Source organism: Salvelinus alpinus, chromosome 26, assembly GCF_045679555.1.
Source record: "Salvelinus alpinus chromosome 26, SLU_Salpinus.1, whole genome shotgun sequence".
Lineage (NCBI taxonomy): Eukaryota > Metazoa > Chordata > Actinopteri > Salmoniformes > Salmonidae > Salvelinus > Salvelinus alpinus.
In genome coordinates this window covers 23,623,240-23,767,418 of record NC_092111.1, presented here as the reverse complement: position 1 = coordinate 23,767,418, position 144,179 = coordinate 23,623,240, and the positions used below count along the sequence as shown (strand labels likewise).

General features: G+C 43.8%; 3 protein-coding genes across 5 annotated transcripts; all 3 read right to left on the bottom strand.

The window, feature by feature from the left end:
* Positions 1 to 21,270: 21,270 nt before the first annotated feature.
* Positions 21,271 to 37,780, bottom strand: LOC139554977 (SNF-related serine/threonine-protein kinase-like). Its single transcript, XM_071368314.1, has 8 exons — positions 37,513 to 37,780; positions 35,044 to 35,365; positions 34,543 to 34,761; positions 33,974 to 34,220; positions 29,789 to 29,930; positions 24,680 to 24,892; positions 24,001 to 24,135; positions 21,271 to 23,807 (listed from the first exon to the last, which is right to left on the bottom strand). Exons 2-8 carry the CDS (start codon positions 35,164 to 35,166, stop codon positions 22,430 to 22,432), a joined length of 2,457 nt encoding a protein of 818 aa, XP_071224415.1. The 5' UTR covers positions 35,167 to 35,365; positions 37,513 to 37,780; the 3' UTR covers positions 21,271 to 22,429.
* Positions 37,781 to 53,091: 15,311 nt separating this feature from the next.
* Positions 53,092 to 55,842, bottom strand: rpl14 (ribosomal protein L14). The gene is made up of 6 exons (XM_071368313.1): positions 55,761 to 55,842; positions 55,024 to 55,125; positions 54,623 to 54,717; positions 54,187 to 54,286; positions 53,347 to 53,400; positions 53,092 to 53,183 (listed from the first exon to the last, which is right to left on the bottom strand). The coding sequence occupies exons 1-6, from the start codon at positions 55,761 to 55,763 to the stop codon at positions 53,121 to 53,123; spliced, it is 417 nt and encodes a 138-aa protein (XP_071224414.1). The 5' UTR covers positions 55,764 to 55,842; the 3' UTR covers positions 53,092 to 53,120.
* A 26,322-nt stretch (positions 55,843 to 82,164) lies between these two features.
* Positions 82,165 to 137,750, bottom strand: LOC139554973 (growth factor receptor-bound protein 10-like). 3 transcript variants are annotated; one of them, XM_071368308.1, is made up of 18 exons: positions 137,705 to 137,750; positions 137,454 to 137,492; positions 133,713 to 133,827; positions 129,748 to 129,838; positions 119,827 to 120,070; positions 119,570 to 119,696; positions 97,694 to 97,850; positions 96,221 to 96,336; positions 95,585 to 95,659; positions 94,109 to 94,246; positions 93,847 to 93,957; positions 91,122 to 91,220; positions 90,937 to 91,014; positions 90,717 to 90,833; positions 90,520 to 90,586; positions 88,006 to 88,093; positions 87,785 to 87,878; positions 82,165 to 87,640 (listed from the first exon to the last, which is right to left on the bottom strand). In XM_071368308.1, exons 1-18 carry the CDS (start codon positions 137,734 to 137,736, stop codon positions 87,494 to 87,496), a joined length of 1,935 nt encoding a protein of 644 aa, XP_071224409.1. In that variant the 5' UTR covers positions 137,737 to 137,750; the 3' UTR covers positions 82,165 to 87,493. The 3 variants fall into 3 exon arrangements, with proteins under 3 accessions (XP_071224409.1, XP_071224410.1, XP_071224411.1); XM_071368309.1 differs by lacking the exons at positions 133,713 to 133,827; positions 137,454 to 137,492; positions 137,705 to 137,750 and adding an exon at positions 132,202 to 133,677; XM_071368310.1 differs by lacking the exons at positions 119,570 to 119,696; positions 119,827 to 120,070; positions 129,748 to 129,838; ... (1 more) ...; positions 137,454 to 137,492; positions 137,705 to 137,750 and adding an exon at positions 100,137 to 100,345.
* Between the last annotated feature and the right edge of the window lie 6,429 nt (positions 137,751 to 144,179).

Sequence of the window (144,179 nt, the reverse complement as noted above, 5' to 3'; positions counted from 1 at the left end):
CGTGTAGCTGGTGTTGTTGGGAAGTTTCATTTCTTTGATGACTTTTTGCAAATTCAAATTCAATTCGAGTTTTGCACGTTGATTCAATATCATTACATAGATTTTGTGATGTTGAAATGATGTGGAAATAACATAGATTAAATTGTGCCCAGTGGATTGTAAGAGCTTATTAACAGTCATGTCCCTTAACACACCTTACATAAGGTAATATAGCAACACTTAATGCATTATTTCAAGAGTGCATCATGTTTTGTTATGAGTGAGGGAGCCTAATGCATTACAAGCATACTGTTCTTCAGTATGGAAGCAGGACAGGGGCTGGGGTAAAGGGATCAAGGACACAACAACAACACACTTTCTGCATACTTGAGTTTCTTCAGTCTCCATTGTGGATCCTCCACTCCAGCAGAGAGCAGCTTCACCCCTGAGTCTCCTGGGTAATTGTAGCTCAGGTCCAGCTCTCTCAGGTGTGAAGAGTTTGAGAGGTGATGCCAAAGAAGCACATCCTTCCTCTGTGACCAGACAACCTGACAGCCTGCAGAGAGTTTATCATGATTTCATTAACACTACTGCTACCCATTATACAAATGTAACCCCTTGGCTGTACAGGTTTACACTTGACATTTAAATGAATTAAAATAAAAAATATTATTGAAAGTTTTTACACATATTCATATAAAACAATTTTTATGTTAATTGAATAAGCAATTCATGCCTATACTCAGGTTTCCGTCATTTTGCTGAAAGATTTTCAAGTAAATATTCTAATATTCTCACACATAAAATATGCTAATTTAACCAGCAGTGGTCTGTTTCCGTCAAACTGGCTTCTTGCAAATAAAAAGCACTTTGTCTAATAACTTAGAATTTATTGAATACAATTTTTTAAATACGATGTGTTTCCATCCCATTTCATTTTTAACTCTGTCGATGATTTTGGCACAAATGTGCCCACTCTGGTCTTGGCATGTGCACTGTAGTCACAAGCTCGCAGATATAGCACATGGAGTGTAGAGGCCTAAACTTTATGATATGGATAAGAGCAAGATCATTTTAATTTGTCAATTGAATGCTAAGTACTGATCATCATGTCACCAGCATAAATTAGGAACCTCCATATTTATTGGAAAGGAGCATCAAGCTCATCATCACTGTGCACTTTCACCACCCTGTGACGTTTATTATTTAATCTATAGCTGAATAAACTATTCAGTGTGCATGCTTTTCCAAGTCATACTTGTCACACCCTGATCTGTTTCACCTGTCTTTGTGATTGTCTCCACCCCCTCCAGGTGTCGCCCATCTTCCCCATTATCCCTTGTGTATTTATACCTGTGTTGCCTGTTGGTCTGTTGCCAGTTCATCTTGTTTGTCAAGTCAACCAGCATTTTTGTTCTCAGCTCCTGCTTTTCCCAGTCTCTCTTTTTCTCGTCCTCCTGGTTTTGACGCCTGCCTGACCACTCTGCCTGACCACTCTGCCTGACCACTCTGCCTGACCACTCTGCCTGACCACTCTGCCTGACCACTCTGCCTGACCACTCTGCCTGCTGACCTGTACCTTTGCCCCACCTCTGGATTATTGACCTCTGCTTACCCTGAGCCTGCCTGCCGTCCGGTAACGTTGCCCCACCTCTGGTTTACTGATCCCTGCCTGCCTTGACCTGTCTATTGCCTGCCCCCGTTGGATTATTAAACCGTTGTCTGCATCTGGGTCTTACCTTCATACCTGATAGTACTTGGAGGACCACACAACAAAGTATCGCATGACTGCAAGTCTACTGCGACATTGTGGTTATTATATCTCCCAAAAATGTGCATCAAAGCGTTTGAACTGCATTTGTCAGCTGATCTACACTGCTCAAAAAAATAAAGGGAACACTTAAACAACACAATGTAACGCCAAGTCAATCACACTTCTGTGAAATCAAACTGTCCACTTAGGAAGCAACACTGATTGACAATACATTTCACATGCTGTTGTGCAAATGGAATAGACAAAAGGTGGAAATTATAGGCAATTAGCAAGACACCCCCAATAAAGGAGTGATTCTGCAGGTGGTGACCACTTCTCAGTTCCTATGCTTCCTGGCTGATGTTTTGGTCACTTTTGAATGCTGGCGGTGCTCTCACTCTAGTGGTAGCATGAGACGGAGTCTACAACCCACACAAGTGGCTCAGGTAGTGCAGTTCATCCAGGATGGCACATCAATGCGAGCTGTGGCAAAAAGGTTTGCTGTGTCTGTCAGCGTAGTGTCCAGAACATGGAGGAGCTACCAGGAGACAGGCCAGTACATCAGGAGACGTGGAGGAGGCCGTAGGAGGGCAACAACCCAGCAGCAGGACCGCTACCTCCGCCTTTGAGCAGGAGGAGCACTGCCAGAGCCCTGCAAAATGACCTCCAGCAGGCCACAGCCTACGCTGACAGACACAGCAAACCTTCTTGCCACAGCTCGCATTGATGTGCCATCCTGGATGAGCTGCACTACCTGAGCCACTTGTGTGGGTTGTAGACTCCGTCTCATGCTACCACTAGAGTGAGAGCACCGCCAGCATTCAAAAGTGACCAAAACATCAGCCAGGAAGCATAGGAACTGAGAAGTGGTCTGTGGTCACCACCTGCAGAATCACTCCTTTATTTGGGGTGTCTTGCTAATTGCCTATAATTTCCACCTTTTGTCTATTCCATTTGGAAAACAACATGTGAAATTTATTGTCAATCAGTGTTGCTTCCTAAGTGGACAGTTTGATTTCACAGAAGTGTGATTGACTTGGAGTTACATTGTGTTGTTTAAGTGTTCCCTTTATTTTTTTGAGCAGTGTATTTCACAGACAAATGTTTTGTTTGTTGCCATTTGGAAAGTTTACCGACAATTATACTGTTTCAATCAGGCCTGTTTTTTTCTATCCAACATGTAATTTACTCACATAAAAATGGCTGGATGGAAACATTGTTTTTTGAAATATTTTCTCTCATTCTGCAGTTTGTAAACTTCTAAACAAAGCATTCTGTACAATTGGGTGCTTTGAAAGTTAACCTGTAGGCCTACTGCAGCACAGGTAAAAACATTGACTTTAGAAGCAAATGTAATTGCACTTCGCATCAGGAGCATATTTAAAAAAATGTATTTCATTACATGGGTTATTGTTAGATGAATACTGATTAACTTGGCATCATCCTGTGAGTTTGTCACATTATCAATGTAGCTGTGCTGCTGCACAGGCATTTTGAATACATGCATTAGTTATGCCTATTGTTGACATGTAGATTTAGTGAACATCACAACAATCATCACTTGATGATAAGGTACAGAAACAGGAGTCAATGGAGACATTGACTACTGGCAGCAGCCTCAGAAGACTCTCCTCTGATCTGGAGCATTTCTTCAGATCGAACACATTCCAGCTCCTTCTTTGAAGTTAACAACACAAAGACCAGAGCTGAACATTGTGCAGGGGAGAGTTCTGAGAGACTTCCTGACCTCAGGTACATCCTCCACTAGAGTGTAACAGATTGATGCACCTCTCTGGAGAGTGATTCTCCCTGATCTTTTTCTTGATGTACTTGACTGTTACCTAATTTCTCTGTTTCCTGTTTGTATCAGTAGCCCTCGTAGAAGAGTCTGATTGGACTCCTGAGAGAGGCCCACAAGGAAGCGGAGGAACAGATCCAGGTGTCCATTCTCACTCTAAGGCCTTGTCCACTGCACTCTTGTTGGTTGTAGGATTTTCATTGAACATCTTCAGAAGTTTTTGTGAGTTTGGTTTCTTTTTTGTCATTAGATTAACATTGCTGTTGTTGAATGAGAGAAACATATACAGAGCGGCAAGGAACTCCTGAATGGTCAGATGCACAAAGCAGTACACCTTTTCCTCATACAGTCCACGCTCCTCTCTGAAGATCTGCGTGCACTATTCTGAGTATAATGATGCTTCACTGATGTCGATATCAAACTTAGTCAGGTCTTCCTCATAGAAAATCAGATTGCCTTTTCAAGCTGTTCGAAAGCCAGTTTCCCCAGTGCCAGCGTAGATTAGTCTCACCTTCCCCTTTATACTTCACATTTGTCTATTTGGACTGAAATTCCAGGAAGTATGTGTACATTTCAGTCAGAGTTTTGGGCATATTTTCTATCTTATCTGTATTGACCATGTGCTCAAGGACTGTAGCAGAAATCCAACAGAACAGCTTCAGGAATGTGAAGGGAAAAAAATGTAATAAATGAAAGTATGGAGGGGATGTCAGTGAACAAATGCCGTGGTCAAGGCTAAAGTGCCAGTGCAATGAGTGGAGCTTCCTCAGGTGTTTAAAGTGCATATCAGACAGAGCCTAATGCTTCTTGGGTAGTTCTTTATGAGTTTTAGTTGAGAACAATCACTCTGCAGAAATGACAATTACAGTATGGTAAAAGCAGCTTGTTTGCCATAGCAAGATCAGGGAAACTGGGCAACTTTTGAGATTTCTTGATTGCAATTATCACACATTTACAGTTTGTCACGCAGTTCCAAGGTTTGGGTAATAAAGGGATTGATTGTTTTCCAGGTTATTTTAACAGATTCCAAGATGATAGTGATGGTAAAAAGGTACAAAGTTATCAAACAAAAACAGTCAAAGGATAAGGCGAGATATGAGCTAAAAGGACACGATTGAAAACTGTGGTTGCAGTCCCCTGCTCAGACTTTGTATCCAACAACCAATGGTTGCATGACACGTCATCGACTGACAGATTGCTATAACGTGTTTTTTTTTTATTCTCTTTTTTAAAATCATGAAAAACACATGTAAATATCAAAACATACAATGTACATGCAGTGAAGCCGCTCAACATTTACATTACATTCAGTCATCTAACCGTCTCCCGTCCAGAGCGACAAAAAATAAAAAAGAGAAAAAAGAGAAACAACAATGCAAAAACAAAATACATCAAAGACAACAAAAAACAAAACAGCTAGGCCAACTATATACATTTCAGTGCATGTGCGGCACTATTTACGTGTGTGTGTGCACGTGCGCATTTGAATGCGAGTGTATATGCATGTGTACAAGCATGAGTACAAGCACCTGCGCGGCATCAGCCTCAGGCAAACCGAGGTAAAGACAGATTCAGGTTGAATATTTGACAGATATTAGTCTGTAGTTTTCCTTACGTCCACAAACAGCAGTTAAGAACCATCAACATAATGACAAATCCAATTTTTCTAATTTCAGTAGCTCTTTAACCGTTACTCCTAAAACTTTCAAAACTGGTTCTAGTTAACCCGATGGCATAGACACACATTGCATTTGAAATTCAATAGCACCTTGGTCATGTGACCCACACACCTCAAACAGGCTTCATAATGTACACTCATTGGGCCTACACATTGCACAGCCTTTTGTTAGACCATTTGCATCTCATGAGATTTAATGATAATTTTTTAAAGATTAAAATGTCAATAGCTCCTTAGTCTTATGACCTACAACCATCAAACTACTTTCAGAACATCCACTCACTAGCAATATATATTGCACATCCTTTAGTTCGTCCATTTTCATCTCACAAGATTTTACATACATTTTGTAATCTTTAGAATTTCAATAGCTCCTTGGTCATGTGACCTACTGACCTCAAACAAGGTTCAGAATGTACACTCAAGTGGGCCTACACACCACCTAAATCAACCATTTATCGGATCATCAAGAACTTCAAGGAGAGAGGTTCAATTGTTGTGAAGAAGGCTTCAGGGCACCCAAGAAAGTCCAGCAAGCGCCAGGACCGTCTCCTAAAGTTGATTCAGCTGTGGGATCGGGGCACCACCAGTACAGAGCTTGCTCAGGAATGGCAGCAGGCAGGTGTGAGTGCATCTGCACGCACAATGAGGCGAAGACTTTTGGAGGATGGCCTGGTGTCAAGAAGGGCAGCAAAGAAGCCACTTCTCTCCAGGAAAACATCAGGGACAGACTGATATTCTGCCAAAGGTACAGGGATTGGACTGCTGAGGACTGGGGTAAAGTCATTTTCTCTGATGAATCCCCTTTCCGATTGTTTGGGGCATCCGGAAAAAAGCTTGGCCGGGGGAAGACAAGGTGAGCGCTACCATCAGTCCTGTGTCATGCCAACAGTAAAGCATCCTGAGACCATTCATGTGTGGAGTTGCTTCTCAGCCAAGGGAGTGGGCTTACTCACAATTTTGCCTAAGAACACAGCCATGAAAAAAGAATGGTACCAACACATCCTCCGAGAGCAACTTCTCCCAACCATCCAGGAACAGTTTGGTGATGAACAATGCCTTTTCCAGCATGATGGAGCACCTTGCCTTAAGGCAAAAGTGATAACTAAGTGGCTCGGGGAACAAAACATCAATATTTTGGGTCCATGGCCAGGAAACTCCCCAGACCTTAATCCCATTGAGAACTTGTGGTCAATCGTCAAGAGGCTGGTGGACAAACAAAACCCCACAAATTCTGAAAAACTCCAAGCATTGATTATGCAAGAATGGGCTGTCATGATGTGGCCCAGAAGTTAATTGACAGCATGCCAGGCCGGATTGCAGAGGTCTTGAAAAAGAAGGGTCAACACTGCAAATATTGACTCTTTGCATCAACTTCATGTAATTGTCAAGAAAAGCCTTTGACACTTATGAAATGCTTGTAATTATACTTCAGTATTCCATAGTAACATCTGACAAAAATATCTAAAGACAATGAAGCAGCAAACTTTGTGAAAATTAATATTTGTGTCATTTTCAAAACTTTTGGCCACGACTGTAGGCCTACACTGCCTGCCCGCCTGCCTGTCTGCCCTCTCCCTGGGCCTGAGAGTGTATAGCTTACTCCCTGGAACTACAGACCTCCAGGCCCCCACACTTACTCTCCCTACCCGGTCAACACCCGTCTCCCTTGGCCTTAGTAATTCCAGGGAGTGAGTTGTACTCTAAGACGTCTATAGTCCCGCTGTCAGGAACCACGTGCACCTCATAACCCGAAAAAGACTCTGTGCACCTGGGGGCAGCACACAGGCTGTGAGTGCTGCCCCCAGGTGCACAGAGTCTTTTTCGGGTTATGAGGTGCACGTGGTTCCTGACAGCCTGAGTGCTGCCCCCAGCCCCTGCCCCTGCTTGGACTCTGAGTGCCCCCCGCCTTGAGGGAGGCCTCCTCGTGCACCTGGTGACCCTTTGACTTCCACAGCGAGTCCCAACCTGACACTCAGTCCCACCAAAGGATGGGCCCGGGGGGGATGGGCGACCACCACCTTGCCCCCTACCTATCCAGAGCCCAATGTCAGTGTCTTACGCCTTCTACCCGCCTGCCTGGGCTCTCTCACACCCTGTGTCTGGCCTCTGGCACCTGGACCTTCTGCGTGCACCTGGTAACCCGTAAGTAAAGATGGAGGATGGTGGAGGAAGACACCTTCCGTCCCCAAGAAAACTTGGCTCGAGGGCTGAATTTCAATAAATTGCAGCGAGTGAGCTGCTCTGCTATGTAAGAAACCCTGACCCGGAATCCGGTTGTCTATGAGTGATTTAGCACCAGGTTCCCCACAAAAATTCAGCGCGCATCAGGATAGGGGCGGCAATTCATCTGGCCGCAACCAAATCCCTTCACGAACGGCTCTACTCACCTGCCAAAAGAGGCAGGCTATCCCGGGCCAACCTAAGATCCGCGGCGCTACGGTATCGTTATGTTTAGGGGGGATTCTGACTTAGAGGCGTTCAGTCATAATCCCACAGATGGTAGCTTCGCACCATTGGCTCCTCAGCCAAGCACATACACCAAATGTCTGAATCTGCGGTTCCTCTCGTACTGAGCGGGATTACTACAGGTGGGTACGCTCCTTTTGAATTTCATCAAGTTGACATTCAGTGATCCATGCCCAGTGAGAACCTGTGCTTCTTCCGTCCGTTTTATGGTTCCGCAGCAAATCAATCGGCGTGGATGGTACTACCCATATCAGATGTAGGCCTCCCTCCCCAGACACTCTGGAGATACCTCTCCCTACTTCGTAGGCCATGATCCAGATCCATGCAATGCCCTATCACTGCGGGGCCAATGTTTTTAGTCTCCGCCTCGAGTCTAGTGAGCGTAGAGGAAACCTCCCCACCTACAATGTGTGGTGTCCCGCACTCAGGCAAGCCTGAGGCCTGGGAGTGTCAGTTAATGGTAAGGCACATGCCATCTCCACTACATGCTCCAAGGAGCGTGGAGGACAGCTCACACATAGAATGTGTAGAGTCTCGCACCCTGGTGGACCTGAGACCTGGCAGTGTCCATAACCGCTAAGCACATTCCATCTCCATTTAGTGCTCCACTGTTAGCGGCTCCAGCTGAAGCCAGCGTTCGATTCAAACCTTTGCGGTTTTAGAGTTAGCTAAGTATATGGGATACGCGTGTTTAAACGCTTCACCACAGCCGCTCTGTGATCAATCGTACACTTTCATCAGCCGTCTCCCAGGACTTAACTCCCCCCCTCCCAGTCAAAGCCAAGAATGCGTTCGAGCCATCACTCTCAGATTGGCTTCCTGTCAAGGTCAGGATTCGTTTACAAGAGCCCCGCAGCAAATCATTGAGTCTGGTGTAACCACCCTCACATTTTCATGCATGACCGAAAGCCCCATATTTCTTCACTTTTGACATTCAGAACACTGGGCAGAAATCATATCGCATCAACACCCACCTTGCGCCTTCGCGATGCTTTGTTTTAATTAAACAGTCAGATGCCCCTGGTCCGCACCAGTTCTAAGTTAGCTGCTAGGTGCCGGCCGAGGCGACCCGCCGGAGACCCCGTGTGAACGTAGCTGGGGAGATCCGCAAGAAGGGCCCGGCAAGCGTCCAAAGTCACCACCGCCAACCGCTGGAACCAACCCCCCACCGGCCCGCCGACAGACACCACCCCGACAAACCCCCCACCGGCCCGCCGACAGACACCACCCCGACAAACCCCCCACCGGCCCGCCGACAGACACCACCCCGACAAACCCCCCACCGGCCCGCCGACAGACACCACCCCGACAAACCCCCCACCGGCCCGCCGACAGACACCACCCCGACAAACCCCCCACCGGCCCGCCGACAGACTCCACCCCGACAAACCCCCCACCGGCCCGCCGACAGACACCACCCCGACAAACCCCCCACCGGCCCGCCGACAGACACCACCCCGACAAACCCCCCACCGGCCCGCCGACAGACACCACCCCGACAAACCCCCTACCGGCCCGCCGACAGTCACCACCCCGACAAACCCCCGCACGCAGCCCCTTGCGAGACCACGCACGAGAGACGGTCCGCTCAACGAACTTCCAATGGTGGCGAGAGGAGGGCAAAGGAGCGACTGCTCCCCCAGCCGCGGCTCAAGCCCCACTTCGCACCCCAGCCCGATCGACCCAGCCCTTAGATCCAATCCTTATCCCGAAGTTACGGATCTGACTTGCCAACTTCCCTTACATACATTGTTATAACATGCCAGAGGCTGTTCACCTTGGAGACCTGCTGCGGATATTGTTGCAATTATCTGACTGCAGCCATCTTCCCATTTAACCAACTAATTAAATGCGGTTCTAAGTTGTGGTAACCTAAATGGCCAGCAGGAGGCTCAATAACCAAAATAAAATGGGGTTTCTATAAACAAACACATTTCCTTTTCCTAAATAATATTCTATATACATACACAATTCTTAAACATTTTATTTTAATGACAAAAATGGCTCTTACATGTATGCGCAAAAATACCATATGACCAGTGGTGGGAAAAAGTACTCAATTGTCATACCTGAGTAAAAGTAAAGATCCCTTAATAGAAAATTACTTAAGTAAAAGTGAAGGTCACCACTGCATATGACACAAATTATAAACAACCACATCATCAGCCAATAATAGAATACTTGGAGTCTATCGGCAATAGGAAAGGCAGATGAAGTCAGATGCACACTTAAAAGTTAACATCCACCACCGACACTCCTCTGAAATGAAGGGAGCATCAATTTCCTGTTATAATCAGAGATATAGGCAGCTATGTGATACATTCACCACAACACTGCTGTTCTGTGGGCAGAAAGCGGTGTGTTTCTCAGAAACAGGTATAGGTTTATGTTTGTGATTCAGCCTGAATTTAAAATGGATTAAATATAGATTTTTTGTCACTGGCCTACACACAATACCCCGTAATGTGAAAGTGGACATTTTTACAAATAAATACAAAATGAAGCTAAAATGTCTTGAGTCATTAAGTATTCAACCATTTTGTTATGGCAAGCCTAAATAAGTTCAGGAGTAAACTTAACAAGTCACTTATTTGCATGTACTCACTCTTTGTGCAATAATAGTGTTTAACATGATTTTTGAATGACTACCTCGTCTCTGTACCCCACACATATCTGTAAGGTCCCTCAGGCGAGCAGTAAATTTCAAACACCGATTCAACCACAAAGACCAGGGAGGTTTTCCAATGACTCGCAAAGAAGGGCACCTATTGGTAGATGAGTAAAAAAAAAATGTTTATGACTGAATATCCCTTTGAGCATGATGTATCAATACACCTAGTCACTACAAAGTAACAGGCCTCCTTCCTAACTCAGTTGCTGGAGAAGAAAGAGACCACTCAGGGATTTCACCATGAGGCCAATGGTGACTTTAAAACAGTTACAGAGTTTAATGGCTGTCATAGAAGAAAACTGAGGATGGATCAACAACATTTTAGTTACTCCAGAATACTAACCTAATTGACAGAGTGAAAAGAAGGAAGCCTGCATGCATCCTGAGTTTAACATGTTATGGGTATGATTGTAATAGTTAAGGACTGAGGAGTTTTTCACCTAATAGGAAATGCACATGCGCACTAGTGTGCCCGGGAACTGTAGAGCACGAGAGGTTTGACTAAACAAAAACTAACTGTACTCCCGTCTCCTGCCTGGTCATTTCTCCACAACACAAATATTACAAAGTGCTCCAGCATGCTGTTTGGACCAGAGCCACCGCTGCTGGGTTCAGTGCCCTTAGGTGAGTTAGCTGCCACCATAGACTCAGATTCAGTTTTGGCTCTCTGTGACTGTAATGCATGGAAGATTTGACAGGTCTCCTCTCCTCGCCCATGAAGAACATCCAAGTCTGGTCTCTCCTGGTCGACCCTGGAAAACACAAAGAAACAAGGGCTGTAGCTTTAGTGGACTTTTACTTGGAACCACTTGTGTTTGTTGGAAACATGGCCCAATAGAAGAAAATTAATTAATATAGACAGTGTTGTTAACTCATTAACCAGTCCCCTAAGTTCTTACCTTTTTCCAGTAGTAATGTTTCCAACTCAGAGGATTGGATGATCCATAGACCAGAGTCACTTGTCTGTTGAAAAAAAGCAACAGGTGACAATGACGGAATTGAGACATTTTCATGCCCCATAGGGTCTTACCTTTGTTCAGTAGTCTTTTTCTCTGTAAATAACAGGTGGATCTATAGACTGGTGCCTCTTCATGGACACATAGCTGGGAACAGGTGACTCTGATCTCTCCTGATGATCTCTGGACAAACACAGAGACAATAAATATCTATGTCGACCTTAAGTAGATGCTGTGGTGTCACTGAGCATACAATCTTTAAACTTTATTTTATTTCACAAATTATTTTATACGTTTCTAATTGGAGAATTACATGCATATCTAACCAATTACACTAGTTATGTCGAGGATCTTGATGCTCGCTTACTGTAGTTTAGTAGAAGAGTCTCCACCTTTGAACATGATTGGATGATTTATAGACTGGTCACTCTTCATGGACACACAGCTGTGTGCAGGTGAGACTGGTCTCTTCTGATGGGCCCTGGAAAAGACACACACAGACAATAGCTATTTAGAATATGTTGTGGTGTCACTAAATACATCTCTATAAACTTTATTTTCAAGTTATTTGACAGGTTTCTCGTTGGAGCATTACAGGTATGTCTCACAAATTTTATTAGCCTTCTTTCGTTGATACATTTATAGATGGACACTATGTCTGTACATTAGGATAACCTATTTGGCTCAAGAGCACCCCCCTTACTTTAGTTTAGTAGAAGAGGTTCTCTCTCTGGACACGATAGGTGGATCCATAGACTGGTCACTCTTCATGGACGCACAGCTGGGTACAGGTGAGTCTGGTCTCTCCTGCTGGATTGGGCTTCAACACAACAGACAGACCTTCAGACACTAATCTATTCTATTCTTCTCAGCCTAATGATGATGTAAAATCACTGCTGAGTTCTGCGATGGACAACAGTCATCAACAGTTTAGGATTAATCTCACCTCTCAACATTGTGGTTGCTGGCATGTTCCCCAGTGAGATTCATTTTAGAGGCAGTGGTCCCCTCCTCTCTCCTAAGACCTCTAAAATAAACACACTTAAAATTGTTTTAAATAAGTTAATTCAAGTTTTAAAATGGTACACTCTAAATTAACAGAAAAACTGTGCGTGCGTGGATGGGTTGTGAGACAACTTGTGTATTTGACCGTGAAAGAGGGGGGATGGGGTGGCAAAGAGACAGACATAGACCTATATAATATTTTATCAATTAGGAGGATGCCAATTTGCTACATTCTCTTCATGTCATTGTGCTTATTCATGGAACACATGATCATCTTAAGTATGAGGAAACTCAACACTATTTATTCTATAGTTCTATGTTGTGCAAAATGCTCACCTAAAACACTTTTACTCTCATAACGAGGTGGTTATATCTCATGGAAACACTTTCATCATGCTAATACACACCTATTTCGGTCTCCTTTTATTACTATCAAACACAAAACAGATCAAACTTGATCAACAAACCTTTACAGTTGTAGCAACAGTGTCCGGAAGCTAGAGTGGAAACCGGTCGCATTCCGCTTCGCTCCTCAGGTAGTATCACATTTTCACATTCTCATTTCATTTCATTACAGTACAACGGTTTGATTTGTTTAATCTTAGCTAGCTACTTAGCCGTCTTTGTATCAAAGATAATTGCGTAGCTAGCCAGCTATTCTTCGTTCTTTTAACGTAACTTTTAACGTAACGTAGTCAACACTGCTACCTAGCCAGCTTCGCTACCTTCCGCTTCGCTCCTCAGGTAGTATCACATTTTCACATTCTCATTTCATTTCATTACAGTACAACGGTTTGATTTGTTTAATCTTAGCTAGCTACTTAGCCGTCTTTGTATCAAAGATAATTGCGTAGCTAGCCAGCTATTCTTCGTTCTTTTAACGTAACTTTTAACGTAACGTAGTCAACACTGCTACCTAGCCAGCTAGCCACCGAACAGCAACACTGTAGTAACTATTACATTCAACGGAACGACTCGATTAGTGTAGTGTTAGCTAGCTACATAGTTGTCTTTGCTGTCTTTGTTTCTAAGATAACTGCGTAGTTTAGACTAATTCGGTTAGCTAGCCAGCTATTTTTCGTCCTTTTAACGTAACGTAACGTAGTCAACACTGCTCGCTAGCCAGCTAGCCACCGAATAGCAACACTGTAGAAACTATTACATTCAACGGATCAACGGAACGATTGATTAGTGTAGTGTTAGCTAGCTACATAGTTGTCTTTGCTGTCCTTGTATCTAAGACAATTGTGTAGTTTATACTAATTAACGAGCCAGTTACCGAGGTTACATAGCTAGCTACCGAGGTTACCTAGCCAGCGACACTCTCAAACAAAGTCAACAACGCAGCCACTGCTAGCTAGCCCACTTCCGCAGTACTGTATCATTTTAATAATTTTGGTCAATAAGATTTCTGCAACGCAAGCTTAACTTTCTGAACATTCGAGACGTGTAGTTCACGTGTCATTCCAATCTCCTTTGCATTAGCGTAGCCTCTTCTGTAGCCTGTCAACTATGTGTCTGTCTATCCCTGTTCTCTCCTCTCTGCACAGACCATACAAACGCTTCACACCGCGTGGCCGCGGCCACCCTAACCTGGTGGTCCCAGCGCGCACCACCCACGTGGAGTCCCAGGTCTCCGGCAGCCTCTGGAACTGCCGATCTGCGGCCAACAAGGCAGAGTTAATCTCAGCCTATGCTTCCCTCCAGTCCCTCGACTTCTTGGCACTGACGGAAACATGGATCACCACAGATAACACTGCTACTCCTACTGCTCTCTCCTCGTCTGCCCACGTGTTCTCGCACACCCCGAGAGCTTCTGGTCAGCGGGGTGGCGGCACCGGGATCCTCATCTCTCCCAAGTGGTCTTTCTCCCTTTCTCCCCTTACCCATCTGTCTATCGCCTCCTTTGAATTCCATGCTGTCACAGTTACCAGCCCTTTCAAGCTTAACATCCTTATCATTTATCGCCCTCCAGGTTCCCTTGGAGAGTTCATCAATGAGCTTGATGCCCTGATAAGCTCCTTTCCTGAGGACGGCTCACCTCTCACAGTTCTGGGTGACTTTAACCTCCCCACGTCTACCTTTGACTCATTCCTCTCTGCCTCCTTCTTTCCACTCCTCTCCTCTTTTGACCTCACCCTCTCACCTTCCCCCCCTACTCACAAGGCAGGCAATACGCTCGACCTCATCTTTACTAGATGCTGTTCTTCCACTAACCTCATTGCAACTCCCCTCCAAGTCTCCGACCACTACCTTGTATCCTTTTCCCTCTCGCTCTCATCCATCACTTCCCACACTGCCCCTACTCGGATGGTATCGCGCCGTCCCAACCTTCGCTCTCTCTCCCCCGCTACTCTCTCCTCTTCCATCCTATCATCTCTTCCCTCTGCTCAAACCTTCTCCAACCTATCTCCTGATTCTGCCTCCTCAACCCTCCTCTCCTCCCTTTCTGCATCCTTTGACTCTCTATGTCCCCTATCCTCCAGGCCGGCTCGGTCCTCCCCTCCTGCTCCGTGGCTCGACGACTCATTGCGAGCTCACAGAACAGGGCTCCGGGCAGCCGAGCGGAAATGGAGGAAAACTCGCCTCCCTGCGGACCTGGCATCCTTTCACTCCCTCCTCTCTACATTTTCCTCTTCTGTCTCTGCTGCTAAAGCCACTTTCTACCACTCTAAATTCCAAGCATCTGCCTCTAACCCTAGGAAGCTCTTTGCCACCTTCTCCTCCCTCCTGAATCCTCCTCCCCCCTCCTCCCTCTCTGCAGATGACTTCGTCAACCATTTTGAAAAGAAGGTCGACGACATCCGATCCTCGTTTGCTAAGTCAAACGACACCGCTGGTTCTGCTCACACTGCCCTACCCTGTGCTCTGACCTCTTTCTCCCCTCTCTCTCCAGATGAAATCTCGCGTCTTGTGACGGCCGGCCGCCCAACAACCTGCCCGCTTGACCCTATCCCCTCCTCTCTTCTCCAGACCATTTCCGGAGACCTTCTCCCTTACCTCACCTCGCTCATCAACTCATCCTTGACCGCTGGCTACGTCCCTTCCGTCTTCAAGAGAGCGAGAGTTGCACCCCTGCTGAAAAAACCTACACTCGATCCCTCCGATGTCAACAACTACAGACCAGTATCCCTTCTTTCTTTTCTCTCCAAAACTCTCGAACGTGCCGTCCTTGGCCAGCTCTCCCGCTATCTCTCTCAGAATGACCTTCTTGATCCAAATCAGTCAGGTTTCAAGACTAGTCATTCAACTGAGACTGCTCTTCTCTGTATCACGGAGGCGCTCCGCACTGCTAAAGCTAACTCTCTCTCCTCTGCTCTCATCCTCCTAGACCTATCGGCTGCCTTCGATACTGTGAACCATCAGATCCTCCTCTCCACCCTCTCCGAGTTGGGCATCTCCGGCGCGGCCCACGCTTGGATTGCGTCCTACCTGACAGGTCGCTCCTACCAGGTGGCGTGGCGAGAATCTGTCTCCTCACCACGTGCTCTCACCACTGGTGTCCCCCAGGGCTCTGTTCTAGGCCCTCTCCTATTCTCGCTATACACCAAGTCACTTGGCTCTGTCATAACCTCACATGGTCTCTCCTATCATTGCTATGCAGACGACACACAATTAATCTTCTCCTTTCCCCCTTCTGATGACCAGGTGGCGAATCGCATCTCTGCATGTCTGGCAGACATATCAGTGTGGATGACGGACCACCACCTCAAGCTGAACCTCGGCAAGACGGAGCTGCTCTTCCTCCCGGGGAAGGACTGCCCGTTCCATGATCTCGCCATCACGGTTGACAACTCCATTGTGTCCTCCTCCCAGAGCGCTAAGAACCTTGGCGTGATCCTGGACAACACCCTGTCGTTCTCAACTAACATCAAGGCGGTGGCCCGTTCCTGTAGGTTCATGCTCTACAACATCCGCAGAGTACGACCCTGCCTCACACAGGAAGCGGTGCAGGTCCTAATCCAGGCACTTGTCATCTCCCGTCTGGATTACTGCAACTCGCTGTTGGCTGGGCTCCCTGCCTGTGCCATTAAACCCCTACAACTCATCCAGAACGCCGCAGCCCGTCTGGTGTTCAACCTTCCCAAGTTCTCTCACGTCACCCCGCTCCTCCGCTCTCTCCACTGGCTTCCAGTTGAAGCTCGCATCCGCTACAAGACCATGGTGCTTGCCTACGGAGCTGTGAGGGGAACGGCACCTCAGTACCTTCAGGCTCTGATCAGGCCCTACACCCAAACAAGGGCACTGCGTTCATCCACCTCTGGCCTGCTCGCCTCCCTACCACTGAGGAAGTACAGTTCCCGCTCAGCCCAGTCAAAACTGTTCGCTGCTCTGGCACCCCAATGGTGGAACAAACTCCCTCACGACGCCAGGACAGCGGAGTCAATCACCACCTTCCGGAGACACCTGAAACCCCACCTCTTCAAGGAATACCTAGGATAGGATAAAGTAATCCTTCTGACCCCCCCCCCCCTTAAAAGATTTAGATGCACTATTGTAAAGTGGTTGTTCCACTGGATGTCATAAGGTGAATGCACCAATTTGTAAGTCGCTCTGGATAAGAGCGTCTGCTAAATGACTTAAATGTAAATGTAAATGTACTTCCATAATGCCTTATGTTACTGGTCTACTTTAGCTGTTACTGGCTAGTATACTAGATAATATATAGATCAATTATCTGGAAACAATTCCTACTTTCTGGTAGTCACTTTGAAGGATTCAACAGATTAAATGTATTCTCTCTGTGATGCGTTTCACTGAAGGTGACTAACATTGACTCAGCTGCCAATCTAAGTATTATGTCCAGTAAATAAAATACAAGAAATCCTAAATGACACCCTACTCCCTATATAGTGCACTACAATGGCCAAGGCCCTATACTCCTCATATAGTAAATCACTTTGGACCAGAGCCCTATTTTGAAAGGTAGTGCACTAAATATTAGGATTAAGGTGCCATATGTTGAAAAGTAGTGGGAATAAGTTTAGATTTCAGACACAAACATCTACTCACCTGAGAAATTGAAATTGTAATTTGATCTAATCTAGATCTGTAATTCTCTGCTCTCGTCTCAATCCACCACGTGTAAGGTGTCTCTGATCGTAACCACCAGTTCAGTCAGTGTGTGTGTGTTCCAATCATAGTCAAACCATTTTGTCTAGTTACCACACACACAAACACACACTGACTGAACTATTCCTGAGGGTGGTGCTGAAGTATCACCATGCAAATTATCCTACTGTAAGGGATGATGAGCAATGCTCACTGACACAACACACACACAGGCTGGCACTGCAAATAATTTATGAAAAGATCACCAGCGTTTTACTAAAGAAAGGCATCTTGCTGCAGAAACTTTGGCAATTCACTTGCTGAACTGACTCATTTGAAATGGACTTGACCCCAACTCTGATGCCTACATTCTTCTCTTATAGTCTAAAGTGGAGCCAACCCCACCTTAATATGTAACACTGACACTCTTATGTCACCTCTCTCTCCCTATCGCCTCACCTCGCCTGCCACAACATCCCATCCCTAGAGAGCCGTATCTTGGCAACAGCAAAGCCATGGAGACCGGTGACGTCTTCATAACCCTTGGAATCGCAAGAAATGATGTGTGAGTGTGTGTTCTAACCATAGTATTATCGGTTGTTAGTACTAGTTATAATGCCGGTTGGAGCTGAAAGGTGGGAAAGGAGTAGGCTGTCCTGACCTTCTGTGACCTTCCCTTTCTGCAGCCAGTGAAAAAACACATTTACCCTTTGGGGATCAATGAAGTACAGTGATTGATTCATTCATTCACACTCTCTATGTTGTTCTCTTCCTCTCCACTCCCTTATCAGATAGAAGATTGTAGAAGAGAGTGTATGTTCACAGGTTCAGTGTGTCAAGAGTCAATACTGCTATATAACAGTCTGTCATTATGGAACAATTCGAATGGTGTGCTCTGTACAGACCCTGGGTCCAAAGTCCCAGTCAGTGGACAGATAACTAGCTAGCTCTATAGATATGGGCAGACATCCAAGCACAATGTTAGTGTGTTTCTGTTTAGCAACATGACAATGACAAAAGAGTTGGCCAAAGAAACAAAAAGAGACTGGAGAATAAGAGAATAATAATACCGAGGATTTATATAGTGATTTTCTAAAAGCCATGTCATGAAGCAGTCTTTCTTTTGATCTCTCTCTTCCTTTCACTTTCTCTGCTGTGAAAGCATTGCTTCCTCACTTTCAGTGACAGGGCCTAATGATTACACCTGTTAATTGTGATGACACACACACACACACACACACACACACACACACTTGTACATAATACACACTTGTACATGTGTGCAATAGGACAAATAGAAGCACCCACCAAATTATGAATTATTATTAAACGCACACACACTGTGACTAGATTGCATATTGAATGACTACCTCCTCTCAGTAACTAGGTGTCTAGTGGACAATACCAGTTTACTTAGTGTTTTAGACTACTGACACATTACACCTACATCTGAAGAACCTGCTGTTGTGTCTCTCTCCCCCACCATCTCTCTCTCCCTTTCCATCTGTCTCTCTCCCCCACCATCTCTCTCTCTTCCTTTCCATCTGTCTCTCTCCCCCACCATCTCTCTCTCTTCCTTTCCATCTGTCTCTCTCCCCCACCATCTCTCTCTCTTCCTTTCCATCTGTCTCTCTCCCCCACCATCTCTCTCTCCCTTTCCATCTGTCTCTCTCCCCCACCATCTCTCTCTCCCTTTCCATCTGTCTCTCTCCCCCACCATCTCTCTCTCTCTTTCCATCTGTCTCTCTCCCCCACCATCTCTCTCTCCCTTTCCATCTGTCTCTCTCCCCCACCATCTCTCTCTCCCTTTCCATCTGTCTCTCTCCCCCACCATCTCTCTCTCTTCCTTTCCATCTGTCTCTCTCCCCCACCATCTCTCTCTCTCTTTCCATCTGTCTCTCTCCCCCACCATCTCTCTCTCTCTTTCCATCTGTCTCTCTCCCCCACCATCTCTCTCTCTTCCTTTCCATCTGTCTCTCTCCCCCACCATCTCTCTCTCTCTTCCTTTCCATCTCTCTCTCCCCAACCATCTCTCTCTCCCCCACCATCTCTCTCTCTTCCTTTCCATCTGTCTCTCTCCCCCACCATCTCTCTCTCCCCCACCATCTCTCTCTCTTCCTTTCCATCTCTCTCTCCCTTTCCATCTGTCTCTCTCCCCCACCATCTCTCTCTCCCTTTCCATCTGTCTCTCTCCCCCACCATCTCTCTCTCCCTTTCCATCTGTCTCTCTCCCCCACCATCTCTCTCTCCCTTTCCATCTGTCTCTCTCCCCCACCATCTCTCTCTCTTCCTTTCCATCTGTCTCTCTCCCCCACCATCTCTCTCTCTTCCTTTCCATCTGTCTCTCTCCCCCACCATCTCTCTCTCTTCCTTTCCATCTGTCTCTCCCCCACCATCTCTCTCTTCCTTTCCATCTGTCTCTCTCCCCCACCATCTCTCTCTTCCTTTCCATCTGTCTCTCTCCCCCACCATCTCTCTCTCTTCCTTTCCATCTGTCTCTCTCCCCCACCATCTCTCTCTCCCTTTCCATCTGTCTCTCTCCCCCACCATCTCTCTCTCTTCCTTTCCATCTGTCTCTCTCCCCCACCATCTCTCTCTCTTCCTTTCCATCTGTCTCTCTCCCCCACCATCTCTCTCTTCCTTTCCATCTGTCTCTCTCCCCCACCATCTCTCTCTCTTCCTTTCCATCTGTCTCTCCCCCCCACCATCTCTCTCTCTTCCTTTCCATCTGTCTCTCTCCCCCACCATCTCTCTCTCTTCCTTTCCATCTGTCTCTCTCCCCCACCATCTCTCTCTCTTCCTTTCCATCTGTCTCTCTCCCCCACCATCTCTCTCTCTTCCTTTCCATCTGTCTCTCTCCCCCACCATCTCTCTCTCTTCCTTTCCATCTGTCTCTCTCCCCCACCATCTCTCTCTCTTCCTTTCCATCTGTCTCTCTCCCCCACCATCTCTCTCTCTTCCTTTCCATCTGTCTCTCTCCCCCACCATCTCTCTCTCCCTTTCCATCTGTCTCTCTCCCCCACCATCTCTCTCTCTTCCTTTCCATCTGTCTCTCTCCCCCACCATCTCTCTCTCTTCCTTTCCATCTGTCTCTCTCCCCCACCATCTCTCTCTCTTCCTTTCCATCTGTCTCTCTCCCCCACCATCTCTCTCTCTTCCTTTCCATCTGTCTCTCTCCCCCACCATCTCTCTCTCTTCCTTTCCATCTGTCTCTCTCCCCCACCATCTCTCTCTCTTCCTTTCCATCTGTCTCTCTCCCCCACCATCTCTCTCTCTTCCTTTCCATCTGTCTCTCTCCCCCACCATCTCTCTCTCTTCCTTTCCATCTGTCTCTCTCCCCCACCATCTCTCTCTCTTCCTTTCCATCTGTCTCTCTCCCCCAACATCTCTCTCTCTTCCTTTCCATCTGTCTCTCTCCCCCACCATCTCTCTCTCTCTTCCTTTCCATCTGTCTCTCTCCCTCTCTTTCTTTCTCTCTCTCTCCTTTTCGCTCCGACTCACAGTTTGTCCTTCCAATTCAGGCACACTTTCACGTGGTGTATCTTTCTCTCTTTCTTCTATTCTCTCTCTTTCACTCTGCCTTTCAATACATTTCATATGTGTTACCTGCAGTAAGTAGCAGTCTGTGCTTGGTCATGTGTCAGCAAAGATTAAAACAGCAACCCAACACAAGAAAACATCCAAATGTAACAGATATATTGTAACACAACCTCACTTTCCAGCTTAAAATGTCTCTACCTCGATACCTTTTCGGTGGCACAACTGGCCAAGACATTGTCAAGCGGGCGGTGACGTGTGTTAGCGAGGCAGAGGACGTAAGATTACTCCTAGTTGAGGAAGGGTGAGCAAGGAAGCAAAGAACATTCACGCCTGTTACACAAACAAGAAAGAAACATAACAAAATTAACATCATTCTTATTCACAACAGTTTATTTTTTATACATTACCATATACATACAGTCAAGTACATTAGGCTCAATACATATCTATTGGAATATATATTGTTGTGGTTGTTGTTGTTGTACAATTTGTTGTGTGAGGCGGAGTGACATAGTTTTAGGCCATTACAGTGTCATAGTGCAGTACAGGTAGGGTGTTCTAGAAAGCAGTGTCATTAAGTTAGCCAGCTAACTGTAAAAACAGTCATATATATATATATATATATATATCTTAATTTTTCTGGTTCATTTTGAAAGCTAAACTGTTGTTGGTTGTCAAGTCAATTACACCATGCTAATTTCAAATCTATATTTCTGGAAAATATGAAGTTATTTTAGAATATTTAGGACAGTTAGCTGGCTAAATCATTGATCCTGCTTACTGGAACAGTCCCCAGGTGGATGTTTAAACTCTAGAAGTCATCTTGTCCAATAGAACACATGCACTGGCAACTACATACTTAGATAGTTAGATATCGCACAAGAATATGTCAAACACCGTCACAACAGAGCAACACTTGCAGGGGTGATACTGTTAATGTCTTGGCTTGGAACACTCTACGGGGTTGTAGTGGTCACGGTTGGGGTCAATTCAATTTCAATTCAGTCAAATAAGGAAGTAAACGGAAATTCCAAGTCACATTTTCCTCAAATCTTCTTTATGACAAAATTCTGTCTGAATTGACTGAATTTAAATGGCATTGAGCCCAACCCTGATAGTGGTCAGGGTCTGACTAGAACTCATCACAGCTCTACTGGAAGCACTGCTAATAGAAGTACTGTACTACTAAAGTACTACTTTGTATTTACACATATTTACAGAGTCACGAATGGAGAGTGTTTGTGTGTGTCTGTCCAAGACTAACAACAGAAACTGTGAAGAGAATGTAGTTGTAACAGACTGCATTTCAACCAATTACAGCAGATGCCCTGATGGTTAATATGATATTATCTTTTAAACTTCTCATTTCATTCACAACACAAGGTCATGTCCCCACCTATTTCAGCATTAAAATAACTGAAATATGATTGTCTAAAAACATGGATGAACTAAAGATTGTCATTGTGCAACTATAATTATGTTGTTCCATCTCAGGAAGGGGGGGGGTGGAAAGGATGATAGATGTGGTCTATATGACTTGGCAGCAGCTGTGCGGTGAAGGGGGACAGAGCAGACCCTCTTTGGGGCTCCTGTGTATATTGACTGACATAGTCTTATCACTGAGAGGCATCTGTAGCACTCTGTTCTTCAGGTTCTGGTGATGCTCCCTGGCCAGGTCCAGCTCACCCAGCCTCAGTGTGCCCGAGGACGGGGCCTCGAACTGTGGGTCAGAGAAGTGGTCAAGGGGGTGGTGCTGGAGGTGGTGGGTCCCTCCGGGCGACGGACCCCCGAGGAGAGAGACCTTATCCAGGCTGCCTGTAGAGCCCCCCATACACATCCTCCACACTGGCTGGTCCTGGTGGTCCAAGCTCCCCCCCCTTACCCCTCCTCCCCCAGCTGTCAGGCTGTGGAACTGGGAGCTCAGGCATAGGCTCATCAGCTTCAGGCTCTCCACCAATCCGCTGGCTGCTTTGGCTGAGCCTAGTCCCGCCCCCGTACCTGAGCCATCAGCAGAGGGGCTTTCTCTTCCTCTGTCTCCCCCACTCCAACCTCTGTCTCCCCCACCACTGGCAAAGCTAGGTCTTCCTTGTCTTGGTCCTGTCGTGTCCATGTCCGGTCTCCGCTGGCTCACAGAGTCATTGTCATCTCTCCTCTCTGAGGTGGGAGACGCCATGGCAACTGTTGCCACCTTGGTAACCGTTGCTGGGGACGACACACCTGACGACGTCAACATCCCAGTGTGGAGGCTGAGGAAAGCTTGTTCTGGCTTGAACACACACTTCTTTCCTTCTATCATTCCTTCCTTCTCCTTGTTATCCTTCTCTACTTCCTCATCCTCTCCTTCCTCCTCGTGTATCTGGTTGAGGACGGGTGCACTCTTACGAGAAGTCAGTCGGTTAGAGACAGAGGAAGGGGAGGAAGAGGATGAAGATGAGGCAATGTTATGCCGGAGAACCACCTGAGAAGGGAGAACCGAGGGAGACGAATCCTCCTCGTCCTCCTCCTCATCTTCCTCCTCCTCATCTAGGCTGAAGAGGCTGGGGCTCCGTGGTTTAGAGGGGGTGGGGGAGGCCAGGGAGCCCAGCCTGAGGGGGATGGAGTGGGGCTTGACTGGAGGCCGGAGGCCCCTGTCCTGGTGCTCTCTGGTTGAATCGACAGGAGGGAGTGCTTTGTGTGTAGTGTGTGTGTCATCAGCCTGGAGGGTCAGAGTGTGTGTGGGTTGTGTGTTATTGTCCAACCGTCTGTGGTTGAGGTCCAGTAGGGATGTTTTGGGTCTGGGTCCGTGGTGGACCAGGCTCTCAGCACTGCGGGCGGGGGACTGGGGGCCCCCTGGGTGGGAGATGAGGGTACCCCCCAAACCGTCCCCCATGTCCTGGTGCACGTCCACTCTGGTGGGCCAAGACTGCCTGAAGAGGGTTAAGCAGAGAGAGGGAGCAGAGTTTTAACAACATTTACTGTGGCAGCTCCCTCTGTCTCTACTTGTTTATTTACTGTGACAGCGCCCCCCCCCCCCCCCTTGGGCTGAGTGCAGTGCAGACTGACAGAAACACAGTCCACAACATTCTGCGTTGTGTGTGAGTGTGTTTATATTTACTGTACCTGAACTGGGCCTTGTGGCTGGGGCTGGACCATGTGTGGTTGTTCTGCTCTCTCTCCTGTTTCTCCCTCAGTATCCTCTCTGCCAGCAGGAAATATGTAGCTGTGATGTGGTTATACTGGTCAGACTCCAAGGCTCTAGAGAGAGAGGGGGGGTGGGCAGGAGAGAGAATGAGAAAGACAGAGAAAGAGAAAGAGAGAGAGAGAGAGAGAGAGAGAGAGAGGACATGTTCAGAACATACATCAGAACATACTTTATATACTAGATTACCATAACTACTAGCTACCCTCAACAATCTCACACACACACAAGCATTATCCGACAAGCAGATCAGAACCGAAACAGCGATGACTGCTGTCAGTCCAACGGAGAAGACAGGGGTGGAGAATCAATTTAACGCGACACCAGCTGCAGAACAGGCGCTCAGAGTGCTGCTAATGATAAATAAGCTGATGACGACAGTGGGGAAGCAATTTAGCGTCACGCCAGCTGGCATAGTGATGCGATAGGACAGCGATATTGGACAGTCACTAATAATCATCATTACCAGAAGCTAATGACAGGACAGTCACTAATAATGATCATCACAACCTAATGACAGGAAGGTGTGAACAGAAATGGAAAGGAGAGGCCTTTGTAGAATTACACTACGTTCATTTTGTTTGTGTGCGTGTGTCTTACTCTGTGACGGTGTCCCTGTCTGCGATGCCACCTAGTGCCATTCGTTGGATGATACTGCCGTGCTCCTCCTCTGATAGGCTCCTGTACGACACCAGGGGTGTGGTCAGCTTGGTGGCAGGGGAGGGGTCAACTCCCTGCAGCCAATCATGGCCCTGGATCAGCTCCACAGTGGCCCGCCTCTTAGGATCTCTCTGCAGCATACAGTCAATCAGACTAGAGAGAGAGAAGGAGAGATGGAAAGATAGAGAGGAGTGAGGGAGATGAAGGTACAGTTAATTAATTATGGTAATTTCATTATTACATTTAGGTTACCATAGTAACTATAGAGGTTAAATCAAATCTTAATACAAGGCTTAAAGTGGAACTGGCAGCGTTTTAATTACTTTGCAGATATGAAACAAAACAGACAATCATAAAATCAGTAAAAAAATATCAAATTCCCAGTTTATGCTTCAAAACCAACTTTATAAGAGGTTTTAAAGATAGGTTCTATTTGACCAAAAATTAATTGACATATGGTAAGGCATTGTTGGCAGAATAGATTGATGCAGTTCAATGCATGAATTATATAATTCACCAATACATTTCTTGGTAGTCCAAAACATATTGTCAGGTTGTAAATCACAGATGGCCTGGTACATTGTTTGCTGCTTCCACCCATTCGGGATGCACTGTTTCAATGACTCAATATTTTGAACAAAAACGAACGACTGTAACTAAGGCTGGGAATGTCAATACAATCAAAATATCCAGGGCAACGATCACAAGTCAATCATAACGTGGCTAATAGGCTAGTGCACATGTGTCAAACACAAGCGAATATAAAGGAGTCAACATTTGAGTCATCTACTTTATGAAATTACAGCCTGAAGCGCTTACATCGGTGAATTCAACTTCAATTGCGCTGCTTTCGTGTGTCCCGTTTACAGCGTGCAGTGGATGGGAAAGTGTACAGACACATGTCACATTCCTAGCTAGACTACTAAAATATTGCAGTCTGGCTTTGGTTTTTAAAGCTTGACAATGACTAACCAAATAACAAAACCTGCAACAAAACACCATGCAAAGGACAAACATGTAGGTCTATTACATCAACATTTGAGCAGTAGTCTAGGCTGGCTACTCAACTACAAGACATTCTGAGTGCACCATACAGCGATGCTGCATTCAACCGCACAGGTGATCCATGCAGTGCAAAAAAAATTAAAACATGTTTTAAGTTGAAATGTTACAACAACCTATTGCTACGTTTTTGTTATTTGGAGTTAAATACTTTTTGATTAGGGTTGCACCATATTATGCACATCTGCAAGCATAGCAGCAAAAGCTGAACAAACATTAGTTTTAATATGTTAAAATGCTATATACAGCATCATATGTACATAGGTGTGCTGATTGAGTTTGACACCACTGGGATAGTGTATCTATTTATGTAGCTAGCTATTTATTTAGCAACCTAAAAACATGGAGCCTAACATTAGCAATATAGCATTGGAAAGTGGCCGTGCGTTTGGACAATTAATAGACACTGCAGTAAATAAAACCTAATAAAAACATCTGTCTTGTCCAGGACCGGAGTCTACGCAGACCGGTGCAGCACAGCCAATCAGAGCTACAGTAGCCTATATGCAAATAAGCCTTTTGGCACTCTAGCCTGCCATCATTCACTTTGAACTGGACTGTGTGTTTACAGGCAGTAGGACCTGTCATCATTCACTTTGAACTGGACTGTGTGTTTACAGGCAGTAGGACCTGTCATCATTCACTTTGAACTGGACTGTGTGTTTACAGGCAGTAGGACCTGTCATCATTCACTTTGAACTGGACGGTGTGTTTACAGGCAGTAGGACCTGTCATCATTCACTTTGAACTGGACGGTGTGTTTACAGGCAGTAGGACCTGTCATCATTCACTTTGAACTGGACTGTGTGTTTACAGGCAGTAGGACCTGTCATCATTCACTTTGAACTGGACTGTGTGTTTACAGGCAGTAGGACCTGTCATCATTCACTTTGAACTGGACGGTGTGTTTACAGGCAGTAGGACCTGTCATCATTCACTTTGAACTGGACTGTGTGTTTACAGGCAGTAGGACCTGTCATCATTCACTTTGAACTGGACGGTGTGTTTACAGGCAGTAGGACCTGTCATCATTCACTTTGAACTGGACTGTGTGTTTACAGGCAGTAGGACCTGTCATCATTCATGTTGAACTGGACTGTGTGTTTACAGGCAGTAGGACCTGTCATCATTCACTTTGAACTGGACTGTGTGTTTACAGGCAGTAGGACCTGTCATCATTCACTTTGAACTAGACTGTGTGTTTACAGGCAGTAGGACCTGTCATCATTCACTTTGAACTGGACTGTGTGTTTACAGGCAGTAGGACCTGTCATCATTCACTTTGAACTGGACTGTGTGTTTACAGGCAGTAGGACCTGTCATCATTCACTTTGAACTGGACTGTGTGTTTACAGGCAGTAGGACCTGTCATCATTCACTTTGAACTGGACTGTGTGTTTACAGGCAGTAGGACCTGTCATCATTCACTTTGAACTGGACTGTGTGTTTACAGGCAGTAGGACCTGTCATCATTCACTTTGAACTGGACTGTGTGTTTACAGGCAGTAGGACCTGTCATCATTCACTTTGAACTGGACTGTGTGTTTACAGGCAGTAGGACCTGTCATCATTCACTTTGAACTGGACTGTGTGTTTACAGGCAGTAGGACCTGTCATCATTCACTTTGAACTGGACTGTGTGTTTACAGGCAGTAGGACCTGTCATCATTCACTTTGAACTGGACTGTGTGTTTACAGGCAGTAGGACCTGTCATCATTCACTTTGAACTGGACTGTGTGTTTACAGGCAGTAGGACCTGTCATCATTCACTTTGAACTGGACTGTGTGTTTACAGGCAGTAGGACCTGTCATCATTCACTTTGAACTGGACTGTGTGTTTACAGGCAGTAGCACCTGTCATCATTCACTTTGAACTGGACGGTGTGTTTACAGGCAGTAGGACCTGTCATCATTCACTTTGAACTGGACTGTGTGTTTACAGGCAGTAGCACCTGTCATCATTCACTTTGAACTGGACGGTGTGTTTACAGGCAGTAGGACCTGTCATCATTCACTTTGAACTGGACTGTGTGTTTACAGGCAGTAGGACCTGTCATCATTCACTTTGAACTGGACTGTGTGTTTACAGGCAGTTGGACCTGTCATCATTCACTTTGAACTGGACTGTGTGTTTACAGGCAGTAGGACCTGTCATCATTCACTTTGAACTGGACTGTGTGTTTACAGGCAGTAGGACCTGTCATCATTCACTTTGAACTGATCTGTGTGTTTACAGGCAGTTGGACCTGTCATCATTCACTTTGAACTGGACTGTGTGTTTACAGGCAGTAGGACCTGTCATCATTCACTTTGAACTGGACTGTGTGTTTACAGGCAGTAGGACCTGTCATCATTCACTTTGAACTGGACTGTGTGTTTACAGGCAGTAGGACCTGTCATCATTCACTTTGAACTGGACTGTGTGTTTACAGGCAGTAGCACCTGTCATCATTCACTTTGAACTGGACTGTGTGTTTACAGGCAGTAGGACCTGTCATCATTCACTATGAACTGGACTGTGTGTTTACAGGCAGTAGGACCTGTCATCATTCACTTTGAACTGGACTGTGTGTTTACAGGCAGTAGCACCTGTCATCATTCACTTTGAACTGGACTGTGTGTTTACAGGCAGTAGGACCTGTCATCATTCACTTTGAACTGGACTGTGTGTTTACAGGCAGTAGCACCTGTCATCATTCACTTTGAACTGGACTGTGTGTTTACAGGCAGTAGCAACAGCGCGACTTTAGATCATTAGAACACATTCACCAAAAGCCAGAAAATACAACTGAATGGATTTCTGCAATTATGTAAATAACACAGGAGTCCTACTACATTTGGGAACTTCACAGTCCTATTCGATCAAACAACCATGAAAAGAGGTTCTCTCCCCCTCCGTTACCTATGCACATCAACAACACCAAGATCAACAACTAATACTAGCCAGAGTGAGATGAGCTAAAATCTAATGAGGGAACATTAGATAAACCCCCTCAAACTGCTTCAGCTAGTTGGCTGTCAAAATTGCACTGATAAACGATGGGGAATAGTAGCCTGCTCATCCTTCTGCAGCTTGCAGACAACTGAATGGGAACTTGCCTGCCTGCCCGCCCATTTGATCCAAGCCAAATACATTTGATTGACAAATAAGATATATGCTAACTGTGGATAACAGTCGTTCAAGTTCAGGATAGCAAGCTATCAAAACGATTCACATTTCTTGCTAGCTAACCTGCATCTCTAGCTGTAGCCACCAAAAAACAATATGAGGGTAAAAAGTCGGTCACTCACCCACTCTCCAATGACATGACATTCTCCCAGCAGCTAGCTACCTAGCTATCAAATTTTCACAAATGCCTTACTATATATACAACTCATTCCCAAACATGAACTTATGAACACTTAGATATGGTCATTTTCAAGTTCTCGATTATCCGAAAGTATAATATAAAAAAAGGTGACATTCTTAGTGGGGGTATATATGAACAGATTTGAGTAAGAATTCACGTTGCTAAAAAGTTGTCAGTCCTACTTTAATAAATAGAGGCTTTGCATCTCGAATATGACTACCCCTGACAAGGCTAGCCTGGCGATGGTGTGATATGTATAATGAGGACTAGCCTAGTCAGAAGCCATCTGAACACACACACATACACACACACTGCAGAGAGCTGTGGTTCAATACAGCAGCAGCAGCGGAACAATGTTAAAAATAGATTAGCCTGATGTTTTAATGGAAACATCAGAGATACACTCAACTTAACACAGCATTGGGGCTGGGGCTGGGGTACTACTGCAGAGGCGTGACCAGGAGAGGAGAGATACTGTCTTTTTATACTATGCCTCTCTCTCTCCACGTTCCCTCTCTCCTCTCATCCCCTCTGCTCTCCACTCTTGCTCTTCACACATCTATGGGCATGAAATATGCAGCAGCTACAGAGTACTTTCAAATGGAGTGTGTCTGTACGTGCATGTGTGTGACTCACTCTCTGCAGGCTGAGGAGATGTGTGATGCTACTGTATATTTACAGTCCATGATCATGGTGAGGGTCTCACTGTCGTTGGCCTCCTGAAAGGGTGGATGGCCACACACCAACATGAACAGAATCACCCCCAGACTCCAGATATCTACAGAGACAGAGAGACAGAGACAGAGACACAGAGACAGAGACACAGAGAGAGAGAGACACAGAGAGAGACACAGAGAGAGAGAGAGAGACACAGAGAGAGACAAAGAGAGACAGAGAGAGAGACAGAGAGAGAGGGAGACAGAGAGAGAGACAGAGAGAGAAAGAACGAGTGAGAGTAAGAAAGACAGACAGAGAAAGAGGGGAAAAAGATTGAGGGAGAAATACAGAAAGACTAAGAAAGAGATGCATGGTATTGTATGTTTTTTCCACTGACCTACATCAGAACAACCTGCTCCTACTCAGAAGAAGTATGAGTCATCTGACCAGGACACTTCCATAAATACACAAACTGGCCTAGGGCATCTGCCTGACCACAAACACACACACAGAGACACACACACACACATTGAAGTTCCGCTCATGCATGGACCCATGCATGGATACACGCCCGCACACATAAGAACCAACACACATGCAGGCACACACACACACAAAGTGGTTTATGGTTTATGTTCATCCTTCAATGCCTCTAACACACGTCATGTTACAGTACATGGAACAGTTCTCTTATTCAGAACAACCATTAACAGAACAACTATCTACACACACACACACACTGCAGTAAGAGAGGACAACAAAACATTGCCATCACCTGTTTTCACGTCACCAGGTATTCTAGCAACCGTGCCCCCAGTCCCTCATTACCTTGTCATAGGGCAAACAACTTCCTGGATAACTTTATTTATAAACCCGTGGGCTGGCAGCCTCTGGATAACTTTATTTATAAACCATCTGGCTGACAGTTTCTTGGATACATATTTAAAGAGAGCTTGTCACCGTGTCTCTCTTATTAGCTATAGAACTGCTATTAGTGAGACAGCTATGATGTAACACCCTCTGCATCCTCTATTACAGGCCTGGTGTTAAGATACAACCCTCTCCCCATAACAATCAGTGCCCCTACCATTTCCTTTGACATGCAGATGGGCTGCATTCAGCAATCACCGCATTGCTGAGTGATATCAACAGCACACACACATAACCAGAGGCGTCAGCAACTACAAACACAACTCGGATAATCTGCTCAGCACAAAAGAGAAGGATAAAATCGAGAGCAAGAGAGAAACTGTCCCTGCGTCTCCACTCAGTCAGAAAAATGTGAAATGCTCCCTCTTTTTTTTTCTTTTTTTCTTTCTTTCTTGGTCTGAAGCCTTGGCCTCTGGGTGCAGGGGATGAATACTGATTCCCTTTGTCTCTCTCGCTCTCTTTCTTCCCCTTTCAGTCTCTCCCCTCCCCCTCTTGTTTTCCCTCTTTCTTTTTCATTTTATTTCCATCATTTAGTCCCTCTGTGAGGTGTCGCTACACCAGAGGTGCTAGGAGAAACACATTATGGTGTAGAAACCAATTTCATTGTGTATTGATATTTGATTTGGGAGTTGTTATCTACCTCTTCTCCATTCAGAAAATAATAGATACAGAGTGAGATATAGACCGGATAGTTGCCTAGAAGTTAGAGAGGCGTGCGAGCAACCAGAGGGTTGACAGTTTAAATCCTGGGTCCGACGGGGAAAGTCTGGCGCACCTCTCAAAAACCTGTATATGGATCAGGGGTTGGAACTGGTTCAGGGATCAGATCCTAGAACGAAAGTGATCTATACTGTTCCGGAACAGAATCGTTATTTTAAAAAGCATAGTTAGCTAGCTCTGTTCCAACGTTATCTATGCAAACTCTTTGAAGTTCAAAGACATTCAAAGTTCCTTCATAGAAGCCGCTCCTCCGTAGGTATAATTTTGTGGGCCTAATTCAGATAATAGCCTCTGGCTACAAGGTCCAGTCTGTACTTAAGTGTCATAACAACAAGAGGCCCAGCGCTTCAAGCCAAGCTTCCTTTTCCACCCTCTCCCTCCCCACCCGCAAAGTTACAGTCGCATCTCGTGCCCTACACAATGCATGTAAATAGCTTGCCCGCTCCATAGCAAGCTTCTCTATCCGCACTGATTGGTGAAGTTATTTCATGTCAAGCTAAATGTAAAAAATATATATTTCAGAGGTTTAAAAAGGAACAGAAAGGAACAATATAAATTGTTACTTGTTTTTGGGTTCGACCGGTTCAGAACTTTATTTTGCTGGTCGGAACAGCGGAACGGAACAAAAACAATAATGGTTCTGTTCAGAACGAAACGATTGGAAAATCATTTGGGTTCCAACCTCTGCATGTGTGTCTTTCAAAGGGGTTGGGTTAAAAGCTAAAGTAAAATTTAGGTTGGACCTTGTGTTGACCAATACATTTTTTTATTTAACATTTATTTAACTCGGCAAGTCAGTTAAGAACAAATTCTTATTTTACAATGATGGCCTACCGGGGAACTGTGGGTTAACTGCCTTGTTCAGGGGCAGAACGACTGATTTTTACCTTATCAGCTCGGGGATTCGATCCAGCAACCTTTTGATTACTGGCCCAATCCTCTAACCACTAGGCTACCTGCACTAGGCTACCTGCCACCCCAATAAAGTGATCTTAATATTAATTTCTTCATACTATAACCAGCTAAGGCACTACCCTCTGCAACACCTCTGTCGTTAGTTGTCTGATAGTTGTGAAAGTGTCCCAGTTTGTCTGCCAAGCAAGGTTGGGGTCCATTCTATTGGGACCAATTCAGTCAATACAGGAAGTAAACAGAAATCCCAATTCCACGTTTTCAATTAGAAAAAAATGTCAGTATACTTCCTAACTGTATTGACTTTGAAATGGAATTGACCCAAAAGCCAACTGCATGTAAGGGTCATTATTAGCCTGGTCTGTTAGAGGATCTAGCAGTTCACCTGGGACAGATGGAGGACTGCATGTAAGGGTCATTATTAGCCTGGTCTGTTAGAGGATCTAGCAGTTCACCTGGGACAGATGGAGGACTGCATGTAAGGGTCATTATTAGCCTGGTCTGTTAGAGGATCTAGCAGTTCACCTGGGACAGATGGAGGACTGTATGTAAGGGTCATTATTAGCCTGGTCTGTTAGAGGATCTAGCAGTTCACCTGGGACAGATGGAGGACTGTATGTAAGGGTCATTATTAGCCTGGTCTGTTAGAGGATCTAGCAGTTCACCTGGGACAGATGGAGGACTGCATGTAAGGGTCATTATTAGCCTGGTCTGTTAGAGGATCTAGCAGTTCACCTGGGACAGATGGAGGACTGTATGTAAGGGTCATTATTAGCCTGGTCTGTTAGAGGATCTAGCAGTTCACCTGGGACAGATGGAGGACTGCATGTAAGGGTCATTATTAGCCTGGTCTGTTAGAGGATCTAGCAGTTCACCTGGGACAGATGGAGGACTGTATGTAAGGGTCATTATTAGCCTGGTCTGTTAGAGGATCTAGCAGTTCACCTGGGACAGATGGAGGACTGCATGTAAGGGTCATTATTAGCCTGGTCTGTTAGAGGATCTAGCAGTTCACCTGGGACAGATGGAGGACTGTATGTAAGGGTCATTATTAGCCTGGTCTGTTAGAGGATCTAGCAGTTCACCTGGGACAGATGGAGGACTGTATGTAAGGGTCATTATTAGCCTGGTCTGTTAGAGGATCTAGCAGTTCACCTGGGACAGATGGAGGACTGCATGTAAGGGTCATTATTAGCCTGGTCTGTTAGAGGATCTAGCAGTTCACCTGGGACAGATGGAGGACTGCATGCACTGTTACCACTGGGAAGAACACATGCTGGATTCTGGATTCTGGAGAGTTTAACACGCGCGCGCGCACACACACACGCGCAAAGAAAGACAGAAATCGAGCGAGAAAGAGAGAGCGAGAGAGATGGAGAGAAAGACAGAGAAATCACAGCACCACACAGAAAAGGCAGTATGCCTCAAATCTATCTGAAGTAAAGATTGCAATAACAACCTGCCACTGTTGATAAATCACAACAAGCCAGTCTGAAATCAGTCCCTTCATACATACAAATACAGACACACTCCTATACACACACACACACCCTCCCTCCCCCTACCCCCAACACAAACACAGTTCCCCCAACAGACACTCACCCACAGCGGGCGCGTCATATTCATCTCCCAGCAGTATCTCTGGAGCAGAGTAGGCCAGAGAGCCACAGGAGGTGGCCAGGTTCTCCCCTGGCTGGAACTTGTTGCTGAAGCCAAAATCAGTGAGCTTGACCAGGCCCTGCTTCTCAAAGAACACCACGTTCTCTGGCTTCAGGTCACGGTGCACCACGTGGAGTTGGTGGCAGTAGGAGATGGCATGGACGATCTGGGCAAAGTAATGCTTCGCCACCTGGAGGGAGGAGTTAAGACATCTTCAACTTTAGTGATGATGATCATGATATTATGTTTTTATAGGTAGGGTGTTTACAATGCTGCTGTAGTCCTTTTTCATTACACACACACACACACACACACACACACACACACACACACACACACACACACACACACACACACACACACACACACACACATATATATATATATATACACACACACACACATATACACACACACACACACACACACACAGAAACAGGCAAGCACACAAACACACATACACACCCCTCCCCTCACCACCAAACATACACACTCCCCCACCCACCACACACCTCCTCTGTGAGTCCTCCGTCGTGCTTCATGATGCAGTCGTACATGTCCCCTCCATCACCCAGCTCCAGGATTAGGTAGAGCTTGGTCTGCGTGTCGATGACCTCATACAGACGCACCACGTTGGGGTGTTGCACCAGCTTCATACACCTGACCTCCTGGAACAGGTGAGCTCTGGCTACTGGGTCCAGTCTGGACTTATCGATCACCTTCACGGCTACCTGGAGTGGAAATAATGATTATTATTATTATTATTATCATGTTCTTCATCAGAATCATCATCATCCTTCTCCTAGGACATATAGCCTCTGGCTACAAGGTCCAGTCTGAACTTAAGTGTCACCTTGATATGGAATAATAATTACAGGATTGCTAGCCAATCAATTACTTTACATTAATCAATCAATTTACTGCCAGTAGAAAAATTAGAACCAGTAGTATTCCCTCTGGACCAGAATTGCAGTATCTTCCCACAGAAAAGACCAGGCAAACAGACAAGCTACCTTTTCTCCCGTGAAGACGTGGCGTGCTAGTTTGACCACGGCGAAGTGTCCTCGTCCCAACGTCTTGTCCAGGTCGTAGAGCCCGGCGATCTTCCCATCGTGACCCCTCTTGAACCCTGCCATGGCTGCTGGGGATTGGGATGAAGTTGGCCCTATACGCTGATATAAGATCAGTTTTGCATTTTAGAGTCTGGATAGTTGGGACGGTGAACTGATCCTGGATATGTGCCTACGGGAGACCTCTACCACCGTATGATGAATTTGGCTTAGATCAGTCTTCTGCTAGTGAACTGGAACTCATGGTGCAGTCTGCGTTCCAGCCCTGTGAGAGCGAGAGAAAGTGGGGGTTGAGGGGGAGAGAGGGAGGAAGGGGGGTGGGAAGACAGAGAAAGGGAGATAGGGGAGAAAGAGAGTTGATCATTTTCACACACATAGGAACCATTCCAACCACCATAGAGAAGGTTTAGGCACACACGCATGCACACACGCACGCACCTGTCTAATTATACAATACTTCTTCCAGATAGGCGTAATGTTCCCCTTACAGGAATTCCTGCTCTGGTGCCAAGAACCACAGAGACATGACCGAACTGTTCCCAAGAACATTCCTAAAAGGTGACTATTCAGGTGTGTCCGTGTGTGTGCACGTATCCACCTTTTTGCATTCACATTATCAGATCAGTTCAACTGGGCAAGGGAAGAAAGGACATTTCAGACTACTGGTATGCACCCTAACCCTGCCCTGGGTAGGGCAAGGCTACCTCAATGTGAGGACACATTCCAACCAGACAGGCAGGCAAGCAGTAGGGCAGGCAGGGTGTTCTATAACTGTTCCAGTAGTGTATATTGATTACCCTGTCAGCACAACTGTGAAACACTGTACTATGAAGGGTCAAGGTCTACATTTCCAATAGACACTTCAACCACTCTCCACAATGTCAGCAAATATATACTGAACAAAAATATAAATGCAACATGCAACAATTTCAAAGATTTTACAGAGTTCCAGTTCATGTAAAGAAATCAGTCAATTAAATTGATCCAGAGGATCCCAAACATGCTTAATGGGTGACATGTCTGGTGAGTATACAGGCCATGGAAGAACTGGGACATCTTCAGCTTCCAGGAATTGTGTACAGATCCTTCTAACATGGGGCCATGCATTATATTGCTAAAACATGAAGTGATGGAGGCAGATGAATGGCATTCAAATGGGCCTCAGGATCTCGTCAGGATATCTCTGTGCATTCAAATTGCTATCGATAAAATGCTATTGTGTTCATTGTCTGTATCTTTTTCATGCTCATACCATAACCCCACCACCACCATGGGGCACTCAGTTCACAACGTTGACATACGCAAACCGCTCGCCCACACGACGCCATACACATTGGTCTGCGGTTCTGAGGACAGTTGGACGTACTGCCCAAATTCTCTAAAATGACGTTGGAGGCGGCTTATGGTAGAGAAATTAACATTCAATTATCTGGCAACAGCTCTGGTGGACATCCCTGGAGTCAACATGCCAATTGCACGCTCCCTCAAAACTTGAGACATCTGAGGCATTGTGCTGTGTGACAAAACTGCACATTTTAGAGTGGCCTTTTATTGTCCCCAGCACAAGGTGCACCTGTGTAATGATCATTCTGTTTAATCAGCTTCTTGATATGCCACACCTGTCAGGTGGATGGAGTATCTTGGCAGCAGAGAAATGCTCACTAACAGGGATGTAAACAAACGTGTGCACATCATTTGAGAGAAATAAGCTTTTTGTGCGTCCTGAACATTTCTAGGATCTTTTATTTCAGCTCATGAAACATGGGACCAACACTTCACATTTTGCGTTTATATGTTTTGTTCACTGTATAATAACTGCATTATATCATTATAAATAATGATTTATTACTAATATTTAATAATGATTGTTTTTCTTATTATTATTTAAGTAGGATATGGCAGAAGAAAAATCAGCAACCCAGGCATTACAAAGCTGACAAACAACAACTGCAGAACCCTAGCTACTATTTTTGGAAGACTAAATAATTGAGATAAGTGACTATATTTTGGGGACAAAATATCTGGCCTCCCTGTAGGCTATCTGAGTGTGCCACTCTGCCAAGGGGTCTGGACCTTTATGGCACAGTGTTCATGTCAACACAGGACAACGGATGTGTCAACCCTTTCTTCCTCATCCAAAATGTGACAGGCTGTCAAAGCTACATGGTGAATGTTATTTGTTACCGACAAAGAAACCCGCAACGAAGCCATGGCTTTTCAATGGCATTGGTGAGGTAGGCAAGCGCAGTGTTGATACACAAATAAAGGTACAGTATAATTTTAATAGCCTACACAGTATAGGCTGGTGGGCTTGTTTGGCCGATACAAACATAAGGTCGCCACTAAAAGCAAATACATAAAGATCCTATAGGCTACCTGTGTGTGGACGGTTACGGTATTTAGTTTACTTACCGCGCTGCGGTGAGTTGCAATGTAGGCTAATTCTGACCTTCCTGCTGCGTTCATTCGTTATAAGTAATTCAATGCAGACTGCCTCGAAGAACGACCGACGATTGGGCTACTAGGCTGTACAATGTACTCTGATAACATCAGTCTTCAGCCTTGTCAATGGCACTAGACTTAGTTAGATTGAGCACTGAAAATAACTGCGGCTAATTCAAAGCTTCCGTGTGTGAATCTGATAGAGGCAGCAGTTCTCTCTCGCTCTCTGCTTTGGGGCGCATCATCTCTGACGTCAGAAGTACGTAAACCTGAAAACATCAACAACAAATAAACCACACCAGATGTATTCCTGTTTTTAAATTGACACACACACGACATATCGAATAAAAACTTGAGCACCCGCATATCAATGCAAATAACCACAAAATGGGAAACTACTAGCCCAAAACACTGTAATCACTGAAGAGGCGCTTTATGCAGGTGCAGTGTGAGTATGTGTAGAGAGAAAGAGCAGGGAGGAATAAGTGTAATTCATTCAACATCTCCACTCCCAATGTTCCAGTCCTTGCCATCATTGTGCCAGAGGAACCTTGGTGATAAAGTCAACATTGCAGAGGAGCCTCATCTAAGGGTTGGTCTTACTGGGGCACTCCTTGTTCTGCTCTCCTCACTCTCACACACACACACACTTAAAGTTCCTCGGGGGACACATCACAGACAAACTGAAATGGTCCACCCACACAGACAGTGTGGTGAAGAAGGCGCAACAGCGCCTCTGAAGAAATTTGGCTTGTCACCTTAAACCATCACAAAAGTTTACAGATGCACAATTGAGAGCATCCTGTTAGGCTGTATCACCCCCTGATACGGCAACTGCATCGCCCACCACCGCAGGGCTCTCCAGAGGGTGGTGTGGTTTGCACAACACATCACCGGGGGCAAACTACCTGCCCTCCAGGACACCTACACCACCCATGTCACAGGAAGGCCAAAAAGATCATCAAGGAAACAACCACCCGAGCCACTGCCTGTTCACCCCGCTACCATTCAGTGAGGTCATCAAAGCTGTGACCGAGAGACTGAAAAATAGCTTCTATCTCAAGGCCATCAGACTGTTAAACAGCCATCACTAACAGAGAGGCTGTTGCCTACATACAGACACTTTATTAATGCCACTTTACTCATTCGATATGTATATACTGTATTTTAAACCATCTATTGCATCTTGCCTAAGCCGCTCGGTCATTGCTCATCCATGTATTTATATGTACATATTCTTATTCCATCCTATAACTTAGATTTGTGTGTATTAGGTAGTTGTTGTGGAATTGTTAGATTACTTGTTAGATATTACTGCACTGTCGGAACTAGAAGCACAAACATTTTGCTACACTTGCAATAACATCTGCTAACCATGTGTGTGACCAATAAAATTTGATTTGACTCACACACACTCACACAACATATGTTTTACTATCCTTGTGGTGACCTAAAATTGATATCCATCAAAATCATATTTTCCCTAACCCTAACTCCTACCCCTAATTGTAACCCTAAACCTAACCCCTAAAAAGTCTTTGTCCTTGTGGAGACCTGGGAAATGTCCCCACAAAGGAGATTTCCCTTGTTTTACTATCCTTATGGGGACTTTTGAGGAAATCCGGTACCCACAAGGATCGTCATAAGTGCATGCGCACACACACATTCTGCTGCTCTGTTCTATTCTCAACATAATAACAGATGTAGATGAATGACCTTTGGAGAAAACTAGGTGTTATTGCAACAACTTTATAGATTTGTAATAACATTATTTTTTTCTGGATTGGTTGAGTACACATATTTTGCAAATGTTATCGCAGGTGCAGCAAAATGCTTATGTTCCTACCTCCAACAATGCAGTAATACCTAACAATACAAAACAATGCAGTAATACCTAACAATACAAAACAATGCAGTAATACCTAACAATACAAAACAATGCAGTAATACCTAACAATACAAAACAATGCAGTAATACCTAACAATACAAAACAATGCAGTAATATCTAACAATACAAAACAATGCAGTAATACCTAACAATACAAAACAATGCAGTAATACCTAACAATACAAAACAATGCAGTAATACCTAACAATACAAAACAATGCAGTAATACCTAACAATACAAAACAATGCAGTAATATCTAACAATACAAAACAATGCAGTAATACCTAACAATACAAAACAATGCAGTAATACCTAACAATACAAAACAATGCAGTAATACCTAACAATACAAAACAATGCACACAAATCCCAAAAATAAAAATAAAGGAAATACAAACCTTTTCAGATTTTCATGTAGATTTAAATCAAAACTGTAACTCGGCCACTCAGGAACATTCCTTTTTCTTGGTGAGCTACTACAGTGTATATTTGGCCTTGTGTTTTAGGTTATTGTCCTGCTGAAAGGTGAATTCATCTCCCAGTGTCTGGTGAAAAGCAGGCTGAATCAGGTTTTTTTTGCAAACAGGATGCATGTTTTGGAATATTTTTTTTTCTGTAGAGGCTTCCTTCTTTTCACTCTGTCAATTAGGTTAGTAATGTGGAGTAACTACAATGTTGTTGATCCATCCTCAGTTTTTCCTATCACAGCCATTAAACTCTGTAACTGTTTTAAAGTCACCATTGGCATCATAGTGAAATCTCTGAGCGGTATCCTTCCTCTGGGACAACTGAGTCTGTATCTTTGTAGTGACTGGGTGTAATTAATAACTTCAACATGCTCAATGAGACATTCAATGTCTGATTTTGTTATTTTTACCCATCTACCAATAGGTGCCCTTCTCTGTGAGGCATTGGTAAACCTCCCTAGTCTTTGTGGTTGAATCTGTTTGAAATTCACTGCTCGACTGAGGGACCTTACAGATCATTTTATGTGTGGAGTACAGAGATGAGGTAGTCATTCCAAAGTCATGTTAAAAACTATTATGGTCCATTCAACTTATGTGACTTGTTAATCAATTACTACTGAACTTATTTAGGTTTGCCATAACAAAAGGGTTGAATACTTATTGACTCAAGACATTTCAGCTTTTCATTTTAATTAATTTGTAAACATTTCAAAAAACATAATACCATTGACATTATGGGGTATTGTGTGTAGGCCAGTGACAAAAAAATCTCAATTTAATACATATTAATTTCAGGATGTAACACAACAAAATGTGGAAAAAGTCAAGGGGTGTGAATACTTTCTGAAGGCACTGTAAAAACATTTATTCTAAAATGTATTACATATGTTTTATCCCCTCATCAATCCACACACAATAATACCCCATAATGACAAGGCAAAAACAGGTTTTTATAAATGTTTGCAAATGTATTACAAATAAAAACAGAAATACCTTGACATAAGTATTCAGACTCTTTGCTATGTGACTCAAAATTGAGCTCAGGTGCATCCTGTTTCCATTGATCATCCTTGAGATGATTCTCAAACTTGTTTGGAGTCCACCTGTGTTAAATTAAATTGATTGGACATGATTTGGAAAGGCACACACCTGTCTATATAAGTTCCCACAGTTGGCAGTGCATGTCAGAACAAAAACCAAGCCATGAGGTTGAAGGAATTGTCCATAGAGCTCCGAGACAGGATTGGGTCGAGGCACAGATCTGGGGAAGGATACCAAAACATGTCGGTCACCAAGACTCTTCCTAAAGTTGCCCGCCCGTCCAAACTGAGCAATCGGGGGAGAAAGGCCTTGGTCAGGGAGGAGACCAATAACCCAAATGGTCACTCTGACAAAGCTCTAGAGTTCCTCTGGGGTGATGAGTGAACCTTCCAGAAGGACAATCATCTCTGCATTACTCCACCAATCAGGACTTTATGGACTCTCAGACCATGAGGAACAAGATTCTCTGGTCTGATGAAACCAAGTTTGAACTCTTTGGCTTGATTGCCAAGTGTCACGTCTGGAGGAAACCATCACCTGGCCAATACCATCCCTACGGTGAAGCATGGTGGTGGCAGCATTATGCTGTGGAACTGGGAGACTAGTCAGGATCGAGGGAAGGTTTAACGTAGCAAAGTACAGAGAGATCCTTGATGAAAACTTGCTCCAGAGCACTCAGGACCTCAGACTGGGGCAAACTATTCACCTTCCAACAGGACAACGACCCTAAGCACACAGCCAATACAACGCAGGAGTGACTTCGGGACAGTCTCTGAATGTCATTGAGTGGCCCAGCCAGAGCCCTGACTTGAACCCAAGCTAACATCTCTGGAGAGACCTGAAAATAGCTGTGCAGCGACGTTCCCCATCCAACCTGACAGAGCTGTAGAGGATCTGCAGAGAAGAATGGGAAAAACTCCCCAAATACAGGTGTGCCAAGCTTGTAGCGTCATACCAAAGAAGAGTCGAGGCGGTAATCGCTTCAACAAACTATTGAGTAAAGGGTCAGAATACTTATGTAAATGTGATGTGTATTTTTTTTTATAAATTAGCAATCATTTATATGAACCTGTTTTTGCTTTTTCATTATGGGGTATTGTGTGTAGATTGATTTGGGGAAAAAACGAATTTTGTAAATTTTAGCACAATGTAACAAAATGTGGAAAAAGTCAACGGGTCTGAATAGTTTCCGAATGCACTGTATGCATGCCTCCTGAGTCGGACTAAAAGCCCACTCCGTATTCCTCTTCTCCATCAACTTGGAGCAGCCCCTGTGATGAGTGGAAGTACCTTGGAGGTACAAATAAAGGAAAGTCGAATTTCTGGTTAAAAGGCTCTCACTCACCAGCATATCTAATATCTCGGCTATAGGTAATAATGCAAGAAACATTCTGAGCAAATAATGTAAGAAATAACAACAACAAAAAATAACAAAACTAAAAAATATATATTTACTGTTTGCTAGGAACAGGGTGACTATGTCTGTCAGTGCCATCTTGTTTCTGTTCCTCTCCAGGGCCATGACTAGAGAACACTTGATTAGCCTTCTAATTATTCACCTCTTACAGTGCTTAACGAGTCAGATCTGTTTAATTACATGAAGTAGGTCTCTCTGCAATCCATGTGAGTGCTCTGTTGGTCTGACTTAACTTTGTATCAATACATTTTTATTCTGCCTTTTTTAACCAAAAATGACCTGACCTAGAAAGGGCAATGAACAAGAGATCTGGCTGGACTAATAACTAACACACATCTCGAACCAGGGTCTGTAGTGACGCCTCTAGCACTGAGATGCAATGCCTTAGACTGCTGCGCCACTCGGGAGCCATATATTATAAACACATAAAGGGTGCAAATAAAACTAAAAGCAGCTTAACCACCCAACTCTCTGAGGACCGAAGGGGCCTCCAGTGTTGTCCAAGCCGGAGACCGGGTTTGGTCATTTCTAAGTCTAAATTGAATTACTTATGATAGATACATAGGAAATTTCAGCATGAGTGCTTTGTAGATAAACACAAGAAAATGCTGCTCTCTCCTTGCATACAAAGAGTCCCAACCCACTTTTTGATACAAAACACAAGGTGAGTTCTACAGTCGTGGCCAAAAGTTTTGAGAATGACACAAATATTAATTTTCACAAAGTTTGCTGCTTCAGTGTCTTTAGATATTTTTTTGTCAGATGTTACTATGGAATACTGAAGCATAATTACAAGCATTTCATAAGTGTCAAAGGTTTTTCTTGACAATTACATGAAGTTGATGCAAAGAGTCAATATTTGCAGTGTTGACCCTTCTTTTTCAAGACCTCTGCAATCCACCCTGGCATGCTGTCAATTAACTTCTGGGCCACATCCTGACTGATGGCAGCCCATTCTTGCATAATCAATGCTTGGAGTTTGTCAGAATTTGTGGGGTTTTGTTTGTCCACCAGCCTCTTGACGATTGACCACAAGTTCTCAGTCTGGGGAGTTTCCTGGCCATGGACCCAAAATATTGATGTTTTGTTCCCCGAGCCACTTAGTTATCACTTTTGCCTTATGGCAAGGTGCTCCATCATGCTGAAAAAGGCATTGTTCGTCACCAAACTGTTCCTGGATGGTTGGGAGAAGTTGCTCTCGGAAGATGTGTTGGTACCATTCTTTATTCAAGGCTGTGTTCTTAGGCAAAATTGTGAGTGAGCCCACTCCCTTGGCTGAGAAGCAACCTCACACATGAATGGTCTCAGGATGCTTTACTGTTGGCATGACACAGGACGGATGTTAGCGCTCACCTTGTCTTCTCCGGACAAGCTTTTTTCCGGATGCCCCAAACAATCGGAAAGGGGATTCATCAGAGAAAATGACTTTACCCCAGTCCTCAGCAGTCCGATCCCTGTACCTTTGGCAGAAAATCAGTCTGTCCCTGATGTTTTTCCTGGAGGGAAGTGGCTTCTTTGCTGCCCTTCTTGACACCAGGCCATCCTCCAAAAGTCTTCGCCTCACTGTGCTTGCAGAAGCACTCACACCTGCCTGCTGCCATTCCTGAGCAAGCTCTGTGCTTGTGGTGCCCCGATCCCGCAGCTGAATCAACTTTAGGAGACGGTCCTGGCGCTTGCTGGACAATCTTGTGCGCCCTGAAGCCTTCTTCACAACAATTGAACCTTTCTCCTTGAAGTTCTTGATGATCCGATAAATGGTTGATTTAGGTGCAATCTTACTGGCAGCAATATCCTTGCCTGTGAAGCCCTTTTTGTGCAAAGCAATGATGACGACACGTGTTTCCTTGCAGGTAACCATGCTTGACAGAGGAAGAACAATGATTGCAAGCACCACCCTACTTTTGAAGCTTCCAGTCTGTTATTCGAACTCAATCAGCATGACAGAGTGATCTCCAGCCTTGTCCTCGTCAACACTCACACCTGTGTTAACGAGAGAATCATTGACATGATGTCAGCTGGTCCTTTTGTGGCAGGGCTAAAATGCAATGGAAATGTTTTTTGGGGATTCAGTTAATTTGCATGGCAAAGAGGGACTTTGCAATTAATTGCAATTCATCTGATCACTCTTCATAACATTCTGGAGTATATGCAAATTGCCATCATACAAACTGAGGCAGCAGACTTTATGAAAATTTATATTTCTGTCATTCAAAACTTTTGGCCACGACGGTATAACCATCACTAGTAATAAACCTAAGGGCACAATGGAACACGGTATCTATTGGTTTAAGTGTACATGTTGCTGCATATAGATAATACTCCCTTAATCTAAAATTGACATAACAATAGCCTGGACAATTCTACAAAACATATTAACAAAAGAAGACATTTATAAACATAGGTCTCCATTACTCTGAACTGATAGATATAATAACCCCTTAATCTAAAATGTATATAAAAAATAGCCTGGACAATTTCCTTCCTATTATCAAAAGTCAGACATGCTTTGTGTAAAAGAAACCAACCTTGAACTTCAACTTCTTCACCAGCTCACTGACATGTTCTTTAAATGACAGTTTGTCATCAAGCCAGATACCAAGAAATATTTAGGAAGGAACTCACTCAATTTGTGTACCGTTCAAAATAGTCATTCGAAATTAATTTAAATCTGGGTTATGGGACCTAGAAAATGAGCATGCATTTTGTTTTGTTTGCATTAACTTTAGATCCAATAGTGACCTCTGCAGTGCCTGACAATCAGACTTGAAATGTGAAAAGGCTTGGCCAACCGATGGAGCAATAAAATACAACACTATCAGCAGCATACAAAATATATATATTTTGTGCTTCCATGTTTGTAGACTGTTTGTAGCTTTTGATACTGTAAACCATGTTATTCTGTTGAATAAGCTGTCCTCAATAGGGTTGGGTACTGATGCTTGGGTACTGATGGGTACTGATGCTTGTTTCATAATTATCTCAATGTTATTTATATAGATTGTAAACCGTAGTGGGCAGAATATCAAACCTTGGGGCACCCCTTTATGTAACTCAAAGAACTCAGATTTGACCCCATCTACCTTGATGGCCTGAGTTATGTCATTGAGATAATTATGAAACAAGCATCAGTACCCATCAGTACCCAAGCATCAGTACCCAACCCTATTGAGGACAGCTTATTCAACAGAATAACATGGTTTACAGTATCAAAAGCTGCAAACAGTCTACAAACATGGAAGCACAATTCTTTCTAAATCTAAGGCCTTTGCAATATGATTTACAACAAGCATGGTAGCCATGCTAATGTTTAGGTCTGATTCCGGATTGATTAACATTAAGAATACCATTTACAGATAGAAAATAATGCAGCTGTTTGTTGATCAATGATTCTAGTATTATCGCAAGACGGGAGCCTGGAAATAGGTTGATAATTATCGAGATCACTAATATCCTCGCCCGTGTGGAGTGGTAGCACAAAAGCTGCTTTCCACACTTATGAAATATTTCATGATACTAAATAAAAAATGTGTGTAACTGAGGCAGCAATGACGGGCGCTGCATACTGAATGACTTCTTCGTGTCAATAGCTAATAAAGCAGCAAGAACTTCTGTTTTTGTGAGTTGCCAAAAAGAAAAACCCTGACTACCATTTCCCAAGTCACGTGAGGTTGGCTGATAATTAATCGAGGCAACTGGAAGCTGTATGTGGGAAGAACAGTCAACTGACTGGCCAAGACCAGTATGACCACCATTTATTTCAAACAGAAAACCAGTTGAGATAAAAATGCTGATAAAAAGCATCACAAATCTGAACTTTTCAGTCAAATTACTTGCTTAGGTGGGGCGGTAGAGGAATTACCCCGCTTCATTGAATTAATGTTTTCCAGATTTTATAGGGATCAATAACAGTCTGCCACAGCAAAGTAGTTTGATATGGCCTGTTTAACGGAGGCGGTGCACTTATTTCTCAATTGCCTAAATAGCTGCCAATCAGCTAACGAGACAGTTTGTCTAGCCTTGAACCAGGCTTGATTTCTTATCAAGAGGTCTGAAAGTACCGAAGAAACCCGTGAATTAGTTCGGTTTTTGACTTGAAAAGGGACCTGTTTATCAGTCAGAGACTTAAAAATGTAAGAGAAACATGTAAGTTTCCAAACAGGGTCTGGAATGGCGTTATATAGTAGAAAAAAGCTCAGAATAATATAGATCATGAATAAATTCCTGGGGTGACATTTAAAAATTATACGAGGCTCAGAGTTTTTCAATTTGGTATCACTAATGCAAGCAAGCAACAGGGCTGTGGCCAAATACTTCCAGGTACGGTTAGCCAGGATAAGGTCCATGAGGAGTTTGCTAGTTTTTCTTTACATTCATCCGAGTGGGTTTCGTTATTAGCTGAGCAGAGTTGAACTGAAGACAGATATTCTTAAACTGATCTGAGGCATGTGTAAACCAATCAAGATTTAGATCTTCCAACACAACCAGTTCAGATATCAGAAAGGGTTTAAATAAATCAGAAATAATACCAAACAGCCTCAGCGGAAGCAGCTGTTGGGCGGTAGAATATCCATATTTTGGCTTATAGACACTTTTATAACCAACAGCTCACACATTTTGGAGATCTTACATAAAGCCTCCCTCCCCCTTTTTTTGTTTAACATCGTCAGCAATGGCAACGTCCTTAACCACAATCAAACTATTCAGCCAGGCCACTGAGATAACCAGAACGTCTCAGCTAGTGTCATGCACCTAGACATCCAGAAATTCCAGTTTAGACATTAGACTTCACAAATTTACATATAACAATCCAACCGCTCTGCGAGATTTGAAAACAGCATAAGTACCCATGGTGACAGAACATGCTGACCAGATCGGACACGTCGCGCGCGCGAGCGTCGCAAAATAAATGTTGAAATCTATGTTGTTCAATTATTGCGCGCGCCAACGAGCGTCTGCGTTGCCAAGGGCTAAAATAGAAGTCATTCCTATTTCTGACGCAGATCGCGCTGAAAGTCGTGCCTCTCCCATCTCCTCATTGGTTTATAGAAGCAGGTACCCACGTGCCATCTCCTCATTGGTTATACCCACGTGGGTGATTGAAAGACGAACTGTTTTGCCGGTAGTCGTGGTAATACTATGAAAGTTTAGATGCCAATCACCATATAAGTTCAAAGATGAAAAAGCCTGGAAGGAGGAGAGATGACTAGAAACGATTCGGTTGTCCGTTTTATGTGTGGATTAATTGGCGGAGTAGAGGAGCTTGTGCATTTCAGGTAAAATAACGAATCAATGTTTATATCCCAGGACAAATTAGCTAGCAACGGCAAGCTAACTAAATAGGACAAATTAGCTAGCAAACTAGCTAAATTGCCAGACATGTGTAATGCTTTTCGACCTGTCCCCAAATTAATGTCATTGGTTCAGAGTTTGTTTTGATATTTTAACCTGTGTGTCGTGATAGCGTTTGGTGTAGGGGGACAACATTTATTTATGCGCGATAGCGCACGATGGCGGACGCGGTTTGGGTTCCGTGGAAGAGTCAACAGAACTGGATATGCTAGCCACAATAGGCTTCCTGATTGGATTAAAAGTTGAGCTAATAGTAGAATTCAGGTAAATGTGCACACGATTACTATGACAATACCCATGCTTATGAGCACATGTAGCAAAACAATGATATAAAACTATTAATAGCATAGATGGTGTAACCGATGTGAAATGGCTAGCTAGTTAGGGGTGGTGCGCGCTAATAGTGTTTCAATCGGTGACATCACTTGCTCTGAGACCTTGAAGTAGTTGTTCCCTTTGCTCTGCAAGGGCCGCGGCTTTTGTGGAGCGATGGGTAACGATGCTTCGTGGGTGGCAGTTGTTGATGTGTGCAGAGGGTCCCTGGTTCGAGCCCAGGTAGGGGCGAGGAGAGGGACGGAAGTTAGACTGTTACAATGGTGCTAACAGTGGGTTCCTTGAGAGTGCAAAAATTAACAGGCACAGAATTACTATTTACAATACGTCTATTAACATGGGAAGCTGTGGCGGGATGATATTGCTGTGATCTAATGGGTGTAAATACCTTCGAGGAGCTTGATTTGATCAGTCAATGCCTCAGCGCTGACTTGTAGATGTCAGCGTAAATTTAACAGCAAAAATACATCCAAAGTGATTTGGTTTTCCCCCATAACATTTTGTTACATTACAGACTTATTTTTAAATGGATTAAATAAATAAAAAATCCTCAGCAATCTACACACAAAAAATCAGAAACAGAAATACCTTATTTACATAATTATTCAGGCCCTTTGCTGAGACTCGAAATTGAGCACAAGTGCATCCTGTTTCCATTGATCATCCTTGAGATGTTTCAACAACTTGATTGGAGTCCACCTGGAGTAAATTCAATTGATTGGACATGATTTGGAAATGCACACACATGTCTATATAAGCTCCCACAGTTGGCAGTGCATGTCAGAGCAAAAACCAAGCCATGAGGTTGAAGGAATTGTCAGTAGAGCTCCGGGACAGAATTGTGTCGAGGCACAGTTCTGGGGAAGGGTACCAAAACATTTCTACAGAATTGAAGGTCCCCAAGAACACAGTTGCCTCCTTCATTCTTAAATGGAAGAAGTTTGGAACCACCAAGACTCTTCCTAGAGCTGGCCCCCCGGCCAAACTGAGCAATCAAGGAAGAAGGGCCTTGGTTAGGGAGGTGACCAAGAACCCAATGGTCATTTGGACAGAGTTCTAGAGTTCTTCTGTGGAGATGGGAGAACCTTCAAGAACGACAACCATCTCTGAAGCACTCCACCAATCAGGCCTTTATGGTAGAGTGGCCAGACGGAAGCCACTCAGTAAATGACAGCCCGCTTGGAGTTTTCCAAAAGGCACCTAGACTCTCAGACCATGATAAACAAAATTCTCTGGTCTGATGAAACCAATGTTGGACTCTTTGGACTGAATGCCAAGCGTCACATCTAGAGGAAACCTGGCACCATCCCTACGGTGAAGCATGGTGGCGGCAGAATCATGCTATGGGGATGTTTTTCAGCGGCAGGGACTGGGAGACTAGTCAGGATCGGGGCAAAATTGAACGTAGCAAAGTACAGAGAGATCCTTGGTGAAAACCTGCTCCAGAGCTCTCAGGACCTCAGACTGGGGCGAAGGTTCACCTTCAAACAGGGCAACAACCCTAAGCACACAGCCAAGACAACGCAGGAGTGGCTTCAGGACAAGTCTCTGAATGTCCTTGAGTGACCTAGCCAGAGCATGGACCTAAACCTGATTGAACATCTCTGGAGAGACCTGAAATTAGCTGTGCAGCACCGCTCCCCTTCCGACCTGACAGAGCTTAAGAGGACCTGCAGAGAAGAATGGGAGAAACTCCCCAAATACAGGTGTGCCAAGCTTGTAGCATCATACCCAAGAAGACTTGAGGTTGTAATCGCTGTCAAAGGTGGTTCAACATAGTACTCAGGAAAAGGTCTGAATACTTGTGTTCTTATCATTTTTTAAATGTTTTATTAGAAATTAGCAAACAATTCTAAAAACCAGTTTTTGCTTTGTCATTATGGGGTATTGTGTGTAGATTGATGAGGAACAAAAATGTATTTAATCCATTTTAGAACAAGGCTGTAACGTAACAAAATGTGGAAAAAGTCAAGGGATCTGAATACTTTCCGAAGGCACTGTAAAAACAAATGTATGTGGGCACCCCTTCAAATTAGTGGATTTGGCTATTTCAGCCCCGCCCGTTGCTGACAAGTGTATAAAATGGAGCACACAGCCATGCAATCTCCATAGACAAACATTGGCAGAAGAATGGCCTTACTGAAGAGCTCCGTGACTTTCAAGGATCATAGGATGCCTCCTTTCCAACAAGTCCGTTTGTCAAATTTCTGCCCTGGTAGAGGTGCCCTGGTCAACTGTAAATGCTGTTATTGTGAAGTGGAAATGTCTATGAGCAACAACGCCTCAACTGCAAAGTGGTAGGTCACACAATCTCACAGAAAGGGACCGCAGAGTGCTGAAGCGCTTATCGCGTAAAAATTGCCTGTCCTCAGTTGCAATACTCACTACCGAGTTCCAAACTGCCTCTGGAAGCACAAGATCTGTTCGCTGGGAGCTTCATGAAATGGGTTTCCATGGCCAAGCAGCCACACACAAGCCTAAGATCACCATGCGCAATGCCAAGCGTTGGCTGGGGTAGTGTAAAGCTTGCCGCCATTGGAGCAGTGGAAATGCGTTTTCTGGAGTGATGAATCACGCTTCACCATCTGGCAGTCCGACGGACAAATCTGGGTTTGGCAAGGAGAACGCTAAATGCCCGAATGCATAGCGCCAACTGTAAAGTTTGGTGGAGGAGGAATAATGATCTGGGGATGTTTTTCATCGTTCGGATTAGGCCATTTAGTTCCAGTGAAGGGAAATCTTAACGCTATACAATAAAATTCTAGATGATTCTGTGCTTCCAACGTTGTGGCAACAGTTTGGGGAAGGCCCTTTCCTGTTTCAGCATGACAATGCCCCCATGCACAAAGCGAGGTCCATACAGAATTGGTTTGTCGAGATCGGTGTGGAAGAACTTAACTGGCCTGCACTGGCCTTGACCTGAATCCCATCAAACACCATTGGGATGAATTGGAACACCGACTGCGAGCCAGGCATAATCACCTCACATCAGTTCCCAACCACACTAATGTGCGTGTGGCTGAATGGAAGAAAGTCCCTGCAGCAATGTTCCAACATCTAGTGGAAAGCCTTCCCAGAAGAGTGGAGGCTGTTATAGCAGCAAAGGGGGGACCAACTCCACATGAATGCCTATGATTTTGGAATCAAATTTTATTGGTCACATACACATGGTTAGCAGATATTGCGAGTGTAGCTAAATGCTTGTGCTTCTAGTTCCGACAGACGTTGAGATGTTCGACGAGCAGGTATCCACATTTTTGGTCATGTAGTGTATTTCTATATAAAAAAAAACAGGGCATTTGAAGACGAACCAAGTGTGTTACGCAGCTTTCACATAGTACCGAGACACTGCCAACTGATCACTATCTTTAGAGGATGTCTGAAATTGGCCAAAAATCTCTTATCTTCTGTTAGATAGCTGTTCTCACCCCCCTCTCATTATCCTGAGCCTGGCAGCATCTCAGATTGTTCCATTTTTGGTTCCCCATCCCTCCCGCCCTGACCAGAGATAGTGAGAGAAACACCCTCAAACAATCACCCCCCCCATCTCGTCTGTAGTCCAGAAGACCCCGCCCTCTTCATCTAGCTCCGCACACAGCAAGGTAGTGCTACCGACAATATACTTACTTCTCCCTGGCACATTAATTTAAGATCTTGAACATAACCCTAGAATATTCTTTAAACTTTCAATAAGGCAAGTATACCCCTCAGAATGTGAACATCTTTGATCACTTAGAAAAGTACCACAAACCCAATTTTAGCTTGTTGACGTTTCTCAATCTTTTACCACCACCTAGTGGAGGAAAAGAGAATAGCAGCGGCTTTTCTCATACCATCTACCACGATGCCAGTTACCGTTTTAAACATACTCTCGCAACTGAATTAGTAAAAATTCAACACACAGATTAGTAGAATAGTGTAGAATTTAGCAGAAAATGTAATTCCATATTATGGTAAAGACGATACGGCCACCTGCTGCTTCTAATGGTTCGTCGTCGCAGTTTGTTTTAATGCTATTCATTGGTTGCATGATTCGTCACGTTTGGTTTGGACTGATACCCATCTGAGCATTCTACTCAATGCATCGTCAACGAGCGCTGATGAAGACTATCAAAAGTGCATTAATTGCTTGGAAATACAATGCCATTCACAGGAGGCAAATACTGTAATTATAAGGAAAACCTTTTGTCACCATTTTGATATCGCCAGATTGACTTTAGATGCAGTATAACGTCAGCTAACATTGAGGGCACCGGATTTTAGCTAGTTAACTGTAGCATTGCTAGCTAGCTATTTTTGACCTACTGTGCTAGCTAATGACAACATTGCCATGCCGTAAGTAAATTTTACGACATGATAATGCTGGAAGTTTTTCCTAAACATTTGACTACTTTAGAAATGTCATCGTATTTCGAGCCACTTTAGTGTAATTTAAGGCTAAACAGTGGTTAGCAATCCCGAATGACTCGGTTTATCACGGCTTTAGGTAACCACCACTGTCAGACTTGTCATTGTTCTCACTGCTACCGCACGGGAAGCGGTCCCTGAGCGCCACGTCTAGGTCCAACAGGCTCCTTAACAGCTTCTATCCCCAAGCCATAAGACTGCTGAACAATTAATTAAATGACCACCCGGACTATTTGCATTTACACTGCTGCTACTCGCTGTTCCCCGCACATTGACGCGATACCGATATCCCCTGTATGTAGCCTCATATTTTAGTTTTTATTTTGTTAATTTAATAAATATTTTATTAAAACGGCATTGTTGGTTAAGGTCTTGTAATTAAGCAATTCGCGTTAAGGTCTCCACCTGTTGTATGCGGAACATGTGACAAATAAAATGTGATTTGACTATTGTGCTGTGGGTAGAGTGGCTTGGAGGATGTTCATAACAATGGCATGAAGGCCCGGGTGGAGGTGCAACGTTATGAATAGGCACACCCGGGTTATGTTTCAGAAAGGTGTAGAACGTTAGAGGTGAGTGTCATCAGCTTTTAGATAGTCCTGTGATTGACAGGTGGGCGGTAGTAAATAAAAGAGGACAAAGGAGAACAATTCAACCAGAGGATTTATTTTAGATCACGCCTTCTTCGCTGCCTCTTTCTGCAGCTTTTTCACCTCGTGCTTGATGATCTTGTTCCTCTGTGGACATAAACAGCAAATCAGTGGATCATTAGTGACAAGTATTTTTTATATTCAAGTCCTTACTTCCACTGCGATGTACATTTAATTTGCAAACCAAAATACTCCACATAAGTAATAATCTGATGTAATAATGTTTTGAGCCAATGTTTTCTGCACTCACCATCCTTTTGGCCTTCATCACCTTGAAGCGGTCAAAGTCGGACATCTGGGCCCTCTGTAGAGACACAACAGTTATACAACTGGGACAGAGATTAGTAGCACTATAGCAAAACGTTCTGCAACGGAAATCAAAACATTTGTGTATCTGACAAATTTAAAAAGGCCCCTCCCTGTTTTGGCCCATAGTGGATACCACCCTTAAAAGGAAAATTACACCCAAAACTTGTCTGTCTGGCATGTCAGCACTTAAGTTAAGATATACAACTTTAAAAATACAGAAAGTGCCACAGTATTCTACATCTTGAATACTGACATGCAAAACATTTAGTGACTCAACAGTGGACTAATTAAACAAATACCAAAAGTTAGTTTGAATGGTATTTTCCTTTAAGTTGGAGGAACAATCCAGTAGCATACCATTCCAAAACACCTTTTCATGAGGGGGTTAGGCCACAATCAGTGATCAAATAGTATTTGGATGCTCCACCACACACACCCAGAAATGTCAACAAATATAGAAATATTGTAAATCAATTAAAGATGTGCAGGACCTACTCTAGGAACAAAACCCCAAAGACAACCCAAGCAAGACCGAAGGGACACATAGGCTTTGACAGTATATACAAGGATGTCGTTCCCAAATGTGTGGGCAGTGAGTCATCTAAAGCCTACTGAAGTTTCCCGTGTCCCATTTGACGAAATATGTTTAACCTCGGCCATTGAGAAACCAATAAGCAGACCCCAACCCAGAGCCATTCTGTCAGAAACACATGGACCCCAGGAGGAGTTGCTGTTTCGACTAACAGCTAATGGCCAATTAAAATGTACAAAATATCAGTACCTTTCGCCTGGCTTCGATCTTCTTGGCCCAGTTGCTTTCTGCCCACTTCTCAGTGACTTGGGCCTTCTCCCAGGCGCGTCTCACAAACTTCTGACGAGCGCTGCAACACAGGAAGGGTTATTGTCCAGGGGACCCAAATATGCACAGGCAAGCCATAACTTTAGTTGTAGCAAAACAATTGCATGTTGTGAGGTAGTATATTCTGTGTGGTTACTGTAAGTCTGTGACTCAAGGATAGTCAATAAGAAAAAGTTCACTTGAAAACAACACTGCACCAATCAAGGCCTTGAGGACTTTGGTTTATTTATTAGTGCAAACCATAGCTGAATATTTTGCAAACAGGTTTCTATTGGACAGAGGTAGGTCCCTCCCTCTTTCATTCAGTTTTCTTCTGTTTAGTTCCTAGTGAATAAACACATGGTGTCCTCTCAATCACCTGTGTGGTACTTTGATGACGTAGTCAGTGAGCTGCATGCACTTGAAAGGCATCGACTGCCTCTTCACCCCTGTGCAGGGACCATCCACCAGCGCCTGAGACAAACACACCCAACAGTTCAAATAAACAAAACATGCCGATACCGAGCTGAACAATTCTTAAATTAACAGATGTGGTAATTGATTAAAGGACTATGGAGAAGGGTTGGTGGATAGACATACAAATGCTAGTAGACTACAAGATACAGGTACCAATTTAGAGCTGGGCTCGAAACTAGTACCTGAACATGTGAAGAGTAGAGTAGCAGGGTTGGCATAAAAGCCTGCACAACCAGTTGGTCTCCAAGACCAAAGTTGGGGACCTCGAGCATAAAGTCAGGATGACATCAATGCAATGCTTACTCTGTTTTGATCGATGACATCGACGATGGCCACCAGGCTGCCTGCGTGGGGTCCGAAAGAGATGTAGGCGACGCGGCCAATCTCGACGTAGCGCTTGAACACCTGCAGGAAAAGAATGTGGGTTGTTTACTGGCGCTCTAACTAGCAAGATAAGACAATCGTGAACAAAACCCTTCAGTGGGCGTGTGGTCAATAGTTTCTTATACCCAATACTCTGAATTTAGCTGGGCTGTCCTAACTTTCTACATGTTTTACAAATGTGATTTGGCTTTAACATGGCTATAGACCGTTTGTGGGAAACCACAAAACCGTGAACGCTAGACTAGCTAACCGTTAATTAGCATGCTAGCTAACTAACGTTAAGGTTAATTAGCTGTCCTGGTGAATAATAGTTAGTAGCCCACAACCCAGTGTACATATGACAATGGACCGACAAACCAAACTTTAAAAAAAGGCCGGAGGATAAGATATAGCAACTCTAATGCGCTCGCCATTGCAATGCAATTGTCATGGTTGGGCTAACTAGCATACTGATTACCGGCCTGTTCACCACGTTGTAGCAGACTGAACACCCGACATTTCAATGTCACAAATCCATTGACAGTATTTTAATCATCACAAATAAAACTAATATATCGATACGTTATCTATTTACATATTAACTGAGTCCGATTAACAATAAGGACAATTGTATTTAATAACATTTTCTAAATCCACAAGCTTCATGGCCAACTCACCATTATGGCAGTCCTCTTCAGAAAGGACGTCAAAGTTTCCGGTCGACGAAGTAACGCTTTCCGTTCTGTAAATACGCATGCGCAAGTGAGGGATATATTTTCCGTGGTTGGATATTACAATTCGGAATGCTCACCACGCCACCTAGTGCAGAGGAATGTGTTGGTTTGAAATATAAACCGTCTATATTACATTATATTGATTATCTATATACATTATTACATTATATTGATTCCTTTGATTAAACATGTTTGGTACTTTTTTTAACGTGTACACCTGAAGTAAATGATTAGATAGTTCTACATGTAACATTTATCTGAAATCCACAACACTTTTGTCGACTATTCAATAGTACTAGGCTTGTGCAAATTATTGCTAATTAGAGAGTTTCCACGTAATTTTCCATCGTGGCAATGACAAGGTACAGCAACGATTTAGTAGGCATACTATATGGAGTATATTAGGAGGCTATAATATCTAGTCTACTGTGTACTCTTTTAAAAGGAGGGCTCATCCAGAATTTCAGATTTTCTTTTCTTCTCTCGCCCATAGACCATGCCTGGGCAATTGTTTTCCATGGAGGTCCACGTTAGAATATATTTTTGCCATAGCGGGCCAGAATCATATTACAGGATTATACATCATGTGTATGACTGTTGACAGATATATCTACTGTAAATCACATCCAGATATGCTACTTATTTTACTTTTTTAGCATGCACAGAAATAAACCACATCCATGTTCTCCTTTTGGTAGGTATTTTCATTTTTAAACATGCAATGAACTACACGTAGGGAAAAGTACACTGTGCATTCAGCACCACAGACAGAACTCTTGTTAACGGGTATGCACAAAAACACAAGAAAGAGAGAGAACTCAACATTACATTTAAACATCTCAATCAGTGTGAGGAGAGAAGTCTCTGATGGGCATTGACTAAAGCAGTGAAGTCAGGTATAGTTTCTGACGTCGCTATGTGCAGGATTGCTGAGAGGTGAGAGTCAGTAAGAGATTATCTGTGCCTTGACTTGTTATATTTCATCACTGAAAATGTCTGTTCACATACAGAGGTTGGCCCAAACAGTACAAACATCTTCTGAGCATGACTCCTAATCTTTGGAAAGTTTTGTTCATCGAGAGATGCATAGAACCTCGTCAGTGACATTGTTTTGGATAGAACTTTTGGAAAAGTTCTCATTTACAACTGCGACCTGGCCAAGATAAAGCAAAGCAGTGCGACACAAACAACAACACAGAATTACACATGGAATAAACGGACGTACAGTCAATAACACAATAGAAAAGTCTATATACAGTGTGTGCAAAAGAGGTAAGATTAGAGAGGTAAGGCATTAAATAGCCCATAGTGGCGAAGTAATTACAATTTAGCAATTAAACACTAGAGTGATAGATGTGCAGAAGATGAATGTGCAAGTAGAGATACTGGGGTGCAAAGGAGCAAAAAATAACAATATGGGGATGAGGTAGTTGGATGGGCTGTTTACAGGTGGGCTATGTACAGGTGCAGTGATCTGTGAGCTGCTCTGACAGCTGGTGCTTAAAGTTAGAGAGGGAGATATGAGTCTCCAGCTTCAGTGATTTTTGCAATTCGTTCAAGTCATTGGCAGCAGATAACTGGAAGGAAAGGTCAGCCAAATGAGGAATTGGCTTTAGGGGTGACCAGTGAAATATAACTGCTGGCGCGTGCTACGGGTGGGTGCTGCTATGGTGACCAGTGAGCTGAGATAAGGTGGGGCTTTACCTAGCAAAGACTTACAGATGACCTGGAGCCAGTGGGTTTGGCGACGAATATGAAGCGAGGGCCAGCCAACAAGAGCATACAGGTCGCAGTGGTGGGTAGTATATGAGGCTTTGGTGACAAAACAGATGGCACTGTGATAGACTACATCCAATTAGCTGAGTAGAGTGTTGGAAGCTATTTTGTAGATGACATCGCCGAAGTCAAGGATCAGTAGGATAGTCAGTTTTACGAGGGTATGTTTGGCAGCATGAGTGAAGGATGCTTTGTTGCGAATTAGGAAGCCGATTCTAGATTTAATTTTGGATTGGAGATGCTTAATGTGAGTTTGAAAGATGAGTTTACAGTCTAACCAGACACCTAGGTATTTGTAGTTGTCCACATATTCTAAGTCAGAACCGTCCAGAGTAGTGATGCTAGACGGGCGGGCAGGTGCGGGCAGGTGCGGGCAGCGATCTGTTGAAGAGCATGCATTTAGTTTTACTTGCATTTAGGAGCAGTTGGAGGCCATAGAAGGAGAGTTGTATGGCATTGAAGCCCATCTGGAGGTTAGTTAAAACAGTGTCCAAAGAAGGGCCAGAAGAATACAGAATGGTGTCGTCTGCGTAGAGGTGGATCAGAGAATCACCAGCAGCAAGAGCGACATCATTGATGTTTTCAGAGAAAAGAGTCGGCCCGAGAATTGAACCCTGTGGCACCCCCATAGAGACTGCCAGAGGTCCAGACAACAGGCCCTCCGATTTGACACACGGAATTCTGTCTGAGAAGTAGTTGGTGAACCAGGCGAGGCAGTCATTTGAGAAACCAAGGCTGTTGAGCCTGCCAATAAGAATGTGGTGATTGACAGAGTTGAAAGCCTTGGCCAGGTTGATGAATACGGCTGCACAGTATTGTCTTTTATCGATGGCGGTTATGATATTGTTTAGGACCTTGAGCTTGGCTGAGGTGCACCCATGACCAGCTCGTCCAGTCACTGTAGATAACACTGGGAGCGTTATCTACATTGAAGGTGAAAGGAGAGGAAACCGACAGAATGTCATTTTCCAACACTTTGAAATCCTCAAAACGACGAGAAAACTCACCGTATAAAGCACGCAGCAGCGATGTATACTTCTCCCGCTGGTCATCTGATAGAGAACAGACTGGTAGTGTCGGAAGGTGGGAGAGATTGTTGGCTTCTACTTGGTGGGTCAGGAGGAGTAATTTTCCCTTGAAGGATCTGACAAGGCTGTTGTGCAAAAAGGCCCTTCCCTTGTAGTTTGGAATTCAGTTCATTCATGAGGTCCATGATGTCCACGGTGAAGGCAAAATCAGCCAACCATTCTTTATCTTGCGATGGAGGGAAATCCACATATTTTTCTTTCATTTGCAAAAACTCTCCGACTTCAGGTCCCACACCCTTTTAAGCACCTTCACCAAACTCAGCCATCTCACGTTTGTGTGGTACGAGATATCTGCATGATCCGACTCTGTTTCTTCCAACAGTGAGACAAACTGCCTGTGTTTGAAAGATTTTGCTCTTTAAGTTTACCACTTTAGTGACTGTATCCACAACATGGCTCATTTTCAGAACACATTTACAGAGCACCTCTTGATGAATAATGCAATACAGGAAAATTATTTTCTGATTAGGGTTCAGCTCAGCTACTTGATATTGTATCCTTTTCAAAATGCCAACTTTTTTCCTGTCAAGTCTGGGCACCCATCAGTGGTCACACTGGATAACTTTCCAAAACACAGTCCCAGCTTTTACACACTTATTAACCTCTTCCAATAAATCTTTCCCTGTGGTGGTGTTCTTCATTGACTGCACTGAAGCAAGCTCCTCTGTAATTTCAACGTCTGGGGTTATGCCTCGCAAGAATATCAACAACTGCGCCGTGTCACGTGCATCACTGCTCTCATCCAGGGCCAAGGAGAAATAGGTAAAACCCTTTACCTTGTCTTTCAACTGTTGTTCCATATTCAGTTCCAGCTAGGCAGGCTAACGTTAGTTAGCTAATTAATTTGCTAGCTATTATACAGTAGGTGTATATTAATAATTATATATTTAATATAAGTAGACATGCACTGATAATTTAATGTAATGCATATAAAGCACCCACAAGTCACCGGTGGCTGAAAACACAATCATCGCGGGATGAACGATTGACGAATTTCTGGCCAAGGGTGGTCCATTTAAAAATCATTCCTTCCTCCCTCGCCCCTTGCTCTGCAAGTGTATACTGGTCAGGCATCACGATACGACATCAGAAGTGCCCACTTAATTTGAGGGCTGAGGGAATAGGGTATTTGTAATAAATACCATTTAATATAACACAAGCATATTGCTATTACGTTGTTATAACTAACTTCTTTCAAAACAGGGTTTCTCACAAACTCATAAGCAGATACTGAGACCCACACACACCCAGAGACAGATGGCTGGCACAGACCTTTCATAAACACTGATAAGGCCGGAAAGGCCTTGATCAAAAGGGTGCTTGGGTCTGCATTTCACGAGATACTGAGACACACACACACCCAAGGACAGAGGGCTGAGGCAAACCTCTCATAAAAACTGATAAAACAGGAACGTCTACGCACACACAAAATCTCCTCTTTAGGCTGAACATTTTACAGAGACACACAGATATGACAGGAACATCTACGCACACACCTAATCTCCTGTTTTAGCTGAACATTTCTGAAGACAAAGAACTCTACTCAGAGCCAATGGGACAGTGATACTAGCCTGAAGGGGACCTCGCCCAACTCATCAGAACCAACCAGAGGACCAGAACTTCCAGACTCAACCTACTTTCTGTGCTGTATAAAATGTCTATGCATTCTGTTATCTGGGCTTTTTTCTGCAAGTTCCATATGAGCTAAATGAATAAGTCCGTGCACGCTTGTACCAGATATCTTTACTCTTAAATAAAACTGTCACTTGTCATACAATTTACCACCTTGTCTGAATCGATCCTTGACTGGCTCACCCTTCTCCATATCCAATTATCAACATGTGTCTTATGTGTTTGGACCTGAGCCATTGCCTTTCCGGCAGTATGGCTTCTGAATCAAGTGCACCTGCCTGGAACAGTGCAAAAAGAATAACAAAAATAGGAAAGCAAGGATTTATCATTGGGTTTTTAACAGAAATGTTTGGTGATGGACTAGGAAAGTCATGGAGATCGACCAGTCGATCGACCTGTTGGTGACCACTGACCTAGAACATTCAGAGGACTTTATTTACATTTACATTTAAGTCATTTAGCAGACGCTCTTATCCAGAGCGACTTACAAATTGGTGCATTCACCTTATGACATCCAGTGGAACAGCCACTTTACAATAGTGCATCTAAATCTTTTAAGGGGGGGGTGAGAAGGATTACTTTATCCTATCCTAGGTATTCCTTAAAGAGGTGGGGTTTCAGGTGTCTCCGGAAGGTGGTGATTGACTCCGCTGTCCTGGCGTCGTGAGGGAGTTTGTTCCACCATTGGGGGGCCAGAGCAGCGAACAGTTTTGACTGGGCTGAGCGGGAACTGTACTTCCTCAGTGGTAGGGAGGCGAGCAGGCCAGAGGTGGATGAACGCAGTGCCCTTGTTTGGGTGTAGGGCCTGATCAGAGCCTGGAGGTACTGAGGTGCCGTTCCCCTCACAGCTCCGTAGGCAAGCACCATGGTCTTGTAGCGGATGCGAGCTTCAACTGGAAGCCAGTGGAGAGAGCGGAGGAGCGGGGTGACGTGAGAGAACTTGGGAAGGTTGAACACCAGACGGGCTGCGGCGTTCTGGATGAGTTGTAGGGGTTTAATGACACAGGCAGGGAGCCCAGCCAACAGCGAGTTGCAGTAATCCAGACGGGAGATGACAAGTGCCTGGATTAGGACCTGCGCCGCTTCCTGTGTGAGGCAGGGTCGTACTCTGCGGATGTTGTAGAGCATGAACCTACAGGAACGGGCCACCGCCTTGATGTTAGTTGAGAACGACAGGGTGTTGTCCAGGATCACGCCAAGGTTCTTAGCGCTCTGGGAGGAGGACACAATGGAGTTGTCAACCGTGATGGCGAGATCATGGAACGGGCAGTCCTTCCCCGGGAGGAAGAGCAGCTCCGTCTTGCCGAGGTTCAGCTTGAGGTGGTGATCCGTCATCCACACTGATATGTCTGCCAGACATGCAGAGATGCGATTCGCCACCTGGTCATCAGAAGGGGGAAAGTTTATTGTGACTGTAATATTTTCTTCCCACCTATAATCTCACGGATAGGGGGGATGTAGGGGTAATTAGATGAGATGCTAGCCCTAGGTTAATGTGTACTACACAACGTGTATCTGTTTAACTCTTCTGATGATAGAACTTTGCCGTGCAAACACACTGACTCATTTATGGATGTCTTGAAGGAATGGTAAACATAATATCTAGTTAGAAATTAATTGCTGGATGTTTTAGCATTTTAGGAAATGGTCTTTGAACATACAACCAAGCTTTCTAGACACTTCTTGGCAAGATATAAATATTAAGGAGTTTTCTGCTTATCATGCTGATGTTAGTGTGCGTGACCATTAATACAAACATTTGGTTTCGTATTATGTCACCAAGGTTCTGTTAGTGAGAGGACAAGGAGAGAATGGAGGCAGTGGTGAGGCGTCGATGGACAGATTCCCTAACGCAGTCTGGGGACGGCCCCTCTAGTGGACATTTTGCTCAATTGCACTCAGCTATGTTTAGACTGTTGTTGTTCATGTTTTGCTGTGTTCTAGTGTACTATGGAATATATTTATTTATTATTCTTGACACTTCTCCCAGTAATATTTAAGGTTAGAACTACCTTTCTAAGTGTCCTGATACTTCGAGCTTGGAGTTGTATTTTTATGATAACATAGCTACAGTATTTCACTTTTTAATGTGTATAGTATTGCTTACTAGGTGTGTCCAATCAAATTTGTAACCACTCCCTCTTCTAATTAGGGCTAATTGGAAAAGCTGTTCAAAAGAGGACATTGTATTATTCTTTTGTACTCCTTGACGAAGGCCATGCAGCCGAAACGCGTCGGATTTTAAAAACGTTGTTTCTATTGAACATGCCATACTAATAAAGGCATTTTAATTAATTATGTGAATTGTCTGCATCTGGTTCTTCCCTGAAACGTGATAAACTAAGTAGAATTGCATAAAATGAGTTATAAAATTGCAAAATCATCTCCCCGCACCACGACAAAATGTGTAGAACTTTAAAACGTACATTTTTTGTCTTCACCGTCACGGGGGGTTCCACAAATGTTTTGCTCTCAAGGTTGGGAGGATATGGATGTGTTTTTACATTTTTTTGTTTGACTATCCCTGGTGTAGATGCATGACGTGTTCGGAATTCCATGATCAGAAGAGCATTATCCCAATACAGAAACTACACGGACTATCATGTCTAGACAAAGCCATAGTTTCATTTACTATTTGTTCATACTCATATTGTGTCACTGTAGGCGTAATTTTAACCCTTTGCAGGGCACATCTTAGGGTCAGACATATCACAGCTTGATGATATGGTTTTTGAGATTGAGTCTAGAATATTCACTTTTACTGCATCGGAAAGAGGACAAACAGTTTCCCAAATGTCTATGAATTGAATGATCTCAGTCAACATGGAATTGACCCAATCCAAATCCACTCACTTTGTTTAGAACTCCCTCTAGTTTTAGTTGATCTGGTCATGCAATTCTTAACATGGTTGTCCTTATCACTTCCATTGGTTTTAGGTTAGCAGTGGCTATTGGATGTCTCTCCTGGCACCATAGGGTACTTTCATGGTAAGTGAAAAAATAGTGAAGAAATCTTTTTATTACTGGACTGTAGTGTCCTTCAGTGGCCTAATTGCATGAACTTTTCAGTATGGTACTGCATTACTACATTAGAGAGAGACCACCAGGACATCTTTGACAGTTACATTAATACACACACTCAATATGGTACAGTAATATTAAATGAATGACACAATACATTATTGTATTAAATGAATGACACAAGTATTGTGCTAAGTAAAATGTTTGTTTCTGAATTAGAATATATACAAATCTGAACTCTGATGTGCCATTACAGATTGTTTGTATTACAGTATGTTTTATTCACTAGATGAAAGTGTAGTACCAATGAAGAATCAAAGTTTTGAATACATGCATGACATTTAGCAGAATTTCAAAGCCTTAATTTCCCCTTCACAGACTGGCTCATTGGTCTAGGGCAGGGTTTCCCAAACTCTACCTTGGGGCCCCCCCTGGGTGCACGTTTTGGTTTTTCCCTAGCACTACACAGCTGATTCAAATAGCCAATTCATCATCAATCTTTGATTATTTTAATCAGCTGTATAATGCTACGGCAAAAACCAAAACATGCACCCAGGGGTGGCCCCAAGACCGAGTTTGGGAAATCCTGGTCTAGGGGTAGGATTCTCACTTAGGGAGTGAGAGGTCCCAGGTTCAGATCCCAGATGAGCCCCAGTTTTAAGGCCAACCTGCATTGATTTATTTGTATGTATTTTTTATGAAAGTAACCTTTATTGAACTAGGCAAGTCAGTTAAGAACAAATTCTTATTTACAATGACAGCCTACTAGGGAACAGTGGGTTAACTGCCTTGTTCAGGGGCAGAACAACAGATTTCTATCTGTCAGCTCGGGGATTAGATCCAGCCACCTTTCGTTTACTGGCACAATAAAGTGAGGTGGAAAAGCTTAGTCCGTGTTCAGTGGGTCTTTTCAGTAGTAAGCTAGTAGCCTGTCACCACTTGGTGTTGTAATATCGATGGTGGTAAGAAGCATTTTGGATTTGTTTATTTAGTTTATTTATCCTTTATTGGTGCAGTTGATCCGGCTGATATGATTCCACTGGCAATTTTCTTTTTTATATTTCAGAGGAGAGATTTCTCCCAGGAGAGAGAGCAATCAAAATCTGATTGAATCAATGTTCTTTCCTCATTTCAACCAAAACGTTCACTGTGATGATGTTGAATCAACTTGGAAAACTGATTGGATTTGCAAAAAGTCATCAATGTAAGGGAATTTCCCAGTTTATTCACCCACCTTTCAACCTAAATGCAATGAAAGGGTGAACATTTTTGTTGATTTTAAATTGAATTCACGTTAGTTGAAAACTCAACCAAATGTAAATCAAAAATAGAGGTTGAACTAGCGTCTGTGGACAGTGGGATATGTTTTGAACTATGAACAATACCGAACAAATTCAATCAATCCCAGTAACCTGATTTACAAGATAAATAAACAACCGCATTCTTCCACTGCTGTCTAAGTTTTCATTCCTGCTCTGTCTGTACTTTTATCCAATGTAAAAAACACAATTTAAAATTTTGCAACATAAGACTGAAAAGAAGTGCTGGGTCACATGTACAGTTATGAAAGAAAGAAACTTGGAATTCAGGCAAACTTTGGGTGTGTAGGAGGAGGGAGCTTGATTTGGACTCTTCCAGGAAATCTTAAAAGTGGTTTTGATTGAAAAGAAACTTCATGGTAAGGAGGAGGAGCTGCGGTGTTCAACCAACAGGACACTGGCAGCCACAGACTGACATGTCTGGATATGTTTCATTATCCACACTCCATTGAATATGCCTTTAGGCCCAGGATTATGCATATCTGGACCTGAAAGTGGTAAAACACCCACATAGGCCTACCTCCTTACTGTAGAATGCAAACACAATACATTTCCTCATTATAAGTGGTATGCTAATATAGACACACTTCAGGTAGAAAAAGAATCCACATCCATCACTCCAGTATTTACCAGAGTTTTACCACAGTCAGTTAGAGAACAAAATGAGTTTGTCTGAGTTTGAGATTAAGCTTGCCAGGGAGGTTAAGAAATACCCCAATCTTTACAAATCAAGAGATACAATAATTAATTATAATAATTGGATGATAGTCGCTCAAATTCTCAGCAAAGGTAAAAGAGAAATGAACTTAAGTTTTTGCAGGACAACGTGGAAAAAGTTGAGGAAAAACTATGTCAGATTGCATAATATGAAGATCAAGAGCGGCAATTCAAGTGTTGGACTAAAAGACCCGGAGATATTACAGGAGTTGAACTGGCTCTCCCCCTTCATAAAACACAAAGCCCAACCGACCAACATTCCAGGAGGAGAGGTGAGCTGTGTGTTTGATTGAAGTACCACAATTAGAATCACTCTGAACATTTGGAGGACTTTCTTGTGACTTAATCAAATATTCTTCCTACCTATACTAGGGAGTTTTCTCCTGCTTAAAACAGCATGCTAATATCACTGACTATTTATTCATGTGGTTTACTTAATCCTGTAATGTTCAGTGTGTGTGTGTGCGTGTGTACCATTAATGCAGGGTCTGGTAGCAAGAGGGCGAGGAGAGACTGGAGGCAGTCGTGAGGCGTCGTTGGACAGATATCACCATTTCACCCCCTTGTACACTCGTGCAGCAGACGGCACCTTTACCGCTCATGTAACTACACATCAGACCCTTCAGACACATGTCCACCCTAACGCAGTCTGGGGACGGCCCTTCTTCATCTAAACCAAGCTCCAGTTCTACCAGTGGACCAGTCCAACCAAGGAAGAGGACACAGGACAGAGTAGATCAAGCCCCCAGCAAGAACCCTAAGAATGCTGATAATACCAGAGAGCATGGGGTCAGTAGTATGGGAGGTAGTGATGATGGTGACGCCTTACTTGTGACTTAATTGTATTTTTTAGTTTTCTCCTGCTTAAAAAATATGGTGATGTCACAGAGTATAGTATAATGTGGTTGACTTAATCCTGTAATGGTCAGTGTACAGTTTTTGTGTGTGTGACCATTAATGTAAACACTTGTTTTTTTATTACGTCACCAAGGTTCTGTTAGCCGTCGCGAGAGGACAAGGAGAGACTGGAGGCAGTGGTGAGGCGTCGATGGACAGATTCCCCTGTCGTTTCACCCCTCCTGTGATCCCATTCATCAGACCCCTCAGTCTAGGGTTGCAAAGCTACCGGTAAATTACTAAAATTATCGGAATCTTCAGTAATGTTGGTAAATAACTGAAAGATCAATGTCAATCTATGTAATTTTGGTAATTTATACTTTAATAACTTGTAAAACCTTTCATCATTTATATATTATTAATTTATTATATCTATAAATAGGTTTCCATTCAAGTGACGACAGATTTTCATGCGAATATTCTAAAATCCGCATAAAGAAAATATGCTCAATTTCCCACCAGTGGTGTTTTCACCAAACTGACTTGTCGCGATAAAAATCAATGACTGCACACATGACAAAAAAAAAAAAATTGCTTACATTTTCACTTACCAAATTAAAATCTAAAATTCAACGTGTTTCCATTGCATTTTCAACTCTACCATAGTTTTTGCCTCAAAAATGGTTGCGTTAAATAGCAAATCTGGCTACTCTGGTCTTGACATTTGCACTTTATCAATAACTAGTAGATACAGTGTGGGTAGGCTGTAAAATCCATAAATAATAGGCTAATAAAATCAATGCTTTCCCAAATCGTAGTGGGAGGACCACACAACATACTGTGTCATCGAGTGACTCCAAGTTTACTTTGATATTATGCTTATTATATCAATATTTGTGCATAAAAGCGTTTCCAACCGCCATTTCTCGCATCATACATTTTACTGACAGAAAAAAATCACAACTTGTCAAGTGTATTTTGTTTTGTAGACATTTGGAATGTTTAACGACAAATTCGCTGTTTCCATCAAGCCTGTCCTGACATTTCTTATCCGACATGTAGGCCTACTACTTGCATAAAAAGGTTGGATGGAAACTCGGTTACTGACATAGAGAAATAACTACAAGTTTAAAAAAAACTAAATATAAAGTTAATTTCATGCTGAAACTCATATTAAACACCATTGATATTCACTAAGTTGATGGTTTATATTTAGGAAAATGTTTTATAGCTTTGTCATTCTGTTTTTTATTTTAAAATCATCTTATTCAATTGTTGTCACGCCCTGACCGTAGAGAGCTTTTTATGTCTCTATTTTGGTTTGCTCAGGGTGTGATTTGGGTGGGCATTCTATGTTCTTTTTTCTATGATTTGTATTTCTGTGTGTTTGGCCGGGTGTGGTTCTCAATCAGAGGCAGCTGTCTATCGTTGCCTCTGATTGAGAACCATACTTAGGTTGCCTTTTCCCACCTGTATTTGTGGGTAGTTGTCTATGTTTTGTTGCCTGTCAGCACTCATTTTTGTATAGCTTCACGGTTCGTTTGTTATTTTGTTAGTTTGTTTAGTGTTCGTTCTTTAAATAAATTAGTATGTACGCATCCCACGCTGCGCCTTAGTCTCCTCTCTTTGACGGCCGTGACAATTATTTAATACATTTTACATGTGATAAAGCCACACAGAGGGCCAGAGATTATTACAGACGCCTGTGATAATCTAAAGTACCCAAAAGGGCCACTAGATGTCTTGTGATAGATTACATAAAATCCTTGAAAGACACCAACATTCTGTTAGTTTACTGTTAAACTTTCCAGTAATATATCCTCCTTTTGCAACCCTACTTCAGACCCACATCTACACTGAAACAGTCTGGGGACGGCCCCACTACGCCTAAACCAAGCTCCAGCTCTACCAGTGGACCAGCCCAACCAAGGAAGAGGACACAGGACAGAGTAGATCAAGCCCCCAGCAAGAATGTTGATAAAACCAGAGAGCATAGGGTTAGTAGGTTAGGGTTAGGTAGTGATTATGGTGACGCCTTACTTGTGACTTAATTGTATATTCTTCCTACCTGTACTAGAGAGTTTCTTCCTGCTTAAAATAGCATGTTGATGTCACAGAGAATAGGCCTAATGTGGTTTACTTAATCCTGTAATGGTCAGTGTGTGTGTGTGTGTGTGTCAAATCAAATCTATTTGTCATGTACACATGGTTAGCAGATGTTAATGCGAGGGTAGCGAAATGCTTGTGCTTCTAGTTCCGACCATGCAGTAATATCTAACAAGTAATCTAACCTAACAATTTCACAACAACTACCTTATACACACAAGTGTAAAGGAATGAATACGAATATGTACATAAAAATATATGAATGAGTGATGCCCGAACGGCATAGGCAAGATGCAGTAGATGGTATATAGTACAGTATATATGTACATATGAGATGAGTAATGTAGGGTATGAAAACATTATATAAAGTGGCATTGTTTAAAGTGGCTAGTGATACATTTAATTACATCAAGATGGCAAGATGCAGTAGATGGTATAGCGTGTGTGTGTGTGTGTGTGTGTGTGTGTGTGTACCCATTAATGCAAACATTTGGTTTCTATTATGTCACCAAGAGTCTGGTAGCGAGAGGACAAGCAGAGACTGGAGGCAGTGGTGAGGCGTCGATAGACAGAGACCTCTGTCGTTTCAACCCATTGTTCACCCCTGCAGCAGGCAGCACCGTTACTCATTCTGTAACCACACACATCAGACCCTTCAGACCCACATCTACACTGAAACAGTCTGGGGGCGGCCCCACTATGCCTAAACCAAGATCCAGCTCTACCAGTGGACCAGCCCAGCCAAGGAAGAGGACACAGCACAGAGTAGATCAAGCCCCCAGCAAGAACCTGCTGGGGGCCCCCAGCAAGAACCCTAAGAATGCTGATAATACCAGAGAGCATAGGGTCAGTAGTATGGGAGGTAGTGATGATGGTGACGCTTTACTTAGCCAAATTATAATTTCAACGCTAAGTGAAATGCCGCCTGAACTGAAGTCCCAAGGTAAATCAGATATGCTGAAACTGCTTTCTGCAATGCAGGAAAAGTTGTCACAGCATCAGAGTAGTACCAATGTTAATCACTGATCATGTTTTTCTACAGTGAACTTCCATAATTTATACATTAGAATTCACATCAGTATACATTTTAAATAGTAGGAAAATATGTTCTGAATGCTACTTGTGCAGATATTACATTAACTAGATACTAAAGGACAACAGCTACATTGACACAGGCAGCCCAATTCTTATCTTTTGCCAATACATGTGCAAAGGATCAGAATTAGGCTGCTTGTGTAAACGTAGCCTAAGAATCCTACAGATTGAATACTTTTTTCATATTCATTTCAGCTAAATTTGAATTTAATTTGGCAATCATATGCCCAAACATATGTTCTTATATGACCGATCAGTGTTATAACCAAGGTCTACTGCGCACCACAAGATTGTGTTTGCCCTGTGAGCTAAAGCTTAGGCATTAGTTCAGGGAGCCTCATTGGCTGGTAGTTACACTACATGTTCAATTGTAGAAGATGTTGCACCGTCTACATCTATAAATAATAAAGCTTGCCAACATTCTTTCCTGTCATGCCTGCTAATATAAAAAGCTACAGTTTTCCAAAATAAAATGTCGAAACATTGTCTATTTGTGTCAAATATTGTTTTGTTAACAGACTGATGGTAGTCTTCTTTTCTGGTACGTGGGTTATGTGGGGTTGTTTTGTGGCGTGATTCTGTTTTACTAATCCGTATATGATACAAGTCTTGTGACGTGACACTTCTTCCAACCTCTCCGAAGACTGACATGATGAGAACAGATATAGACAATAGCTCTGGGCTGTATGCATCAAGCATCTCAGAGTAGGAATGCCTATTTAGGATCAGTTTTGTCTTTCAGATCACAAAGAATATGATGTGGATAAGGGGGACCTGATAATATACAAATAAATATATGTGGGAGTGGAAGACCTGATCTTAGATCAGCACTCGTCCTCGGGGATGCTTTATACTGTACATTCAGTATGGCTCCAGATGCCAAGGCACATCACATGACTTATTGTAAAACCTGACAGATTCTCAGAAGGAAGTTCTTAACCAACCCTGTGTTTCAGTCTGTAAAGATTGCTATTTGACTGGGATGGTTGCAAGGGTGCATGTAAACCCAACCCACTAATAAATCTGTACAATAGCCATGTTATCCACTCCTGTTTAGGAGTCACTGTAAGAATGTTACTGTCACAGAATACATTTGATATATTTTGTATGGAGTAGCATAAGTTCTATGACTGAAGTTGAAATTAATTGTTTGGTGACTAGGGTTTCGAGATAGTAAACTGGAATACGATTAATAAATTCCCCTTTACAGTAGTTTATCAGTTATCAAAATGTCTCCTGGCAGCACCCACATTAACTTTAGCACATTTTATTATGTAATAATGTTTATTATGTTTATTATGTCCCAGTCAGTAAACTTGTCAAAACATTCAAATCACCACAACACAACATGCAGAGGTTAACATGTGAGAGGGAGTAATTATTTTGTCACGCCCTGACCTTAGAGATCCTGTTTATGTCTCTATTTTGGTTTGGTCAGGGTGTGAGTTGGGTTGGGTATTCTATATTCTATTGTTTGTATTTCTATGTTTTGGCCAGGTAAGGTTCTCAATCAGGGACAGCTGTCTATCGTTGTCTCTGATTGAGAACCATACTTAGGTAGCCCTTTTTATCACCTGTCTTTGTGGGAAGTTGTCTTTGTTTGTTGGCACTATAGCCTTTAGCTTCACGGTTGTTTTCTCGTTTGTTGTTTTGTTGGCGTCATTTTGTATAATAAAAGAAAATGTACGCTCACCACGCTGCACCTTGGCCACTTCTTACAATGTCCGTGACAGAACTTCCCACCACAAATGGACCAAGCAGCGTGGTAAGGAGGAGCAGCGTGTTCAGGAGGACTGGACATGGAAGGACATCCTAAATGGCAAAGGATCCTGAACATGGGAGGAGATCCTGGTGGGAAAGGATCGCCTGCCGTGGGAGCAGCTGGAAGCAGAGAGGAAGGTGGAGGCAGCGAGAAAGAGGGCCCAGGATTACACAGGGTCACGGCTGGCACTAAAGACCAGAAGGCCACTCCCCAAATTTTTTTATGGGGGGCACACGGGGAGTTTGGCTGAGTCAGGTTGGAGATCTGAGCCAACTCCCCGTGCTTACCGTGGCGAGCGTCGTACTGGTCAGGCACCGTGATATGCGGTGGAGCGCATGGTGTCTCCAGTACGCGTTCTTAGCCCGGTGCGCTACATTCCAGCTCCCCGCTTCTGCCGGGCTAGGGTGAGCATCCAGCCAGGAAGGGTTGTGCCAGCCCTGCTCTCCAGACCTCCAGTGCACCTCCTCGGCCCAGTATATCCTGCGCCGGCTCTGCACACTGTGTCTCCGGTACATCTGCACAGCCCAGTGCGTCCTGTGCCAGAGCCCCGCATTTACGGGGTGAAGATAACCACCCAGCCAGGACGGGTTGTGCAGGCTCCAAGCTCGAGACCTCCAGTGCGCCTCCACAGCCCAGTGTATCCGGTGCCTCTGCCATGGACAGGGCCTCCTGTATGTCTCTCCAGCCTGGTGAGTCCATTCCTGTGCCCAGAACTAATCCTCCTGTATGTCTCCCCAGCCTGGTGAGCCCTGTGGCAGCTCCACGTACCAGACTGCCAATACGTCTCCTCACTCCAGTGATGATCCATGGCACAAAGCCTCCAGTGATGATCCATGGCAAGAAGCCTCCAGTGATGATCCATGGCAAGAAGCCTCCAGTGATGATCCATGGCAAGAATCCTCCAGTGATGATCCATGGCACGAAGCCTCCAGTGATGATCCATGGCACGAAGCCTCCAGTGATGATCCATGGCACGAAGCCTCCAGTGATGATCCATGGCACGAAGCCTCCAGTGATGATCCTTGGCAAGAAGCCTCCAGTGATGATCCATGGCAAGATCCATGGTACTGTCACGCCCTGACCTTAGAGATCCTGTTTATGTCTCTATTTTTGTTTGGTCAGGGTGTGAGTTGGGGTGGGTATTCTATATTCTATTATTTGTATTTCTATGTTTTGGGCGGGTAGGGTTCTCAATCAGGGACAGCTGTCTATCGTTGTCTCTGATTGAGAACCATACTTAGGTAGCCCTTTTATTCACCTGTCTTTGTGGGAAGTTGTCTTTGTTTGTTGGCACTATAGCCTTTAGCTTCACGGTTGTTTTCTCGTTTGTTGTTTTGTTGGCGTTATTTTTTATAATAAAAGAAAATGTACGCTCACCACGCTGCACCTTGGTCCACTTCTTACAACGTCCGTGACAAATTTCCAATTCAACATATAAAATGTCGGATTCTAAGCCAGGGGTAGACACCAGGACCCCGGGCCAATATGTATCAAGCTGCTCACATTATTAGTGCTGATCTAGTATCAGTGTAACGGTTGTCGTCGGGAGAAAGAGAGGACCAAGGTGCAGCGTGGTAAGTGTTCATCTTATTTAATGAAAGTGAACACTTCAAAATACAATACAACAAAGTGAAAACCGAAACAGTTCTATCTGGTGCAGACACACAAAGACTGAAAATAACCACCCACAAACCCCAACAGAAAACAGGCTACCTAAATATGGTTCCCAATCAGAGACAACGACTAACACCTGTCTCTGATTGAGAACCATATCAGGCCAAACACAGAAATAGAAAATCATAGAAAAACTAACATAGACAACCCACCCAACTCACGCCCAGACCATACTAAATCAAAAAGACAAAACAAAGGAACTAAGGTCAGAACATGACAATCAGGTCCTCCCCTGTCCATGTACTCTCATTCATTATGATCTAATGGCAAAACTGATCAGTATTATAAATAGGATTATTTTGGGGCGGCAGGTAGCCTAGTGGTTAGAGCGTTGGGTGCTGGATCGAATCCCTAAACTGACAAGGTTAACCCACTGTTCCCTGGTAGGCCGTCATTGTAAATAAGAATTTGTTCTTAATTACAATGACCTGCCTAGTTAAATAAAGGTAAAATAAGAAAATAATTAATTCTAAATCTACTTGCCACAGATTCTTTACATGAATGTAATGACACAAAATACATAACAATGTCTCTGGGTGGTGGTTACAAAAGGTACAATTTCAGTCAATGTCTTTTTTTAACTTATTCATATTGTGGTTGGCAGGATAACATGTATTACTAATTTAAAAACAAACTTCCTTCATTTTGTTAATACAGTAAGTAGGTATGTGTGAGGCAACATTGATTCCAATAAGGCATGACATAAAATACAGCATCCTGTTGGAACAAGGCAGGATATAGATACAACATCCTGTTGGAACAAGGCATGATATAGATACAACATCCTGTTGGAACAAGGCATGATATAGATACATCATCCTGTTGGAACAAGGCATGATATAGATACATCATCCTGTTGGAACAAGGCATGATATACAGTAGATACAGCATCCTGTTGGAACAAGGCATGATATAGATACAACATCCTGTTGGAACAAGGCATGATATAGATACAGCATCCTGTTGGAACAAGGCATGTATAGCTCACATTTTTCCTACTGATGAGTCAACAGAGGTAATAAACATTAAGTTCTGAGGGTCAGGTCTTGACATGTTCCTGAGGAAAAGGCAGGAGCCTAACATAATAGCATAATAGAGATTAGTCAGATAAACAGTGTTGTGACTTCGGGGAAATAGAGATTATTTACCTTGTCTGCAATATTTGCTATTTGCAAGAAAGAATGGCACAGAGGAGGAGGAGAGATATTTTCCACTGTTCTGTTCTAGCCACAACATGCTCTTCCTCACACTCTCTCTCTCTCAACCACACACACACACACAGTCCTCACTGCTGCACATCTTAGCCTGAGTCCCAGTCTGTTTGTTCCATCATGCCAACTCCTGTTCACTCATGGTGATGCCAAATCTTTGGTGGATTGTAGTACAGAAACACACACACGCATGCATGTGCACACACAGTACGTTATATCTAAAGGATCATGTGGTGGTAACCCTTTAGTCATCCAGCGGCCAAAAACACCTCTGATTGGTAGTATTACAGACACGTGCACACACACCGGCACACAGTCACAAACACACACACAGTCACAAACACACACACAGTCACACACACACACACACACACACACACACACACACACACACACACACACACACACACACATTCTTCAGTCCATTTATGTTGTCTCATCTCTGCAGAACTTCCATCTGATAGACTAACACCTGGCTATCTTCATCACTGTGATGCTGGCCAGGAAACTGGTGTGGAGCATAGTGTCAGAGCTATACACCTTCTACCTCTCTGTATCACTCTGACCCTGGAAAACAACACATTTCACAGCAACTATGTGGTGTGTGACAATATAACAGATAGATTTTTTACCTCCTTCCTCAACCTGTTCTTCCCACTGGTGGTACCACTGTCCACCCTAATTTGTCTGTGTTATTATAGGTTATTCTGTGGTACAGTTATACATCTCTCTACTCAATCAATGACTGGGTAACGAACATATGATAAAACTCATGTAATAAAGTTCAAAACTCACTAAAAACAAGAGGCAATAGTGAGAAGTATACTGTTATATACATCCACCATACTTTTACTTTTGAATGTGATGATGACATTCATGACGGTAATCTATGATTGCAACCGGTTAACAGATATCAATGGTTGTCATTGTAACCAGCTCACAGTATGCAAAAGCCACTGAAATGCAAGGAAGGTAAATCTATGTCAATCATTTATGACAAGTGGGCCTGCAATTTCTGTTGATGTTATTTGGAGTAATGCATGCTAATCCAATTGTTGGTACATCATCCAGTTCAAGTAGGGGACACATCAGAAGATTGTGTATATCTCCTTTCAAATAACAAACAGCTGTTTTTCCAATACTCTGCAATGCTACAACATACTGGACTGGATCTGGGATAGTTACACATTGTTTCTCATAAGTTGTGGGCATATCATGGCAGTGGCTCATTTTTTAAATTATGGACATTTAAACAGTAATGGGGAAAATAAGGTGATGCAAATAAAAACATTTGTAGTCTTGAGTGAATAACATAAAATCCCACTTTATATACTGTATGTGCAAATAGTTCACCAAAAGTATCAATTTAACGTGACCTTATGGTGAGAGCAAGAGTGACATATCTCTACTTATAAATGTGGCTTTGTATTCGCACACATCCTGTGGCCAGTTAACATGCATGAGGAAATGTCTGCCTGTCCTCTGATCATGCAGGTTAGTGGACCATTCCTCTATATGTTGTCAAGGGGGAAGGATAATAACAATGAAAAAAACAACAGAAATGTACAGAAATACAGATGGGAAAAAAGCAGACGTACTCTCTAAGTTCTCTGTGTACCATGATTCCTTGTGCTCTCTAAGTAAGGATCTCACACACAGTGACACTGTCAGTGATTATTCCTTGGCCAGTCAGTGTATTATGGCTCATCCCATACACACACTGACAGTTTTGCACACACTCAAAGCAACACCAATCCCAGGGAGCCATTTCCAATAATACAAAATCACTGACAAGGATGAGTAATACTTGCAACATAATGTAATGCATACTGAACTGGACTGGACAGGATTGCTGTAGGATTTCTGAGCCAGTACCTCAGGGGCTGCCAGAGACAACAAACTCATGATTTCATCAATTCATTCTGTGTCATCATCACATTTCTGCTCTGACATAACAAACTAGATCACTAGTGGAGTGTATTTGCTCTCAAAATAAACTGAATCGTAGACAATGGACATACACTCCTGAAAACAATAGCAACAACCAATTTGAATGCAACGTATTGTTTTATACTAAAGGGAATTAAATCTAGCGAATAAATAGGTTGTGTCATTGTGTCCTAGTCGTACCATGCCTCCCACATACACCATCGTGTTCATCTGAAGTGCACAGACATGGATCTCACACTGCCAGGAGGTGGACAGGGGTACCACCAGCGGGAAGAACAAGTTGAGGAAGGAGATGGTCTGGATGGTCTTTACAAGGCCCTTCTCATCAGCCAGAACACAACTACTCCCTCTGGGGACAAGAGATGGAGGAGAGGGGAGATACTGTAGAAGAGAGAAAGGTGAGTGGAGAGAGAGGAATGTAAATTGTCAAAATAATGAGAGAATAATACTGCCAGTTAAACAAGATGTAAAAGACTAGACTAGGCATACTTAAATCAGGAGTGAATAATCTTAACACTATTGACTAGTCCATAATGTTATAACTGTCAATAATGTAATAGCTTTTTGTCATTTCTAATGTAATAATTGGCCCATAGCAATAGATAGAGAGAGAGAGAGTGATAGAGACAGATATAAGGTGTAGTACCTCTGACACTATGGTCCACACCAGAGCCTTGCATAAATCAGTAAAGAATGTGTGTGTGTGTGTGTGTGTGTGTGTCTCTCTCTGTGTTTGGGGAGGGGATGTTAAACCTGCTTATTGTAGTACAGTACTGTACCCTGTCCATGTGTCTCTCTCTATATATATACAGTGGGGAGAACAAGTATTTGATACACTGCCGATTTTGCAGGTTTTCCTACTTACAAAGCATGTAGAGGTCTGTAATTATTATCATAGGTACACTTCAACTATGAGAGACGGAATCTAAAACAAAAATCCAGAAAATCACATTGTATGATTTTTAAGTAATTAATTAGCATTTTATTGCATGACATAAGTATTTGATACATCAGAAAAGCAGAACTTAATATTTGGTACAGAAACCATTGTTTGCAATTACAGAGATCATACGTTTCCTGTAGTTCTTGACTAGGTTTGCACACACTGCAGCAGGGATTTTGGCCCACTCCTCCCTACAGATCTTCTCCAGATCCTTCAGGTTTCGGGGCTGTCGCTGGGCAATACGGACTTTCAGCTCCCTCCAAAGATTTTCTATTGGGTTCAGGTCTGGAGACTGGCTAGGCCACTCCAGGACCTTGAGATGCTTCTTACGGAGCCACTCCTTAGTTGCCATGGCTGTGTGCTTCGTGTCGTTGTCATGCTGGAAGACCCAGCCACGACCCATCTTCAATGCTCTTACTGAGGGAAGGAGGTTGTTGGCCAAGATCTCGCGATACATGGCCCCATCCATCCTCCCCTCAATACGGTGCAGTCGTCCTGTCCCCTTTGCAGAAAAGCATCCCCAAAGAATGATGTTTCCACCTCCATGCTTCACGGTTGGGATGGTGTTCTTGGGGTTGTACTCATACTTCTTCTTCCTCCAAACACGGCGAGTGGAGTTAGACCAAAAAGCTCTATTTTTGTCTCATCAGACCACATGACCTTCTCCCATTCCTCCTCTGGATCATCCAGATGGTCATTGGCAAACTTCAGACAGGCCTGGACATGCACTGGCTTAAGCAGGGGGACCTTGCGTGCGCTGCAGGATTTTAATCCATGACGGCGTAGTGTGTTACTAATGGTTTTCTTTGAGACTGTGGTCCCAGCTCTCTTCAGGTCATTGACCAGGTCCTGCCGTGTAGTTCTGGGCTGATCCCTCACCTTCCTCATGATCATTGATGCCCCACGAGGTGAAATCTTGCATGGAGCCCCAGACCGAGGGTGATTGACCGTCATCTTGAACTTCTTCCATTTTCTAATAATTGCGCCAACAGTTGTTTCCTTCTCACCAAGCTGCTTGCCTATTGTCCTGTAGCCCATCCCAGCCTTGTGCAGGTCTACAATTGTATCCCTGATGTCCTTACACAGCTCTCTGGTCTTGGCCATTGTGGAGAGGTTGGAATCTGTTTGATTGTGTGTGGACAGGTGTCTTTTATACAGGTAACGAGTTCAAACAGGTGCAGTTAATACAGGTAATGAGTGGAGAACAGGAGGGCTTCTTAAAGAAAAACTAACAGGTCTGTGAGAGCCGGAATTCTTACTGGTTGGTAGGTGATCAAATACTTATGTCATGCAATAAAATGCTAATTAATTATTTAAAAATCATACAATGTGATTTTCTGGATTTTTGTTTTAGATTCCGTCTCTCACAGTTGAAGTGTACCTATGATACAAATTACAGACCTCTACATGCTTTGTAAGTAGGAAAACCTGCAAAATCGGCAGTGTATCAAATACTTGTTCTCCCCACTGTATATCTGTTCCTGTGTCCGATGCTGAGGCTGTCTCCTACCAGTGTCTGTATGGAGGAAAGAGCAGAGCGGCTCATCTGCTATCTACTCGGCACTCTACGGTCCCCGGGAATAGCCTGGCACGGTCACTAACTCAACACCCACAACAACTCCACTGCAGGCACGTCTTGCCTCTGGTTGGGATAGAGAACGCACTGTGTGTCAACTGTGAGAGAGAGACAGGTTGATATTGCCAGAGTTTGAGTAGGGCAGTGAAGAGAGTAGAGGATAGCCCAAGGGTGAATGAGTTGACTGGGAGGCCCCCAGTGAGTGGTCTGCCAGTCACTGGGATGGCAACCCAACTTGGGATGGGGAGGGTGGAATAGTGGGGAATAATTGGAGGTTTACAACCTCTTCTGGCCCATGCTGTTGTATGTGAATGTTTATCCATTTAAGCTAGGAAAAGAGACCCTTATTAAACCCAGTCTTGGACCACACACACCTTCCCACTCCCACTCAGTACAGGTGCATCAAAGCAGGGACCGAGAGACTGAAAAACAGCTGCTATCTCAAGGCCATCAGACTGTTAAACAGCCACCACTAACATTTAGTGGCCACTGCCAACATACTGACTCAACTCCAGCAACTTTAATAATGGGAATTGATGGAAATTATGTAAAAATGTATCACTAGCCACTTTAAACAATGCCACTTAATATAATGTTTACATACCCTACATTACTCATCTCATATGTATATGTATATACTGTACATCATCTACTGCATCTTGCCATCTTTATGTAATACATGTATCACTAGCCACTTTAAACTATGCCACTTTATGTTTACATACCCTACATTACTCATCTCATATGTATATACTGTACTCTATACCATCTACTGCATCTTGCCTATGCCGTTCTGTACCATCACTCATTCATATATCTTTATGTACATATTCTTTATCCCTTTACACTTGTGTGTATAAGGTAGTAGTTGTGGAATTGTTAGGTTAGATTACTTGTTGGTTATTACTGCATTGTCGGAACTAGAAGCACAAGCATTTCGCTACACTCGCATTAACATCTGCTAACCATGTGTATGTGACAAATAAAATTTGATTTGAATAGCAGGCTAGTGATTTCTTTGCAGCACTTGCAGTTAGCCACTGATTCCTTCCAAACCACTCATTGCTGAGTTTGCGATTTCCAACTTATTGTGTAATGTTCATGTCCAATGGCCGATGAGCACTGATACGTTTTAGAATAAATTTCTCTTCATATGACAAGGAGTGAATAGGATTTGCCAGTAGATTGTCGACTTGATTCATGATGATGACTGCTTGCCTAGCTTGCTAGCTAAGATTTTGAAAGTACGGTGTTGACATGATCAGTCCAATCAAAGCTATGGTAGATATAACATGATTTGATGTCATTTTATCTGTGGCCAATGACCTTGAGCCTTCTTGGATGGGCACCTCTAATGTAAATCTATGGCAGCACCCAAGGGGCTTGAATTCTCTGTGAAGACTCCAAGCATGAGAACGGGTTGAAACATAGGCTTTGATTCCACTCATAAATTATATTACATGTAATTCAATTTCAATTTAAGGGGCTTTATTGGCATGGGAAACATATTTTACATTCCCAAAGCAAGTGAAATAATGTATCTACAGTTGAAGTTGGAAGTTTACATACACCTTAGCCAAATACATTTAAACTCAGTTTTTCACAATTCCTGACATTTAATCCAAGTAAAAATTACCTGTTTTAGGTCATCTAGGATCACCACTTTATTTTAAGAATGTGAAATGTCAGAATAATAGTTGAGAGAATGTTCTGCCCACAAATTTTCAATAGGTGTGAGGTCAGCGCTTTGTGATGGCCACTCCAATACCTTGACTTTCGAGTCCTTAATCCATTTTGCCACAACTTTGGAAGTATGCTGTCCATTTGGAAGACCCATTTGCGACCAAGCTGTAACTTCCTGACTGATGTCTTGAGATGTTGCTTCAATATATCCACATAATTTTCCTGCCTCATGATGCCATCTATTTTGTGAAGTGTACCAGTCCCTCCTGCAGCAAAGCACCCCCACAACATGATGCTGCCACCCGGATTCTTCACGGTTGGGATGGTGTTCTTCAGCTTGCAAGCCTCCCCCTTTTTCCTCCAAACATAACGGCGTCAAGTGATCAAAACAAATGTAGCTAGTTGTGCAAGACATTATATAGATGAAATGATAAGTACCATATCGTTTTTAAATGTGTGCATAGTCTTCTCCTTCGAGAAAACAACAGCTGATTCAAAGAGGGTGTGGCGGATATTACAACACTTCCGCAGTAGCCGCCAGGAGGATATTCTTGTGCATCCTCTGCTGAAGTAGGTAATCGAGGAGGGGAGAATACTGCTCCGTTCACCTACTAACAAATTTACACTTTCCTCGGGCCACTCGACCACTTATTGGTTTACGGGTCAAGGACGGAGGAATCGAGTCGAGGACAGAGGACAGACTTTTTTCCTGATTGTTGATCACACACAGGGAAATTCTCAGAGTTTGAAGATAAACTCCTGCTTGCTACATCATCCGTATTAAACCACCAGATGGCGTTATCCTCTTAGGGAAGATCCCTCTAGTCTAGTAGGGTCACTGTGGCCTGCTATGCTGGTAAATGTGATATTTCAGATACATGAACAGGGTTCCAGCGGCCACAGACACCCATCTAATTCCCAGGACTTTAAGAGTCTATTGACGCACCGGCGCATCAATCTAAGTAACATCCCGAAAATCAATCTTCTCACGAAATGTCTGTAGCGTCCGAAAAAACATTTTGTTGAAATATTTTGTGTATGATACTTAAAGCAGCCCCGACGTCTTAGATTTACAGGGGTAATGGCAGAGAGTAAATTGTAGCAATGTACAGTACTCATAGGCCCCTTAGTGAGTGAATGAGTGTGGGAAGAGTAAATGTCCTCGGATGAATGAAAACAATGTTAACAACCTGCTTGAGTTATTGTTATGAGTTATGGAGCTGGCAACACCAAGGTAGTGGGTTCAATTCCCACATTGGCTACATTTACTGTGTGTGTTAAGTGTAAGTGGTTTAGGATAGAGCCACCTGCTGAAGTGGCTGTAGCACAGAGCAGTGAGAGACACATTAAACCGGTCTTTGTGTCTGTGTGTGTGCCTGCGTGTGTGTTAGCGTTAGAGTCGCTCTGTCATCCTGTGGGATTAACAGTACTTCTGAACAGCCCAGGGCCCGGTTTCCCATCATCCTATGGTTCTAAAATGAACTTAGCCTTCCGATGCTTTTTGGGAAACCGAGCCCTGACTACTCCACCACTCTCTAAACACGTTATAATCCACACGTGCCACCTGGGCAGGACAAGCACGTCACGCCTCTCTAAGAGGAGTGCTGAGGCAGTGTGGGAATCAGAACACACACACACTCCTGAGTTGCATGAGGATTGGACTAGGAGCAGTTTGACTCGTACTAAAAAGAGGAAGGAAGTTATATAGTGGAATGTGTGTGTAAATAAAAAGTGTACTTTGACCTTGGTCAAAGTGATAGTCTACTTGTGTGATGCTTGATAGAGTGCAGCCCCCCCCCCCCCCCCTCACATGATGTAGGCTTATGAGGAAGAGCAAACAAGGCGTCTGACACCTCAACACACAGAGAATGCATCCATAACACCTTCTCAGTGATCACACTACCTCACCAGAGCCACAGGATGATTACACAACATTATAATAATGACCAGATCAGCATTTTTGGTTCATAACAATGTCACCTTTTAATCTAATTTCCAATAATCAGAGAATATATCAATCCCTTTGTACAAAAATACCTGAACAGGATATACAACGTGGTTGATTCAGATGTCTTCCTGACATTTAGCTCTCAGAGAGAACAGGAGTGGACAGACACCTCCGTTAAAAGACATGAGACGGGATGAAAACAAACCCCAATGCGCCGCCCACCGACAGCACACTGCATTCGACTATTAAAAGGTAATTTTGCTGACATTCGCAGAGATCCTATTCGGGTAAATGCAGCGGGTATCGGCTAAAACATCAATTACCCTCAAAAGCCAAGTGCACCGCGATGTCGGTTGTTGTGGATTGTGGGTTTGTTTGAATCCTTGCCCATGGGCTTGAGTGGTGCAGAACAGATGGTTTGTGTTCAGTAGTGAAAAAATGTATTAAACCAAAGTGTAACAAAGAAACTACCTGAACATATCCAATTGAAACAAACAAGATTATAGTTTCACCTTGCAAAAAGGTTCTGCTAGGGTTTGCCGTATGGAACAGGACCCTGGATACGGTACATGGAGTTAAGGGCAGAGAGACAGGGAAGGTATAAGGCTAGACTGGCACAGAAAAAACTTTCGTCCAACCTTACATTGACTTTTTTTTTCTTTTTCTGGCTTATTTGATAAATGTATGAGAGAGATATCCTTAGCTGGTTCCATTTCAGTCTCTAGTCCCTAGCCCCCTCAAACTCAAGTCTGGACCTCGAAGCCAGTTAAACTGCCTTTTTTCATTGTTCCCATCTAATCAGGGACTGATTTAGACCTGGGACACCAGGCGAGTGCAATTAATTATCAGGTAGAACAGAAAACTAGCAGGCTCCGGACCTTGTATGGTAAGAGTTGAATACCCCTGCCCTAGACTATTGATCATGCCCTTTTTATGATGTAGGCCTAGATCAGAAAACGTCGATGGGTGACGTAAGCAATATGACTCACCATTCCCAAACTGGGTCCTGGGCCCCCATGGGTGCACATTTTGGTTTTTGCCCTAACACTACACAACTGATTCAAATAATCAACTTTCATCTAATTTTGATTATTTTAATCAGCTGTGTAGTGTTAGGGCAAAAACCAAAACATGCACCCTTTGGGGTCCCCAGGACCAAGCTTTGGAAACACCGGTGTAAGGAAAGCTGCATGGCCCGGAATCAATCAAAAGATGCTTTGTCGACAAGTGCATTGCACTTTTCAAGGTAATTTACGCTTGTGCCGACATCTGCAGCGTTTACCATAAATGTATTCTCCACAAACGTCAGGGAAATTGCATTTGAAAGGCGCATTGTCGACAGTGCAGTGGGCTTGTCGACAGTGCAGTGGGCTTGTGGACAGTGCAGTGGGCTTGTGGACAGTGCAGTGGGCTTGTGGACAGTGCAGTGGGCTTGTCGACAACGCGCCTTTGACTGAATCCTGGCCTAAGTCATGTTCAGGACAGCGACTCACGACTTTGACAGCATCGAAAGTCCTTACATAGACAGTTAACATTCTGAGCCAGTCAGCTTATACATCCTGCAGAATTCAATGCATGCTAAGAGTCCAGTTTGAAAGCTTAATTTAATACTGTTTATGTTCTGGTATATTCTTTTTATATATATATAAAAGTTCAATTTGTGATAAAATCAAATAATGAAAAAAAAATCTTCATCTTCATTTGAGACGGAGTGATGAGCAAAAGCATAACGCACAATACATAGGTAATGTCCTAAATGGCACCCTATTCCCTTTAATACTGCACTATATAGGGAATAGGGTGCCATTTGGAACGCGCTCATAGTGATCTGAAACCTAGATACAGTGTTAGATCTACAGCTTTTCCATAGTTTCACATTCTATAAAATAGATATTCATATGCTGAATTTATATATACTGTACATCCATATGATTGGACTTCTGTGAAGGATTGCATTATAACACAGTGATTAAGAGGCAAAGATTGAGAGAGAGTGTGAGACAGAGAGACAGAGAGAGACAGAGGGGTGGTTAAAATTTTAGCCTGCCCTAACTGACTAAGATGTCTAGCCAGAGCTTCTGAGTGAGGTGAAGTATGTGATTGGTTGGTAGTGCAGACTCCTGTAGAGCTGTAGAGTCAGGTATGGTTCAGGAGTGATGGAACGGGAGTGACAACAGTGACGTTATTCAGAGAGCTGGCCTGGCAGAGTGCCTGGTAGCCCCTTGCTATTAATTGTCAATCTGGCACGGGACGGTGTATGTGTTTGCGCGTGCGTCTAGTAAATCTGGTGGAAGCTTTGAGCAGGTATTATGTCACACACTTGCTAGGCCAACAGCTCTGCTGCCTCACGCTAGAAGACTGAGAAGGACGAGACAGGATAAGACGGGACAGGCCAGAATGGGTCGGGACAGAACAGTTCAGGACAGAATAGGGTGGGACAAGACAGAACAAGATCAGACAAAACAGGACGGGACTGTACAGGACCAAACAGGGGCTGGCTAAGTCCCAATACTCACAGAAATCTTCCTACTAGACCCTTTTTTCCATTCCTAAACAGGAGAGGAGGATTTGGAACATAATACATTTCAGATAAAAGGATAGGTTGACTATGTGCATTATAATAGTATGACTTCACACACACACGCACGCGCACACACACACGCACGCACACACAATATTCACTTTAAGTCGAGAGAAACTAATTTAACTATGGCTGCAGCAAAGTCAACCTTGCATACATTTCAACATAAATACAGGCATGTTGGGGAGTGCTTTAAATGGATCCCTGCATTCTGAGAATGAATACCCTCTCACATCTATTGGTCACTGATCAGTTAGGAACTCCCCTCACCTGGTTGTCTAGGTCTTAATTGGACACAAATTGAAAGGATAAACCAAAAACCAGCAGACAATAGGTCCTTCATGGAATGAGTTTGACACCCCTGGTCTACAACATCAAGGTGTGGGTCAGGGACAATACAGCCAAACCTAGGTTCAAATACTCCTTGAAATGTATCAAATACTTGGGAGATTGCTCTAGATTGCCTTGAGTGCCAGAGGGTTGAAGTTTTGGGACTGTTATATTAGTCTATTAAGCCAGGCAAGCTCAATCATGCACAGAAAGTATTTGAAATGATTTCAAATAGTATTTGAACACAGCATCATGCTGACTGCAGTAGGAAGCTAACAACTGACTTGGAGAACACTAATTGACATTCATACAATACTGACTGGCGGTGATGAGGTTTGTTCACTTACAGTGAAAAAATGCATTGGGCATACGTTCTAAGTGCAATATTGGTGTGGGTATTGGAACGTAGCCTGAAAGATTGAACTCTTGACAGTCCAAATTGAAGGTGCAGGGGGCAGGTTTGTGAGACTTCTCTTCCTTCCGTTCCGTTCTCATCTCTCTGAATTTTAGGGTTGATTGCAGGGAATGTTCTAGATTTTCCAAATGTTCTGATGGGATCAGGTGGAGCCGGACGTAGCAGGAACAGAGAGGCTGGAGAGCCTTTCAAGACTGAGAGGCACGGCTCTCAGTCCTGAAAGGCTCTACAGCCTCTAATCCAATCTAATCCAATCAGCAGGCTGGGATTTCTTACGCAGAAAGGAGGAGCAGAAAGATAAGAGGACGAGCAGGACAAGAGGAGCAGAAAGAGGAGGAAGAGAAGGACAAGAGGAGAAGAAAGAGAGGAGGAAGAGCAGGACGAGAGGAGCAGAAAGAGAGGAGGAAGAGCAGGACGAGAGGAGCAGAAAGAGGAGGAAGAGCAGGACAAGAGGAGAAGAAAGAGAGGAGGAAGAGCAGGACAAGAGGAGCAGAAAGAGGAGGAAGAGCAGGACAAGAGGAGAAGAAAGTGAAGAGGAAGAGCAGGACAAGAGGAGAAGAAAGAGAGGAGGAAGAGCAGGACAAGAGGAGAAGAAAGAGGAGGAAGAGCAGGACAAGAGGAGCAGAAAGAGGAGGAAGAGCAGGACAAGAGGAGAAGAAAGTGAAGAGGAAGAGCAGGACAAGAGGAGAAGAAAGAGAGGAGGAAGAGCAGGACAAGAGGAGAAGAAAGAGAGGAGGAAGAGCAGGACAAGAGGAGAAGAAAGAGAGGAGGAAGAGCAGGACAAGAGGAAAAGAAAGTGAAGAGGAAGAGCGGGACAAGAGGAGAAGAAAGAGGAGGAAGAGCAGGACAAGAGGAGAAGAAAGAGAGGAGGAAGAGCAGGACAAGATGAGAAGAAAGAGGAGGCAGAGCAGGACAAGAAAGAGGAGGAAGAGTAGGACATGAGGAGCAGAAAGAGAGAAGGAAGAGCAGGACAAGAAAGAGGAGGAAGAGTAGGACATGAGGAGCAGAAAGAGAGGAGGAAGAGCAGGTTGAGAAGGAGCATTCAGCTTCATTCAGTTTACAAGAGAACTGTAGGCTGTCTGTTCAGAAGTGCAAATAGTTCTGCAACAGTATTACCACATCATCGCAACGTCATCAGCTCTGACAGGGAAGTCCACATCTCAAACAATCATCTGCCATTTCAAACAAACGTCCAACACAGTTTGTTTTTGTTCTGTGTTCTTTTTGTTGTTAGCTTTTTCTCTTCCTAGTGGCCGTGTATAAAGTATCGTAGATAGAGTGAGATGGTTGGTCCAATAAGGAAAGCAGAGGAAGGGCATGATGCCCCCAGGCAACGTCACGTTTCAGGATGCCCCCCAGGCAACGTCACGCTTCAGGATGCCCCCCCAGGCAACGTCACGCTTCAGGATGCCCCCAAGGCAACGTCACGCTTCAGGATGCCCCCCAGGCAACGTCACGCTTCAGGATGCCCCCAAGGCAACGTCAGCCAGTAGGCAGCATGAAGCATCAGGTGATCAGCTTATAAAGACTGGACTGCACAGGTTGATTTTTACATATGGTCAATCGTTGTGATCGATTCGATCCCTGATGATCAATAAAGAAGTGCGGGGAAACAAGCCCCATGTCTATCGTCTGTCTGAGGTGGGTAAAGGAGGAGGAAACAGGGGCTTGGTTGGATCCACAGATTTCCACAGATCACTATAGTACACCACATGTCTGTTTGTCTGTCGATTTATCTATCTGTGTGGCCACTTTCCAATTCCCCACCCCTCCCCCCAAAGTGTGCAATTGTTCACTACCCCTCATGCATTTTAAAAGCATTGGTGTAACTAAGCATGTACCATCAGCTTCCAACACTCCTTTCCTTTTAAATCCACAAGGAATGAGTGAATAAGTGCACACTTGACGACCTAGTGAACAAAGGGTAGAGAATTTAACTGCAGACAGAGGGTAGTGTAGTGAGACCAGAGGGCAGGCGTATGGTACACGGGTCAGAGGTCAGGGGTGAAGGGTCACAAGGCCACGGCGGTACAGGGGTGTTTGAGCTTGCAGGGCAGCACCCCTCCGTTGAGCTGGTAGAACTCCACCAGGTGGATCAGGTCTGTGAACTTGGTGGAGCCATCATCCAAACTGAACAACATCTGACCTTCCTCTTCACACTGTGAGAGAGAGAGGAGACAATATACAATACGGCTGAGATGGAGGCAGGAGATAGGATGTGAGAGCAAACTGAGATGGAGCCAAATTGGATGAACAAGAAGGAAGTGGAACCGAATAGAGGTAGATGAGTATAAAGAACTGACCGGTAGGATCTGGAAGTGTCTGATCTTCTGGTGGTGGCACAAGGTCAGGACAAACGCCTTGGGGTTACTTTGACTGTCTCTCAGCAGGAACAACCTGACACACGCACACATAAAACATTTTCACTTATGCTGTACATCTATACATAGGGATGGTCTGTGGGTACTAGGATGGATGGATGGGAGGCTGGCCTAAGAAAGATAATACAGCTTCTAAGTCTTACCCGTCTACTTGTCCTTGTTGCATGATCATCTTGTGCGACTCTTCTCTAATGATGCGACCATGGAACCATAGCTGTGTTCTGTGGATCACTGAAAGACAACATCAGGTTTCAGGTGTCAAAGCTATTTTCGGCTTTCAAGACGTGCACTATACAGCTTTACACATGCAGAGATACAAGCAGTCTGCATCAAAAATGGCACCCTTTCCGTATACAGTGTTATGACCAGGGCCCATAAGTAGTGCACAATGAAGGAAATAGGGTGCCATTTGGGATGTAACCACAGATGTCGGAACTGCTTCATATTCCACTTGTGTAACAATACACTCCATTAAATCAAATGTTATTTGTCACATGCGCCGAACAAAACAGGTAACCTTACATTGAAATGCTTACTTAAAAGCCCTTAACCAACAATGCAGTTTTAAGTAAAAAGTGAATTAACCTCTTGACGCTAGGGGTCAAATAAAAAATAAAAAATAACGTTCCCAAGGTAAACGGACTATTTCTCAGGTCCAGATCGTAGAATATGCATATAATTTATAGATTAGGATAGAAAACTCTCCAAAGTTTCCAAAACTGTCAAAATATTGTCTGTGAGTATAACAAAACTGATTCTGCAGGCGAAAACCTGAGAAAATCTAACCCGGAAGTGATAAAAAACAAATATCTGTGTTTCCTGGCCCGTCTTTATTCCATTTAAAGGGGTATCAACCAGATTCCTTTTCCAATGGCTTCCTCAGGCTGTGACCAGGCTTTTATTTTGAAAAATGAGCGAGATTTTTCAAAAGTAGTCAGGTGTCCTCAGATTAGTTCCTGCGCGCGAGAGGGTAGCGCTCCATTTTCTTTTTCTCTCTTATTGAGTAGGTAGCAGAGAGAAGAGTCTATGACTAGGATGGCTGGAGTCAGAGGCCGAGCAGTCGCCATACCAGGCAGTGATGCAACCAGTCAGGATGCTCTCGATGGTGCAGCTGTAGAACCTTTTGAGGATCTGAGGACCCATGCCAAATCTTTTCAGTCTCCTGAAGGGGAATTTGTCGTGCCATCTTCACGACTGTCTTGGTGTGTTTGGACCATGATAGTCTGTTGGTGATGTGGACACCAAGGAACTTGAAGCTCTCAACCTGTTCCACTACAGTTCCGTTGATGACAATGGGGGTGTACTCAGTCCTCCTTTTCCTGTTGTCATCAACAATCATCTCCTTTTCCTTGATCACATTGAGGGAGAGGTTGTTATCCTGGCACCACACAGTCAGGTCTCTGACCTCCTCCCTATGGGCTGTCTCATCGTTGTCAGTGATCAGGCCTACCACTGTTGTGTCGTCGGCAAACTTAATGATGGTGTTGGAGTCGTGCCTGGCCATGCAGTCATGGGTGAACAGAGAGTAGAGGAGGGGACTGAGCACGCACCCCTGAGGGGCCCCCGTGTTGTGGATCAGCGTGGCAGATGTGTTGTTACCTACCCTTACCACCTGGGGGTGGCCCATCAGCAAGTCCAGCATCCAGTTGCAGAGGGAGGTGTTTAGTCGCAGGGTGGAGTGCAATAGAGATTGCATCATCTGTGGATCTGTTGGGGCGGTATGCAAATTGGAGTGGGTCTAGGGTATCTGGAATAATGGTGTTCATGTGACCCATGATCAACCTTTCAAAGCACTTCATGGCTACAGACGTGAGAGCTTCGGGTCAGCAGTCATTTAGGCAGGTTACCTTAGTGTTCTTGGGCACAGGAACTATGGTGGTCTGCATGAAATATGCTGTCAGGGAGAGGTTGAAAATGTCAGTGAAGACACTTGCCAGTTGGTCAGTGCATGCTCGGAGTACACATCCTGGTAATCCGTCTGGCCCTGCGGCCTTGTGAATGTTGACCTGTTTAAAGGTCTTACTCACATCGGCTACGGAGAGCGTGATCACACAGTCGTCTGGAACGGCTGATGCATGCTTCAGTGTTGCTTGCGAGCATAGAAGTTATTTAGCTCATCTGGTAGGCTTGTGTCACTGGGCAGCTCGTGGCTGTGCTTTCCTTTGTAGTCTGTAATAGTTTGCAAGCCCTGCCACATCCGACGAGCATCGGAGACGGTGTAGTATGATTCAATCTTAGTCCTGTATTGATGCTTTGCCTGTTTGATGGTTAATCGGAGGGCATAGCGGGATTTCTTATAAGCGTCCGATATCCCAGATATCTCCGTCTCTTCCACATGCGAATGAAAGAATGAAATTCTTTGCGTCCAACTCATTGAAGAAAAAATCTTTGTCCAGTACGAGGTGAGTAATCGCTGTCCTGATATACAGAAGCTATTTTTGGTCATAAGAGACAGTGGCATAAACATTATGTACAAAATAAGTCACAAATAACAATAGCACAATTGGTTAGGAGTCCGTAAAACGGCAGCCATCTCCTCCGGCGCCATCTAGCATTACTAAGTATTTATGAAGTTACTGTTAAATGTTGTTACTAGTGTAATTATTACAGTACTACTATCCAGGTATAAGAGCAAAGTAATGTAAAGTGTAGGGTACCTGAGCTGAGAGAAGATGGGTGGAGGAGGCTGGGGCTGCCCAGAGCATTCATACGGTGACCCCGTTTCTGACGGCAGGAAAGATAAACAAACAAAACAATTTTAGATTCAGAATGACAGAAGTACACCTTCTTCTTAGTCTGAGTTTCCCAATCTTCCATCCCATCCACTTCCTCTCCTTCCTACTCTCCTCCTCACCCTCCACGTCTGTCCCTCCTCCACCGCGGCGCTCTGTGCTTCCAGAGGGTTCTGTATGACGCGTCCCGTCCTGCCAGAGAAGTCCATGGCCACCAGAGAGTTCTCAGACACACTCCTCTACAGAGACAGAGAACTTGTCTGAGCCACGCTATCGCTCTCCAATAGATCCTAGTTTGCTTAAATAGAGTCGGGAATAGAAACATGTGAATAGGAGTCTTACCACAGGAGTAGAGAAGTGTGAGACAGGAGACTTACGCTGCTGGGGACTCTTGTAGTTCTGATACAGTAATATCCCATACTGTCAAAACAGAACATATATGTAGCGCACAACAAAATACATTTTCAAGTAATACATATAAATGAAACATCAGTTATACAGAAGATTCTGTGAGTGTGTGTGTGTACCTTTAACAATCTGAAGGCAGTCATCCAGCAGGTTCTGCTCTGTTCATCTTCGGCGCACAGCATCCTCAGCTCCTTACACTCACTCCTCACCTTACTGGGCTGTCAATCAAACAATCAGCCAATCACAGAACCTTACCAGGCTGTCAATCAAACAATCAGATGTTCAGTTAGACAACCCGTCAGTCAGTATTCACCAAATCTAAAACTAGATATTGCTTGAAGCTCTTGAATATTCTCTCCAACTAAGATCACTGCCCGGTATGGCAACTGCTTGGCATCCGATCGAAAGGTGCTACAGAGGGTAGTGCATACAGCCTAGTACATTATTGGGGCCAAGCTCCCTGCCATCCAGGACCTCTATACCAGTCGGTGTCAGATGAAGGACCTAAAAATCGCCAAAGACTCCAGCCACCCAAGCCATAGACTGTTCTCTCTGCTACTGCACAGCAAGCGGTACTGATGCACCAAGTCTGGAATCAACAGGAACCTGAACAGCTTCTACCCCCAAGCCATAAGACTGGTAAATAGTGAGTTAAATAGTTAACCAAATAGCTACCCAGACTATCTGCATTGACCCTTTTTGCACAAACTTTGACTCATCACATACGCTGCTGCTACTGTTTATTATCTGTCACTTTATTCCTAGTTATATGTACATACACTATGTGGACACCAAAACACAATAACATAATGTCAAAGTGGAATTATGTTTTTTGACATTTTTACAAATTAATTACAAATGAACAGGTAAAGTATTAAACCCCTTTGTAATGGCAAGCCTAAATAAGTTAAGGAGTACAAATTTGCTTAACAAGTCCCATAAATAAGTTGCATGGACTCATTCTGGTGGGCATTTTTGAATGACTACCTCATCTCTGTACCCCACACAAGCAATTATCTGTAAGGTCCCTCAGTCGAGCAGTGACTTTCAAACACAGATTCAACCACAAAGTCCAGGGAGGTTTAACAATGCCTCGCAAAGAAGGACACCTATTTGTAAAAAAAAATATATATATATGTTTAACTAGGTAAGTCAGTTATAAACAAATTCTTACTTACAATGACAGCCTACCCCCCCGGCCAAACCCTCCCCTAACCCGGACGACGCTGGGCCAATTGTGCGCCGCCCTATGGGACTCTCGATCACGGCCGGTTGTGACACAGCCGGGGAACGAACCAGAGTCTTTAGTGACGCCTCTAGCGCTGCAATGCAGTGCCTTAGTCCGCTGCACCACTCGGAAGACACTGAATACTCCTTTGAACATGGTGAAGTTATTAATTACACGTTAGATGGTATATCAATACACCCAGTCACTACAAATATGATTTTTTAAATTTTATTTAACCTTTTTAACTAGTCAAGTCAGTTAAGAACAAATTCTTATTTACAATGACGGCCTAAGATACAAGCATCCTTCCTAACTCAGTTGTCAGAGAGAAAGGAAACCGGTCAGGGATTTCACCATGAGGCCAATAAAGACTTTAAAAGTTACAGAGCTTAATGGCTGTGACAGTAGAAAACTGAGGATGAATCAACAACATTGTAGTTAATCCACAATACTAACCTAATTGACGGAGTGAAAAGAAGGAAGACTGGACCGAATAACATACTCCAAAACATGTATCCTGTTTGCAACAAGGCACTAAGTAATAATGCAAAAACATGTTGGCAAAGCAATTCACTTTTTTGTCCTGAATACAAAGTATTATGTTTGGGGCAAATCCAATACAACACACACGGTGTACCATTCTCCAAATTTTCGAGCATAGTGTTGGCCGCATCATGTTATGGGTATGCTTGTAATCATTAAGGACTGGGGAGTTTTTCAGGATAAAAAATAAATGGAACAGCGCTAAGTACAGGCAAAATCCTAGATAAAAACCTGGTTCAGTCTGCTTTACACCAGACACTGGGAGATGGATTCACCTTCCAGCAGGACAATAACCTAAAACACAAATCTACACTGGAGTTGCTTACCAAGAAGACAGTTAACATTCCTGAGTGGCCAAGTTACAGTTTTGACTTAAATCTACTTGAAAATGGTTGTCTAGCAATGATCAACCACCAATGCCAGAGATTGAAGAATTTTGAAAAAAATTATGTGCAAATGTTGCACAATCCAGGTGTGGAAAGAGATTTACCCAGAAAGACTCACTGCTGTTATCGCTGCCAAAGGTGCTTCTACAAAGTATTGACTCAGTGGTGTGAATACTTATGTAAATGAGAAATATCTGTATTTCATTATCCATACATTTGCACAAAAAAAATAAGAATACATTTTCACTTTGTCATTATGGGGTACTGTGTCTAAAAAAAATATATATTTAATCCGTTTAGAATTTTGGCTGTCACACAAACTGTGTAATAAGTCAAGGGGAATGAATAGTTTCTAAAGGCCAAGATATCGTTACTCATTGTGTATTTATTATTACTTAATTATTACATGTTTTATTATTTCTATTATGTCTCTATTTTCTTTCTCTCTTCATTGTTGGTAAGTAAGCATTTCACTGTTAGTCGACACTGGTTGTTTATGAAGCATGTGACAAATATCAATTGATTGTTTGTTAGGCTCAGTGTCCTAGCAGGCCCTGTCCCAGCCTATCCCACTAGGCTGAGCCAGTATAACCTGGTTACCTCCAGGGATAACCCCCGCAGAGGTACACACATTACAGGACTGTCTGTCTGCTACCTGGGGCCAGTGTGTGTGAGTGTGTCCCTCACCTTGATACAGAACTGGTAATCAGTGGGGGCGTTGTGCAGCTTCCTCCCTGTGGTCACTGTGAACACACTACTTTCCTCCAGGTCTGACAACAACTGGAGGTGTCTGGGCTCCTAGAGAGAGGATGGAGGGAGGGAGGAGGTTTGAACAGTCCTTCCTTGGAGTAGTTTCTTTAGTGTAGTGGACTATACAGATAATTGGGCACTAGGGCACTACACAGGGAATGAGAAGTCATTTTGGACACATTCCTGATCTTCTTCCTACCTTGGAGGATCCTTTAGTGGAGTAGTAGAGTCCAGAGCGTCTGAGGAACATGGAGAGTCTCTTCCAGGACTTCCTGCCAGACTCCTTCAGATAGAGGAACCCCTGCACCTCCGGACAGCTGCTGGAGTTCAGGAAGTTCTGTACCAAAACACACACGGGAGTGAGTAAGGACTCTCTGGAATGTGTGCATGTGCTTGTGGATGTGGAGGTGGGGATAGAGGTGTGCATATGTGTACATGCACAGGTCAACATTCACAAGGCCGCGGGGCCAGACGGATTACCAGGACATGTGCTCCGGGCATGTGCTGAACAACTGGCAGGTCTCTTCACTGACATTTTCAACATGTCCCTGATTAAGTAATACCAAAATGTTTCAAGCAGACCACCATAGTCCCTGTGCCCAAGAACACTAAGGCAACCTGCCTAAATGACTACAGACCCGTAGCACTCACGTCCGTAGCCATGAAGTGCTTTGAAAGGCTGGTAATAGCTCACATTAACACCATTATCCCAGAAATCCTAGAGCCACTCCAATTTGCATACCACCCATACAGATCCACAGATGATGTAATCTCTATTGCACTCCACACTGCCCTTTCCCACCCAGACAAAAGGAACACCTACGTATGTGAGAATGCTATTCATTGACTACAGCTCAGCGTTCAACACCATAGTGCCCTCAAAGCTCATCACTAAGCTAAGGATCATGGGACTAAACACCCCCCTCTGCAACTGGATCCTGGACTTCCTGACAGGCCGCCCCCAGGTGGTGAGGGTAGGTAGCAACACATCTGCGACGCTGATCCTCAACACTGGAGCCCCTCAAGGGTGCGTGCTCAGTCTCCTCCTCTACTCCACCCCAGTCATAGACTGTTCTCTCTACTACCGCATGGCAACCCCCAAGCCATAAGACTCCTGAACAAGTAATCAAATGGCTACCCAAACTATTTGCATTGTCCCGACACCCCCAACCCATATTTTACGCTGCTGTTACTCTCTGTTTATCATATATGCATAGTCACTTTAACTATACATTCATGTACATACTACCTCAACTAGCCCGTCTAACCGCTGCCCCCGCACATTGGCTACCTGTACTATCTGCATTGTGTCCCACCACCCATCAACCCCTCTTTTACGCTACTGCTACTCTCTGTTTATCATATATGCATAGTCACTTTAACCATACCTACATGTTCATACTACCTCAATTGGCCCAACTAACTGGTGCCTGTATGTAGCCTCATTACTGTATATAGCCTCTCTACTGTATATAGCCTCGCTACTGTTATTTTTCACTGTCTTTTTACTGTTTCACCTAATACCTATTTTTTACTTAAACATCGCACTTTTGGTTAGGGCCTGTAAAATAAGCATTTCACTGTAAGGTCTACACCTGTTGTATTCGGCGCGTGTGACAAATAAACTTTGATTTGATGTGTGTGCACTAGTGCGTGTGGTGTAACAGTACTCCACCTGTAAGAGCTGTGACTGGGGGATGGAGCCGTTAGATACCTGACACCATGCCACCATCTGCTCCGGAAAGAAGTTCTGGAGAGAGAGAGAGAGATTAAGAGAGAGAGAGACCAAATGAGAAAAGAGAGAGAATGAAAGCAGAGAATACAGAAGAATGAGAGAACAGAGAGCAAAATACTTCAGGGACTTCAGTATCACATTAGTGATGGAACCACTATTAAGAGGGTGTGTGAGAGAATGAGAGAGAGAGGGGAGAAGAGAGAGAAAGGAAGGAAGGAGTGAGAGTAGTTGAGAGAGGGTAGAAGGAGAGAGAGGGAGGATAGGGGAGAGAGAAAGAGATGGAAAGAGGAGAGAGAGGGAGGAAGGAGAGAAAGAAAGGATAGGGGAGAGAGAGACATGGAGAGAGGAGAGCGATCCAGAGTAGATGCAGTATGATCTCACCCCCTGATGTAATTCCTTGGCGAGCACTCATACACCCCCCCCCACCCCCACCCCCACCCCTACCTTTTGTGTGATCGACATGGTAGTTTTACTGTAGTCATTACCAAAGCACTGAGGTGAGGTCACTCCCTCTTACTGAATCACCTCAGGCAGTGTGTGCGACGGAGTGTGTGCACGTGTGGACAGAGGACTCACCAGGGGGTTCCTGAAGAATTCATACTTGGCATAGTTCTTCCTGAAGAGGAATTTACTGTCGCTGGTCATAGAGGCTTGAACCTGAACCACTAACTCATGGTCCTCCAGACAGCGCTCTGCAGAGGGGAGGGAGAGAAGGGGAGGAAGAGGGAGAATAGAGAGATCAGCCATTAGCCCATTTATTTGCATTGTTACAGTTGGTCATCACACTTGTTTCCAGTTTCTGAACTGCCACTGGAAAAGAGAGGAGGGAAGAGATTGGTTGGCTGTGAGCACGCACACGTGAGAGAGAAGCAGGTTTGGCATTGCAGTAGGATGATGTCATATATTTTACTTGATTGGACAGAGAAGCCGAGCCCAGTTCTCCTGTCCTCTCCCTCTCCTTTCACCCTACCACCTAATCCCCTCCCTCCCTCCCTCTCTCTCTCCCTCCCTCAGCTCCATCACTCCCTTTGTCTCGCCCTCTTCTTCTCATCCATTTCTCTACCTCTCACTCTCCCTCTTCCGTCCCTCCCTCCCTCTCTAACTCTGTCTCCCCTCCCTCTAACTCATCCACCCTGTCAAAGCAGTCAGAAATAACTGTAGTTTGTATAAAAAGCTGAAGCTGACTATTGAGAGTAATAGACCTCGTATATTGTTAACGCTCTCTATTTTGATGTATAGGCTAGAAGTGTGTGTTCTCCTTTCTCTTTCTCTCTTGAGATCACATGACTCCAGCTGGTTGGAGACCCATATTGACACGTTCCAGGTCGGACGGACGGACGCACACACACACACACACACACACACACACACACACACACACACACACACACACACACAGCGCTAAAACCCACAGTTGCTCAAAAAGGATTGAGCCCATACCGTGCCTCACACAGAGCTCAAGGTGTGTGTGTGTGTGTGTGTGTCTACGCCACTCTGTCCTGGCGTCTAGCAGGGGAATTTCCTGTTGAAGTAGAGGGACAGAGCTGATTGCCTGAGCTGTCTGGGGGCTCGACCAATGCAGCCCTGGGATTGGCTGTTTGCTGCATTGGCCTGATACTGACACCGTGCCTCTGCACCCTTCCCCCTCTCCCTCTCCACCCCTTCCCTTTCTCTGCGCTCTTCTCACATTCCATCTCTCCCATACAGTTTTTCCAGAAATTACAATGATCTACCAAGTATAAAACAGTCTTCTATTCCAGTAACAGTCAGTAGAGATAGGAAAGCTTGGTGGAAAACAGGATAGAGAATAAGAGGGAGGCAATAAAACCACACTAAAAAGGTGAGGCAATAAAACCCCACAAAAAAGGTGAGGCAATAAAACGACACTAAAAAGGTCACAGAAGGTTAAACAGAACTGTGGATTTTATGTGATTGAAGCTTTTAGGTAGCTAGAGTCTACAGTATATGCTTCCCCAACCTTAACACACTCGATGCACACACACACACACACACACACATACACACACACACACACACACACACACACACCGAGGCCCAGTAGTGGGTGATGCTCCACCAGGCTCCAGCTGTTGTCGTCCAGACAGTGGCTCTTATAGACCAGGAGCTGACACACGTCTCTGGCCCTCATATCAGCCGGCACCTCCACCACCTTCCCTGCTCCATCCTCACTGTACACCTTGATGATCTGCACACACACAGCGAGAGAGATAAATATTGTATTCATATAAAAACAATATGACACCGTCCCTGTCCCATCATCACTGTTCACCGTTATTTGAATGAAAGGTCACAAAATATATTTACAGTCATTTACAAACAGGCCACTGTAAAGAGCAGTGGAAACATTAAGGGCCGGTTAACCGTTAAGCCTAGCCCACGGACTAAAAAGCATGCTCAATATGACTAGGCTTAATCTGTGTCCAGGAAATTGGCATATAGAGCTGTTAGAGACTTTCCTTCTGAGCTCAAACTGTAACACTGCAACTATAATGGAGTTATAACACATTGTAAGATTTGTCATAAGCATGACTGTCTGCCTAATATTCATGTCATAATAATCCAGACTAAATAACGGCCATTTTGAGTCAGTTGAAATGTTAATAAAACAGGTTAAGCCTAGTCCTGATCTCCACTGAGCTGTTAGACTTAGTCCTACTGTGTGTCTGTTTCTCAGGCTGACACACACACACACACACACACACACACTTTGTATCCGTTGTACGTTCTATCCAGATGGTTGAATCCGGATCCTGTGGTACAGACTGTTCTCTCTGCTATCGCATGGCAGGCAGTACCTGCCCGCCAAGTCTAGGTCCAAAAGGCTCCTTAACAGCTTCTACCCCCAAGCCATAAGACTGCTGAACAACTAATCAAATGGCTACCCAGACTATTTACATTGACCTCCCCCTGCTACTCAATGTTTATTATCTATGCATAGTCACTTTACCCCTACCTACATGTACATATTACCTCAATTACCTCAACTAACCTGTACCCCAGCACATTGACACAGTACCGGTACTCCCTGTATATAGCCTCGCTATTGTTATTTTATTGTGTTACTTTTTTCACTTTAGGTAATTTAGTAAATATTTTCATCACTCTTATTTTTCTTAAAACTACATTGTCGGTTAAGGGTTTGTAAGTAAGTATTTCACTGTCGTATTCGGCTCAAGTGACAAATATAATATAATTTGATGTAAATGAGGATATTCGCGAATGCTGACCATGACCATGACCTAGGTGTCTCACCAGAAAAACGGTTGACCCGAGGTTACACATACGCACCTGAACATACACATTTAACAGTATGCCTGAGATACAGTATACACACACACATCATACATACTCTACCAGTCAAAAGTTTTAGAACACCTACTCATTCAAGGGTTCGTCTTTATTTTTACTATTTTCTACATAGTAAAATGATAGTGAAGACATCAAAACTATGAAATAACACATATGGAAACATGTAGTAACTAAAAAAAAGTGTTAAACAAATCTAAATATATTTTATATTTGAGATTCTTCAAATAGCCACCCTTTATTTCATCGTTTTGACATCTTCACTATTGTTCTACAATGTAGAAAATAGTTAAAAAAATTAAGAAAAACACTTGAATGAGTAGGTGTTCTAAAACGTTGACCGGTAGAGTACATATATACCTCTGACATATACGCACTAAACATATGCCTGAAAATATACATACATTAACATACACAGTACTCACACTTAAAAATACACATACGCACTTAACGATATACACATACAAATATTCACGCCTCAAAAACACACCCACATTTACTCAAATACACACATACACCTGTGAGCAAAACCCTATTGATAGAGATATCTCTATCTAACCATCTCTCCATCCTAAGCTTCTTCCTCCCAGCAGGGAAGTGTGTTTGTGTGTGCGTGTAAGAGTGGGTGTGAGCGTGTTGTGTGTGTCTGCAGAAAATGTGCCTAAATTTCCATCATTAAGTTTTATCCCCAAACCCATCAAGACACGACACTAGAAACAAGTCCAGAGTAGAACAAAGAATCACACGACAATAGAAACAAGTCCAGAGTAGAACAAAGAATCACACGACAATAGAAACAAGTCCAGAGTAGAACAAAGAATCACACGACAATAGAAACAACTCCACGGTAGAACACAGAGAATCACAGGAAACCAAAAATGACGCCACAGCTCTCTCTGCCTCCTCCTTCCACCGTCCCAGCCCAGTGCCCGGGCTGTGTCTTGACCATTACAGGACAGGACAGAGACAGGACAGCAGAGAACACAAAGGGTACGCACTAGAAAGGAGACGCCAGAAACAAAAGAAGAAAAGTATTTATTGCGTCTCGTAGTAGTTTGAGAAAGTTTCTAAATGTGGAATGTCGTCACCGCTAAAGTTATACACACACACACACACTCACTCTACCCACACACAAGCTACCCAAGCTACACACAAACATGCTTACCTCTACAGCCTGAAAGAGGCAACAGTCAGGAGAGCACGATGGCATTTTCACACTGAGCCTCACTTTACTGAGACAGAGAGAGAGAGAGAGAGTGGAGTGAGAGAAAGAGGGAGGGATAGGGGGAAGGAGGGGAAGAGAGGGAGGGACTGAGAGGTAAAGTGAACACGAGATTGGCAGAGGGAGAAGGAGCGATGGAGGGGACATTGAAATAGAACAAGGAATATTGGTGGGGGAGAGAGACAGGGAGTGAGGAGAGGGGGAACGAAAAGTAGAGAGGAGGGCAAGAAAGAGAGAGAGGGCAAGAAAGAGAGAGAGAGGAGAGCACTTCCTCTCATGCTGGGCAGGATAATGCCTGAATGTTCCTCTGTCTAAGACTCAGCCAGTGGATTAGTGCGGTGTGTGTGTTTGCGTCATGCGTGCAGAGAATTCACTTCATGTCACACACGACGTACAAACAAATGCATGCACACACACACACAGACCCAGTCATAGTCACGCATCTCCAAACATTTTCTAGCTGCCTCACGGTTTCAATTTCTCCTATCAGACCAACCTTCCCCCTTTGTTTTCTTCCCTCCCCCTCTATTCTCCTCTCCATTCCAGCCCTCCTCTCCTCTACAGATGAGTGTGAGATGAAGGGATGAAGGGTCAGGTATGGAGCAGTGTGAGGAACAGATATCTGTTGTCTTTCATGGGGCTGTGGGGGAAAAACAGTTTGGTCACTAGTTAAAGTCTGTAAAGAGTTCTTTAGTTTTAGACTGGGATCACGTGTCAGCTATAGGGGCTGGCAGACAGGAGAGAGGGGGGGGGGGTGAGAGAGACTGGGGATTGCTCAGCTATTCTGCTGAGAGAAAATGGAAGATAAAGAGGAGAGAGGGAGGGAGGGGGGATTAAGAGAGGGAGAGAGACAGTGAGTGACAAATCATTTGATATTTATTTAGATTCTAGTTTATTATCCATTTATTCATTCATTTATTATTTTAGTTTAAACTGAATAAAATCTAGCAATTATTCAAGTATATAAATTGTGAATAACAATAATAATGAGACTAGTGTTGAGCAATTAGTGCTTTGAGGTCGGTTCAAAAATGGTTGGTTCAAAAATGTGTTATTTGTTTCGTGCTGTTGACGAGTCCAGAGAGCAAATCAAGCCTACCACTGGCCAATCAGATAGCTCAGATCACAGTTTCTGCACTGTTTCCCTGAGCCTATATACAGGAAAAAGAAGCCTTGAGCGCACAGCAAAGTTGATACTGTGAGATTTCAAAACTTTTAAAACCCTGACTAGAGAGAGACTCAATGAATACCACTGCAGCTACAATGAATAGCTATAGCAAAGAGTTTCAATAAGCTAGATGGAGTTATTATTAGCAGCTTGTCCCTTTTTTTTTTTTAATATCAAGTAATATTTCACTTCATCTGGACATCAGATTAACACAATGAATTGGTGCATGAGACAGAAATAATGCAGTTATTATAATAATGCGAACTGAATTTCGCCATCAGCTGGAATACAGTGTCCCCTTTTCTCAGCGGAGGGATGGTGAGTCAGCCTCACAGCCGCTCTCTCCCTCCTCTCAAACCAGGGGCGGAACTTTCACTGGGGACATGTCCCCACCACATTCTGAAATAGCATTTTTGTACGCTCCAGTTTTATCATTGGAATGTGATACAAAACGGAGGCATCGGTGTGCTTTAGGACCATACGTACGCCGCTGAGCGGTTGATAGGCTGTTAAGTGTTTATCTGTCTGGATTAAATAAATAAATACATATCCAGTCAGAAGATGGCACACCTACTCATTCAAGGGTTTTTCTTAATTTTTACTATTTCCTACATTGTAGAATAATAGTGAAGACATCAAAACTATGAAATAACACATGGAATCATGTAGTAACCAGAAGACTGCAAAACAAAAATATATTTAACATTTTAGGTTCTTTGAAGTAGCCACCCTTTGCCTTGATGACAACTTTGCAAACTCTTGGCATTCTCTCAACCAGCTTTATGAGGTAGTCACCTGGAATGCGTTTCAATTAACATGTGTGCCTTGTTAAAAGTTAATTTGTGGAATTTCTTTCCTTCTTACATTTACATTTACATTTAAGTCATTTAGCAGACGCTCTTATCCAGAGCGACTTACAAGTTGGTGCATTCACCTTATGATGTCCAGTGGAACAACCACTTTACAATAGTGCATCTAACTCTAAGGGGGGGGGGGGGTTAGAAGGATTACTTTATCCTATCCTAGGTATTCCTTAAAGAGGTTCTTAATGCGTTTGAGCCAATGAGTTATGTTGTGACAAGGTATGGTTGGTATACAGAAGCTAGCCCTATTTGGTAAAAGACCAAGTCCATATTATGGCAAGAACAGCTCAAATAAGCAAAGAGAAATGACAGTCCATCATTACTTTAAGACATAAAGGTCAGTCAATACAGAACATTTCAAGAATTTTGAAAGTTTCTTCAAGAGCAGTTGCAAAAACCATTAAGGGCTGTGATGAAACTGGCTCTCATGAGGACCGCCACAGGAAAGGAAGACCCAGAGTTACCTCTGCTGCAGAGGATAAGTTCATTAGAGTTACCAGCCTCAGATTGCAGCCCAAATAAATGCTTCAGAGTTTAAGTAACAGACACATTGTCACACCCTGGCCTTAGTTATCTTTGTTTTCATTATTATTTTAGTTAGGTCAGGGTGTGACATGGGGAAGTATGTGTTTTGGGTTGTCTTGGGGTTTGTAGGTTTAATGGGGAAATGTCTTGTCTAGGTGTTTGTATGTTGATGGCTGCCTGGATTGGTTCTCAATTAGAGACAGCTGTGGTTTATTGTCTCTAATTGGGAGCCATATTTAAGGCAGCCATGGGCATCATGTGTTTGTGGGTAATTGTCTATGTTGAACGTTTGTTGCTTGTCTGTGCACTTACGTTATTTAGCTTCACGGTCGTTTGTTGTTTTTTGTTAGTTTGTGTATAGTGTTCGTTTTCGTGTTTTTCTCTCTTCCACAATAAAGAGATGTATTTTGCACACGCTGCGCCTTGGTCCAATCTCTCACAAGAAGACGATCGTGACAGAATTACCCACCAATCTAGGACCAAGCGGCGTGTCAAGCGGCAACAGGACCCACCTACACAGGATTCATGGACATGGGAGGAGATACTGGATGGTAAGGGACCTTGGGTACAACCGGGAGAATATTGCCTCCCTCGTGAAGAGCTGGAGGCAGCTAAAGCCGAGAGGAGGCGATATGAGGAGGCAGCACGGAAGCAAGGCTGGAAGCCCGTGAGTACAACCCAAAAATTTCTTGGGGGGGGGGCTTTAAAGGGAGTGTGGCGAAGTCAGGTAGGAGACCTGCGCCTACTCCCTGTACTTACCGTGGAGAGCGAAAGTACGGGTAGACACCGTGTTACGCAGTAGAGCGCATGGTGTCTCCTGTACGCGTGCATAGCCCGGTTCGGTACATTCCAGCTCCACGTAACGGCCGGGCTAAATTGAGCGTTGAGCCGGATGTCATGAAGCCAGCCCAACGTATCTGGCCACCAGTGCGTCTCCTCGGGCTGGCTTACATGGCACCAGCCTTACGTATGGTGTCCCCGGTTCGCCTACATAGCCCGGTGCGGGTTATTCCACCTCCCCGCACTGGTCGGGCGACGGGGAGCATACAACCAGGTAAGGTTGGACAGGCTCAGTGCTCAAGGGAGCCAGTACGCCTGCACGGTCCGGTATTTCCGGCGCCACCTCCCCGCTCCAGCCCAGTACCACCAGTGCCTACACCACGCACCAGGCTTCCTGTGCGTCTTCAGAGCCCTGTGCCTCTTCCACGCACTAGCTCTATGGTGCGTGTCTCCAGCCCTTTACCACCAGTGCCAACACCACGCACCAAGCCTCCTGTGTGTCCCCAGAGTCCTATGCGTCCTGTTGCTGCTCCCCGCACTAGCCCTGAGATGCGTGTCCTCAGCCCGGTACCACCAGTTCCGGCACCACGCACTAGGCCTAATGTGCGTCCCCAGGGTCCAGCATGCCCTGTTCCTTCTCCCCGCACTAGCCTGAAGGTGCGTGTCCTTAGCCCGGTACCTCCAGTTCCGGCACCACGCACCAGGCCTACAGTGCGTCTCAGCCGGCCAGAGTCTGCCGTCTGCCCAACGGCGCCTGAACTGCCCGTCTGCCCAACGGCGCCTGAACTTCCCGTCTGCCCAACGGCGCCTGAACTGCCCGTCTGCCCAACGCCGTCTGAACTGTCCGTCTGCCATGAGTCTTCAAAGCCGCCCGTCTGTACTGAGCCTGCAAAGCCGCCCGTCTGCCATGAGCCTTCAGAGCCGTCTGCCAGACAGGAGCCGCCAGAGCCTACCGCCAGACAGGAGCCGCCAGAGCCTACCGCCAGACAGGATCAGCCAGAGCCTTCCGCCAGACAGGATCAGCCAGAGCCTTCCGCCAGACAGGATCAGCCAGAGCCTTCCGCCAGACAGGATCAGCCAGAGCCTTCCGCCAGACAGGATCAGCCAGAGCCTTCCGGCAGACAGGATCAGCCAGAGCCTTCCGGCAGACAGGATCAGCCAGAGCCTTCCGGCAGACAGGATCAGCCAGAGCCTTCCGCCAGACAGGATCAGCCAGAGCCTTCCGCCAGCCATGAGCAGCCAGATCCGTCAGCCAGCCATGAGCAGCCAGATCCGTCAGCCAGCCATGAGCAGCCAGATCCGTCAGCCAGCCATGAGCAGCCAGATCCGTCAGCCAGCCATGAGCAGCCAGATCCGTCAGCCAGCCATGAGCAGCCAGATCCGTCAGCCAGCCATGAGCAGCCAGATCCGTCAGCCAGCCATGAGCAGCCAGATCCGTCAGCCAGCCATGAGCAGCCCAGCCAGGATCCGCCAGAGCCGTCCAGCCAGGATCCGCCGGAGCCATCCAGCCAGGATCCGCCAGCCAGTCCGGTGCTGTCCCTCAGTCCGGAGCTGCCGTCCCTCAGTCCGGAGCTGCCCCTTATCCTGGTGCTGCCCCTTATCCTGGTGCTGCCCCTTAGTCCGGTGCTGCCCCTTAGTCCGGTGCTGCCCCTTAGTCCGGTGCTGCCCCTTAGTCCGGTGCTGCCCCTTAATCCAGTGGGGTTAAGTTGGAGGGTGGTCATTTGGAGGAGGCTACGAAAGCGGGTAGTGACTATGGTGGGGTGGGGACCACGACCAGTGCCAGAGCCGCCACCGTGGACAGACGCCCACCCAGACCCTCCCCTAGACTTTATGCTGGTGCGCCCGGAGTTCGCACCTTAAGGGGGGGGGGTTATGTCACACCCTGGCCTTAGTTATCTTTGTTTTCATTATTATTTTAGTTAGGTCAGGGTGTGACATGGGGAAGTATGTGTTTTGGGTTGTCTAGGGGTTTGTAGGTTTAATGGGGAAATGTCTTGTCTAGGTGTTTGTATGTCGATGGCTGCCTGGATTGGTTCTCAATTAGAGACAGCTGTGGTTTATTGTCTCTAATTGGGAGCCATATTTAAGGCAGCCATGGGCATCATGTGTTTGTGGGTAATTGTCTATGTTGAACGTTTGTTGCTTGTCTGTGCACTTACGTTATTTAGCTTCACGGTCGTTTGTTGTTTTTTGTTAGTTTGTGTATAGTGTTCGTTTTCGTGTTTTTCTCTCTTCCACAATAAAGAGATGTATTTTGCACACGCTGCGCCTTGGTCCAATCTCTCACAAGAAGACGAACGTGACACACATCTCAACATCAACTGTTCAGAGGAGGCTGCGTGAATCAGGCCTTCATGGTCAAATTGCTGCAAAGAAACCACAACTAAAGGACACCAATAAGAAGAGACTTGTTTGGACCAAGAAACATGAACAATGGACATTAGACCGGTGGAAATCTGTCCTTTGGTCTGAGGAGTCCAAATGTGAGATGTTTTTGTTCCAACCGCCATGTCTTTGTGAGACACAGAGTAGGCAAACAGATCTCCGCATGTGTGGTTCCCACTGTGAAGCATGGAGGAGGTGGTGTGATGGTGTGGGGGTGCTTTGCTGGTTGCACTGTTGGTGATTTATTTAGAATTCAAGCCACTCTTAGCCAGCGTGGCTACCACAGCATTCTGCAGCGATACGCCATCCCATCTGGTTTGCACTTAGTGGGACTATAATTTGTTATTCACCAGGACAATGACCAAAAACACACCTCCAGGCTGTGTAAGGGCTATTTGACCATGAAGGGGAGTGATGGAGTGCTGCCTCATAACCTGGCCTCCACAATCACCCAACCTCAACCAAATTGAGATGGTTTGTGATGAGTTGGACCACAGAGTGAAGGAAAAGCAGCCAACAATTGCTCAGCATATGTGGGAACTCCTTCAAGACTTTTGGAAAATAATTCCTCTTTTTTATTTTTTATTTAAACTAGGCAAGTCAGTTAAGATCAAATTCTTATTTACAATGACAGCCTACCCCGGCCAAACCCTAACCCGAACCCGGGTGACGCTGGGCCAATTGTGCGCCGTCCAATGGGACTTCCAATCACGGCCGGTTGTGATACAGCCTGGAATAGAACCAGGGTCTGTAGTGGCCCCTCTAGCACTGAGATGCAGTGCCTTAGACCGCTGTGTCACTCGGGAGCCCCCCTTGAATGAGTATATGTGTCCAAACTATTGACTGGTACTGTATATTTGGACACACCTACTCACTCAAGGGTTTTTCTTAATTTTTACTATTTTCTACATGGTAGAATAACAGGGAAGACGTCAAAACTATGAAATAACACATGGAATCATGATAAACAAATCAAAATATATTTTATATTTAAGATTCTTCAAAGTAGCCACCCTTTGCCTTGATCTATTACCAGTGTGATCATATACATCAAATTTTGAGATTTGATGTTGTTCTGAGAAGAACAACATTGACAGGGCAATTCAAGCATAGCCAATATGAAGTGATAATGTAATGGGCGTATAGCCTACTACAAACCTCATTGCTACAGTACTGTTTTTAATATGTTCAAATTGCATAGTTTTTTAAGTCATGTTTAAAAAAAAATCTGAGCAGTAGATCTTGGCTTGCATTTTGATTCAGAAATTGATCTTGACTCAGAAAGGTTGGTGATCACTGTTGTAGTTAATTACCACGTTTTCTGCACAAAACTATGTAGAATGTTGCAAACTACAACTCCCTACTACATCCCACAGTTCGGGCTTGATCGCATTTATCTTGACAGAAACTTCACATTGAGCTCACAGAAAGAAAAGAAAAACGAAATGGAATTCAAATAAATGAACAGACTTTGGTCAATTAGTTGTTCAAAAAACAAACAAAACATTTAGTTAATCAGCACTAAGACAGAGGGACAGAAAGATAGAGAGCGAGAGAGGCAGAATGAGAGACAGAAAGAGGAATGTCTGTAATGTAATACTGAGTCATAATCAGCCTCATGTGTGGATTGCTGCATGCCAGCTGGGCCTAATACAGCCTGCATGAGAACACACACACACACAGACATGCATGCAAGCATTCACGCACACACAGAACATAAAATGTTATGTTAAGTAGCCCCACAGCAAGAGAGAGAGCTGTGGGTTGTCATAGGTTACATCCACAGAGATTAATTTCTGTGTGTGTGTGTGTGAATGTATATATGTGTGTGTGTATATATATGTGTGTGTGTCAGTAAAACTCCTTTCACATTACATCTTAACTATTAACATCCTCTTCCCTTCCTCCCTTCCATCAATCCCCTTTCCTCCCCGACCCTCCTAGCTCCTTCCTTCTCACTCCGACTTCCTCACACCTCTTCCCGCCCTCTTCCTCCCTCCATCTCAGATATCTGACCATGTCATGGAGAGAGAGATGGAAGCGAAGCGTCTAGACATTATGAGCAGGCAGAATGATGTGGTTGTTAGTCTGGGTCAGTGTGTGTGTGTGTGTCACACCGAGACGCTCGCTCACACACTCGTGGTCTTAACTTGATTAGAGGCCACAGTTCAGCCTCAAACTCAATTTACCACTTAACTAACCTTGTCTTAACCACACACACGCTGTGGTCTACCCCCTTATCATGACTCAGGCTCTCTAACAGATAAACAGATAACAGATTCCCCCCTTGAAGGAAAAACAGAACTTTGTTTTTACATTTTTGTTTTTAAAGGTTTTTCAACCTCTATTGGTTTCAGGGAGGTAGAGCGAAACACATAAATTATGCTAAGTAATACGGAACACACACACACTCAATGATCTTATGGCATTTATCACCGAACCTCTACATGTAGTAAGGGGAAGGGGGGGGGGGGGGGGGGGAGAGCGCTCGATCGAGAGATTGAAGCCAAGGGTTACAGAAACAGTCTTCCACATTTTTATTTGATGTTCTAAAAAAAGACTTGTGCCTCTGTGCTCGTTTAAAAGCAAGAATTACATTACAGATGGACTGACTCAATCAATCACACACACACACACACATACACACAGATGCCAAAGTAAACCAAGCCAATGAGACAGACAGTGGTGGTGAGGGCAGCTAACCCGGAGGGCCTGACTGAGACTTGTGTAAGACTGGCCATTCCCATTGTCTGGGAAACTGCCTTCTCACACACACGCCAGCCAGGTCACCTGTGATACAAGTCAGTATTTGACGTCCATCCATGTCTGTGGACGTTGGGAGATGAGGTGTAAACTGGCCACTAGGGGCAACAGCGAGTGCTGTTACCGTCTACCTTATGCCTCTGATTCCTAAGGTGCAAGTTCAAATCCAGCTATGTTATTTTTGAGATTTAATGCCTAAACTTAACCTTAAATACTTACAAATTTGATGTTTGAGAAACATGGATGAACGTCTAATTCGGATGTGAGACTGTGAGAGCCAGTTGCGCACGCACGCACCCACACTCGACTTCACGTGTCCTTACTAAAAGCGGTCTAAAGCTGAGGTCTATGAGAACATGGCTTACAGTATGAGTCAAAAGTTTGGACGCACCTACTCATTCAAGGGTTTTTCATTTTTACTATTTTCTACATTGTAGAATAAGCGTGAAAACATCGAAACTATGAAATAACACGTATGGAATCATGTAGTAACCAAAAAAGTGTTAAACAAATCAAAATAATTTGAGATTCTTCAAAGTAGCCACCCATTGCCTTGATGACAGCTTGCACACGCTTGGCATTCTCTCAACCAGCTTCACCTGGAATGCTTTTCCAAGAGTCTTGAAGGAGTTCCCACATATGCTGAGCACCTGTTGGCTGCTTTTCCTTCACTCTGCAGTCCAACTCATCCCAAACCATTTGAATTGGGTTGAGGTCGGGTGATTGTGGAGGCCAGATCATCTGAGGCAGCACTCCACCACTCTCCTTCTTGGTCAAATAGCCCTTACACAGCCTGGAGGTGTGTGTTCGGTCATTGTCCTGTTGAAAAACAAATGACAGTCCCACTAAGTGCAAACCAGAAGGGATGGCGTATCGCTGCAGAATGCTGTGGTAGCCACGCTGGCTAAAAGTGCCTTGAATTCTAAATAAAATCACTGACAGTTTCACCAGCAAAGCACCCCACACCATCAAACCTCCTCCTCCATGCTTCACGGTGGGAACCACACATGTGGAGATCATCTGTTCACCTCCTCTGCGTCTCACAAAGACACGGCGGTTGGAACAAAAAAATCTCACATTTGGATTCATCAGACCAAAGGACAGATTTCCACCGGTCTAATGTCCATTGCTCCTGTTTCTTGGCACATGCAAGTCTCTTCTTCTTATTGGTGTCCTTTAGTAGTGGTTTCTTTGCAGCAATTCGACCATGAAGGCCTGATTCACGTAGTCTCCTCTGAAGAGTTAATGTTGAGATGTGTCTGTTACTTGAACTCTGCGAAGCATTTATTTGGGCTGCAATCTGAGGCTGGTAACTCTAATGAACTTATCCTCTGCAGCAGAGGTAACTCTGGGTCTTCCTTTCCTGTGGCGGTCCTCATGAGAGACAGTTTCATCATAGAGCTTATCGGTTTTTGCAACTGCACTTGAAGAAACTTTCAAAGTTCTTGAAATGTTCCAGAATGACTGACATTCATGTCTTAAAGTCATGATGGACTGTTGTTTGTCTTTGATTATTTGAGCTTTTCTTGCCATAATATGGACTTGGTACAACTTCTGTATACCACCCCTACCTTGTCACAACACAACTGATTGGCTCAAACACATTAAAAGGAAAGAAATACCACAAATTAACAAGGCATGACTACCATGAAGCAGGTTGAGAGAATGCCAAGAGTGTGCCAAGCTATCATCAAGGCAAAGGGTGGCTACTTTGTAGAATCTCAAATATATTTTGATTTGTTGAAAACTTTTTTGGTTACTACATGATTCCATAGGTAGAATAATAGCAAAGACATAAAACTATGTAGAAGATAGTAAAAATAAAAACCCTTGAATGAGTAGGTGTCCAAACTTTTGACTGGAACTGTAGGTCAGAACGTTTAAACTTTCACATCTATTCAGTTTCAGATCATACAGCAACTAAGATAGAGGGATGGAGAGAGAAAATGACATAGATATAGACACACAGAAAGACAGAGGGAAGAATTACAGAGAAGATGGTAAGAAAGAGAGAAGTCCTGTCTATTCTAGAAGAGAACAGTGCCAGTGAAAACTAAGTATACAAACACACTCGCTCTAATTCACATGGCTTTATTAGCATGGGAAACATATGTTTATGTTGCCAAAGCAAGTGAAATAGATAATAAACACAAGTGAAATAAACAATCAGAAATGAACAGTAAACATTACACTGAGAAATGTTTCAAAAGAATAGAGACATTTCAAATGTTATATTACGGCGTTACAGTGTTGTAACAATGTGCAAATTGTTGAAGTACAAAAGGGAAAATAAATAAACAGAAACATGAGTTGTATTTACAATGGTATGCAGTGATCTCATTTCTCATATTTACCCCCTCTCTATGTAATGTATGCTCTCATCTATAAAAGTGGATTCTAGTGATAGTATTTTCCTTTCTTTTTAGACCACGTAGGCCTAATTTTTTAATTTTTTTTAATGGTAGGCTAACTCTCTCTCTCTTTCCACAAGGCATGTCTGAGACTCCTGTCTGCATTGTTGTGGAGGCTATGCCATCTGGTAAGACCCTGTGTTTGTGTGTGGGAAGAAGTCAGTAACATGTATAAATAACTTTTGACCTTGGTGTGTAGGTATAAATAAGGTTGTATACAACAGGTGTAGACTAACAGTGAAACGCTTACTTATGGGCCCGTCGCAACAATGCAGAGAGAAAGAAAATAGAGAAAGAAAAGAAAAGTAATAACATGTAATAATAAAATTAATAAATACACAATGAGTAACGATAACTTGGCTATATACACAGGGTATCAATACCGAGTCGATGTGCAGGGGTACAAGGTAACTGAGGTAGATATGTACATATAGTTAGGGATAAAGTGACTAGGAAACAGGATAGATAATAAAACAGTAGAATTGTTAACCAAATAGCTACCCGCACTAACTATTTAGCTTATGGCTTGGGGGTAGAAGCTGTTGAGGGTCCTGTTGGTTCCAGATTTGGTGCATCGGTACCACTTGGCGTGCGGTAGTAGAGAGAACAGTCTATGAATTGGGTGGCTGGAGACTTTGACCATTTTTAGGGCCTTCCTCTGACACCGCCTGGTAGAGAGGTCCTGCATGGCAGGAAGCTTGGCCCCAGTGATGTACTGGGCCGTACGCATTAACCATTGTAGCACCTTACGGTCGGATGCCAAGCAGGTGCCAAACGAAGCAGTGATGAAGCCAGTAAAGATGCTCTCAATGTTGCAGCTGTAGAACTTTTTAAAGCTCTGAGGGCTCATGCCAAATCTTTTCAACCTCCTGCGGGGGAAGCGGAATTGTTGTGCACTTTTCACGACTGTGTTATGTGTGTGTGTGGACCATGATAGATCCTTAGTGATGTGGACACAGAGGAACTCTCAACCCCCTCCTCTACAGCCCTGATGTGAATGGGGGCGTACTCAGCCCTCTGTTTCCTGTAGTCCACGATCAGCTCATTTGTCTTGCTGATGTTGAGGGAGAGGTTGTTGTCCTGGCACCACAATGCCAGGTCTCTGACCTCTTCCCTATAGGCTGTCTCATCGTTGTCGGTGACCAGGCCTACCGCCATCGTGTCGTCAGAAAACTTAAGAATGGTGTTGGAGTCATGCGGCTACGCAGTCATGGGTGAACAGGGAGTACAGGAAGGGACTAAGCACGCACCCCTGAGGGGCCCCTGTGTTGAGGGTCAGCATGACAGATGTGTTGTCTGCCCTAACCAATGGGGGTGGCCTGTCAGGAAGTCCAGGATCCAGTTGCAGAGGGAGGTGTTCAGTCGCAGGTTCCTTCGTTTAGTGATGAGCTTGGAGGGCACAAGGGTGTTAAATGCTGAGCTGTAGTCAATGAATAGCAGTCTCACATAGGTGTTCCTCTTGTCCAGGTGGGAGAGGGCAGTGTGGAGTGCAATGGAGATTGCATCATCTTTGGATCTGTTGGGGTGGTATGCGAATTGGAGTCGGTCTAGTGCGTCTGCAATGGTGTTGATGTAAGCCATGCCCAGCTTTTCGAAGCATTTCATGGCTAAAGATATGAGTGCTATGGGGTGATAGTCATTTAGACAGGTTACATTGGCATTCTTGGGCACAGGAACTATGGTGGGCTGCTTGAAACATGTAGGTATTACAGACTGGGCCAGGGAGAGGTTGAAAATGTCAGTGAAACACTTGCCAGCTGGTCAGCGCATAATAGGAGTACGCGTCCTGGTAATCCATCTGGCCCTGCGGCCTTGTGAATGTTAACTTGTTTATCCTCTTTGGGCTAGGGGGCGGTATTTTGACGTCCAGATGAAAAGCGTGCCCAAAGTAAACCTCCTGCTACTCAGGTCCAGAAGCTAGGATATGCATGCAATTAGTAGATTTGGTTAGGAATCACTCCAAAGTTTCTAAAACTGTTAAAATACTGTATGTGAGTATTACAGAACTGAAATGGCAGGCGAAACCCCGAGGACAAACCACCCCCCTCCAAAAAATTCATCCTACCACTGATTTCAATGAATGGCACTATTATAATAAGGCGAAATCCTCCCCGATTGCAGTTCCTAGGGCTTCCACTAGATGTCAGTCTTTAGAAAGAGTTTCAGGCAGTTTTTTTTGGAAAATAAGTGAGAAGTTGTAGTTTTTCTAAGTGGCTTCCATTTTGGCTGTAGTGTTTCCAATGCGCGTGGAAGAAAAGAACGTTCTTTGTTATTTATCTCCGGTAATGAACATACTAATCTCCGTCTTAAATTTTATCGTTTATTTGCGTATTAGGGTACCTAAGGTTTGATTATAAACGTTGATTGACTTGTTTGGATAAGTTTATTGGTAACGTTTGGGATTCATTTTGTATGCATTTTGAAGGAGGGAAACCGAGTGGATTATTGACTGAACCGCGCCAGCTAAACTGAGTTTTTATGGATATAAAAGGACTTTAATCAAACAAAAGGACCATTTGTAATGTAACTGGGACCTTTTGGAGTGCCAACAGAAGATCTTCAAAAGGTAAGGCATATATTATATCGCTATTTCTGACTTTCGTGTCGCAACTCCCTGGTTGAAAATTATTTGTTATGCATTTGTGTGCTGGGCGCTGTCCTCAGATAATCGCATGGTTTGCTTTCACCGTAAAGCCTTTTTGAAATCTGACACGGCGGCTGGATTAACAACAAGTTAAGCTTTATTTTGATGTATTGCACTTGTGATTTCATGAAAGTTTAATATTTATAGTAATTAATTTCAATTTGGCGCTTTGCAATTTCACCGGAAGATGTCGAAATGGGACGCTAGCGTCCCACTGATCCGCAAGAAGTTAAAGGTCTTACTCACATCGACTACAGAGAATGAGATCACACAGTCGTCCGGAACAGCCAGTGCTCTCATGCATGGTTCAGTGTTACCTGCCTTGAAGCGAGCATAGAAGGCATTTAGCTCGTCTGGTGTCACTGGGAGGCTCGCGGCTGGATTTCCCTTTGTAATCCGTGATAGTTTGAAAGCCCTGCCACATCTGACATGCATCCGAGTTGGCATAGTAGGATTAGGTATTAGTCCTGTATTGATGCTTTGCCTGTTTGAAGTCTTAGAGGTTGTAGCGGGATTTATTATATGCATCCGGATTAGTTTCCCGCATTTTGAAAGTGGCAGCTCTAGCCTTTAGCTCAGTGCAGATGTTGCCTATAATTCATGGCTTCTGGTTGGGACATGTACATACGTAGGGCTGTGGCAGTCATGACATTTTGTTAGCTAGGTATTTTCATGCAAATGATTGCTGGTCTCACAGTAATTGACTGTTAATTAACATAAACACGCTTAGCATCTCCATGAATACAAGCCGCTGAAAAAAAAATGAAAAAAGCTTGTGCTCCATTCCTCGTCTCAGGTTGCACAGCTGTTCACTCAAGTGATCATATTTTAATTGACTATTCTCAACTTAATCTCGTCTTTACTAGTATGTACAATTTGTTCCGATTTAGAATGGCCCATTATCAAATGGGTAGGAACAGGGGCAGGGGGAAAAAGACGTCATCCCTATGCACTCTAATAGCAAAGTGTGGCCTCAGTTTGTTTTTCAATCCTGCCAGGCAGGCTATTCCAGTTTTATAGTGGAGCATGTGCTTAATTTTAGCTGCTGAGAAATAAATATAGTAGCACCTGGAATCCTCCTCTTTTCAGTGGCAACCATCAAAACTCTGCTTTCAAACAGGATTGCAGATAGAAATGTCTGGGCTTATAAAGGACACAAAGTTTGGACACACCTACTCAGTCCAGGGTTTCTTTATTTGTACTATTTTCTACATGGTAGAATAATAGAAGACATCAAAACTATGAAACATCACATATGGAATCATGTAGTAACCAAAAAAGTGTTAAACAAATTAAAATATATATATTTTATATGAGATACTTCAAAGTAGCCACCCTTTGCCTTGATGAAAGCTTTGCACACTTGGCATTCATGAGGAGTCACCAGGAATGCATTTCAATTAACAGATGGCCCTTGTTAATTTGTGTAATTTTTTCCCCTCAATGCGTTTGAGCCAATCAGTTGTGTTGTGACAAAGTAGGGGGTTATACAGAAGATAGCCCTATTTGGTAAAATACCAAGTCCATATTATGGCAAGAAAAGCTCAAACAAGCAAAGAGAAAAAACAGTTCATCATTACTTTAAGATATGAAGGTCAGTCCTATAGGCCTATGCGTATACATAAGCTCTAATATGCATAGGTTACATTTTTAGCATCACCTTAGAAAGAGCTGTCCTTTTTCTTTGGCTTTGAAACATCCACAACGACCATGTTTTCCACTCAGTTTCAACTTTTTGATCGATCACAGTGAGATGAGATGAGTTTTAAAAGCATGATATTGTTATGATAAGTGTTGGATGTCATTTTCAATTGCATTGATGTCAGAGTGGTTAGAGGGACAATAGATTAATTAATGAAGCCGGTGACTGATGTGGTAAACTCCTTAATGTTATCGCAATAATCCCAGAACATTTTCCTGTCTGTACTAGCGATACAGTCCTGTAGCTTAGAAGGAGCAGTGTGTGCGCGTGACTGGGGCACTGGATTCTCTGAATAACACACACTGGGGGAAGGAAAGGCTGGAGTCTGACAAACTCTCTCACACACAGCCGTGACGCTCCGAGCTGGGGTGGAAGCGTGTGAACGGGAAATGAGCGTCTGTCTTTCCCAGAGACGCTGTCGGAGAAGCCGGAACGCCGGACGGATAGGCAGGGCTCACACAGCCCAGACACTGAGAGGTTGCCAGCAACATCTCCAGGAAGAGGGACACCGAGCATCCTGTAGCCCTAGAACACTGTGTGTGTGTGTGTGTGTGTGTGTGTGTGTGTGTGTGTCAGCGGCTGCCCTGCTGCTGAAGAGAGAGAGAAAGCAAGAGAGGAGCTTTGGCCGAGGCTACTGTAGATTGTGAGGATGAAGGCCTTTTTAATTGAAGTAAAATTAAAGTTAGAGAGTATGCCTATTGTGAAAAGCTTACAAGGCATGTCTCCAAACTGTGACCATGTAGCCACATTTTGCAACCCTTAGACTTGGTTGTGAGTTAAGAAATGTATTGGTCACGTCAGTACGGGCTGCACATTCATTCACCTCTGGAGCCTGCTGGTTTTCTGTTTGACTTGATAATTATTTGTAACCACCTGGTGTCCCAGGTCTAAATCAGTCCTTGATTAGAGGGGAACAATGGAACTGGCTTCGAGGTCCAGAGTTGAGTTTGAAGGCTATATCCATTATCCTCATGAATCCTGTAATGAAAGTGTCTGTTTGCCTCAGCTTTCTGAAGGTATACTTTTAATGTATGGATATCATAAGGTGAATGCACCAATTTGTAAGTCGCTCTGGATAAGAGCGTCTGCTAAATGACTTAAATGTAAATGTAAATGTAATGTCTCAGCTCTCAATTCTAAACTCAACAGCAACTATTTTACAAAGATATTTGATCTGGCTTTCAGATATGGAGTGCGCGAAAAGCACATTGGCCATTGCGAGTGCATAGGCCTCATTGAACAGTAAGCTACAACTAGAAATGAAATGAACTTCTAGATGAATAGATGGCTACTATGAGTGGTATTATATTTAGAGTTAGCAATCTAGCTAATGTGTTTTGAGTTTCCACTTACTCAGGTGGTGAATTAGCCCCCAAATACAGTTCTTTCGGAAAGTATTCAGACCCCTTGATTTTTACAGCCTTCTTTTAAAATGGTTTCTCCCATTCTTCTCTGCAGATCCAAGTTCTGTCCGGTTGGATGGGGAGTGTTGCTGCACAGATATTTTCAGGCCTCTCCAGAGATGTTCGATCAGGTTCAAGTCCAGGCTCTGGCTGGGCCACTCAAGGACATTCAGAGACTTGTCCCGAAACCAATCCTGCTTTGTTTTGGCTGAGTGCTTAGGGTCTTTGTCCTGTTGGAAGGTGAACCTTCACCCCAGTCTGAGGACCTGAGCACTCTGGAGCAGGTTTTCATCAAGGATCTCTCTGTACTTTGCTCCGTTCCTCTTTCCCTCGATCCTGACTAGTCTCCCAGTCCCTGCCGCTGAAAAACAGCCCCACAGCATGATGCTGCCACCACCATGCTTCCCCGTAGGGATGGTGTCAGGTTTCCTCCAGACTTGACACTTGGCATTCAGGCCAAAGAGCTCATTCTTGGTTTCATAAGACCTTCCTAGAGGCAGCTCTAGGAAGAATCTTGGTAGTTTCAAACTTCTCCCATTTAATAATGATGGAGGCCACTGTGTTCTTGGGGCCCTTCAATGCTCCAGAAATGTTTTGGTACCCTTCCCCAGATCTGTACCTCGGCACAAACCTGTCTCGAGCTCTACATACAATTCCTTCAACCTCATGGCTTGGTTTTTGCTCCGACATGTACTGTCAAAATGTGGGATCTTATATAGTCAGGTGTGTGCCTTTCCAAATAATGTCAAATCAATTGAATTTACCACAGGTGAACTCAAACCAAGTCATAGAAACATCTCAAGGATGATCAATGGAAACAGGATGCACCTTAACACAATTTCAAGTCTCATAGCAAAGGATCTGAATACTTACGTAAATAAGGTATTTCTGTTATTTATTTATTTGCAAAAATTTCTAAAAACCTGTTTTCGCTTTGTCATTATGGGGTATTGTGTGTAGATTGAAGAGGATTTAAAAAAAAACATTTAACCCATTTTAGAATAAGGCTATAACAAAATGTGAAAAAAGGGAAGGGGTATGAATACTTTGAATGCACTGTATATTAGCCTATGATATTAGAACACATAAAGATGCAGGCAAATGCATATATTTTTTTTGTTGACAATTCTGGAGCCATATTTAACAATAGCATATTTGTCTACCCAAAATGCATGAGAATCACTGGATTAAGTTGCACATTAAAATATTTTGAATCACAACATCACAAGATTATGAAATAACTTATTTAGTACCATCTCAGTAGACTAAATACACTTTTTATAAAGCATTGTGAATACCTTGATAGGCCTACAATTTCTTTCTACTGCATGACCCCCCCCCCAAAAAATGGTACGACCAAATCATGGGCTGGTGCCACCAACTGAAAAACGTAGTGGCACAAGTCTGTTAGTCTGGAGCCCTGCTACAAGGGGAATGTCCTCCGTGTGGAGGAGTTGAACTATTGTAGTGGACAAGGATGAGAAGAATGGTGCGGCCAAATGCATGCTACTTTGCACCTCGCCGTTTTTATTTATTTATTATCATTAGTTTTATGATTATTATTGTTGTGTCATTGTTATTATTGTAGGCCTTTTTATTAATCTAAACCAGTTCTTTAAATATGCAAAGCATGTTTTGTTTCATTCTGTTGAGACATTTTAAGTTTTAACTGTAATGTTGTGTTTTCCGCAATTTAATATCCTGCTCATATTTTCCCTATAAACAATGGCTTGACTTACTTTTGATATTACCTTAATAAAAATTTAGAAACATTTGTGAAGGTTTGGTGTGGTGTGGCTATTAGCCTACTATACTGAAGGCCTATGATATGACGACTGTGCGCACTGGTGCTCCAACTGACTCCGACAGCTGAACTTGAGATAAGGAAGGATGTTTCAGGCCTACCAGAGTTACTCCTGTAATCTAACGCTTATCTTCATAACAAATTCTAATAGAACATTTATGAATGAACCTTCTATAAATCTGTCTGACAGACGCAGCAGCCTGTCTGACATGAAAAGATGCATGTCCGTGACGTATCATGCCACCGGCATATCTCTCTCTCTCTCTCTCTCTGAGGCTAGGACTAAGCTTCTCTTTCTTTCCAATTATCTTTTAAATATTAATATCATACAATGGACGCTTAAGCCTATAGGCCAATGCATGCAATGCCGTTATGCATTTGGTGCTCAAATCTCCAACAGCTGCACCGTGAGGTGGACAATGTGTTTTAGGAATGTACAAACCAATAAAATAGGCTATACATTTTTGCATATGCTACAGATCAAAACACAAGGAATAGTGTTTTTGTAATTAGATATAGGCTCTTTAAGGACACAAATGTGGCTCATTTGGCCAATATCCCTGGTTTATTGATGGAGCTGACTGCGTGGGAGGATGGCCTAATGGGTTACGTACCCAATACATATGGATGTATTTCTCAAATGTCAGATCAATTGAAATCTTTCCAGTCACCTGTCTGGCGCCAAATGTGTGTGTGTGTGTGTGTGTGTGTGTGTGTGTGTGTGTGATTAATGACCATCATACCAGAATGAATAACACACACACACACAAGTATGATAACCCAGAGTGAACTGTTGAGTAACATAAGAAAGGCAGGTCTACGGCCAAACACAACATTATGCCAGGACATTACAGTCCAGTCAGCGGATTCAGAAACAGACACGCACTCGCACTCAAAAGTCACTCCGTCTGTGTGTGTGTGTGCTTACATGGTTGTCTGTGGTGTGTATGAGGCTGAGGATGGGAGAGCCAGTGGGGGTGCAGAGTTCAGGGAAGGGGTTGATGATGGCAGGGAGAGAGGAGGGACGACACTGCTGCTGCTCCTCCTGGAGCCTCCTGTAGAGGGAGACAGAGTTGCACAAAAATAAAAAAGACACCTCAATCACAGATTTACATTTACTTAAAGAAAGATAGAGATACTGTGTGTGCGTGCACGTGTGTGTGTGTGAGAGAGAGACATAGTTACCTAAAGGCGTTGATGTGTACGGGCTGGGAGCGACACAGCCTCTCTTGGGGGCAGGAGGGGGGAATAGGGGGCGTAGGGCGCTGGGAGCGAGGGCCGCGCCGATGAGGAGCGTGCCCGTGATGAGGGGTGTGCACGTGGCTGTTGTGCAGCAGCGGGGCCGTCTCTGTGTGGGTATTGCAGCTGGAGTAGAGACTCTCCAGAGAGGAGTTCATGTCATTCACCAACGCCTCCAGATCCACATCATCTACACAGAGAGACAGAGCGACAGAGAGAGACAGACAGACAGGGGTAAAGACGGGAGGGAGGTGGGGAGAGGGAGAGAAAGAGGGAGAGAGATAGAGGTGTATTTAAAACACAGCAAAAAGGAGACACATGCAGCAAATTTTGCTCTTACCAATAGATGTCACTGTAGACTAGAGATAACTAGGATGCTGTCCTGAGCACAGAGAGAGCTACTCCCAAATCCCCGTTATTCGCATGAAGACGGAGATACAGGGGGTGCAGATCCGGGTGCCTTGCGAGAATTTGTCAGCGAGTGAGTACCCGCCTTTACCATGCGCTCTATTGGCCAATGTGCAATCACTAGAGAATAAACGGGATGAGCTCCGTTCCAGACTATCCTACCAGCAGGACATTCAAAACTGTCATATCTTATGTTTCACCGAGTCGTGGTTGAACGACGACATGGATATACAGTTAGCTGTGTTTTCCGTGCATCGGCAGGACAGAACAGCTGCATCCGGTAAGACGAGGGTTGGTGGTTTGTGTCCATTTGTCAATAACAGCTGGTGCACAATGTCTAATATTAAGGAAGTCTTGAGGTCTGTCTCGCCTGAGGTAGAGTACCTCATGATAAACTGTAGACCACACTATCTATTTTTTGAGGGGTCTATTTACCACCACAAACCGATGCTGGCACTAAAACCGCACTCAACGAGATGTATAAGGCCATAAGCAAACAAGAAAATGCTCATCCAGAAGCGGCGCTCCTAGTGGCCCGGGGACTTTAATGCAGTCAACCTTAATTCCGTTTTACCTCATTTCTAGCAGAATGTTAAATGTGTAACCAGAGGAAAAAAAACAAAACAAAAACACTCTAGACCACCTTCACTCCACATACAGACACACGTACAAAGCTCTCCCTCGCCCTCCATTTGGCAAATCTGACCATAATTCTATCCTCCTGATTCCTTCATACAAGCAAAAATTAAAGCAGGAAGTACCAGTGACTCGCTCAATACGGAAGTGGTCAGATGATGCGGATGCTAAAGGACTGTTTTGCTAGCACAGACTGGAATATGCTTCTGGGTTCATTAAATGGCATTGAGGAGTTTACCACCTCAGTCACCGGCTTCATTAATACGTGCATAGATGACGTCGTCCCAACAGTGACCGTACGTACATATCCCAACCAGAAGCCATGGAATACAGGCAACATCCGCACCGAGCTAAAGGCTAGAGCTGCCGCTTTCAAGGAGCGACAGCTCTTATAAGAAATCTCGCTCTGCCCTCAGACGAACCATCAAACAGGCAAAGCTTCAATACAGGACAAAGCTAGAAAACTACTACACCAGCTCTGACGCTCGTCGGATGTGGCAGGGCTTGCAAACTATTACAGACTACAAAAGGGAAACCCAACCACGAAGTGATCAGTGACGCGAGTCTATCAGACGGGCACTGCCCTTTCCCACCTGGACAAAAGGAACACCTATGTTAGAATGCTATTCATCGACTACAGCTCAGTGTTCAACACCATAGTGCCCACAAAGCTCATCACTAAGCTAAGGACCCTGGGACTAAACACCTCCCTCTGCAACTGGATCCTGGACTTCCTGACGGGCCGCCCCCCCATGTGGTATGGGTAAGCAACAACATCTGCCACGCTGATCCTCAACACAGGGGCCCCTCAGGGGTGCGTGCTTAGTTCCCACGCCGACTGCGTGGCCAGCACAACTCCAACACCATCATTAAGTTTGCTGACGACACAATAGTGGTAGGCCTGATCACCTACAACGATGAGACATCCTATAGGGAGGTCAGAGACCTGGCAGTGTGGTGCCAGGACAACAACCTCTCCCTCAACGTGAGCAAGACAAAAAAGAGACGATTGTGGACTACAGGAAAAGGAGGGCCAAACACACCTCCATTCCCATCAATGGGGCTGTAGTGGAGCAGGGTCGAGAGTTAAGTTCCTCAAGCTACAGTAGTCTAGAGATAGTTAGGATGCTGTCCAGAGCAGAGAGAGAGCTACTGTATGTCAGAGGGACATCTAAGAAACCATTGGAATATAACGGAAGACTCCAGCCTTCCACTAAAATGTTTCCTCTACCATGTTCTAAGGTGTCCCTAGGCTCTGAGTGTGTGTGCATGTGTAGGCCTGAGTCTGCTGACTCTGGAGCACTGGGAACACGGTCACTGCCTCGCATATGTTAAATCTAGAAAGTGGGACAACAAAACCACACACAGAAAGGCTTAGATCAGTTGGAGACAAGAAATGGGTCCCCCTACCATACACATTTAGGGTCTGACCGTTTGTTCTCTAACCACACACCCTGGGGACAGTCTGGGATACAAGGCCATGTGATGCTGGGGTTCATCTATAGGACAGGGGTGACCAATGGGAGGAGAGGGAGAAAAAAGAGAATGAACCTACATTACATAAAAAGAGAGGGGGTAAATATGGCTCTTAATATAGGGTGTTATGGTGTAATGAGACATTGACATGCTTTACATTCCTAATGAGCTCACACACACACACACACAACTATGCAGGTAAGGTGATACAGCATCTAAACATAGTGGCCTGTTACAGAGACAGAGAAGTGAAACTAGAGCTGCTGTCTGACTCTGACTGGAACCATCATCCTCTACAGTCAACATGCTGAAGTCTATCATTCATCTACAGTCATACTTAAAAGGTTAAATTCAAATAAAAAACATACCGAAGTCTCTATCATCCCCTACAGTCAACATGAGGTGGCAGGTAGCCTAGTGGTTAGAGCGTTGGACCAGTAACCGAAAGGTTTCTGGAACGAATCCCCGATCTGACAAGGTAAAAATCTGTTGTTCTGCCCCTGAACTCTAGTTGCTGTTCCCCCGGTAGGCTGTCATTGTAAATAAGAATTTGTTCTTAACTGACTTGCCTAGTTAAATGAAAGGTTACATTTAAAGTTTTAAAACATAATGACATTTTTATCATCCCCTACAGTCAACATACCAAAGTCTCTGTCACTCTCTACAGTCAACATAACGAAGTCGATCATTCTCTACAGTTATCATACTGTCAAGTCACTAAACCAGCTAAATATGCCTCTAGACAAGTGTATTGGTCTGCGGGAGCCCACACCGATCCAAATGAAGCATACATCGGTAAGAAAACTGATTCAAATGTTACGAATCGCAGGTTTACCAACATTTTTACTCATAATTGTTTCTGCCTTACTCTGCAAATACCTCTAATTTGTTGTGACGGAATTGATGTGTCCTCTCCTTCATCCTATCAAACTTTTGTGCATGGAGCTGCATATGACATTGCTTTACAAGTCAGATAACAACTGTGTACACAGCGCGAGAGATGCAGCTGCACGAGCCAACGAGAGGTAGGCCTTCTCTATCCCTGTTCTAATATTGGTAGACTACATCTGCATGGCACCTTCAGCATTCAGATGTTTGTAAAATGGCTTTCGCAATATGAAATCATAGACTTTATTAACTCCTTACACTCGTGGGAATTGTGCTATACTGTATGGATAGGGCTAAATTGAAATGTTTCTTACAGAAGAAATATGGAAAGTATATGCAATACCTGTAGCCATTAAAAAAGGGCCAGTTTGGAGATAATGGGAAAATTATTAGACAAAGGTGAGAACACAACAGTTCACCTGACACAAGACTGAATCCAAACATTAGAATGTTGATTTTACACTTACTGTACTTTTCGTTATATTTGTTGATAACGAAGTCTGAAAATTTGGGGTAGTTGCAACATAAGACAAAAAAAATGACAAGAGTTTGAGTGAGAGGTCTAACTGGTGTTTCCAAGTGGCCACACACCTCTCCAAAGTGTGCACAGTTCCTAAACAACTTCAATGCACTTTTATGACTCAAAGAAGAGTCTACAACTAGAAGGTGATTTTTTGAGCTCTCCTAGCTGTGCCGTTGAGGAACTAGAGCAAGCACACTTGTAGTTGTGTTGTTTGGAACACAGCCCTGCATCTCCGCCTTTACACAATTACTGTTAAGCAATACAAAAACGGTCCATTATAAATCACAATCTGGGTCAGATGGGTATAATTTGAAAGCTTGTTCAATTTCCAACATGACAAGCTAAATTATAAAATATGATCTTAGGCTTTCACTAGGCAATTTAGAGAAGCAGATCGTAATTTTGGTGCAATAGAATGGAGTCATGAGTGCATTTCCTTCACAATACAACAAACATCGTCTCATTCTGTTCAGGAGGACCCAGAAAATAACGCCATGTCATCTTGTAACTGTACTTCAAATATAATGAACATAAATGTTAACACTGTATATGACATGAGTTTTATGATATGGAAATGTGAAGTGTACAGCATTCCAATTTAAGTGCTTATCAGAGTCCAAATCTGCCATTTTCAACATGTAGCCCTTTGCACTTGCACCCATATACATGAGGGACAACCAATGTCATTTTTTGGGTCATTGATACCAAATGCACTGTCGAAAATGTTGTTTTACCGGTGGAGACGTACCGGGCTACCGGAGTGGACAACTCACATTTTGCTGATTGCACATCTAACTGCTGATTGGTGGTTTTCGATTGCCAGGTCCACCGTACAAAATATTAGCTCTGCTTTAAACAGTCAGTGCATTTGATCATTTTTACATGAACAGGGTAAAGGTGTAATTTCATAACAAGGACAGCAATAACGCACAGGTCAGGACGGGAGAAGAGAGCAGCTCTTGGTCAAAACCATCTGCTTTTGAGATGGTGTGAAATCCAAAACTGTTATATTAATTAGCTATGTATGTCATAGCTAATTTCTAAAAGATAAATATTTACATATTACTAGCTCAAAAAAAACATTTTAAATCTGCTATCTGACAAGTTAAATCAGTGGGTGATGAGTATTTCAGATAAAAGGTGGGGGGGACAGAAACATAAATTGCGCCGATCCATTTCAAATCGCACCGAATCGTTTCAAACAAAAAGTATTGTTACTGTATCATATTGGAGCACATGTATCTAGATGCGTATCGAATCGTGCTTGTAAGGAGATCTGCACATCCCTATAACCTAGCATAATAAAGCCTGGCATGACAGCCTGGTGGCGTCGATAGATAGGGCAGCTCTACTTCTAGCTCCTACGCAACTTCACAGTATTTCGTTTTTTTTGTGTGTGTTATTTCTTACATTAGTAGCCCAGGAAATTGTTGGTGTTATTACATACAGCCGAAAAGAACTTTCGGATATCAGAGCGGCAGTAACTCTCCAGCATTAGGACCGGGAATACGACTTTCCCGAATTGGATCCTTTGTTCGTACTCCCCAGGGCAATTGAATGGATTCCAGAGGCTGATCCAAAACACCGCCGGCTGAGAAGAGGTGACTTCTAGTCCGACTCAGGAAGCGCGCACACCACCCACCATTTCCAGAATATTACTCGCTAATGTTCACGGAAACATGGCTCTCTCGGGATATACTGTCTGAGACTGTACAGCTAGTTGGGTTCTCAGTAGATCGCCTAGACAGGAATAAAGAAATCTCTGGGAAGAAGGCAGGCAGGGGTGTATGTTTCATGATTAACCACTCATGGTGTGATTGTGATAACATACAAAAACTCAAGTAATTCACCCGACCTAGAATACCTCAATCAAATGCTGATAATTATCTTCGGTTATAGTCACAACCGTGTATATTCCCCCTCAAGCCGATACCATGACGGCCCTCAAAAGAACTTCACTGGACTTTATGCAAACCACATAGTGAGGTTGCATTTATTGTAGCTGGGGATTTTAACAAAGCAAATTTGAGGAAAACACTACCAAAGTTCTACCAACACATTGATGGTAGCACTCGCTCTGGGAAAACAGACCACCGCTACTCAGCTTTTCAAAGTGCCTATAAGGCCCTCCCTCGCCCTCCCGTTGGCAAATCTGATCATGACTCCATTTTGCTCCTCCCTTCCTATAGACAGAAACTGAAAAACAGGAAGTACCTGTGCTAAAAACTATTCAAAGCTGGTCTCACCAAATCGGAATCCACACTTCAAGATTGTTTTGATCACGTGGACTGGGATATGTTCAGGGTAGCCTCTAAGAATAACATCGACAAATACACGGATACGGTGACTGAGTTTATCAGGAAGTGTATAGGAGATGTTGTACCCACTGTGACTATTAAAACCTACCCTAACCAGAAACCGTGGATAGATGGCAGCATTCGCGCAAAACTGAAAGCGTGAACCACCACATTTAACTTCTCTAGGGTAGGGGGCAGCATTTGGAATTTTGGATGAAAAGCATGCCCAAATTAAACTGCCAGCTACTCTTCCCCAGAAGACAAGATATGCATATTATTAGTAGATTTGGATAGAAAACACTGAAGATTCTAAAACTGTTTGAATCATGTCTGAGTATAATAGAACTTATTTAGCAGGCGAAACCATTCAGATTTTTTTTTTTTGAGGTCACTCTCTTTTCAAGAGTTTTCATTGGGAAACCAGATTTCTAAGGGACCTGTTTGCAGTTCCTACCGCTTCCACTGGATGTCAACAGTCTTGAGAAATTGGTTGAGGTTATTCCTTTGTGTAATGAAGAAGTACGGCCATCTTGAACGAGAGTCACTCGAGGTGTCCTGTTTGTTAGAGGCGCGAGACCAGAAAGCTAGCTATAGTTGGTTTTAATCCTGTATTGAACACAGATCCCGTCTTCAATTTTATCGATTATTAACGTAAAAAAAATACCTAAAGTTGTATTACAAAAGTAGTTTGACATTTTTTGGCAAAGTTTACAGGTAACCTTTGAGATATTTTGTAGTCACATTTGAGCAAGTTGGAACCGGTGTTTTTCTGGATCAAACGCGCCAAATAAATGGACATTTTGGATATATATCGACGGAATTAATCGAACAAAAGGACCATTTGTGATGTTTATGGGACATATTGGAGTGCCAACAACAGAAGCTCGTCAAAGGTAAGGCATGAATAATATTTTCTGCGTTTTGTCGCGCCTGCAGGGTTGAAATATGCTTATCTCTCTTTGTTTACAATGGTGCTATCCTCAGATAATAGCATCGTTTGCTTTCGCCGAAAAGCCCATTAGAATTCTGACATGTTGGCTGGATTCACAACCAGTGTAGCTTTAATTTGGTATCTTTCATGTGTGATTTAATGAAAGTTTGATTTTTATAGTAATTAATTTGAATTTGGCGCTCAGCATTTTCTCAGTGAGACAGTACTGAGAAACTCAGATTTTTGGATATAAATATGAACTTTACTGAACAAAACATACATGTATTGTGTAACATGAAGTCCTATGAGTGTCATCTGATGAAGATCATCAAAGGTTAGTGATTCATTTTCTCTCTATTTCTGCTTTTTGTTACTCCTCTCTTTGGCTGGAAAAATGGCTGTCTTTTTCTGTGACTTGGCTCATACCTAACATAATCGTTTGGTGTGATTTCGTCGTAAAACCTTTTTGAAAATCGGACACTTTGGATGGATTTACAACAAGTGTATCTTTAAAATGGTGTAAAATACTTGTATGTTTGAGGAATTTAAATTATGGGATTTCTGTTGTTTTGAATTTGGCGCCCTGCAGTTCCACGAGGTGGGACGCTACCGTCCCACATACCCTAGAGAAGTTAACCATGGCAAGGTGACTGGGAATATGGACGAATACAAACAGTCTAGTTATTCCCTCCTTAAGGCAATATGTCAGTAGAGAGACAAAGTGGAGTTGCAATTCAACGGCTCAGACACGAGACGTATGTGGCAGGGTCTACAGACAATCACGGACTACAAAGGGAAAACCAGTCAAGTCGTGGACACTGACATCTTGCTTCCGGACAAGCTAAACACCTTCTTTGCCTGCTTTGAGGATAACACAGTGCCACTGACGAGGTCCGCTACCAAGGACTGTGAGCTCTCCTTCTCCATGACCGACGTGAATAAGATATTTAGGCGTGTTAACCCTCGCAAGGCTGCCGACCAGACGGCATCCCTAGCCGTGTCCTCAGAGCATGCGCAGACCAGCTGGCTGGTGTGTTTACAGACATATTCAATTTCTCTCTATCCCAGTCTGCTGTCCCCACTTGCTTCAAGATGTCCACCATTGTTCCTGTACCCAAGAAAGCTATGGTAACTGAAGTAAATTACTATCGGCTAGGTCGGAACCCCGCCCTGTGCAATTGGGTCCTGGACTTTCTGACAGGCCATCCCCAGGCGGCGAAGGTAGGAAGCAACACCCCCACTTCGCTGATCCTCAACACAGAGGCACCACAAGGGCGCATGCTCAGTCCCCTCCTGTACTCCCTGTTCACCCATGACTGTGTGGCCACGCACGCCTCCAACTCAATCAAGTTCGTAGACGACAACAGTAGTAGGCCGGATTACCAACAATGATGAGACAGCCTACAAAGAGGAGGTGAGGGCCCTGGGAGTGTAGTGCCAGGAAAATAACCTCTCACTCAATGTCGACAAACCAAAGGAGCTGATGGTGGACTTCAAGAAACAATGGAGGGAGCCCGCCCCTATCCATAGACGAGACCGTAGTGGAGCAGGTGGAAAGCTTCAAGTTCTTCAGCATACACATCACTGATGACCTGAAATGGTCCACCCACACAGACAGTGTGGTGAAGGAGCAACAGCATCTCTTCAACCTCAGGAGGCTGAAGAAATTTGGCCTGGCACCTTAAACCCTCAGACTTTTAGATGCACAATTGAGTGCATCCTGTCGGGCTGTATCACCACCTGGTATGGTAACTGCACCGCCCACAACCACACGGCTCTCCAGAGGGGGATGCGGTCTGCCCATTGCATCATCGAGGGCAAACTACCTGCCCTCCAGGACACCTACAGCACCCGATGTCACAGGAAGGTCAAAAAGACCACCTGAGCCACTGCCTGTTCACCCCGCATTCATCCAGAAGGTGAGGTCAGTACAGGTGCATCAAAGCTGGGACCGAGAGACTCAAAAACAGTTTCTATCTCAAGGCCATCAGACCGTTAAATAGCCATCACTAGGTGGCTTCCACCCCGTTACAGAACCCTGAACCTTAAAGGCTGCTGCCTCATATACATAGACTTGAAATCACTGGCCACTTCAATCATGTTTACATATTTTTACTCATCTCATATGTATATACTGTATTCTATTCTACTGTATTTAGTCTATGCCACTCCAACATTGCTCATCCTAATATTTATATATTCCTTAATTCCATTCTTTTATTTTTAGGTTGTGTGTATTGTGTGTTTTGTTGTGAATTGTTAGATATTACTGCACTGTTGGAGCTAGAAACACAAGCATTTCGCTACACCCACAATAACATCTGCTAATCGTGTATGTGACAAATACAATTTTATTTGACTAAATAAAAGGTCAATGTACTTCATGGTCCTTTAGGCCTACATACTTTACAGTGAGCCAATATTTACAACATGACTGTGAGCAATAATAGCCATGGAGACCGGGCATTGACGACACCCCCAGGAAGTAACGGGTCAAACAGGAAGAAGATTTACAGCCTGCCTTCCCACAGCATTCCTAGAAGAGCATTCCTACAGAATTCCAAGGAGTCTGCTGGATATTCTGGAAAAATCAATCCACCAGCGAGTGAGTAAAATGCTGAGCACCAAAAAAAATAACACTATTATAGCCTCTTCATTTGAACAACAGAGGAGAAAGGGGAGGTTAGATGAGATGAGAGGACAATCACCTTGGTGGTCAGAGTTCCGATGGGCAGAGAGTTGAAAACCTTGACCATTCAAATCGTCCGGTCTGTGGGAGGAAGTCCGGTCCACAGTTTCCTGTGTGAATGGAGAAACAGAAAGCACAATAAATCAGGACAAACACTACCGTTCAAAAGTTTGGGGTGACTTACAAATGTCCTTGTTTTTGAAAGAAAAGCACATTTTTTGTCCATTAAAATAACATCAAATTGATCCGAAATACGGTGTAGACATCGTTAATGTTGTAAATGACTATAATAGCTGGAAACGGCAGATTTTTTTATTGAATATCTAAATAGGTGTACAGAGGCCCATTATCAGCAACCATCACTCCTGTGTTCCAATGGCATGTTGTGTTCGCTAATCCAAGTTTATCATTTTAAAAGGCTAATTAGAAAAGCCTTTTGCAATTATGTTAGCACAGCTGAAAACTGTTGTTGTGATTAAAGAAGCAATAAAACTGGCCATCTTTAGACTAGTTGAGTATGTGGAGTATCAGCATTTGTGGGTTCAATTACAGGCTCAAAATGGCCAGAAACAAAGACATTTCTTCTGAAACTCGTCAGTCTACACTTGTTTTGAGAAATGAAGGCTATTCCATGTGAGAAATTGCCAAGAAACTCAAGATCTCGTACAACGCTGTGTATTACTCCCTTCACAGAACAGCACAAACTGTCTGTAATCAGAATAGAAAGAGTGGGAGGCCCCGATGCACAACTGAGCAAGAGGACAAGTACATTAGAGTGTCTTGTTTGAGAATCAGACGCCTCACAAGTCCTCAACTGGCAGCTTCATTAAATAGTACCCGCAAAACACCAGTCTCAACATCAACAGTGAAAAGGCAACTCCGGGGATGCTGGCCTTCTAGGCAGAGTTGCAAAGAAAAAGCCATATCTCAGACTGGCCAATAAAAAAAAAAGTTAAGATGGGCAAAAGAACACAGACACTGGACAGAGGAACTCTGCCTAGAAGGTCAGCATCCCGGAGTCGCCTCTTCACTGTTGACATTGAGACTGGTGTTTTGCGGGTACGATTTAATGAAGCTGTCCTCTTGCACAGATGTGCACCGGGGCCTCCCACTCCTATTCTGGTAAGAGCCAGTTTGCACTGTTCTGTGAAGGGAGTAGTACACAGCGTTGTATGAAATCTTCAGTTTCTTGGCAATTTCTTGCATGGAATAGCCTTCATTTCTCAGAACAAGAATACTGACGAGTTTCAAAAGAAAGGTCTTTGCTGATACTCCACATGCTCAACTAGTCTAAAGGAGGCCAGTTTTATTGCTTCTTTAAATCAGAACAACAGTTTACCGCTGTGCTAACATAATTGCAAAACAGTTTTCTAATGATCAATTAGCCTTTTAAAATGATAAACTTGGATTAGCTAACACAACATGCCATTGGAACACAGGAGTGATGGTTGCTGATAATGGGCCTCTGGACGCCTATGTAGATATTATTATATATTTTTGTTTTTACAAAAATCAGCCATTTCCAGCTACAATAGTCATTTACAACATTAACAATGTTTACACTGTATTTGATGTTTTTTTATATTTTTTTATTTAAAAAAACGTGCTTTTCTTTCAAAAACAAGGACATTTTTAAGTGACCCCAAACTTTTGAACAGTAGTATACACTACAGGGCAACATGCATATTCCCTTAGCATTGTATCGTTTTTTTTATGCGAATGGAACATAGGTACCCATAGGTCTCTGGTCAAAGTAGTGGCAGGGATTAAGGTGTCATTTGAGAAAGAGAAACCGTTTGGAACACGTCTGTGAGAGTTTTGTCTGCACGGATATGAATCTGTCATCCAGCCAATATATACAAACGCACACAAACGTTTGCATGTGCCAGCACACACAGATGCACAGACTGCTCTTCTCTCACACACACACACACACACACACACACACACACACACACACACACACACACACACACACACACACACACACACACACACACACACACACACACACACACACACACACACACACACACACACACACACACACACACACACACACACACACACACACACACACACACACACACGAAGCAGCCTCAGATAAGGAGCACTGCTGAGGAGAATAAAAAAAAAAAAAAGGAAAACACATTTTCAATTTTCCAGGAAAGCGGAGAACACGGAAGTACAGTTTCCAGGAACTGCCCGCTGCCAGAGGTACGGCACACACACGCACAGACTTACATGCACACACACACACCACTCCCCTCTGAAAACATCCATAAACGCCCAGAGAGATTTACAGCTCCGAGAAGCAGCCAAGGATTTTCCAGGGACAGCTCTGCTGCATACATACGTCTGTGGAAACCAGAACTACACAACACAAACACTCCATAACACACATATAATATGCTAGTCATACACAAACTTGACACACACACCAGAACGGTCCTATAACCACAACCATACTGACCTTTCACACAGACACACAGGTCCATGGCAGCAGTGATACCACATAACTGTGCAGGAAGGTTGTAACTACCACATTCCCATGTCTGTAGGACAGAGTTAAGTATTATATTACCACAATAAAGGGATATTTTAGCAATTTTACATATTTAGGTATTTGTTTCCTTACCTTGCGGAAGGTCTTTTCTGACTGTATTGAACAGGTCGAGGACAAAAGGTGGTGAAAGAGAGCGGTTTGAGAAGCTAGTGTTGTAAAAATGAGCAGGTCTGACCATCTTAGCAAGCATGGTAGAACTCGGGCCTGCACAGTACACACCATATCCACGCATATGGAGACCACTGGGTTTGAACACAGGTTATCAGTGTGCCACAAGACAGAATTAGCCCGCTGAGCTAAAGCCTAGTTTGGAGAGAAAAGTCTTCTAGCATGGTTCTCTGCTACACACTCACACAAAGCGTTTCTCCCTCTAATGTGTCCATGGCTCACATCCAGCTCTCCCACTTGGACACACACACACGCACTCAGCTCTTCCGCTCCGAGAGTCTTGGAACATGGCTCAGATGGACAAAATATACCCAGAGAGTTATGTAAGTACAGTATGTGGAAGAGAGGTTCATCCTCATCTACACACACTCAACCTACTGTCTCAGCCCTGAGAGGCTGCATGGTGTGTGTGTGTGTGACAATACATTATATAATGGATAAGGTTGGCCCATCAACATGATACAGCATGACAGCTTACACACACACACACATTCCACGCTTTCAACCCTAATGAACTAAAATGCTGATTGGGGTGGGTGGGAAAGGTGGTGTGTGTCTGATGTTGTGAAGTTGTTTGTTTTGCTGGTCTATTTATAGGCCTTGAGGGCCTCCAGTCTAGTCCTATAGGACACAACGGTTCAGACTCAGACTAAAGCACAAAAGTCTGCTTGACTCACAATAGCCTCATTCACTACAGTAGTAAGGGGGAATGGGGGGATACCTAGTCAATTGTATAACAATGCATTCAACTGAAATGTGTCTTCCGCATTTAACCCAACCCCTCTGAATCAGAGAGGTGCGGAGGGCTGCCATAGTCGACATCCAAATCTTCGGCACCCGGGGAACAGTGGGTTAACTGCCTTGTTCAGGGGCAGAACGACTGATTTTTACCTCGTCAGCTCGGGGATTCGATCCAGTAACCTTTCGGTTACTGGCCCAATGCTCTAACCACTAGGCTACCTAGTACAGTGGAATAATAGTAATGCTACTAGGGTAACTATCCCAAAATGCACAGGTTTTTCAGAAATGCCAGTTGAAGAAACCCTAAATACTACTGCTTCTATAACCACTTCTAAGGGGTCTATGTGTCAGCTGAGCATTGTCACGGTTACGGCAGGCATGCAAACATGTGAGACCCAGCCCTGTCACTATGGTTATAGTCACAGACACAGGTGTTGTGTGTGTGTGTGTGTGTGTGTGTGTGTGTGTGTGTGTGTGTGTGTGTGTGTGTGTGTGTGTATAGTCTTTACCTGGAAGTTAGATTGGAGGAGGAAGTAGTCCGGACACCCAGCTAAGGCCATGTTATCCTTCTGCAGGCTCCGGTTCAGGAGATCACATTTACTTCTCACTCCACTGACCAGATACCTACACAGAGAGACCAACGGACCATCAAACAAGGAACCCTAACTGTAGAGATAGACAATAACAAAATCACACACACACAGCTCTGATGCTTCTCAAACACAGCAACTCCTCAGACTAAATAAGGGATTATCCCATATCACATGACTACTTAACACTTGCAGAGAGAGAAAGAAAGAAAGAGAGAGAGAAAGAAAAAGAGAGAAGAGTGACAGACTAAGGGCGAGTTTCCCAGACAAAAAGTAAGCCTATAGTCCTGAACAAAAAAGTATGCTCAAAAGAGAATCTCCATTAAAAGTGCTTCGTGGTCTAGTACTCAAGTCTTCTTTCTTATCTAATATGAGCTAGTCTTAAGAGTGTCTAAATTGGTCTACATGCATTGACTAAGCACACTGGTCCCAGATAACTCACTGCCACATTTCTGACCGTACCATGATGAAGCTTATCCTAACCTTGCCTGCTTGGGGACAAATCAATGACTGTATATACAGTATATGAATGGACAAAGCCATCGATCACATGATACATTTATTCCTATGTGAAGACTCAATTGGAGACAAATTAGGTTGGTGAAGATGGCATTTTATGGAGACGTGCAGTTTGAGCTACTCCAGGAAGTGATGTTGCAGGCTAGCTCAGTGCTGCCCCCTCTCACTGTGTAACTCAAGTTGAAGGCTGACTGTGGTACTGCAGGTTGCCATTAGCAACTAAACTTCTTCTGTGTGTGATTTTAAAATAATTGGTTCAAGGACATACATGCCCTTAGCTAGCTGTATTAGAATAAAATTATTGGTACCATGATTGTCTTTGATTTGTTTTTTTTTTGTTTTTTTTACACAAATATTGATATTTTTTCATTCACTATAAATGGGGATCCTGTTTCCTGCTAACAATGCCCACAAGGCGGTCGGCCTTGAACTTGTGGTTCAATGAGAGGGGGCAGTTCCTCTCCCCTGGGACAAATCCTAACTTCCACTTTAAAAAAAAGAGGCAATCTGCAGTTGCTACATCCATTTTTGGACTTATAAATGAATGATATGTAACCATTGATTCTCAAAGAATATAACTTATAAATGCCTCAGCTTAGTTCAACTGTCAGACCCCATCAGAACCCAAAATATAAGCGTGTTTTACTCCAATGTTTGTAAACAAAGAAATGTAAACAAACACTATATAGCACTTTAAACATGGTTAAAACTATATTTTTTATATCATGGATGATCAATCAGTCCTTAGCGCTGGTTACACTTCTCCAGCACCATCCCTCAGCTTTTTACAGAAACAGGGGTGGGAAAAGCACTTTGTTATTGTTTCAACTGCTGATGGCCAAGAGCACGCAAAAATTATATTTAAGTGGAAGTTAACATTTTCACCTTGGACATTGCTAGTAGGCAATCTTCGGTGGGCTGCCGCAGCACTGTAACGCTAGGAGAAACACTGACTGGGCTAACTCACTGTAAAGCATGGAACACATAGAGAATCTCACCGGTTCTTATCAGTGGAAGGTCGTTCCTCATCTTGCTAGAACAAAAACAGTACCTGCTGTATGCCGACCTGGTAGCGACGAACCTACCGATTCTATTTGTAGAATCACAATGCTCATCAGTGGCCAACAACTTGACTTTGAGCCAATCAAAGAGCAATATCCCCCACATGGGGCAGCATCCATATATCCACGGATAAGCCAGTCACACTTCATATGCAATGTAGGATATGGGATGGTAGCTAGCTAATTGCACAGACGCAATGCACACAACACTAAATACTTCCTACAAGCTAGGAAACCTCTGTAGCTAGTACTGATATTATAATTCAATCACAATGGATTGTATCCTTGAAACAACTGCCAAGTTAGTGCAGTGTCCTTAACTCGCTAGCTACCTAGCTAGCTAGCTATGTTGTGCTAGCTAGCAAATACACTAACATCAGCAAGCTAGCTAAACATTTGGCTATGGGCTAGCACTGGCAGTATGTAATTATGGAAAGTGAATTAAATTGTTTATTTGTCACTTTGCTAGGTAGTTATTTAGCTGTGGGCATCTGGCTAGTATCAACAATGGCTTTCTACAAAAAAGCAACATTGGCGCAGATTGCTTATGGTCTAGCTTCCAAGCTATACGCATGGACATGCGTTGCCAAGCAACACTACTGCCACCTTCTGGTTTGGAGTATGTTAACAAGGCTGAGTGGCTGACGACCTCCAAGGTCGTTGCTGTGTGAACACAAAAGACTGCCGACACTCTGTTCAGAGGTGCTAAGTACTGTCGGCAGAAAAACGTTTGACAATTCTACCGGTATGTCTGAGCTTTAACGCTAGGAGAAACATGACTGGGCCAACTCACTAACTCGAGAAGCTGAAAATAGAAGCCAGCTATTAACAGCTACCCCATTCTCCTGTCTTATCACACTGACCCCTTCATTCATTCAGACACACACAGAGAGACTAACTAGCTTCATGTGAGAGAGAGACTAACTAGCTTCATGTTATTTGGCCTCTAGTTGGACAGGGAATGGGTGTTAATAACATGCCATGTCCATCTAATAACCATGTTGATGTATTGAAACACAACCCACTTGACATTTTCTGACATTTTCTGACATTTGTGTTTCAGAAGGGGGGGGGGGGGGGGGAGAGAGAGAGAGAAACTGATTAACTGGCCATACAGAGAGGACCAGAGAGCTGACTGGAACAAAGAGCAACTTAATAATGTCAGGGCCCTGTGTGTCTGTGTGTGTGTGTGTGTGGAGGCTGGTGGGAGGAGCTATAGGAACATGAGCTCATTGTAATGGATGGAATAAATGTAATGGTATCAAACAAACATATGGAAACCACGCTTGACTCTGTTCCATTTATTCCATTCCAACCATTACAATGAGCCTGTCCTCCTATAGCTCCTCCCACAAGCCTCCTCTAGTGTGTGGGTGTGTGGTTTTATTGAGAAGGCCCCCATCCCAAGTAAATTCTGCTTATTCCGCAAAATTCTCTGCACTAACACACCTGATCCTGCAATTCAATATCTAGAGGCACAGCTGATTAGTAGAGAGAGAGAGCACAAGAGAGGAGGGTTGACAGATGACTCAGTGACAGTGCAGCTTAGCCAGTCAGATAGCTGAGACCATAAAAGGTGCAGATTACATTATGTAATGTCTATGTATAATAAGTCATGGTCTTTATGACAGTCAGCCATGCAGACAAACAAAAGTAACTACTTACTGCCATAAACTAACAGAACCTCAGACTCTGGTCTGATGCAACCATGATTTGAGGTCCACTCTACACACTGTATAAAATGTAAAACATATTATTATGATTTAGTCTGTGACTTAGGTAAAGATGCATAGTGTGTTGTTGTTGTTGTTGTTGTAGGCGACTTCTGCTTTACGGAACTGGTAGACTAGTCTGCTCAACAGTATGTGTGAGTTGGTCCTATAGGCCAGGCTGTCAGGGGGCATGTTTACAATGTACACCCCCCCCCCCCCCCCCACCCCCTCTATCTGAGTGCATGACATATGTAAAGTAAGCATAAACAACATAACGTTTCCCAAGAAAGTAGTCTTTGCGGCACTTCTCCAAACAGAAACATAACGGATCAGATCAGATCAGATCAGGTAAAGAAAGGACGACTCACCTCGAGACCTGCTGGACTAGCACACAGAAACGCACGGAGCTGAAACACAGGGAGCCAAGAGAGCGGGGCGCGTGACAATCGGTGTCGGTAGGCTATTCCTTTAGATAAAAGCACCAAACAAATGGGAAAATCTCCTGTAGTTATCTCTCACGTTGTCCTATTGAGCTGGGTACACAGTCACACACAACATCCACTCACACACATTTAACACTGCACATCCAACAGCTGACTGCCACAAGTTTAACACACACAAGAAGGAAAACTCTTCCCTGAACGCCTCCATATGCAGCTGACTCCTCCCCATACAGGGAATCCCTCTCGTTAATAAAGCCACCGTCTTCAATATATGCACCATCAAACCAGACTAACAACATTATTACAACGAATGGAGCAAATGCAATCCAATACTATAAGCATATGCAAAGATCACTTAATTGCTATCATGTCTGTTCCCTGAGATCAACATTACTTTTTTTAAACATGATTTGAAGCTACCCATCCGTTGTTAACTAAAACTTAAATGACCAAAAACCCAATTGCATGTAGCAATAATTTCCTTCGATTTGAGATATGATACAGTATGTTAAGACAAGCTCATAAGGCATTTATAAGTCATATTCATTTAAAAAAATTTTTTTTACAAGTTATACTCATTTATAGATTTTTTTTACCCCCTTTTTCGTCATATCGAATTGCGATCTTGTCTCATCACTGCAACTTCCCAACAGGCTCCAGAGAGGCGAAGGTTGAGTCATGCGTCCTCTGAAACCGCTCTTCTTAACACCCGCCCGCTTAACCTGGAAGCCAGCTGGACCTATGTGTTGGAGGAAACACCATTCAACTGACTACCGAAGTCAGCCTGCAGGGGAACCAGCCCGTCACAAGGAGTTGCTATAGCGCAATGAGCCAAGTAAAGCCCCCCGGCCAAACCCTCCCATAACCCGGACGACACTGGGCCAATTGTGCACCGCCCTAAGGGACTCCCGGTCATGGACAATTGTGACACAGCCTGGAATCGAACCCAGGTCTGTAGCGATGCAGTGCCTTAGACCGCTGCGCCACTTGAGAGGCCAAGTTAAACTCTTTCAATGGGTTTATCTTTAATTAGTTGAAATTACTGTTGAAAAGCAGGAAACAATATTGCAGACTGTGCCTTCAAAGGGGCAGAGCAGTCTAAAATGTGATTTTTCTGTGTTTTATATATATTTCCACACTATGAGGTTGGAACAATACTGTGAAATTGGGAAAGTTATGATAATGCACTTTTAGTTTAAGACTTGTTTGAAAAGACAGCCTGAAATGTCAGCTTGTTTGGCTGGGTGGGGTTTTTGGACCACCTGAGAGTATGCCTTCCTCTGCCAATATATAAAAAAAATATATATATATATATATACAGTGGGGAGAACAAGTATTTGATACACTGCCGATTTTGGAGGTTTTCCTACTTACAAAGCATGTAGAGGTCTGTCATTTTTATCATAGGTACACTTCAACTGTGAGAGACGGAATCTAAAACAAAAATCCAGAAAATCACATTGTATGATTTTTAAGTAATTAATTTGCATTTTATTGCATGACATAAGTATTTGATACATCAGAAAAGCAGAACTTAATATTTAGTACAGAAACCTTTGTTTGCATTTACAGAGATCATACGTTTCCTGTAGTTCTTGACCAGGTTTGCACACACTGCAGCAGGGATTTTGGCCCACTCCTCCATACAGACCTTCTCCAGATCCTTCAGGTTTCGGGGCTGTCGCTGGGCAATACGGACTTTCAGCTCCCTCCAAAGATTTTCTATTGGGTTCAGGTCTGGAGACTGGCTAGGCCACTCCGGGACCTTGAGATGCTTCTTACGGAGCCACTCCTTAGTTGCCCTGGCTGTGTGTTGCGGGTCGTTGTCATGCTGGAAGACCCAGCCACGACCCATCTTCAATGCTCTTACTGAGGGAAGGAGGTTGTTGGCCAAGATCTCGCGATACATGGCCCCATCCATCCTCCCCTCAATACGGTGCAGTCGTCCTGTCCCCTTTGCAGAAAAGCATCCCCAAAGAATGATGTTTCCACCTCCATGCTTCACGATTGGGATGGTGTTCTTGGGGCTGTACTCATCCTTCTTCTTCCTCCAAACACGGCGAGTGGAGTTTAGACCAAAAAGCTCTATTTTTGTCTCATCAGACCACATGACCTTCTCCCATTCCTCCTCTGGATCATCCAGATGGTCATTGGCAAACTTCAGACGGGCCTGGACATGCGCTGGCTTGAGCAGGGGGACCTTGCGTGCGCTGCAGTATTTTAATCCATGACGGCGTAATGTGTTACTAATGGTTTTCTTTGAGACTGTGGTCCCAGCTCTCTTCAGGTCATTGACCAGGTCCTGCCGTGTAGTTCTGGGCTGATCCCTCACCTTCCTCATGATCATTGATGCCCCACGAGGTGAGATCTTGCATGGAGCCCCAGACCGAGGGTGATTGACCGTCATCTTGAACTTCTTCCATTTTCTAATAATTGCGCCAACAGTTGTTGCCTTCTCACCAAGCTGCTTGCCTATTGTCCTGTAGCCCACCCCAGCCTTGTGCAGGTCTACAATTTTATCCCTGATGTCCTTACACAGCTTTCTGGTCTTGGCCATTGTGGAGAGGTTGGAGTCTGTTTGATTGAGTGTGTGGACAGGTGTCTTTTATACAGGTAATGAGTTCAAACAGGTGCAGTTAATACAGGTAATGAGTGGAGAACAGGAGGGCTTCTTAAAGTAAAACTAACAGGTCTGTGAGAGCCGGAATTCTTACTGGTTGGTAGGTGATCAAATACTTATGTCATGCAATAAAATGCAAATTAATTACTTAAAAATCATACAATGTGATTTTCTGGATTTTTGTTTTAGATTCCGCCTCTCACAGTTGAAGTGTACCTATGATAAAAATTACAGACCTCTACATGCTTTGTAAGTAGGAAAACCTGCAAAATCGGCAGTGTATCAAATACTTGTTCTCCCCACTGTATATATAACCTTTATTTAACTAGGCAAGTCAGTTAACAACAAATTCTTATTTACCATGACGGCCTACCAAAAGGCCTCTGTGGGGACGGGGGCTGGGATTAAAAAAAATATATATGTGTGGCTCAGTTGGTAGAGCATGGCGCTTGCAACGCCAGGGTTGTGGGTTCATTCCCCACGGGGGGACCAGGATGAATATGTATGAACTTTCCAATTTGTAAGTCGCTCTGGATAAGAGCGTCTGCTAAATGACTTAAATGTAAATGTAAATGTATAAAAAAAATATAGGACAAAACACACATCACGACAAGAGAGACACCACAACACTACGTAAAGAAAGACCTAAGACAACAGCATAGCATGGCAGCATCACATGACAACACAGCATAGTAGCAACACAACATGACATCAACATGGAAGCAACACAACATGGCAGCATCACATGACAACACAGCATAGTAGCAACACAACATGACATCAACATGGAAGCAACACAACATGGCAGCATCACATGACAACACAGCATAGTAGCAACACAACATGGTAGCACCACAAAACATGGTACAAACATTATTGGGCAAAGGCAACAGAGACAGCAATACATCAGGCGAAGCAGCCACAGCTGTTAGTAAGAGTGTCTATGATTGAGTCTTTGAATGAAGAGATGGAGATTAAACTGTCCAGTTTGAGTGTTTTTTTACAGCTCGTTCCAGTCGCTAGCTGCAGCGAACTGAAAAGAGGAGCAACCCAGGAATGTGTGTGCTTTGGGGACCTTTAACAGAATGTGACTGGCAGAACGGGTGTTGTATGTGGAGGATGAGTGCTGTAGTAGGTATCTCAGATAGGGGGGAGTGAGGCCCAAGAGGTTTTTTATAAATAAGCATCAACCAGTGGTTCTTGCGACGGGTATACAGAGATGACCAGTTTACAGAGGAGTATAGAGTGCAGTGATGTGTCCTATAAGGAGCATTGGTGGCAAATCTGATGGCCGAATGGCAAAGAACATCTTGCCGCTTGAGAGCACCCTTACCTGGCAATCTATAAATTATGTCTCTGTAATCTAGCATGTGTAGGATGGTCATCTGAATCAGGGTTAGTTTGGCAGCTGGGGTGAAAGAGGTGAAAGAGGAGCGGTTACGATAGAGGAAACCAAGTCTAGATTTAACCTTAGCCTGCAGCTTTGTGCTGAGAGAAGGACAGTGTACCCTCTAGCCATACTCTCTCAAAAGCTTTGGCCAAGTCAATAAAAATAGCAGAACAACATTGCTTAGAATTAAGGGAAATGGTGACATCATTTAGGACCTTTAAGGTTGCAGTGACACATCCATAATCTGAGCGGAAACCAGATTGCATACCAGAGAGAATACTATAAAAAATCAAGAAAGCCAGTCACTGTATTATTGACAAATTTTCCCAACACTTTTGATAAACAGGGAAAATTGAAATTGGGCTATAACAGTTAGGTTCAGCTTGATCTCCCCCTTTAAACAAAGGATGCACCATGGCTGCCTTCCAAGCAATAGGAACCTCCTAAGAGAGGAGAGACAGGTTAAAAAGGTCAGAGATAGGCTTGGCAATGATAGGGGCAGCAACATTAAAGAAGAAGGGGTCAAACCATCTGACCCAGATGTTTTTGGGGGTTAAATTTAAGGAGCTCCTTTAGCACATCGGACTCAGTGACCGCCTGCAGGGAGAAACTTTGTAGCGGGGCAGGGGAAAAAGAGGGAGGAGCATCAGGGCTAGTCGCATTAGAAGGGGTGGGAGATGAGGAAATGTTGGACAACAGCTAGTTTTCAGGTTACACATCCCTCCTATTAGGCTCCTCCAATTAGGCCCCTCTCTCAGACCACTCCCAGTCCTAGTAAAATCCTTGCTTGACAAATTGCATTTTTCAAAGTTTTTCTTGTTTATTTTTGACCATTTTAATTGAAAACAATTATAGTAAGGTACTTTATTTTTACTCTGAAATGATTTGATATTTAGATAAAAATGGCTGCATTGAACCTTTATTCTTTGAAGTGGAGGCTTAACCCTCTGAGAACTGTAGTGATCTACTACTTCTGGTTATTGTTTTCTGAAAAGCGAATGTAACCATGCATCATTGTATAAATCACCTGGTAATCTCTGTGGCCTAAATTTGCAAGAGAAAATGGCCTAATCTTGTTTTTGTGTGAAGAGATTCAGTCATTGGTTTAACATGGATTTGGTTGTACTGAGGTACTGTATCAACATAATAAACCCCCGAACACACAGATTTGGGAGTCAGATTTTTAAAAACTTTACGCAATGAACTTTACACATATGCTCCAAATCCGACCTTTTTTTGGCTGGTTGTTAACAGGTCTGTAGTGTGTGTACGTGTGTGTGCATGCATTCCCGTGCATGTGTGTGTGTGCCCGTGTGTGTGCATGTGTATGTGTGTGCTGTGTCTCTTTTTCCTCCTATAGTCAGTCAGTCAGTCAGTCAATCAATCAGTTAGGTCAGAAGTTGATGTGTAGATTATAATACTGAGAACAGAACAGTTATGAGGTCAGAGGTTGATGTGTAGATTATAATACTGAGAACAGAACAGTTATGAGGTCAGAGGTTGATGTGTAGATTATAATACTGAGAACAGAACAGAAGCTTTGATTCACTACAACATTCCTCTCCAACAGTAGATCACGTCTGGCTGCTACATCGCACGCACGCACGCACGCACGCACGCACGCACGCACGCACGCACGCACGCACGCACGCACGCACGCACGCACGCACGCACGCACGCACGCACGCACGCACGCACGCACGCACGCACGCACGCACGCACGCACGCACGCACGCACGCACGCACGCACGCACGCACCACACCACACACACACACACACACACACACACACACACACACACACACAGCAATCCACCTTCCACGGTCTTAGAGTAGCATTGCTGATCATGGATCAGGTTCCCCCTATCTCTAAAGTCTCGTCCACCAGCTGTATACCCCTTTGTCTAGCCTTCTGTATTGTGTGGTAGGATTTAGCCTGAGGACGAGGTTACCCATGTCCGTGGTTGTGTCATAAATTGCACTCTATTTCCTACTTAGTGCACTTCTTTTAACCAGGGCCCATAGGGTCAAAAGCAGTGCATTACATAGGGAATAGGGTGCCATTTGGGACCTAGACCATGTAATCTTACTCATTATGTTCTAAAAGGCTAAACTGGCCTGTGTTCCATCTCCCAGAGTCTGGTGTAGAGGCGCTGTAGACCGCTGTAGATGTTTGAGTTGGAACACCAGCCTCCCATCTGGCACAAGGAATACCTACTACTGGAATAGAACACTAAGAAACACAAGAACATCATTCTCCTTTCAACAGAATTATAAAGGATTGCTTTCTCCTTTTTTTCCATTTCTCCCATTTTCCTTTTCCTGAACCTGCAAGTCCTCTCTTTTTCCAGCAACTCCTTAAAATACATTGAGCAATAATCAGTGGAGGAATTAGATATAGCCTCGACTGGACAGACGGAATGAATTGGAATGTGTGAAACACACTGGATGCAGATGGGTTTTCACCAAGAGAAAGGCGATGGAATCTAACAGCTTTGTTAGGATTGAAAACAAGCATATTCATGTCATGTGAAACAAATTATGAATACCAAACTGCCGATACAGAGTGTATAGAAAACTTACAGTAAGTTAGTCTAGATGTAATGAAATGCATTCTATTCTGCTTCAATCGGTCTATCAA

Coding starts and splice junctions, on each gene's coding strand:
- LOC139554973 (XM_071368308.1), bottom strand. CDS start 137,736: ATGGAGGCGTTCAGGGAAGAGTTTTCCTTCTT. Junction 120,071..129,747: donor TCGGAACTCTGACCACCAAG/GTGATTGTCCTC, acceptor CTCTCTGTGTAG/ATGATGTGGATCTGGAGGCG. Junction 97,851..119,569: donor TACACACCACAGACAACCAT/GTAAGCACACAC, acceptor GTGTGTGTGCAG/ATCATCAAGGTGTACAGTGA.
- LOC139554977 (XM_071368314.1), bottom strand. CDS start 35,166: ATGGCAGGGTTCAAGAGGGGTCACGATGGGAAGATCGCCGGGCTCTAC. Junction 24,893..29,788: donor ATCTCCTCAGCCTGCAGAGA/GTGAGTCACACA, acceptor CTCTCTCTCTAG/TCTGATTGACTGTATGCTGC. Junction 23,808..24,000: donor AGCCACAAGGCCCAGTTCAG/GTACAGTAAATA, acceptor AACCCTCTTCAG/GCAGTCTTGGCCCACCAGAG.
- rpl14 (XM_071368313.1), bottom strand. Junction 53,401..54,186: donor AGATCGAAGCCAGGCGAAAG/GTACTGATATTT, acceptor GTGTCTCTACAG/AGGGCCCAGATGTCCGACTT. Junction 53,184..53,346: donor TGATGAAGGCCAAAAGGATG/GTGAGTGCAGAA, acceptor TTATGTCCACAG/AGGAACAAGATCATCAAGCA.